Consider the following 144,179-nt stretch of genomic DNA (forward strand, 5'->3'; position numbering starts at 1 on the left):
TGCAAAGGCCAGTTGTTCATCAGCTAAGCCTAACCCTGGGATAGGATCTGAGAGCAGGATTCTGAGGAGCACCGGTTGGTAGATGCAGCCAGCTATTCCAGGGGAGGGCTGCCACTTTTCAAGAGGTCCTCCCACCAGTAATCCACCCACCTGGAGTGCAGCCTGAAATCATCTGGGGCCACTGTCTTCTTCATGCTTTGATGAAAGCCATAGCCTGTCATATTCCAAATGGCACTGTCTCTCTCAGCCATGTATTAGCTGGTTGGGCTCAGACTGCTATGAGCAGGCGCGGTTGTCACAGGAGAGCAACTCTAGGTTGTAATTTAGACAGACCTGGAGGAAGGTATCAGAAGGACCTGCCATGGTTGGGAAAGGGAGAATCAAGCATTTGGTCAGGTGTTGCTGTCGGAGTTGTAAAAGCTCTGAAAGCACAGAGAGGCTGAGTCACTTCTCTATTGTTCATGGCGATGCAGAAGACAGGTTGGATCATGGCCAGCTGTCCTGCTTCTTGCTGTCATCCTGAGAACCAAATCAACCTTCACAAGCAAGTAGGGGACACTTCCTGAGTTGTTGCAGTAGGAATTGCTACTGAGTATTAGCCTGCATGTGTCGCTTCAGTTGTGTCCAGCTCTTTGCGACACTATGGACTATAGCCCTTCAGGCTCCCCTGTCCATGGGATTCTCCAGTCAAGAATACTGGAGTGGGTTGCCATGCCAGTGCAGGAGTGTTAGCCTAGGTAGGCTGAAATAGAGATGTAAGCCAGCTGCATTTTGGCCAATGAGATATAGATATGCATAGCTGGAGAGAGTGGCTTAAGCTGGCAGTGGCTGTGGGTCCCAATGCTGCATGCTGTGTTTTCTTTTAAAAATATTATTTATTTATTTTATTTATTTGGCTGTGTTGCATCTTAGCTGTGGAATGTGAGATCTTTCTTTGTGGTACACGGACTCTCTAATTGCGGTGCTTGGGCTCAGAAGTTTCGGCCTGCAGGGCTTTGTTGCCGTGAGGCGTGTGGGATCTTAGTTCCCAGACCAGGGATCAAACCTGTGTCTCCTGTATTGCAAGGTAGATTTTTAAGCACTGGACCACCAGGGGGGGTCCTCTGCATGCTATGATTTTTATTATGACTTTGCAGCCTGACAACATTTTGCTGAATTTTTGTAGGAGAAATGACAGTGGCTTTGATGAACTCTTTCTCACTGCTCTTCTCCATCACTCTGATATGGAGGTCATTGTGTGAATGCCCAGATTTTGTCTCCCCAGCAAATGATGACTCAGGAGATGATCTGTGTGAGGCTTGCACTATGTCTCTCAGCTCTGGCCTTGACCCCAAAGGAGGCTGAAAGGAAGGGGCTCAAACCAGTGGCTTTCCAGGGGTCATGAGTTTAGAATTCAGACTCGTTCTGTTCCGATCATAACCTTGATCACCCACCAACTCATGAACACTTCTGGTATTCTGTAGGCAAAATGGCCAAATGATATGGCATAACGAGAGGAAAGATAGTGAATGGGAGTGGGCAGGATAAGGAATTTACGTCCCAATGCTGGATTGAAAGGACATTTCACTAGGTGACCTTGATTGTCCTGCCTTTGCCTATCTAAACTTCCCACATACCAACCTAGAAGGGTTTTTGTCACACTGGAGGATGCCAGTGCTATCAAAGTGTTCTTTGTTCAAGCTCTCCTATCCCATTCCCATGAAGGAGAAGTGTCTGGAGATACATCCACTGAATCTAGAGGTTTCTGCAAGGTGGAGAGTGTTTCTCCCAGAGAGGACATAATCCATCTATGAATACAAGGTGGTACTGGTAGCAGGTTAAGTTGCCCAAGCCTTAGTGACAGTTCCACAGCCTCCTTTACTGGGAGAAAATGCTTGTCTTGAGTGCCCATTGGTCCTCCTGGCAGCTTTCACTAAATAGGTGGGACCTAAGACAGAGCCTGGTTGTAAACTGTGTGCAGTAGAAGGTCATTTTAGACTCAAGTTCTAGTGTAACTGTATGTGATTACTGGGACATTTGCTCAAGGAGCTTATTTAGTCATTCATGTATCCATCATTTCCCCTTCTGTCAATCCATCCATCCACTTACCAATCCATCTCTCCATCCATCCGTCTATCCTTTCATCCATTCATGTGGCCACTCATCCATCCATAATCCACCCATCTACCCACCCATCTGTTCTTTCAGAACTTGCTGTGTATTTATTGTCTACAAAATACTATGATGGGTGCTGAAAAAACAGTGTCATCTCTGTCCTCTAGAAGCTTATTGTCTAGGAGAAGAAGACAATGTGTAAAGAAATAGGTAGAGGAAACTGTTTCAGGTGCTTTGTGAGACGTCTGTGCTGTATAACAGAAGGAGTGGTCAGTTCTACTCAGGAATGGGGTCAGCAAGGGATGGGTGTATTTGGAGAGACACAGATGTGAGTAGACACTGAGGCTATGTGCAAGGGAAGTGAAGGGTTTAGTTGCTGAGGTCCAGCCCCGGCTGATCCAGGGTATTCGAAGGAGAGACGGCTAGGCGACCTATTCAAATGTTAATTAGAGATAATAAAGAGTAATAGAATGAGGATAGCTCAGTAGGAAAATTCAGTGGAGAAAAGAAGCTGAGTGGCTTGGTTTACGCGGAAAATCAATATAACCCGTGACACCAGGTTAGCTCTGACCACGGAGGCCGCAGGCGCCCTCTCGAATAGCGGAAGGTGCCCCACCTTAGACACCTTCTCGAGTGGGTCTTAGAAGCCCAGGCAAATAAATGGTCGCAGAGGACATCCGCACTCCAGATGGACACTCAGCTGGAAGTTAAAGGGAAGAATGACATGGGGAGACCAAGCGTTGGTGAGCAAGGCCCATAGCTTTATTTTCAACAGGGGCTTTTATACCCTAAGTTACACATAGAGGATAATAGGGGATGCAAAGTCAGCAGTCTTTGATGCTTATCAAAAACCAGGGTTTCTTTCCTGCAAATTTATCGTATACAAATGGTTTAGGTGATTTACATCATCTTCTGGCCAGAGGCCTATTAACATTTTATGACTCTTGACAAGGACTTATCAACAAAGACTTATTTTCTCTAAGAGTAATTATTTTAAGGTTTGGCGCCATCTTCCGAAGATAAGATTACGTTCCTATAGGGTGGATGTGTAATGGGTTTACAAAGGAAAGAATTTACTACCTTAAGGGTCTAAAGTTACTAACACCAAGGCCACTACTTATTTTTTCTACATACCAACTATAATTAATGTACATTCAAGGATACAATTCAGGGGATGTGAAAACTTGGCAACAAACATTGGCTCATCAATGAAATCTTTTACTAGTTTTATTCTGACAGTTTCTAATTCTCTGAGAGGCTCTAAGCTATTTGAATATCTTAAGCTTCCCGTGCCTCTGGAGGCTGGGAGACTGTAAACAATCGTATGCATAGCTGTAGGTGTCCGGGTAAACTTGTCAGGCGAGTTAGAGAGCCATCTGAGGGGTTTGGATTTAAACACTCCTAATTGCCCAGGAACTTTATTAACTGGAGCTGTAAGTTAACTCTTTGACAGAGAGAGCGAGATGGTGGTGGGGGACAGCCCCCAGTAAAGTCAGAGGTGAGAGCACAAAGCAATAAAGTAGGCAGACTCTGGTTTTTGGGGGGTAGATGCTCGAGAATATCCGGGGGCACTCCTGAGGCTCGATCCCGCCTTTGCGTATGCCGAGCCCCCTTCCTCATGACCTTTGTCACGAGTGGAATGTCTCTCGCCGGCTCCCGGCATCTAGTGTGGAGCATGGGGTGAGCACTAGGACCGCAGAGCGGGCTGAGGAAGGCAAGGGCAGAAGCAGAGGCTGGGCTTGTCACAGGCCATGGATGTGATGCTAAGGGTTATGGGTCTTAACCCACGGGGACTGTGAGCAATTCCAACATGATAAGCAGAAACGTAAATGACACGGCCAGCTTTGCACTTTTGTAAAAGTCCTCTGACTTCAGGACCGAATCAGACTCAGGAGTAGGGTCCCAGTGAATTAGGCCTGTGAGAGATGGTGACAAGTCATATGAGCGCCATGGCCTGAGATGGAGAGGAGACAGGAGGCGAGAGGAAAGACACCACCTTCTCTCAGCCCTCCAGGATTACCTTCTTCCTCTCTCAGCTCACTCACTTTGAAGTGGCCGTTTTACCAATTTCACTCCATTTTTCAGTTCTGGAGGAACAGAGGGGACCCGCTGAGCTGGGTAGACACCAGTGCCAGCTCTCCAGTTCCTCCCCCAGTGGGACTGCAGCGCCCACACGAAGTCAGCCTTGCCCGTGATTATAGCATCTGGTCTAAAGGCCCATGTTCTCCATGGGGCGTCTGCTAGCAGCAAGGCACCTGTTGGCTGTTCCTCCTTTGCTGACTTTCTTCTCCGCTTCTGTCTCGTGAGGGCCTACTGTTTCTGGAGGGAGGCCAGCCGTGCTCACAAGTCTTTGGATGGGTCTCTAGGGACCCATAAGTCTCTGGGGACACAGAGCCCCCAGCCCAGGCCTGGGGCACAGTTTTCTGGAGCTGGTCAAGCGCACATGCCTCACCTGATGGCCTCGCCACACACAGCAGCTGTAGCATAAGGAGGGGCTCTGTGTGTGGAGTTTGTGATCTTCTTGGGCTGGTCCACAGTGGATAATAAACTCTGGCCCATATATGCGTGCTCAGCTGCTCAGTCGTGTCCGATTCTTTGTGACCCCATGGACTGTAACCTGCCAGGCTCCTCTGTCCATGGAATTCTCCAGGCAAGAATACTGGAGTGGGTTGCTCTTTCCTCCTCTATGGGATATTCCCATCCCAGGGATCAAACTCACATCTCCTGCACTGGCAGGTGGATTCTTTATCACTATGCCGCCTGGGAAGCCCAACCTCTGGCCCACTTGAAAACAAACAGTGGGTGGGTCGAGGAGAGGAGGGAGGAAGAGGGGAAGGCAGAGCAATCTGATTAAGGGGAAATTCTGCATTTCTTGAAATCTTTACAATATCCAACTGGACTACGTCCAAGAATTCACAGACTAAAGCTAACAAATCACCCCAAAGAGGTCTCTTGGGAACCCATTTGAGCAAATAGGCAAGAGGCATGTAGTGTTTTTGAATCAGCGAGTAGATCTCAGTCTGTAAACATGGCTGGGTTCTTTTAAGGGACTTAAACTCCTGAAACTGACACTCTCTGGGCACAGAGTTCTCTGTTTTTCTCGGTCCTTTTTGAAACTGACACAGCTTCTGATTCAAGGAGGGCCCAGGTTGATGAGGATCTGCTGTTATTTTCTGGGTGTCGGGGAGCATGAGTGGGCTTGGGAAGGGAAGCCGAATGCAGTGCCCACAACTGGCCTGCAGGTAGACCTGAGCGGCAGAATGCCTTTGGAGGGAAGATCCCCGTGGGAAAGGGCTCTGCCTGCTCTGCAGTGGATAACTGGAGCCCAGACACACGACCAACCCAGTGAGATGAATTCTCACCACCTGGCATTTTATTAGAAAAGATAGTACCTATATCTTAATGAACAGTCATTCTAAAATGCTGCTGGCATAATTGAATTTCTTATAAGTTTTGCAAGGATTTGGAGAAGGGAATGGCAACCCCCTCCAGTATTCTTGCCTGGAGAATTCCACAGACAGAGGAGCCTGGCGGGCTTACAGTCCATGGAATTGCAAAGAGTCTGACACAACTGAGAGACTAACACACACTTTGTAAGGATTATATCATTTTTTTAATTAATAAAATATTTGCCTTTATTTTTTGCCCTCTTTTTTGTTGGCTAATCTTTTTTAAAAATTTATATTTAATTGGAGGATAATTGCTTTACAATATTGTGTTGGTTTCTGCCATACATCAACATGAATCAGCCATAGGTGTACATATGTCCCCTCCCTCTTGAGCCTCCTTCCTATTTCTCACCCCATCCCACCCCTCTAGGTTGTCACAGAGCGCTGGGTTTGAGTTCCCTGCATCATACAGTATATTATTATATTATTATTATTATTTTCTGTGACAAACCCAAAGCATGTGGGTGAGATCTTAGTTCCTAGACCAGGGATCAAACTTGTGACCTCTGCATTGGAAGCACGCAGTCTTAATCACTGGGCTACCAGGGGAGTCCCTCCCCATCTGGCATTTTAAAAACCTGGGGTTCACATCAGGGTAGAGAAGTTGTCACTCAGGCTGCAGGCTGGCTCAGCGGGACAGGGTGGCCCGAGGACACCTGCACAAGGCCGTTGCTGGGAAGGGCGTGCTATTGGTTTGCTCATTCAACGTATGTGTTACTGAGTATTGTGAGGTCTGTGCTGGGTCGGGTGGAGAATAAGGCCCCTTAGACAGTTTGCAGGTGAGAGGGAAGTACACGAATACACAAAATACTTCCAACTTTGTGGTCACTGGTGCTGAGGAGACGATACTAAGACAGGGAAGAGTGGTGACTGTGGGCTGACTTCAGACAGGGTGGGCAGGAAGGAGCTTCCTGCAGAGGGAGTTAAAAAAAATTTTTTTTTAATTGGAGGATAGTTGTTTTACAATGTTGTGTTAGTTTCTGCAGTATAACGAAGTGAACCAGCTATATGTATATACATATATCCTCTCCTTCTTGAGCTTCCCTCCTGCCCCCATCCCCATTCCACCCATCTAGGTCCTCACAGAGCACTGAGCTGAGCTCCCCGGGCTCTACAGCAGCTTCCCACCAGCCATCTATCTTACACATATATGTAATATACATATATATATATGTATACACATATATATGTGTATATATGTCAACGCTACTCTCTCTATTCGTCCCACGCTCTCCTTCTCCCGCTGTGCCCACAAGTCCGTTCTCTGCCTCCTGCAGAGAGTATTGGAGGGTCAGGAGGAGCCAGCCCTGCTGTGAATGGGAGAAGAGGAGGAAACAGGCAGAAACCAGGGGCTGCCCATGGGGGTGGGGCGGCGGAACCCAGGAAGAGTCTGCAGAGGAGAAGTGACAGTTTGCATTTTATTTATGGAAGCAGCCAATCAGGCTCTTCCCCTTTCAGCCCAGGGGCAGTGCAGTGTGGATTCTTTGTTCACTTAAACTCTGGTGTTGATCTATCATGTTTCCAATGAGAGGAAAGCTGGGTCGCTGAGAGAAACTGAATCTCATTGGGGGATGAAGAAAGAAAGAGATGGAGAATTAATTTGGGGACAAGGGCAAGTGTCTAACGCATACAGGTCCTGATTGACGATGGATGTTCTCGGTGCCTTGAGTAGCAGCCAGAGACTGTGAAAGGGGTGAAGAAAGAGACTGCAGACCACCTATGCTCATTTCTTTCATGGTGGGCCCTGGTTGCTGCTAAACAAATACTTTAATCATTCAGATAACTAGCACCTTGGGCTTGGGGTCTCCACACAGGCCTAGATTGTGTGCAACAATCCAGTTACACACAATCCAACAACAATTGCAACAATCCTCCTGTTGCTCTCGTGTGAACCCAGGCCTTGAACAAGAGGTTTCTTTGAGCTTTACACTCCTGTCCAGAAAATAAGGATATGGAGACTTACCAAGTAAGATCTGGGGGAGGATTGAATAAGATGTATTTAAAGCACCCAGTCCTTGTATCTAGACTCTGGTAGGTGCTCAGTGAACGTCGCTTCCCTCCATGCTGACTGCAGTGCTAAGCTGCTCCAGTCGTGTCTGACTCTTGCGACACTATAAACTGTAGCCCACCAGGCTCCTCTGTCCATGGAATTCTCCAGGCAAGAATACTGGAGTGGATTGCCATTCCCTTCTCCAGGGGATCTTCTGAACCTAGGGATCGAACCGGCATGTCTTACGTCTAACCTGCATTGGCAGGTGGGTTCTTTACCACTAGTTCCACCTGGTAAACCCATAACAGTGTTTTACTAGAAAACAAACAAATAGAAAGATCGTGATGATGACATTAATGACTCTTTCATAAGATGTTCCTGCTGGAGAAAAAGCAGGACCATCAATGTACTTTGGGGAGGGGAAAGTCCTGGGGAGGGATTGCATTTCGGTTCATATTCTCCAAGCTTCCTTTCCTGTAAAAGGAGGGTAGGAGTGGTCTAGACCAGCTGTCTCCAACCTTTTTTGGCAACAGGGATTGGTTTTGTGGAAGACAACTTTTCTGTGGACAGTGGAGGTGGGGGTGGACAGTGGAGGTGGGGGTGGTTTTGGGATAATTCAAGTGCATTACATTTACAGTGCATTTTATTTTTATTATTATGACATCAGCTCCACCTCAGATCATCAGGCATTAGATCCCAGAGATTGGGGATCCCTGGATCTAGAGGCCAGAGGTAGACTAATTTAAAAACATTCCTGGGTTTTACCTCTGGAGTTTCTAATCAGATGATCTGAGCTGGAGCCCTGGATGGTTCAAACGCAGAGGCAAAATCACTTTAGGTGATTAAGACCCAGATATGCTGGAATAAGCATCTCCAAGGCCCTTTTCAAGTCCTGAGTCATCATCATCCATCACGCTAGACAAGGATCAAGGGGACCAGATCACTCTCCTCATCCACCACCAGATGGCGAGCTTGAGGCACAATGGTCAGAGAGAGAGGCTGTCTGTTTTGGCTCTGACTGAGGGACCCCAGGGAAAATCTGTAGTCCCACAGAGGGTGCTGTGCCAGGCAGATAAAGGTGCAGGGGTGGGGGGGGAGGGTCCATTTGGGAGGATTGTGAGCCAACTGGAGATAAGAAGAGAAAGCCAACGTAGACAAGCTACCAGATTCTGTGAAGTGCATAATTTCCTCTGTGCCCTGATGTCGGCAGGATTTGGACGATGAAACTTGCTTCTTCTGCATACAGTAAGGACTTCCTCAGGACCCTTCGCAGCCCCAACTTCCAGTTCCAGCAAAGTCAGCATCTGGCTCAGAGGACCAGTCCCTCTGATCCTCGTCAGCCCCCACCCTGTCCCTCGTGGTAAAGCATGCCCCCACTGGGAAAGGCAGTGGGCAGGCTGGGACCCATTGGTCCTTAACTATCCCCCTGCAGACTGCCCCTGTGGGGTTACACCCATCATGGCTCAATTCCAGCTGCAGAGAAGCAGGCAAATCTTCCCTCTCAGTGTCCTAGCCGATGCCCTTAGTTTTTGGCAAGGCAGAATTCCAGTCCTTCCTCTTACCACCGCATTCATTTAACCTTAGCAGCAGGCTGCATCCGAGGCCACTGCCCTTGGCGTCTGTACTGCAGCAAAGTGAGCACTTGAAATCTTCTCTTCTTTGCCAACTATTTATATTTGGACTCTCCCTGCTCGGTGACATCCTGAAGGTTTCACTTCTGCAGAGGCGCAGGGCGGGTCACAGAAGCAGAAATGGTTACCCTTGCTCCCCAAAGGGGGAAGAAGAAACCGAGAGCAGAGGTGGGGCTGGTCCAGGAGGGGACTGCTGCCGAGGAACTGAAAGCAGCCGTAACGCTGGAGTGCTTGAGTGACTGGGACTCACCTCCCACCCCCGGTTCCCGGCAGGTTGTAGGACCGGAACATCTCAAACACACTGGATGTCATCACTCCATGTACCCCATCCTTCTTGTACCCTTTCTCCTTCAGGCTCTTGATTAGGGTAAAAGATGAGTAAGACTTGAAAGAGCTCCTAGACTGTGTGACCTCAAACTTCATTTGGTGCTCACTTGGATATGGTTCAATGGTAAAGAATTTGCCTGTAATGCAAGAGATGAAGGAGATGTGGGTTCGATCCCTGGATCAGGGAGATCCCCTGGAGGAGGAAACAGCAACCCACTCCAGTATTCTTGCCTGGGAAATCCCATGGACAGAGGAGCCTGGCGGGCTACAGTCCATGGGGTCACAAAGAGCTGGACACGACTGAAGTGACTGAGCACACACGTACCACCTGGATATAGGTTATCGCTGGATATAGGATACCGCTCCTGCTGCTCTTGGATCATGAGGCAGGGTCTCCCTTCCTCCAGATCACCAGGATATCTGCAGCACAACCATTTCTTTAACCCATTGTCCATCACTTCTCGGGCTTCCTTGGTGGCAAGGCAGTATAGAATCTGCCTGCTGATGCAGGAGACAGAGTTTTGATCCCTGGGTTGGGGAGATCCCCTGGAGTAGGAAATGGCAACCCACTCCAGTCTTCTTGCCTAGGACATCCCATGGACAGAGGAGCCTGGTGGATTACAGTCCATGGGGTCACAAAGAGTCGGACATAACAACTAAACAACGACATCACTTCTGGCTCTTTCTAGATGCTGGGGGAGGCCTATGGGAAGTGGGAAGGCAAGGACTGTGAAGGGATCGTGAATGTGGAATAGGCCAGCTTATAATGCTTTAAGTTTTAACAAAATTCAGAAAAATCATGCCTGAGAATTGGTTCAACTATTTGGTTCAGGGACAATGATTTGTAACTTTACAGGCAATTTTCACTCGGTGTTCATCCAAAGACAGTGTAAAAATACTGTATATTAACAAGTCAATCAATGCAGAGTGGGTGGAAAATTCTCCCCCACATCGATTCCTTCTCTGCATTGTATTGAGCGGTAAGTATGGTAAGAAATGCAGATTGCTGACAGTTCTTGTCCTTGGTCAATTAAATCTATTTGGCACCTTCTATGTGCCAAATACTCTTAGGCTCCACTCAGAGCAGACAAATGAATTTAAACATCACATCTCTGGGTATTTATGAGCTGTAATGTCAGTTACCGCTGACATTAGGTTTAGGAACCTTGTATCAGTGGATATAGAAATAAGACTGATATAAATAAGATGGATATAAAAGCTCTTGGGAGCAAAATATTTAAGGGCAAACTCATAAATAACAAGGTATAGTTAAAGCCTTTACGATCAAGCAATTCGGGAGCAGGAACATAGAACAAGAATATAAACAAACAATGTCATTAGTGGTTATTCTGCTTTAATTTGACCCACATTTACTTGTTTGTCAAGTAGTATTTTCCTTATGATTTAATAGGATACTCATTCCCCTGCTGCCCCTCACCCACTCCTGGTTGGAAATGACAGTGGGTTTTCTGGGTAGGAAGGTACATTCTATGTGTGACTTTGACCCTTTCAGGCTGACACCAATACTTGCTGACTTCAACTCACTTGGCTCTTAGCACATCACAGAGTTGGAGGGGGAAGTGCTCCTTTTTTCAATTTTTAAGATGCAGAGCTAATTGGAACTGCAATGAATTAACCAGCTGGGAAGCTTGCTGGGTGTCCCCGAGCCTCTTTCTGCGACTTTAGAATTTACAGAAGCCCGAGGAGTGAAAGGGTGCATCTTACACCTTCTGGAGAGACAACTAACCATCCACAGAGGCCAGATGCAGAGAGACTTTGAAACGTGAGCCCATCCTAGCCTCAGGATTATTTTGCGTTTATCTGGCTAATCTTTGCTGAGCAGGTGTGAGCCAACTAAATAGATTTTTTTCCTCCTCTCCATGGTTGCCGGAAGGCATAGATTACGTTGGGATTCTATCTATTGTTTGATATCTAGTAGAGAAGTTCAAGGCCAACCCAGATGTTTTAGTCATTGTACTTGACTGGGCAACCTTTGATAGACTGCTCGCGATCAAGTGGTTCAGCTTCTTCTTTCTACAGGGATTCTGAAGTAAGAGCATCAGAGAAGGACTTGGACAGAGCCAAGGGGTCCCAACCTGTTCAATTTCTAGCCCAAGAAGGGAGGCCTTAAAAGCCCTGTGTGGTAGCACCTCTGGCTGGGGAGTTAGGACTACCCGTGTTTTAAACGGATTCTGGGTGGTTCTCTCCATGACTCAGGATATCTTTCTTTTTGAGATCGCCTTTCCTTCATTCCTCCGGCTTCTCCAGTTCATCTCCTGGCTTTTGACTTCATTATGTGAACTGGGGGGCCAGTCTATAGCAATGCACATCCTTTGAGCTCCTTGGGCACTGTTAATCCTAACAGTTTCTCAACAGAATTGCAGGCAGCATAGAAATGTATTCCCCAGCCCTCCCCACATCCCTTGCCTCCTGCTTCATTCCCCTAAATCGTGTAGGTGAGAGTGACTACTAAAGAGACCCGGGCCCTAGACTGAGGCTTTTTTGGCCCCAACAGGCGCTTGATGCTCCTCCCTTGCCCCCAAGTTCCTGGCGACCCCAAGGCACAAAAGGATGTTTCAGGGCGGGGTTTCCATCCCCAGCAGCGAACTACGTCTTCCCTGGCTGCTTTCCTTCCCTGCTTAGAGCAGTGAGGGCTTCAGACTTTCTTTTCCAGCTGCCAGGCCAAGGATGCCCGAAGCCTGGCCTCCGGCTCCACTTCTCCGCAGCCTCACCACGGGCCCGCGCCTCTCCGCCCCCGGGGGGGTCCAGCCGGGCGCCGGCCGCCCACAGGCCCGCGTCCAGCCGCCCCTCTCGAGGGCCGGGCGTGGCCGGCGCGGCGCCTCGCGGAGCCTTCCCGCCCCGCTCCCCTTCCCTCCGCTCGCTGCCATCTGAATTCCCCCGTCGACTCCTGGGCGGAGGCCGAGCGAGCCTTCGCGAAAGGCGAGGGCGGCGGGAGGAGGGCTCGGGCGCCCCTCCCGGGCGGCGCGGCGCCGGCCGGCCGTGCAGTCGCGCGCTCGCCGCCAGCAAAGCCATTGGCTCGGCGCAGTCACCCCACGCGGGGCTGCAGCGGCGGCCTCCGCGGATTGGCGCGCGGGCGGGCATCCACCGGGGCGCGCGCGAGCGGGTGCGTGCCGCCGGGGCCCCATCTAAGCCCACCGTCTAGGGGCTAGACTCCCCCTGTCCGTAACGATCACCCCTCCGCTATCCCTGCATAGCTGATGCTGCATTTGGGGCCTCTGCCAGCCCCGGTGGCCGATGCCCTGGTCCAAAGAAAGGGCGCGAAAGGCGCGCTCCCCGATCGGGCGCACGCACCGACCGCCGCCCTCGGCTGCACTGCAGCAATTCGCGCACTCGCGCCGCTCCCCTCCCCGCCCGCACTTATTTGCACATCCCACGATTGTGACCAATCAGGACTCGTCTCTCTCGAAGCGGATGGCTTTGGCCCGAGAGGAAAGGGAGTGGCTGGCGGCGCATGCGCCGCGGTGGCAGACTTGAACCGAGGCTTTTATTGCTGTAGTTTATTTCCACCCCCTTCCCTCCTGTTCTCTCTCTCTCTCTCTCTCTTTCTTTTTTTCCGCCCTAGCTGGGGCAGTGCTGGAGGAGAGGAAGAAAAAGAGACAGAGGATTGCATTTATCTCTTACGTTCCTGATATTTGCTATCAGCAAGACCAGCTATTCGACTGCACATTTTTCAGTCCTGCAAAAAAAATAACCAAGTGTCTTTCCTGGCAATTTTTGTTTTAAAGCTGCTCTTTTGAAATTAATTTTTTCCCAGGAGAGAGATGTCTTATCAGGGGAAGAAAAATATTCCACGCATCACGGTGAGTTGGGTACTTGGGCGATATGCGATCGGCCAGCAACATTTTTTTTGTAGCACAAATGGTCTAAAGAATATTTATTTTTTTTTAAAGCAGGGGGAGGAAGAGGAACCCAACTTTTTTTTTTTCTCTTTTCCCTCTTGTTAATGAAGAAGGCGATCGTGATGGGAGACGCAATCCTATGGAATTGTAAGCCGCATAGTTTCTAAGGCATTAAAATAGGACCGTGAGTGCATTAAGGTCGTTTTAGGTAGCGCGCCAGATCCGCTGTATCCTTTTATTGTCAGAGCGAGATGCTGCGGTGCCGGCCTGCGGGGTGTAAGCAAATGGATCCCAGATTGAATATGCATGGTTGAAGCTCGGATATTGTTCTCCCGGCTGCGTGCTGCGGGGCTGGACTCCTGGAGCCTGATGGGGGAGACGGGGAAATGGATTCTTCCCCATTTCCCGCCCCCACCGTAAGGGGCTTTCTGGAGACTTCCTCCGGTTCTTCAGAAAAAGGAGCGATTTCAGCCCGGAGGCGTAATGACAGCGGAGGGATGCTGAAAAGGGCTGGGTGTACCGGGATCCTGGGGAAACGGGAAGGAAAAACAGGGACGTGGTGATGAGCAGAGGAGGAGGTGCGGGGACGGGGGGGTTGGTAAGGACGGACAGGCGTGGGCTTTTTGTTGACCAGGACCGGTTTTTGATGGCCCTATTGGCTTTCTCGCCCCAGGGTTTGGGGCTGGGATCCTGGCGGGGCTCTGGGCTCGCTTTCTTGTGTCTGTAGCCAGGGAGGCGTCCGTGTTGGCTTATACAAAGCGGGCTAGGAGGGTGGGCGTTGGGGACAGCACGGAGCCGGGTTTGGGGAGGTAATGGCGCTGCGCGACGCGCCGAGCAGATGGCCCGGCCCGGCCTCGGCCAGACAATGATTGCAGCAGCCGGAGATGCGGGCGCAGTCCTGGGCCCTGGGGTCCTTAGTCTGTAAATCAGGAGCTCCAAGCGTTGACTCTGCGATGCTTCGGAGATGAACACAGGTTCTTGTTCCCGCTGCTCCCCCGCCCCCATCTCCTCTTCTCGCCAGTCTTAGCTCTCTGCATCCCCGAATGATATCCCGCGGAGGGACGAACGCGAGGGAAATTCATTGTTATATAATGATAACGCGATTGCAACTGGTAGAACCCAGGGCTGAGGCGGTGACGGAAAGAAAGAATCTTTGAAAAGTCACGATGTGTTTAGGGCTGGGTCTGAGGGCGCGCTTTCACTGTGGTTTCCTCCTTAGCCACCGGCACCCCGGCTTCCACTGGATGCACAAGGGCACACCCATCCGCAGGAGTGGGATGTGGGAGCGAACGCACGGGGGAGGGGGCGTGTGCCCCGGAGGGTTTTAGAGGATGAGCTGCTAGAGCAGAGGCGGTGGCTGCTAGCTTTTTCTTGAGGGCGAGAGACCCAAAATCCCAAAGGGCCGAGCGCGGGGGCACACCACATTATGTGTTCATTGCGCCCGAGAAAGGAATCTGGGGCGTGGGGTGGGGGGCGGGTGGAGAGCAGATTTGCTGCAAGCCTGAAGTAATCCGCTGTCTTCGTGAATGAAAAAGGCAGTTTCGGTTTGACAGTGTGGGGAGAAAAAAATTTAAAAAGCAAACAATCAACAAGACTGATTTTTTTTTTCCCCTCAAAAGAGCGCCCCCTTTATCCTTTAACAAAATCTGGTTGCAGGATAGTGGGACCTATAGCATGGTTTCCCTCCCTCCATCAACACGGCCAACCTCTTATGTAAGAAGCCACACGAGTGAGCTGGGCTGTGATGTTTCTCTCTCTCTCTCTTTTTCTTAACATGATGTTGGCTCCGGGATTCGCATGATGGCTGAGACAGGTACCGCAGTGACAAAGCGAGCAGGTGGTGAAGGGCAGGGCTTCTCCTTGCCTCCCCAAGGATATTTATCCTGTCAAAGCTGGGTACTGGGGAAGTGGGGGAGGTCATTGTAGACAGTTCATGCACAGGATCAGGTGACTTTGGGCCAGTGGTTTAACCTCTCTGAGTCTTAGTTTCTATCTGTGTCCTGGGAACAATAATCTGGCTCCATCCACCTCACAGGTTTGATTGGCAGCTGGAGTGACATGGTTTACAGGGCAGGATTTTGTAAAGGCTTTTACATTTATTTTATGTAAATGCAGGAATTGTTGCTGCCTCTTTATTCTGTCTCTCCAAAGTCTGCAACAGAATGAAGGCCCCCACAGTGTACACAATTAAAATAATCTTAATGTTTTTCATTATGTTAGAGAAACAATAAATACTTTTTAAACCCAAGTGTGTGTGCATTTATGTGTAAAAGTCTTTTCCCCTATGTCTCAAGCAGCATGTATTTTTTTTTTTAAAGAGTTGCTTTAATTTTCTCTTTTTGTTAAGTGCTAAACATAAATTGCACTTGATGAGAATATTATTTTTAATTGAATTTTGAGTTATTGTTAAAATGGACTATATTAAAACCATATTAAAAGGGCATTTAACCCTTGTGTGGAATAATACAGGTGTGTATCCGTTGAACACAGAATTTTAGCATAAGATTCCATCAACAGCATTTGCTATAGAGATGAATCATTACATTCTTGTGACTTATGGGCTGCTTGTCATATATTTTTTTTGCACCAATTAAAATATAAGTACATGTATAGTCAATAATGGTGTGAGAGTTTTAGAACTTGTCTTCTCATCTACTTTATCTGAAAACTTTACCTTTTTCTTAACAGCTGAACAGTTAAAATGATGCATCTTTGAAGTATTTTCTCCCCACCTACAGTTGCTGTGATTTACCACAAAGATAAAGAACATACTGAATTGAAACCTTGCTATGGTTGAACCAAATGTGTTTGTGTAGAGTATCCCATGACAACAGACTTTGGTTAATTTTTCCCCCACACAAACCTCGCCAAGAATTGACTTCCCCTACATGTAGGTGTATTTTGTTTTAAAATGAAGTTTAGCCTAAAGCTATTTAAAGTAATTGTCTTCTTTATCTGAAACGTTTTTAAATAGCTCTTTAAAGAGAGATTGTTGGGCTTTTTTTTTTTTTTTTTTTTAATTCTTTTTTGCTTTTGGGTCTAATGGAAAGAGATTTTTTCCCTCTAGGATAAGCTTTGAATTTTGCCAGTATGTTCTGACTCATCAAGTGATGAATAGGTTGCCATATACAGGTTCACCTTTGTCAGTGAGTCTTTCCCAAATTGGCTCATTTTGAGCATCCTTTGAAACAGTGAAAGTGTTCTTAGCTCATTTGTCTTATCTTGGGTCAGGAATGCATTATGACCTTACTGCTTCTTCGTTTCAGAGTGATCGTCTTCTGATCAAAGGAGGTAAAATTGTTAATGATGACCAGTCATTCTATGCAGACATATACATGGAAGATGGGTTGATCAAGTAAGTGTAACTCATCATCTTGACAAATTTGGGTACCTTGCAGTGTTCCTAAGCATTATCTCCAATTCAGATGCCTAGTATCAGCTCTAGTGACTTCAAAGAGAGACTAACTTAATATCTGTTTAAACACAGCTTGATTGCTGGTAATTAGTGAATTTGAAAGCTCAGATTTAGGGAATTCAAAGCTACAAATAGATGCACACCCATTTCCTTACGTGTTATGTAATTGACTATTTTTAACCAATGTGACACAACGTCTTTTTGTTGCCAAATACTTGGGTTATGATCCACTGACTATATTAAAGGTGTTCCTAGAACGTAGTTGTTGTGTGGGGAGGGTAGGACAGTCAAAGGACACAGATACAAAATACAGCCTCATCTGTTACGATGGCACATCTGCTTTCTTAATCAAGAATCCAAGTTGTTGGGGCCAAAGGGTACCAATTAATTACTAGGCCACAGAGACAAATTACTGCCTCATTCAAGGCAATTTTAGGTTTCGTTCTTTAAGTGTCAGTGAACACAAATAGGACTGCCCTTGTGTTTACTGTGTATTGTGTTTCAAAGGAGAAAACAACAGAACAGTGATTGATTTAGGGTATTTTTGGACCCTAGAGGGTTAAGTGCATTGAGAACATCCCAGTATCCTCATGCCCTTCCAACTGGGACAGCTCACAGGGCTCTGGAGAAATAGCACATCTGTTTAAAGACAAACACTGTAGCGAATGACATCTTTTAAATAAGCAGCATTTATCAAGGGCCAGCAGCAAGCCAGTCCAGAGGAGTGGAAAAGTGTAGTGAGCGGGTCTGTTGCCTGGAAACTCACACCCTGATTTATGATCCTAAAAGAGGTTTTAACATTTCAACATTTAATGTTTTCTCCATGTGTGTTTGCTTGTGACAGTCTCAGCTCCAGGCTCTCAAATACCATGACTTTCATGTTCCATTTTCCCCCAACTGGAAAGCAGCATGATCTGGTCTGTAAGACTCTGGCGGAAGAGTGAATAAGCCCATGTGCTATTTTTAGTCATCACTAATTTGTTTTAGAACTTGACCAACTCCTTGGTGATTAGTTTTGCCTTTTCAAAAAACTGACAGAAAGATGTAGCAGAGGTATTTTTTTTAAAAAATGGGAAATGAATTCATGTCACCCACAAATGAATATTACTTAATACATATTAATGAATTTGATTTATATTCATTATTCATCACAAATGAATAATTTTCTACCTCTGTTATCTAGAGGTGCTAATCATATTTTTAAGTAGTTTCTATCATAGTGTTTACTTTTTATAATAATAATGTTATTATTTTTGCTTTGTTTTGTTTTACTCCATATTCTTTTAATCCTCATTTCTCTTTGTTGAAAAGGGTATGGTGAAAATAAATGTAAAGTGAAATCAGGTCTGGAGAAAACTGTTATAGGATAAGTAACTCAACTGGGTGTGTTATAAAGTATGGTGGTATTTTATGTAAATACCTTGGGGCTTTGTTATCATTTGGTCATATGGGTTTTCTGGTAACTAAACCTTGAATTGGCCTCTGATGCCTTATTTAAATTTTGTCTTCTAGTATGCTCTACATTGCTTCTTGTGGGTAGGGAGTAGGGTACAGACATTATGAATAATAACAATACCAATAATCTGAAAAGTCTTTGGAATATAGAGAAGGAATGTTTATGGGCTTGGTGAAAGTGTCTATCAGATGCTGTTTGATTTAGGACATTTCATTTACGATCATTATTGCCCACCCTGTTTATTTAGGCAAATAGGAGAAAACCTGATTGTGCCGGGAGGGGTGAAGACCATTGAAGCCCATTCCAGAATGGTGATCCCTGGAGGGATTGACGTCCATACCCGCTTCCAGATGCCTGATCAGGGGATGACCTCTGCTGATGACTTCTTTCAAGGCACCAAGGCAGCCCTGGCTGGAGGAACCACCATGATCAGTAAGACAGCTTACAAAGAATATTCTTAGTGCCTGAGAATCATTATCATGTGAACATGAGTCTGTGTTGTTGAGTCTTTCCTTCTTAAGGTTGCCAAACTGAACAGTGGATGGGTCTTCCAAGTAAGGGGAGTGATGGGGACAGGCCAGCCTTAGGCTCATTTTCTGTCCAGCTCTAAGGTTCTTCAGTTGAACTTGAGAATTTCAGTAGGATTAAAAAAAAAAAGAGTGGCTTCTTGCTTTCTCTACTCTAGAGCTTTTGTCTTTCTTAGATTGAAAATGTGATTTGATTGTGATCACTTTGAAAACAACAGTCCTTGGAGTAATCTTCAGGGCTATCAATTTTGAGCCTTTGCTCCTAAGTATTTGATTTTGACTTTTAAAGAATTCCCAAAGGGTGTATCTTTTTGGAATGAGGCCAGGGTACAACAGATGAATTGTTGAACCAGGAACTTAATTCTACTGATAAGAACATCAAATGGAAGGATTACTTCCTGCTTGGGGTTTGACATAAATGGAGCTGGGCAGTCCTGCTCAGAGAAGCACCTGAAGATATCAGTTGTTGTTAAGATATGAAGATTGTTCTGCCATGGACACCTTGATGCCCCATGAATATTGCTCCGTAAGATGTATGCTTTTCAGTCAGCCAAATCTAAAGTATATTTCCTAACAAATGTGAAGTGTTTGTTTGTGAATGGTCAGTTTCCAGCATGCCTGTTTATTGTCCTTTTGACAAATATCATTTTGATTTTGAGAAGGTAGGCAAGTTGTACAGTGACCCACTAGACACATAATTTTTAAATTTTTATTTGTTTATTGAAGTGTAGTTGATTTACAAAGTTGTGTTAGTTTCAGGTGTACAGCAAAGTGATTCAGTTATATATCAGTGCATGTCTATTCTTTTTCAGATTCTTTTCTATTATAGTTGTTACATGATAGTAAATATAGTTTCTTATGTTATATAGTCAGTCCTTGTTTATCTGTGTATTAATATATATATAGTAGTGTGTATCTCTGAATGTCAAACTAGTAATTGTTCCCTCCCTCTGCTCCTTTCCTCTTTGGTAACCATAAATTTGTTTTCTATGTCTGTTTGTATTTTACAAATAAGTTCATTTGTATCAGTTGTTAGATTCCACATATAAGCAGTATCACATGATATTTATCTTCTTCCGTCTGACTTTCTTCACTTAGTATGGTCATCTCCAGGTCCATCCATGTTGCTGCAGTTGGCATTATTTTATTTCTTTTTTTTTTTTTAAGATTTTATCCAAGGATGAAAGCCAATATACAGTCTGTCTTAAAACCTTATAGTTCAGTTTAAAAGAGGGTCAACATGGAAAGAACTCAGTGCTTTATGCTCTAGAAAAACCTATCTTACTGGTTACTTTATGAATTGATGCTCTTTTTAATGTGTAATTGCAGGGTCTGTTTCTGAGCTTCCTCTTGTCCTCCCAACCACTTGTCAGAATACTGCCAGCCCCTTCTAGTCTGAGCTCTTTGACTTTTAAATCAAGCATTCACCTTCTTGTGTCCTTTCTGGTTTTCTGGGTGTCATCACTGACCAGAAAAAGCTTTTTTTTTTTTTAAGCCTTACTTCTTTCTTACTGCACATGTTACCTCTTAACCTAGAGGGTACCATTCTTGTGGTTGCAGGTGGTGTCCACACACACTTTGGGACACTGGCCTAGTGTGGATGCCTGCTGCTTTGTCAGTGGTGTCTGTTAGGACTTACCGGCACCAGTGGGAATTTCCACTCCTCCTCCAGGGCGGGCTGCGGAACCACACTGGACCTTAGAGAAACAGACTCCTCGGGTGTCAGCCTGGAAGACCAAGTCAAGGTTATAATCTGCCTCAGTTTGGAGTCCCTGTCGGGGCCCTGTAGGCCCCTGCCTTGGTCACAGATTGTTAGTAAGTCACAAATAATGCTTCCTCAGTGGCTCAGACGGTAAAGAATCTGCCTGCAATGCAGAAGACCCAGGTTTGGTCCCTAGGTTGCAAAGATCCCTTGGAGGAGGACATGGCAACCCACTCCAGTATTCTGGAGAATTCCATGGACAGAGGAGCCTGGTGGGCCACAGTCCATGGGATCACAAAGAGTCAGACACGACTGAGTGACTTTCATTTCACTTCAAGGGAGTGATAGATGATGTCTATCATTGGGCCAAAGGACAGCCCTAGGAGGTATAAATATATCCAACGAGGATTCTGGAGATCTGGTCTACCTGCCACACTGACCTGTTGTGTGACTTTTGGGTGAATCACCTCAGTTCTTGTGGCTGCTCGTCTGCACAGTAAAGGATTTGCACTAGAGGATCCTGGATGTCCTTTCCAGCTCCCACATTTGGCAACTCACTGAGCTCAGAGATGGAGTTTGCCTCTAATCACTTGCACTTTGCTCCACAGATCTGTAAACGCTCTGCTTTTTCTCCACCTTACTTGAAAGACTCCATCCTGCTTTCTTGATTCTGCCTCTTCACTCCTCACACTTGATCCATTCTTTGGTTCCTTTCCTGCTTCTTGTCCTTTTCTTTCTTTGGCCATGCTATGTGGCATGTGGGATCTTAGTTCCCTGACCAGGGCTGAACCCGTGCCCCCTGCAGTAGAAGCGCAGAGTCTTAATCACTGGACCACCAGGGAAGTCCTCTTGTCTCTTTCTGCCTTCCCTCCCCGACCCACCTTCACTCATGAGCACATCTCTTCCTGCTGACACCCTGACCTTCTGTTTGGCCTTCTTTCTCAGCAGCTGTGAGCATCTTTCCCTGACTTTCAGGTGGGTTCCTTCTGTGGAGGGGTGTGGGATGTCTCCAGAGTCTTGCTTCCTGGACCACAGGCCCAGAATAAACAGCAGATGGCCTTATTGTGCATTGGAGCGAAGAAGGGGGAAAAAATCTGACTGCCTGCCCCACTCAGTTGGGCAGAATGCAAGCATCTTTTAAGGCAGAATTGCTGGCGCAGTTAAAAAGTGGGGAGATTTAATGAACAAATCTCAAAAAATGAAAGTAAGCAGAGGTGGTGGGAATGTGGTCCCAAGTTGTCACACTCCAAACTCCACTGCTTGTATATCCTTAGGGAAATATTAACTGCTCCTGCAAGTGCCTACCCATGGTTACTGACCTGTATAGAATTACCACTGCCTGCCTTTCCCTTAGGAGACACGTGGTAATAATACAGATGAGGAAATCAGAATGTTTTTTTTGCTTGCCGATTATGCATTCTGTATTGCTTCAAGTGAGTGAGTGGCTAGAGTGTGCTTCAGAGAGGAGCCTTGCAAAGAGGAATAATGGCTAGCTGAGTGAGACTTCGTTGGCACCCGTGACCTGCTCTTTCAATGAGATTGTAGCTTCTTTAATGAATATTGAGGCCAGCACTAAATACTTCGGACACTTTGAAGAGTTTGAAGTGAAAACATAGAAATAAGCCATTGAAGGAAGTTGGTACCATGCTCCCCGTAACCCCTCTCTCCCATCTTTCTGCGTTGCTCCAAGTCCTGTTACTTGATGTGTCTTCACCTGCTGCCTGCTGTGCATTTCTCAGGTCACGGGACCTGGAGGCTCCATTTCTGTCTGTAAGGCACAGCCTGCAGTGCAAAATGCAGCCAAATAGTGCCAGTTTGGAAATGGAGGTGACACGTCAGTGGCAGACAATAATATTATTGCCATGAAACAGAGGCTGTCTTTGAGAAATGTACAATGAGATCTTTGTAAGGGGCCCTCCATGCGGGGCAGAGGGAATGTCCTTTGCCCTTTTGGTCTGGTGATGGGTGGGCAAAGGCTCTAGACACACACCCTGTAGGCGGCATCCAGACCAGCTGAGGGGTCATGGAGGTGGCAAGGGTGCTGCTTGTTGAAAGTGCTGCTGGCGTCCTGGGGGCTCTGTGACCATCAGAGTTGTTCAGACCCCAGAGTCTTTAGGAAGCAGGCAAGAACAGTTATCTCCATTTTATAGAGGGGAAGACGTAGGCCAGAGGGCAGGGCACTCACCCAGTTCACCAGTGCAGGTTACAGGTATGGGAGTGCATACCTGCCACTGCGGCTCCACCACCCGCCACCTGTGTGACCTGCTTTAAGCCTCACCTGCAAAATGGGGATAGTTGTCACTGAGATCGACAGTGGAGGCATCAGAATAGGACCCGGCCCTCAGTTAGCACTCAGCTGTGGTGGTTATTATTGTTCCATCTCACATCAGGTACCAGAAACCTCCCATCTCCATAGAGACGCCCTCTGGATCTCTACTCTCTACAGAGCCAGAGGAAAGAGGCTCCAGCTGCAGGAGGACCGACCTGACCATTTGGTGGGAGCGGGGGTTCTCTAAGTGTGGTCAGCAGACTGGGTTCCCTGATGTGACTTGGGGTGCCTCTTAAAACATTCAGCTTCCTGAGCCCTACCCAGCCTCTTGACCTGGAGGGTCTGAGGGGACCCTTGAACCTGTATTTGAATCTGGTGATTGTCACGTGAACTTGGGGAGCTGTTGGAAAGTCGGGCTCTTGGAGGTCCATGCCAGATCTGCAGACTCTAGATGGCTAAGGATCTTGCCTTAGTCCTCAGGACGTTTGTCCTGTGTTATGGTTTGATCATGGCTCCTCTGCCTCTTTTGTCTTTATAAAAATTAATAAATTAATTTATTTTTGGCGGCTCTGGGTCTTTGTTGCTGCACACAGGCTTCTCATTGTGGTTGCTTCTCTTGTTGCATCTCTCAGGCTCTAGAGCACAGGCTCAGTAGTTGTGGCACATCGGCTTAGCTGTTCTGCGGCGTGTAGGATCTTCCTGGACCAGAGATGGAATCTGTGTCCCCTGTATTGGCCAGTGGAGTCTTAACCACTGGACCACCAGGGAAACCCTGTCTCTTTCATCTTCATCCCCCTCCCCCCGCCACCCGCCGCCCCCAGCAGTGTCTTACTCCTGAGACACCTGCTCCACTGATGCGTGGCTGAATGAATGATGGGATGAGCTTATTTGCTCATGGGACTTGGTTTCCTGCTTCATCTGAGTGTCATGCCAGTGGACCAAGAATCCTGGGGGTGGGGAGCAGGGTTTACACGTCTGATGTTAACAACGTTCACTAGTTGTGTTCATTTCCACCGAAGCAGCTGTCTCTTTAGCACTGCCCTCATTTCTGTCGCCTGCCCCTGGCCACTGCGGTCCAATCAACTGTTGGAATGGTTGGGGGAGGGAAGTTGGCGGGGAAAACCCAGAGCCTGAGCATCAGTCTGAGGTTGTGAATGGGGACTGCTCCTTCCCTCTTTTGGAAGGAAGTGGGGATGCTGGTCGTCTCATGAGGGAGCTTGCTCTCTGAGTGCACAGGGTGGTCCCTGAGCACCACAGAGGACTCAGCAGTCATCTCTGAAGCCCCTTGGCTTATCTAGCTCTTCCTAGAGAGCCATGCTGGTGGAGGCAGAAGGCCTACATCAAGGTGAAGGGCCTTCCTGGACAGGTGTGGCTCAGAGCGTCCCTGCGGCATATCCACTGCTTGTCATTTCTTCATCCACGTGGTGCTTGGGTTTGCTCCCTGCCTCTGACGGGTCCATGTGTGAACACACACATGCACTGGAATATGAATGCATCTGTAATCCATACTTTGATTATTCCCTTTGCATCATTTCATTTGACTTGGGTTAGAAAGTGCTTACAGGAAAACCCAACCACATCAGACGAAAGTCTTTGAGTCCAGGACCTGAGTTGTTCCCACAACATCTGCCTGTGGGCTGGCAGTTAGAAAGCCACATTATCTGATGGGCTGTGGACGTGGGTTCTTTTTGTCCGCTCCGCCTCTCATCCCCCCTCAAGCGTCACGTGGGTGAAAGTGTACATTTCACCTATGGACATGAGTGCCTTCTGCAAGCCGACGCCACGGAATGGGGCCAGCTCAGGTGTCACTGTGCAAATCTTGGCCACGAATGGCTGGAACTGGAAGAACCCATGCACTCTCTGGGATATTTTGGCTTGACCACCTAATACCTGGTGCCAAGCAGAGCAGAGGAAGAGAGTGAAAAAGATGAAGCCTTCTGGAATGTAGCCCCCACTTCCTGAAGGGCTAGCACACACATCCATAGATGCTGTTCTTGTGAAGGAGGCCATTCATGAGTTGAGCGCATAGCCCAGTGCGATTTAGAGTCTGTTAGCCCCTTCTGGGAGTTTCCCAGGTGGCTCAGTGGTAAAGAATCTGCCTACCAGTGCAGGAGATGCAGGAGACGCAAGTTTGACCCTTGGGTTGGGAAGATCCCCTGGAGGAGGAAATGGCAACCCACTTTAGTATTCTTGCCTGGGAAATCCCATGGACAGAGGAGCCTGGCGGGCTACAGTCTTCAGGGTCGCAAAGAGTTGGACACAACTGTTTGACTGAACAACAACAATAGTGTATCCAAAATAATTGCATTTAACATACAAGCATTCCCTGGTGGCTCAGATGGTAAAGAATCTGCCTGCAATGCAGGAGGCCTGGGTTCGATCCCTGGGTCAGGAAGATCCCCTGGAGAAGGAAATGGCAACCCACTCCAGTGTTCTTGCCTGGAAAATCCCATGGACAGACGAGCCTGGTGGGCTGCAGTCCATGGGGTCACAAAGAGCTGGATACAACTGAGCACACACACAGGGAGGCCCTTCTGGAAGCAGAGACAGTTCTGTTTGGGTCCCTAGACCCTATTTCATGGACACTGGCATTTACCCTAATCTATTCAGGGTGTGTTGCCTGGCCTCTGGCCCTGAGAGCTGGCAGTTACAGCTTTAGGAGTCACCCCAGGCCACAGAAGGGTGACATTCATCTCTTAAGAAGGCATCTCTTATGTGATCAGGTCTAACTCCTGTACACAGAGGGTGGAGAGTCCCATTACTGGTTGCTCCTAGAGCCTATTCTCTGACTTATAATGAAACAGGATATCCTGATGGTTAGGAATGTCCTATTAGTCTTGTTGCCCAGAGTGACAGCTAGAACTAGGGGGTGTGGTCGGGAATATGCCCGTGATCGACTTCAGCAAGGACTTCCTGACTGTTGATGAGAGGGACAGGCTTCTGACAGTCAGCATTACATGGGCTCAGGCTAGGTAAGAGCCTGCCTGACACATATGTGTCCAAGGAGACCCTTGTTCCCTGTGCTGGCTGAGTGAGCTGGGCAGAGATTTCCAGAGTGCATGGATCTGGTGCTATCCATTACTATATGACCCGCAGCATCCATGGGAGCTGCCCATGCTGGCTGCCTGATAAACAGCAGCATGAGTCTGGACCAAAGCCTTGACCCCATGGCTCCTTCTTCTCTTGGGATCTTTAGCATTGTTCTCCTCTTCTCATGTGAAATCTGACATGGGAGCCCCTATGTGGCAAGTGAGACTGATGAAAGAGGGCAGCTGTTGCTCACTGGTGGGCCACGGGAGAGCCCAGATCCTCTTCCACTCCTTTCCCCTCCATCTTGGCAGCTCCTCTGCCTCTGGGAAATCCTAGGGCTTGGGGAAGCACAGTTGGAAACCACCCCCCTGCATTCCATCACTCCCCCCACCCTGCCTGCTTACCTTCTCTCCAAAGCCTGGCAATGTGACTGGTCCCTGGACAGCCTCAGTGCTGAGTTGTAGGGGAGAAGTCAGAAGTGATTAGTAAGATGGGACATACCCACTTAGTCACTTAGGAAAACTACCATGAGGTACGTTTCCAGTGGTTTTCTTGAAGGCACCTTCTGTTCAAGACAGGAACTAGGACGGAGCAGCTGTTTCATCTCCCTGCCCAGATTGGCCCCGGACTGCTGTGCTTTTCATCAGAGTGCCTTTTCATAATAGGTGAACATTCTGTCCTTCTTTAAACGATTAATGGTACACAGTGTCTTAAAGGGATAAATGACTGTCATAGGCAGGAGGGTCTGCCTTTTTCTACCTGCTGTCCATTGCTCTGGTTCCTGATCACTCCACTGGGGGCCCTTTTCCGGGCTTTCTCCTTTCTCCTGTTTGAAAGGATTTCCCTGTTTCTTCTCGGGAAATGATTATTTTCCCGGGGCTTTGAGGGCTCTGCCTCCAACTGGCTGCTGTTGTTGGGTGAAGCCATTTACCCAAATTCCTTGCTTTTAGTCTGTCTGAACTGCCATGGTAATGACCCAGGGGAATGACAGTGAGTAGAAATTAGAGTTCTTTCTGGTTAACCCCTATGGGAGCCAGCGCTCTTTGAATGTGAGTAAATGTTCCCCTAATGATAGGGAGGATGCTGCGGGGGTGGGGTCCCTGTGGCTGAGGCTATTCTCTGAAGGGGAATTCTGCGATGAGCCAGTTGCAAACCTCGGCTGCACACTGGAATCCCCTGGGGAGTTTTCCCCAAGCCCAGAGACCAGAACTTCTGATTTGACTGTGCTAGGTAGGTGGTGGTGGTGGTTTAGTCGCTAAGTCATGTCCAACTCTTTGCGACCCCGTGGACTGCAGCCCACCAGGCTCCTCCTCCCATGGATTTTTCCAGGCAAGAATACTGTTGTGGGTTGCCATTTCCTTCTCCAGGGGATCTTCCTGACCCAGGGATCGAACATGAGTCTCCTGCATTGCAGGTGGATTCTTTACCACTGAGCCACCAGGAAAGCCCTCTAAGTAGGTAGGTTGGTAGTTTTAAAGCTTCCAGTGGTGGCCAGGCTTAAGAGCCAAATCTAGGTGCCTAGTCCAGCAGTTGGATTTCTGTTGAAACTTAATGAAGATCTGCTAAGGTTTCCTAAAAGCTAGAGGTGCCTTCTGCCCTCAGTTCTCTGCTGTATCCTGGCCTCTTTGCCAAAGGAGGGGGATTCCAGTGGTGTGACCTGGAGTGGGTGGATCCTGTAGCTGGATGCCCTTCAGAAACTTAGGAAATGGGATGAGGCTAAGCTCAGGTCACTGAAAAGGGTCTCCTCCTTCGGGAAGATTTTGTTTAGCTGGTGCCTAGTAGGGCACTGGTAGGACTTCGCAGAATCCCATGGACAGAGGATCCTAGTAATCTGCAGTTCCTAGGATCGCACAGAGTCGGACATGACTGAAGTGACTTAACACTCATGCACATGACTTGGAGTCAGGGTGGGTGAGAGATGATAGATGGTACAGCGTGGGATGAGAGGGGATGCTGAAGGCAGAGTGTAGCTGGGATACGGACCACCAGGCCTAGCCCTGTGGACCACCTGCCGTGCTGGTTTTCCCGAGGAAACCCTACTGTCTTTAGGTTGAGTCAATAGTGTTTATGACCTAATCTCCCTCTAATGATAGGTCAGACCTGGAATCCTTCCCTGTGGAGAGCCTGTGAGAGAAAAATCAAAGGGGCCTGGTAATAACATAGAATCAGAGATTTTTAAGGCAAGCATTCATATGGTCTGTCTCAGCTCCTCTCTCTCTTTCTCTCAGCTGGGAGAAACTGGAGCATGTTCCAGAGGGTGAAACTGCAAAGAACAGGGCAGGCAGGGCAGGGAGAGGTCCAGCAATCAGAAGCCCAAAATTTAATTTTCCCTTTCTAGTACTTTCTGGTTGAGTGTGATCGCCTATATTTCTATGGCTTCCATGGTGGCTCAGAAGGTAAAGAATCTGCGTGCAGTGCAGGAGACCCGAGTTCCATCTCTGAGTCAGGAAGATCTCCTGGAGAAAGGAATAGCTATCCATTCTGGTATTCTTGCCTGGAGAATTCCATGGACAGAGGAGCCTGGTGGGCTACAGTCCATGGGGTTGGGAAGAGTCAGATGCAGACGCAACTGAGTGACTTTCACTCACTCAGTATATTTCTAGATGGCAATTTCCACGTCTGTAAGATGGAGATAATAAATACCTATTTCTTAGGGTTATATGCAAGGTAAGTGAGACTGTGCTGTAAATGATTATTGTGACACTTTTGGCACTCGTGTGAATCCGTGGATCAATGGTCAATGGATCTGTCTACCTATCTAATCTATGATTTAGCCAGCATCTCTATTCTCTATCTAAATATCAGTACCAATTGGGGCTTCCCAGGTGGTTCAGTGGTAATAAATCTGCCTGCCAATGCAGGAGACATGGGTTTGGTTCCTGGGTCGGAAAGATCCTCTGGAGAAGGAAATGGCAACCCACACTAGTATTCTTGCCTGGAGAATCCCTTAGACAGAGGAGCCTGGTGGCCTACAGTCCATTGGGTTGCAAAGAGCCAGATGTGACCGAGAGACAGATGGCATGGCATCTAAGCTATCATCATCTGTCGTTTTTCTTCTATATCTAGTTCATATTTCTAGCTGTTTCTTCTCTATATAAACCAATATCATCTGTTTAAACCATCTATCTAATTTGATATCTCAACATTCAAAAAGCAAGATCATGACATCCATCATATGTCAAATAGATGGGGAAAAAGTGGAAACAATGGCAGATTTTGTCTTCTTGGGCTCCAAAATCACTGCAGAGGGTGACTGCAACCATGAAATTCAAAGACATTTGCTCTTTAGAAGAAAAGCTATGACAAAACTAGACAGAGTTTTAAAAAGCAGAGACATTACTTTGCCAACAAAGCTCCATAATGTGAAAGCTGTGGATTTTCTAGTAGTCATGTATGGATGTGAGAGTTGGACCATAAAGAAAGCTGAGCACCAAAGAATTGATGCTTCAAACTGTGGTGCTGGAGAAGACTCTTGAGAGTCCCGTGGACAAGGATATCAAATCAGTCAATCCTAAAGGAAGTCAATTCTGAATATTCATTGGAAGGACTGATGCTGAAGCTGAAGCTCCAATACTTTGGCCACCTGATGGGAAGAGCCGACTCACTGGAAAAGACTCTGATGCTGGGAAAGATTGAGGGCAGGAGGAGAAGGGGACGACATGGGGCAGGAGGAGATGGTTCGACATGGGGCAGGAGGAGATGGTTGGATGGCATCACTGATTCAAAGGACATGAGTTTGAGCAAACTCTGGGAGATAGTGAAGGACAGAGAAGCCTGGTGTGCTGCAGTCCATGGGGTCGCAAAGAGTCAGACACGACTTAACTATTGAACAACGTCTCTCTACTATTGTTCATCTCTCTTGATCCAAGGATTCAGTCATGTACCAGCTGATTCCAGATGGGTTATTTCCGTTTCCTGCCACTCGGGGGGATCAGAAGGAAATTCAAGATTAATCTTCACCCCATGTTAATGGAATTCATATTTCCAACACAGCAGGAGAAACCATCATCTATAAAAAGCCTTTTAAAATGACTTCTTATACAAAATTTTTTTTTTCACTGTCTTCTTTTTTTTTTTTGCCCTCTGAATAATTGCTGAAAGAATTTGGGGCTTAATTTTCTTGACAATTCGTTTGACCCACAGATGCAAAGCAGTGTCATCAACAAGCGGCTCATCCAGTGCATAACTCTTGCTAGATTTGACTTCTTAGCCAAAAAAGGAATCCAAATGGGGCCAGTTTTATAATGGGTTGTTATCGTGCTGTTGAGCGCCTGGACCCCTCGTTTTTTGTGGTGGATTCATGCAAGGAGGTCTGCATTCCCTTGCACAAGCATCACCCTTCCCACAGCCTCGAGGCTTGCCGTGCTTCCCGTGCATGGCCTCGGGTCAGTCCTCTGGCAGTGCTAGTGACAAATTCTTCTCTAGGGGCTGTTTTGGCAAAGGAGCTTTTAGCCTTAGAGGGCCTCACACTCAGAGACGCGTGGCATGAGAGTCCTGAGGGACTCAGAGCTTGCTCCTCTCTGGCACACTGGCCAGGGACCCATTCCTCTCATGTGGGATCAAATGAAGGGACTGTGTCAGACCTCTCAGAGGCGAGAGCGTTGGGCCCTGACGGATGGTGCCTGGTATTTTTTTTTTTTAATGTATTAAAATGTATTTAAGAAACACAAAATGTGTGTTTTTTTTTTAAATGTATTTTATTGAAATATACTTGATTCACAAACCTGTTAGTTTCGGGTGTACAGCACAGTGACTCAGCTATAAACACACACACACACACACATTCTTTTTCAGATTTCTTTCCCTTATAGGCCACTATAAAATATTGAGTATCATTCCTTGGGCTATACAATAGGTCCTTGGTTTATCTATTTGATATTTGTGCTTTCATGCTCAGTCGCTTAAGTTGTGCCTAACTGTTGCCCGCCAGGCTGCTCTATCCATGGGATTTCCCAGGCAGGAATACTGGAGTGGGTTGCCATTTCCTTCTCTAGGGGATCTTCCCAACCCAGGGATCGAACACTTGTCTCCTGCGTCTAATGCATTGGCAGGCAAATTCTTTACCCACTGAGCCACTGGGAAAGCCCCATTTTATATATCTCAGTGTGTATATATTAACCGAACCTCCTAATTTATCTCTACCCACTCTTTCCCCTTTGGTAACCACGAATTGGTTTTCCATGTCTGTGGCTCTATTTCTGTTTTAGGAATTAGTTAATTTGTATCTTTTTTTAAAAAAAGATTCCACATATAAGTGAAATCATATGATATTTGTCTTTCTCTATCTGGCTTACTTCACTTAGTATAATAATCTCTAGGTCCATCCATGTTGTCCGTCCAGGCAGACAATGCTTTTTCTTTGACAGTCACTTCTGCTTCTTTCATTTAGCTGGGAATCTTTATTATTGTCATTTATTAATTTTTTTGCTTTGGCTCATTAGCTCCACAAATCATGGAGTTAGGAAAAAATGGCAGAACAGATCCCTAGTTAAAGCAAAAAAAAAAGAGTTTAGTTAGAAAACTATGTCCTGAGGGATTGACAGATAATTTGGGGGTCTCTCTGAGCCCGGTTCCCTCATGGCTTCCCTGGTGGCTTCCCTGGTGGCTCAGTCAGTAAGAATATGCCTACAGGAGACCCAGATTCGATCCCTTGGTCAGGAAGATCCCCTGGAGAAGGGAATGGCAACCCACTCCATTATTCTTGCCTGGAAAATCCCATGAACTGAGGAGCCTGGTGGGTTATGGTTCATGGGGTTGCAAAGAGTCAGACATAACTGAGCGACTTTCACTTTACTTCACTTCACTGAGCCCTGTGGAGGGGGATGGACTTTGAGTTTTGGAGACAGTGTAATTTTTGCTTCCGAGTTAAATACAAGCTCCACAGAGTATCCCAACAACAGGCTCAGAATTGGTGGTGTGTTTTAGCCCCTTTTAACATAATTAGATGGGGGCTTCAAGCCCTGTGTGTAGAATGGGCATCTAAGTTATTGTCCAAATTGGATGCGCATTTGAGAGTGAAAAGGATGCTACTAATTGTTATGCCTGGTGAGCTACAGTCCATGAGGTCACAAAGAGTCGGACATGACTGAACGATAGAACAGCAGTTGTTATGCCAGGACAACAGCGTAAGGCAGACTGCCCAGGTACACCCCAATATGCGTCACTCTTCGTCCAAGGGGCTTATGTGGAGTTCTCTTGTCCTCTGAATGCCTCTGAAGGGGAATGACCCACTGGCTGCTCTCTGGACCCAGGCACCAACCTGCAAGGAATCGTAGCAGGGAGCTGCATGGTTCCATCCTTAGCACAAGATACAGTAGAAGAAGGTGAGATGATTTGGAAGGAACAGAAAAGGGATACTGTTTATTGGAGTCTGTGCCCCAGTACGAACCCTGTACATAGCATTTCTTTTCTTTTTTTTTTTTTATTAAGCCTACAGCACCTGGTATTCCCAGGTGGTCTCCCATCCAAGTCCTAACCAAGCCCAACCCTGCTTAGCTTCCGAGATCAGACGAGATCGGGCGTGTTCAGGGTGGTATGGCTGTAGACTATACACAGCATTTCTAGTCCTTACATCGACCCTGAAGATAGCTGGGCTTGTCTTCATGCTGTGGGGCTTCCCAGGTGGCTCAGTGGTAAGAATTTCGAATGCCAGTGCAGGACATGCAGGATATGCAGGTTCGATCCCTGGGTTGGGAAGATCCTCTGGAAGACGAAATGGCAACCCACTCCAGTATTCCTTCCTGGGAAATCCCGTGGACGAAGGAGCCTGGTGGGCTACAGCCCATGGGGTCACAAAGAGTTGGACGCGACTGAGCATGCACATACACATCCTCATGCTGTAAATGAGGAATGGGAAGTCCAGAGAAGCCAGGTGACTTGCCTAAAGCCACGGAGCTTGCACGTGTTAGGGCTGGGCTCTTGGCACTCTCGGACCACAGAATAAAGAGCATTGCTTGCTTTTGAACAGTCAAAGAGCGTGCTCACGGGAATTCTCTGGAGGTCCAGTGGTTAGTGCGTGTCACTTCAGTTGTGTCTGACTCTTTTTTGACCCCATGGACTGTAGCCTGCCAATCAGGCTCCTCTATCCATGGGATTCTCAAGGCAAGAATACTAGAGTGGGTTGCCATACCTTCCTCCAGGGGATCTTCCCAACTCAGGGATTGAACTGCATCTGTTATGTCTCCTGCATTGGCAGGTGGGTTCTTTACCACTAGCACCACCTGGGAAGCTCCCAGTGGTTAGTATTCTGCGCTTTCATTGTGGAGGGTGTGGGTTCAATCCCTAGTCAGTAAACTAAGATCCTGCAAACTACACTGCATGGCTAAACAAGCAAATGAAAACAAACCAAAAATCTAGCCCCTCCCCCAAAGAGTGTGCTCACCAATGCTGCTCTGTGCCCAGGATGCTTCACAAACATCCTGGATGCAGTGCCCACCTGCAGTTTGCGATGGGACCTTGGGCTGTCCGGTCCCTAAGAAACAGAAAGATCCTTCGACCCAGCTTTTATGTAGATGTCATTTTTCTGTGATATGAAGGGGGAACTAGTGATCATCTAGGGACCGTCTGTCACTGAGCTGGAGACTGTGTCCAGCAGGGGAAGATGCTCACCGAGATGGTGGTGTGCCGAGCATCTCTGGTCTCCCAACAGAAGCACAGGATTGATGCCTTAGATGTCCCCCTGCATCCCAGGAGGGATTTGGAGAGCAACCAGGAAGAGTGAGTCATGCTGTGCATTCATCAACTGAACTTAATCCCTCTTCTGGAGCCCAGGAACCCTTCTCTGTGCACAGCCAGATGGCGGCACGCAAGCCGCTTCAAAGGTCTCCTCGCCCTTGCCTGGGCCCCATCTCTCCCCATTTCTCTGAATCAGTTTGGCTCGGCCCCCACTTGCAAGGGTCATAAGGCTCAGCCCTTCACAAGTCTGGCTGGGGAACACCTCGGGCACATGGCATTTTTTGAGGAGGAGCAGGAACAGGGAAGATCAAACAGTTTCTCAGACTTGGGGTTGCTGCTCTCTGTATTATTTTTCCCTTATGGAGATCCTCTAAAGAGAAGCATGAGGTCTAATGGAAAGAATTTGAGGCCTCAACTTCTTGATGACACGTCTTCACAGAGCCAGGAATCAAGAGACCTTAATTCAGGTCTTGACCCTCTGCTTATTAGCTCAGGCAAGTTGCCCCACGTTTCTGTCTTGGTTTTGTCAGTTGTCAAAAGGGCCAGGATCAGCCTGTCTTGCCTAATAGGGTTGCTGTAAGGATTTTGTGAGATGGCGGGTGTGACATGGCTTAGGCAGGTTCTGTAGCAGGGGAGTAGGCCCTGCAGTCCAATTTTTAAAAATTTAATTTTATTTTGGCTACGCCAGATCTTACTTGATGCATGTGGGATCTTTAATTGCAGTGTGCGTGATCTCGTTTCCTGACCAGGGATCGAACCTGCGCCCTCTGCGTTGAGAACTCAGAGTCTTAACCATTGGATCACCAAGGAAGTCCCTGCAGCCCAGTTTTGCTCCTGAGAGTCAAAACTTTTTTTAAAAACATTTATTTGGCTGCACTGGGTCTTTGCTGTAACATGCAGCATCTTTGTTGATCCATGTAAGATCTAGTATCCTGACCAGGGATTGAACCTAGGCCCCCTGTAATGGAAGCCCAGAGTCTTAGTCACTGGGCCACCAGGAAAGTCCAGTCAAAACCCTTTATCATGACACCTGGATCCTGAGATGTTTGAAGGGCTAACTTTGCTTCCTGATGGCAATTGGCTTTAGCAGTCATTTCTCATTTCATTATACACCTCTCCTCTTACTCTTCTTTCACTGAGACTCAATTAAAATGGGCAGTGTAGCTCTGACATGACATTTCCTTGGGCATTACAGAGGTACCTCTTTACCGTCACCCATATTTCTTTCCTGCCTGAAAGCATTCAGTTCTGTTCATTGGCGAGTTCTGCCACCCCCTGCCATCTATGTCAGGAGATGAAAGGCTCTCTCTCATCTGTATTTTCTGGGTCCTTCGGCTTGTGTAGACGGGCTTTTGTTCTGATAGAGTCAGGGGATCCAGAAGTCACATGCTATGAGACATTTCTGCCTTTCTGACATAAATCCTCTCTTTCCGCTGTCTCCTTGCCAGTTGAAGATGTCCTCTAGCAACTGATAGCTTTTCCATCCATGATTCTGCCAGAAATTGTTATTTTCCTGATTACCTTCCCTCTTCGTGGATTGGCTTGGCCCTGTCTTTTCCTCATTCTCTTTGTCTTTAAGGCAATTTGCAAAAAGACAGTCTGTTCTTCTTGTTTCTTCTTAGGAATTGCATCAAGAGGAGATGTTCAGTAACTGGAGTCTCATCAGTTTAGGCTTCATTCACTTATTCTGTCCTTATTTATGTATGAATAAATGTATTGGCTTACACACACTATATTGGCTCTTTAAAAATTAAAAATATATAGAATTTATTTATCATAAAATTCACTCTTTTAAAGTATACAAATTTTTTTTTTAGGGTATTCACAGAATTGTGCAAACATCACTCCTATCTAATTTCAAAACATTCTTTATTGGTTGTTCGTTAGTCACTTAGTCATGTCTGACTCTTTGTGACCCGATGGACTGTAACCCACCAGGCTCCTCTGTCAATGGGATTTCCCAGGCAAGAATACTGGAGCGGGTTGCTATTTCCTTCTCCAGAGGATCTCCCTGACCCAGGGATTGAACCTGAGTCTCCTGTGTCGCAAGCAGATTCTTTACTACTGAGCCACCAGGGAAGCCCTTAGAACATTCTTACTATTCCCCAAAGAAGCTCCATATCAATTAGCAGTTACTTGTAATTTCCCAGACCATGGCAGAAACTAAAACAGAAAGTTCTCTGCTGATTTGCCTACTCGGGACATTTCATCGAAATGGAATCACACAATGTGTGGTCTTTTGTGTCTGGCTTCTTTCCCTTAGCATGATGTCTTCAAGACTGATTCGTGTTGCCGAATGCAGTAGTACTTTATTCCTCCTTATGGACAAATAATATGTCGTAGGATATACTACATTTTGCTTATCCATTGATTAGTTGAAAGATTTAAGGCTGTTTCCACTTTTTGGCTTTTCTGAATGAATACTGTCGCTTGTAAGCAAGTTTTTATGTAGACATACATTTTCCTTTCCCTTGGGTATATATTCAGGAGCAGAATTGCTGGGTCACATGGTAATTCTGTCTTTAACTTTTTGAGGAACTGTCAAACTGTTTTCCCAAAGTGACATTTTGCACTTTGACCAACAGCATGCAAGGGCCCCAATTTTTCCATATCTTCACCAACACCTATTGCTCTCTTTTTAGGATTACAGCCATTCCTAGGGGTGTGAGGTGGTATTTCATCGTGGTTTTGACTCTAGGCTTTATTATAAACAGTCCACTTGTTCATGGACCTTTAGTCACACTTTTCTTGACCCATGATGTGAGAACTTGGTTTTGAGTATGTTTTCCTAATTCTGCATGGGGACATCAGATGTGAAAAGTGTAAGGATGTTCCTAGAGATGAGAACGGAGAAGGCAATGGCACCCCACTCCAGTACTCTTGCCTGGAAGATCCCATGGACAGAGGAGCCTGGTAGGCTGCAGTCCATGGGGTCGCTAGTGTCGGACACGACTGAGCGACTTCACTTTCACTTTTCACTTTCATGCATCGGAGAAGAAAATGGCAACCCACTCCAGTGTTCTTGCCTGGAGAATCCCAGGGACGGGGGAGCCTGGTGGTCTGCCGTCTATGGGATCGCACAGAGTCGGACATGACTGAAGTGACTTAGCTGCAGCAGCAGCAGCAGAGATGAGAAAGAATAATTTAAATTAGGGATGTTCCAGATAAACAGGCTTCCCTGATGGCTCAGCAGGAGACGTGGATTGGATCCCTGGGTCGGGAAGATCTCCTGGAGGAGGCCATGGCAACCCACTCCAGTATTCTTGCCTGGTGAATCTCATGTACTGAAGAGCCTGGTGGGCTACAGTTCATGAGGTCGCAAAGAGTCGAACATGACTGAGCAACTAAGCATGCATGCATGCAGAAAAACAGGGCTCTCTGTCCTCACCCCTGACAGTCCCAGAAATCCTCACTCTGGGGTTCACTGTCCCTGGCTGGCTGGAAAGGCCACTTTCTTTCCTTTCAGATCCCTCTCTGCCCCTCCAGATGCACTGCTGTGTCACCATGGGTCCCAGAGTGGGTCCTGTTTTGTTGTCTTTTATGAGTACCCTTTATTCTGCTTGGGCTTCCCTGATAGCTCAGTCAGTGAAGAATCTCACTGCAGTACAGGAGATCCGGATTTGATCACTGGTTCGGGAAGATTCTCTGGAGAAGAAAATGGCAAACCACTCCAGTATCCTTGCCTGGAAAATCCCTTGGACAGAGGATCCTAGTGGGCTGCAGTCCCTGGGTTGCAAAGAGTTGGACACGACTGAATGATTTCACAGTGTTTATTCTGCTTTATGGTGGGGTGGGCAGGTAAGAGGTCTTGTGCCAGGGAGGTAACTTGGCTGAGGCCTTGTGGCCTCTTTGCTCCAGTGTCCTTTTCTCTGACACGTTCTGTAGACTGCCAGGCCAGGGCTGTCTCTGCTGAGGAACGGAGATCTCCCAGGCTAGTCTGTGCCTGCCTCAGATGGACAGCTCCCCTTTCCATAGGCCAGGATAATAAAACTAATCACATCCTGTATCTGTTGCTCACAATCTTTACTCAGGGTTGCTTTCTGCCTCTGTAAGATCAATTGTTGTTGTTCAGTCACTCGATCATGTCTGACTCTTTGCAACCCCACGGACTGCAGCGTGCGAGACTTCCCTGTCCTTCACTATCTCCTGGAGTTTTCTCAAACTTATGTCCATTGAGTCGATGATGACATCCAACTATCTCATCCTCTGTTGTCCCCTTCTCCTGCCTTCTATCTTTCCCAGCATCAGGATCTTTTCTAATGAGTCAGCTCTTCACATCAGGTGGCCAAATTATTGGAGTTTCAGCTTCAGCATCAGTCCTTCCAGTGAATATTCAGGACTGATTTCCCTTAGGATTGACTGGTTTGATCAAGAGGGTGGGAAATAACCCCCACTTCTTCTGAGGAAATTGCAGAATAGAGAGGTTAAGTGACTTGCCCAAATCCACCCAACTAAGATGAGGCTAAATGACAACTCAGACCCTAGTCATCTGGATCTCTGGTCAGTGCCTGTCCTGCTTGGCATGTTGCTGTGGTCATCAGGTGTGATGCATGGTTTCAGTGCATGCACTGGATCTCAGATGACTCCATCATCGCTTTCTGGATGCTCGATAAACATCTCATAAAACTGTGAACTGAGGGCGGTGCTGGGTGGCTGGGGCTGCGTTGATGTGGGTGGAGGGAGAGATAACAGCCCGGAAGGATGTGGTCCTTCCCAGTGCCATTTCAGTATTACTCTGTATAATCTCTGTGGTTTCCTCCACTATGAAACCCTGTTCATTCATCCATCAAGTCATTCACACATTCATGGTCTTTATTAGGCCACTTGGTAGGTTCTGGTCTAGCCATTGACCGCAGATATGGGCTCTATTCTGTTCTATTGCTGCTTACTGGGGAGACCCACAAAGAAAGGATTACAATAAAATATGATCATTTTAATTTTTAAAATAAAAAAAATTTTTTTTTGGCTGTACTGCATGGCTTATGGGATCTTAACTCCCTAACCAGGGATCGAACCTGTGACCTCAGCAATGAAAGTGTGGAGTCTTAACCACCGGACTTCCGGGGAATTCCCAAAATGTTATCATTTGTAGACGAAGGTTCAGGGGCAACAGAGAAGAAGAAATCTTTAAAATGGGCCAGAGATGGTTATGGAAAGGCTTCCCCAGATAGGTCCAAGACTTGGATGAAGGCTCTGAAGGCTGGCCAGGATTCTGTCCTGGAGTCTGATTGTGGGGTGGGCATTAGGAGGAGGTGTCCAATTAAAAGAGAGACATGGATGACTGTATTGAGGCATGTGGAGTTTGGTAAATAATAGTGTGGAATGCTTTAGAATTTACAAGTATATCAGTTTTGCTGGGTATATATATATTACCCTGATGAGTAAGGGGCCAGAATGCCAGTTTTTATCACTGTTATTTAACATTGTCCTGGAAGTCTTAGTCAATATAATGTGACAGGAAAAATAAGAAGTAACACTGTTGGAAAGCAAAAACCAAATGATTGGTATTTGTTAGGTGGTTTGCCTTAAATACTCAAAGGAATTAACTGAAGAAGATAATTGGCTCTAAGAAAAAGGTTTATTAATAAATGACTGAGGATAGAAATACATTATTAAAAATGAATAGCTTTGCCATGTGCCAGAAAGAACCAATTGGAAAATATAATTTAAAAATCCCATTCACAATAGCAACACAAAATATAAAGTAACCAAGAATTACTAGAATACATTTGTATGTTTTGGACCCAAGAAAAGACTTTAATCAATTTAAAAAGTGCTATGTTAATAAATAGAAAGACCTAATAATCTGAAGAAGCAGATTATTTAGAGATTAATTATAAATTCAATGTGATTCCAACCAAAACTTTAAATAGTGTTTTTTTTTTCTTTTTTTGGACACCTGACAGAATCTGAAGTTCTGGTGGAAGAATCAATAGGTAATAAGAACTAAGAGAAATTTGTAAAAAGCATAATGAAGAAAAGGATGAGACCACTAGATATTTTAAAAATATAATAATTTAGGTGGCATGGTACTAGCTCCAGAAGAGGCACATACATCAATAGGAAAAAATAGAAAATCTGTACGTGCCAACTGTATTTAAGTATTTGGTGTATGAAAAAAATAACACTTCTAACTCATAGTGGAATCATAACATAGTTAGAGTATTATGCAGAGATAGTTAACTATTTGAAAAACAAAGAAAAGTAAACTCCTTACCTCAAATCATATGCCAAAATATCTTCCAAATGGGTTAAAGTTAAATTTCAACAACAAAGTCAGAAGAGAACCAGAAAAAAAATATAATCAAAGGGTCATAGAAGGTAATTGTGGAAATCAGAAAAGATGGTGACAGTGGACTACACAGAAATTAAAACCCCCATCACAGTAAAATAATTAAAAGAAAAACAAGAAGTAGGAAATGTTATTTGCAATATACAACATAGAGTTGATAATATTTAAAATATGAAATCATAACACTGTAATGAAAGGTGCTTTAATAGTGAAGGTAAAGGGTATGAACAAGGTATTCACAAAAGAAAAATAAGTCTACTATTAAACTTAAGCAGAAATATTCATCTGGATGAGGAATGAAAGAAATACAAGTTACCCTAGCAACGAGCTAAGTTTTGTCTACTGAATTTTCAGATGTGTCACCCAGTGTTTCTGTGAAATGGGCCTCATAGACGGCTGCTAGGTGTTTCCATTGGGATGACCTTTGTGGGGGGCAGTAAGACACTAGTTAGCAGGAACTTTAAAACTGTAGTAGCATCGACGCATATACTCTACCATGCATAAAGTAAACGGCTAATGAGAAGCTGCTGTATAGCACAGGGAACTCAGCGTGGTGATCTGTGATGACCTAGATGGGAGGCATCAGAGAAGGCAATGGCACCCCACTCCAGTACTCTTGCCTGGAAAATCCCATGGACGGAGGGGCCTGGTGGGCTGCAGTCCATGGGGTAGCTAGGAGTTGGACACGACTGAGCCACTTCACTTTCACTTTTCACTTTCATGCATTGGAGAAGGAAATGGCAACCCACTCCAGTGTTCTTGCCTGGAGAATCCCAGGGACGGGGGAGCCTGGTGGGCTGCCGTCTATGGGGTTGCATAGAGTCGAACACGACTGAAGCGACTTAGCAGCAGCAGCAGATGGGAGGCATGGGGGTGGGTGGGGAAGAGGCTCAAGAGGGAGGGAATATTTGTATATATATAGCTGATTCACATGGTTATAAAACAATTATGCTCAATTAAAAAATAAGTTTAAAAAAGAAAAAGTTTATGAAGAAAAAATATTCATACCTCTTGATCCAGGATAATCTGTGTGCAAATATTTAGTTGTAAGGATGTTCACTGCAATTGTGAGAAAAAGTTAGAAACAACCGAAGTGGCCAAAATAAGTGATTGATTAAGTAAATTATGGCCACTTCTAGAACAAAATGGTATGGAGTCATAAAAAAGCATTGTAGAAAATATTTATTAATATGAATATGTTCACAGTGTATTGATGGAAAAAAGCAGGGCTTGATCACGTGTCCAATTTGATTTTACCTTTTTTTAGAGAAAAGCTTTATTGAAGTGTAATTTAAACTATAACACTATACTATTTTCATAAAGAATATATATGTATGTATAGTGGGTAGGAAAAAAGATTGCACAGGCATACATCAGCATATTAATAGTGATTTTCTTTGAATGATGGAATAATAAAATTTTCCTTCAATTTTTTGGCACATAAGTGCTTTCACACTTAAAGGAATTTTATAAGAAGCAAATTCCTTTGAAGTTATCATTTTCATCTGGGTTGCTGTCTCTTACCCTTGTCATTCCTGGGAAGGAAGAAAATATGATGTGAGGAAGGGCTTAAATTTATGTATAGTCATGCAGGGGTGTTTGTGTAGCGCGTAAACTCTCCACCATCCACACAGTTATAAAGTGTCCTGGAAGCTCCCTGAACAGCTGGGTCCCTTATCCAGCTTAGATCTTGTTGTCCAGATAAACTGGCTGCTAGTCAGAGTCTTCTTAATCAACAAGAGGAAAAAAGACCCATTGAACTGCCAGCCCTCAGCCCGAGATGGGCAGCACATCATGGTACAAGGGCTGTGGTTCAGGCTGCAGAGATGTTATGCTATGTTTTTGAATCCAGTCCAGATTCCTAGGAGGAAAACACCCGTCAATTATACTGGCTCTAGATAGATCCCAGTCAACACATGACATCACCAACTCTTCCTTCTCTGGCCGCCTTTATTTGGAGGGGATGCAAAGAGAATTGTGCAACTTTGGAATAAACAGAATAGAGCACGGATCCCCTGTGCTTTTGTTTCTGGGTTGAACTCCAGCCTGGTTGCCACTGTTTTCTTTATTATACACAGCGAGTCTGTTACAGCAGCTTTGTACAAGTGTGTTAGTTGCTTAGTCGTGTCTGACTCTCTGCGACCCCATGGACTGTAGCTCACCACCCTCCTCTGTCCATGGGATTCTCCGGGGAAGAATACTGGAGTGGGTTGCCATGCCCTTCTTTGTACAAGCTTTGTACAAGGGAGGAATTGTTCGGTCGCTAATTACAGCCCCGTGTTTACAACAGTTCTTGTTTGAACTAGGTGCTCTTGTCCTTATTATGTTATTTGGTGGGTGTCCACATGTGACGTCCTGAATTACAGTAAATGTGACCCTCACTCTACTGTGGCCTGTATTTTCAGAGAAAGATGACTGTCACTAGATCCTAGGGTGTGTTTGATTATCTCCTTTGATAGTGTAAATGTGACCCTGTTTGATGAAGGGGCTTGCTATCCTTTCCTGTTATTGACAGTGACCTTGGGCCAGAGCGTTTCAATATAGCTCTTCACATTACGTATGTCAGTCTGTGTGTTTCATTAGGAAGCTGTAAATCCTTGAGTTTCTGGTCAGGTTCCCTTCCCCACAAGGATCCAGCAGGAAGGAAAACAGACAGATGCAATCTTTGCACGTGAAAGCCTTATGGTGTGACTTTTATTTTTTCGTGATGTTCCGCACAGCCCTGTAATCTCTTATTTTTGGCAGGCCGGTCCCGAATCTGTGGCCGCGTAGTCCCAGGCAACCAAAGGCTGAGACAAACAGAGGAAGTGTCATTACTCACATGTTTCCCCCGCCACCTCATCTTGTCCCGACACGGCCAGTGGCTGCCCCCTCTTTGAGGTGGAGCTCCTCAGAGCTGAGTCTGACCCAGCCCCACACGGGGTCCCTTTCAGTTGTCTCCTCGCAAGCCCCTAGGGTCCCCGTCCCTCATTAGTTTCCTGCATACTTTTCATCATTTGTTTGTAGTCTGGAATTTATTTATGGCAGACTTTGTGGTGAAAACTGGGAAGTCTCTTCGCAGGGCAAGAATAGAGAACGCAGATGTAGAGAACAGACTTTTGGACACAGCAGGGGATGGAGAGGGTGGGACGAATTGAGAGAGAAGCGTTGAAATATATACACTGCTCTATGTAAAATAGCTAGCTAGTGGGAAGCTGCTGTATAACACAGGGAGCTCAGCCCGGTGCTCTGTGATGACCTCGACGGGTGGAGGCTGGTGGTGGGAGGTAGGTTCAAGAGGAAGTGGACATATGTCAGGTGGAGGCTGGTGGTGGGAGGTAGGGTCAAGAGGAAGTGGACATATGTATACTTAATGGCTGATTCACTTTGATGTATGGCAGAAACCAAACAACATTGTAAAGCAATTATCCTCCAATTAAAAGTAAAAAAACCAACAACTGGGAAGTCTCTTCTATTTTCTTAAAGCAGCTTGGAGGCCACAGGAAGTAGAGTAGGGAGCTCGCCTCCTACCCTTCTCCCTCCATCACAGGCCTGTAGGCACACACACACATATGTGCACACACACACAGAGAAGCAGGCACACATGCATAGGTGCACACACGCACATACACAAGCAGGCATACACGCATGTGTGCACACACACGCACATGCATACGCAAATATACACACACTCATGCACACACATACCTTCTGGTCGTCATCCTGGTACCCGGGGCCTTGTGTCTGGTAAAGGATGCTGATGGAAGGGGAGGGTCTGCTCAGGAAATCTGCAGATCCTGGGGCTGCCAGTGCTTCCAGCATTTAGGTACTCACCTCCTTCTCCTCCCTGCCTGGAGAGCGAAAGGGGAAAACCAGGTCATCCATTGCAGCCTGGAGTTACCGTATCCCTGGGTGGACGGGTGAGGCTTGAAAATATAAACAGTCTAAATATTCTGAAAGCCTGCTGGAGATTCACACTGCAGTGATGTTTCCAGGGTAAGATCAGATTTCTTTGCTTGTGATTGGAATTACGTGGACTTTCTTCATGATGATTAGTTTGTGTTCTCTGCTCTGCTTGGCCAATTCTTCATAATCCAAATAGATGCATTTCCTCAGGCTTAAGACATTCCATTGGACAGGAAGATTGTTTCCACCATGGTATCCTGAGGTCAGAAAGAGGGTGGGGAGGGTGGTTCCCTGGTTGGGGGTGGGGTTGGTGAAAAGTCTATATATGCCTGTTGACAGAGGGTCTCTATGAGCCTTCCTGCTTTCGCATTCACTGTCTTTTATTTTATGAGCCATGCCTACTTGCTATGTAAACAGGACAGATTTGTTTTGCTTGTTTTTGTCTTACTCAGTTTTATGCTGGAGACTGTTTGGCTGGATGAATACCTCAAAGTCCTAGGCCTCTCTCCTGGCACTGGGAGCCTCTGGCCTTCTCCTCTCAATAATGTCTTTATCTGCTCCCTTCCTACATTGTTACTCCTCATGGGTCCTCCACCTGAGCCTGTAACCACCCCCTGCACCCCCGCCCTGAGCCCTGTCCCTGCCACCCAGCCCGCAGCAGCGCTGGAGGGTTCTATGCCCCCAGTGCCCAAGCCCCGACCCCTTCACATTCTGTGTCAAAGCCCAATCGAACACGTGGGGAAGACTGACTTCATGCCAGGAATTAGGTCAAGCAGTCTTATAGGCTCAAGACATTCCTATTTTACTTTCAATTTATTTTGCAAATGGTTGTGTAAGACCTACTCTGCCAGACACTGGGATAAGCCCTTTATAAACACCAGTTCCTAACAACCCTGCAAGGGGATGCTGTTACCCCCATTTAACAGATAGGAAAACTGAGGCCTAGAGAAGGTGAAGGATTCAGAGTTGTACAGCTAGTGGATGGCAGAGCTAGGTGCAAGCTCAGGCTGCCAACTGGTGCTCTAACTTAAAAAAAAATATTATTTTAGATTAATTTTTAATCTAAAATTAATTTTTGGCTGTAAAATTAATTTTTGTTGGAATTTCTCTAGTTGCACTGCATGGGCTTCTCATCACGGTGGCTTTTTTTGTTGTGGAGCATGGGCTTTAGAGCACAGGCTCAGTAGTTGTGATGTGAGGGCTTAGTTGCCCTGCAGCATGTGGGATCTTCCCGGACCAGGGATCGAACCCATGTCCCCTGCATTGACAGGCAGACTCCCAACCACTGGAGTACCAGGCGAGTTCCTACTCTAACGTTCACAAACACGAGCATATTTGATGGGTGGAGTTGAAGCCCCGTTGTCTGATCAGGGCATTTGAGAGTCAGCCAGCTCGCAGGCCTGTGCAGTCCCTGTACGTGAGGATCCTTAGGACTTCAGATGGCTTAGAGGAATTCCAGGATCCAAACATGAGCCTGAGGCACACTCTGTGTTTCTCCCACCACCGATGCATGGATGCGAGGGGCCGTAAAGTTGGCTTTTCTCTAGACGGAGACTCAGCATGCCTGTCTAATTACAGGAAACAGGGCCCTCTCCACAGTTAGTCAATGATTTCAACATCTCTTGGAGAAATTCTGCATGAACCTGGAGTTGGAGGCTTTGCTTTCTAACGAGTTTGGCTGGAATGCTCACCTCTGGCTTCCCTTGCCTGCTCCCCCCGGGCCATGGTTTCATCATGCTGCTTTGCAGCGGGCACTTCCTATTCAGTGTCTTATCTGTCTTTAAGCGTTCATGGAGCTGAGAGAAAGCACAGCTGTGCTCTGTGCACTTGGGGCCCAAGTGCCTGGGCTGCTGCCTTGGCTTGTTGGCCTCACAAGGCGGCCTTGAGGGGATCAGCTTATGACTCAGATGGACAAAGCTAAGAGAAGGTATGAGGGGACTGGAGAACTAAGATGGCGGCTGTCACCATTTCATCATATTCTGGTTAAATTGTCAGTAACCTCTTTGTCCAGCTGGTTGATCTGCTCTCTTACGTATTGCTTCATCCCCTACTTGGGTCTTGGAAGGTGGCCATTGATCTAAAACAGAGACGGCTTAGAATAGTGAAAAGAGCTTTGTTTTTAGTCCCTTAAATAGCAGGCAAATAAAGTGAAAATAGCAGCGCTGGTTGGGGTGACATCCTGATGCGTGGCTAGAGGCGGTACGGAGTGATGATGCTCTGGAATGCAGCGTGTTCATCTGCATTAAGAACTGTCACTCACCCAGTACGCTCACTCGATGCTAGAACCCTCTCCAGAGAAAACCATTTAAAGTAAGGGGAAAATGGGAATTCCCTGGCTGTCCAGGGGTTGAACTTAGGGCTTTCACTGCTGGTGTCTGAGTTTGATTCCTTGTAGGGGAACCAAGATCCCACAAGCTATGCGGAGTGGCTGAAAAGAAAAGGAAGGGGGAGTTATTTGCATGAACATGTCCATAGGAACGTTGTGTATGATAGAGGAAAAGTGGAAGCAGTCTTTAGGTTCAACACAGGGGAATGGTGAAGAAAGTCACAATAGATTCTTCAAAGAATAATTCTCATAAAAAATGGAATTGTGAAGACTAAGACAACGTGGTATTAAGAAAAAAGCCACAGTTAAGTGAATGCGCCCTGTGATTATTCCTACGTAAAACAGATACACATGAAAATTGTATAAATATTAAATTACGTTGAATTTGTTCATAGTGCTTTTTAGGTCTACTGTATCCTTCTACTTTTCTGTATATTCATTCTATTAATTTTTGAGAGTTTGATATTGAAACTCCAATTAAAAAATCTTAACTTATCTACTTAAAAAATAATTGTAATATAGAGTGGAACTATATGTAGTTTTGTTCTGTATTTTCCAAGTGTCCTGTAAAAGTGTTGCATAATTTAAAAAATAAAAAAGAAAGAGGAAAAAAAACAAAAAAGAAACCATATATATGTGCCAGATCTGGAAGATGATCTAGAAACTGGAAGATGATCTAGAGAAAAGATGAATAGTTATGATTAGGATGGTGGGATTATAGGTAATATTTTCTCCTGTTAATAAGAAAAGTAAAGGAAACAGTACAGATTTTGGATTCAGACCTGGGTTAGTTCTGGTTTTGCTATATTTCGTTATGTGTCTCTAGTGACTCTTGAAACTTCCTGGGACTCAGATTCCTCATCAGTAAAAAGCTAGAAGCATTTCCAAGGGTCTCTGGATCTGAGCCCGATTGTAGCCACTAGTAGTCTCTTCAAGTGGAGTCTGCTGGACTGCTTATGTCAATAAACAATTTGTGAAAAAAAGCAAACAACAACTTGTGGGCAGTTAGTGCCATCATCGTGCACAAACTGTGAAGTCCCTTTACTCTTGGTGGCTCCGGATCTGCTGTCGCCATTCACGGCTTGATGACGCTTTTCCTGAAGGCGCAACGATGCACATCTACCTCAAGTGAGCAGAGAGCAAACTCTTAAATCCATGGAGGCTGGTTTTGAAGCTCTTTGTGGTGAAGCAGGTGACTTCCTTCCCTCCCCATGCCGACCAGTTGCCTCTGGTGGGCCCCTTCCTGGAAGGTTGACCCCATGTTGCCTGCAGATGGGCTCTCAGACTCTCCATGTCTGCTTTTGATGAGTCAAGGAGAGGATTTCTGTGCATCATTTGGTTTGTAAATCCTCTTCAAGGATTTACACATTATAAATGGCCCTTCATTGCCACACAAAGATTGCTTTAGCTCTGCCTTTGATCATGCATGCAAGGAGGCCGTGTGCAAACTATACCCAAGCCTCAAAGAGAAAGGTTTTATGAGGTGCTGACATATTGACAAGCTCTTACCTGGTGCCCCAAATTGAATCTCAGTGACTCAGGTTGGCAGTATCCCTCTGTCCACTAGGTTAAGCTCATTAGCTGCCTGCTTAAGTGAACCTGCATATGTTTTTGATGATGGAAGGGGGTTTAGGTTTGAAAAGTTGAGGTGTGTGTTATTGATAGATATGCCAAAAAGGTGGTGGTTTGTTGTGGCTGTTGAACAAGGCAGGTTGGGAGTTGAGCTCTGAGACAGTGTCTGCAGAACTGCAGACTGTAGCCTCCAGTTTCCTTGTCTGTGATGTGAGCATTGTGAAACTGCCCTGTCTGCCTGATTTGAGCATCACCTGATAAGGCACACCATAGCACTTTGTGGACTACTTGCTATAGAGCTGTACCAAGGTGAGGTTGATATTGTTGCCATCAAACAAACATTGGCATGACATTATAAAATGATTTAATGGTCTTATTCCTATTTTAAAAAATTAATGTAGGTAGGAGTAGATATGTTTTCATCAAGTGGGGAGCTTTGGTTATGTCTTGTGTTAAATTGTGAAAATGGATTAAAAAGCCAAGAGGCCTTTCCAGGATCATCGTTAGAATCAGAACTAATGCTGGGCTTGGAATCTGGGTCTTCTGTCTGCCCTGTTCCCCACCTCTCCTTTCCCACCCTCTGTCTCTAGTTCTGATTCCTGGTCTCTCCAGGTTGCCTTCCAGCAGCCTGGAAGGAATGGGCAACCTCCTGGCAGGCCCAGGCCACAGGAAGGGAAGTCTGGGGGGCAGAGGGCATGGGCTGCAGGTGTGGGGAGCTCCAGGTGCCCACCTGCAGCTTCTGGATGCACAGATGCCTATGGGCAGCAGGGTCTACCCCTGATAGGTCCTGTAGCCTTGGGGTCCCACCTGCTTCCAGCTGCTTGGCATAGGGATTTGCCTGAGACTGAAGAGGGCACAGGTCGCCAGATCCATCCCCCAGTGACTACTGAGTCTGAGGCCAAGGATGCATCAAGACACAGGAGACTGCTCTGTCTGGGAGATGGGATATTGGTGCTTTGGGGAGTCACACCAAGATGGTATGGGCAGTGCTGGAATGAACCCGGGGTGAGTTCAGGCAGGAGGGAGGCACGGGTGCAGTGGGCCGAGAGTGAAGGGGGGCGGAAACATGGGGTGTTGACAGTGCTCACCCCTTTCCAGAACTTGGCAGGAAAGGCAAGGCAGGAAGTGAGCAGCAGCCTGAGGATGGAGCGGTGTCATTCTTATGCGTACCTTTTAGTATATTGGGTTGGCCCAAAAGTTCATTTGAGTTTTTCCATACATCTGTGGAAAAACTTGAACAAAGCTTTTGGCCAACCCAGTATTTTTTTCCCCAAATAATACTAAAATAGTATTTTAGGAGTGGAGTTTGTTTGCTCCATAGCTGGCTACTCATCAGATCAATGAAGAGGCTGTTTGTTTGTTTTATAAATGCATTTTGCTGACTCCTGCCATGGCCTTTGTTCCCACCAGGTCTCTAGATTAATGGTTCTAGCAGTGATCACTGGACACTGAATGGTTTCTTATGGCTCCACATGGCTGATATGAACATGTGTGCTCAGTTGCTCAGTTGTGTCTGACTCTGTGACCCCATGGACCCTCCCGGCTCCTCTGTCCATGGAATTTCCTAGGCAAGAATGCTGGAGCGAATTGCCATTTCCTCCTCTAGGGGATCCTTCCGACCCAGGGATCAAACCCTCATCTTCTGTGGCTCCTGCATTGCAGGCAGATTCTTTACCCACTGAGCCACTGGGGAACACTCGCTTAGTTTTAAAAACAAGATAATGTTAAAGGAAGCTCGGGAAAGAGAGAAATAAGAGGATGACCCTGGTGCCTCAAGGTTCGAGCAGTTGGTATGCCTGTGATTGTTCTAGATAGTTCTAGCTTTTAGGAAAATGCTTCCTTGCCTGGCAGGAGAAGCAGTATATTTGCACAAGGTGAGTAGTTAGCCCTGGAAACATGTGGTTTAGAGGCATTTTAATATTTCACAAAGGGATTTACGAGGGAGTTTTCCTTAAGAAGTATGGTATTAATAACTCTGTCTTCCCTGCTGGTCTTTTTGCGCATGCTTGTGTAGCAGGTACTCTTCAGAGCAGTTTCTGTATTGACTCATTTTCACCTCACTAGAAACCTGTGGGTTAGGTACTAGTATCAATCCCATTTTACAGATGAGGAATGTCAAGTCCCCAGAGGTTGACCGTCTCACCCATAGTCACGTGATGAAGAGATGGCAGAAGAGGCCAGGAACTCAGTCATCTGATCTCACCTCTCCTCCCCAGCATCTCCTAATTCCCCGGCGCAGGTGCTTTCTCTTCCCTTTCTGCCTCTTTTGAAGACAAAAACCATGTTATCCTAACTGGCAGCCTGGACTCCCCAAAGGCTCTTATCTCTCCAGCAACAAAAGCCACACTCTGCTGAATAGGTCACCCGGCCTTTGGCTGGGGAGACGCCGGCCCGGCAACTCCAGAGATAAGCCAGCGGTGGTTGTGCTGTCATCTCCCTGGTGGCTTGCTTTTAATTCAGGTCCATTAATTTATCTCAGATGGAAACGGGAGAGGCCAACACGCACACAGCTAAGCTCAGGGCCTGGAGAAGGAGGCCCAGTGCTGATTCTGGAATGGGGGCTGGAGAGGGGCAATTCTGATAGGGTAAAGGCCCCAGGGAGCATGGGCGGTGTGTGTACTGACTACAGGAGACTCTAGACCTGCCGCTACAGGGGTCTGTGTTTGAGGCTCCAGAGAGGCAGGGGGAGAGCCTTTGGTGGGACCTGGCAGGACTGAATCCCCACACCCATCTTCCTCCTGTTCCATCTGCTTATCTTCCCAGCAGGCTTGGAATATGATTCCTATTCAGCCCCCTCAATTCCAGGACAAGGACTGCGGGGGTGACTTTTTTGGCATCTCTCTATGTTCTAAATATGAAGAACTGATTAGAAACACAAACCGCTGGCCTTTTAAAAATCTGGGGTCTTAGATTATGTCAGGGCTGACTTCCTAAGTGTGATGTTGTATGCACTTTAGCAAGATATTACCCTTGTGGAGGGGATATCAGACTGGGTGGAGGGTCTGAGGCTCTCTCTGTATCATTTCTTACAACTACATGTGAATCTTTAATTACCACGATGGTGTGCTTAGTCACTCAGTTGTGTCCGACTCTTTGTGACCCCATGGACTGTAGCCTGCCAGCCTCTTCTGTCCATGGGATTCTCCAGGCAAGAATACTGGAGTGGGTTGCCATTTCCTCCAGGGGATCTTCCTGACCCAGGGATTGAACCTGTATCTCCTGTGTCTCCTGCACTGCAGGTGGATTCTTTACCTGCTGGGCCATCTAGTCCACCACAAATATCATTGTTGTTGTTTAGTTGCTAAGTCCTGTCCAACTCTTTGCAGCCCCATGGACTTTAGATAGGGTCTTTTAAATACTGCAAACTCCAAAAAGGCCCTAGATTTGAATTTTCCAGGAGCAGCAATGTATTTACATGGTGTTAACACTTTGCTGATATCCAGAACATATAACAATAGGGTACCAAAACCACTCAAGGCAGTAAAAAGCAATGAAGTGCTGATACACGCTATAATGGATGAACCATGAAAAAAATACCATGCTAATTGCAAGAAACCAGACACAAAAGACCATATGCTGTATGATTCTTTTTTTATATGAAATATCCAGAATAGGCAAATCCATAGAGACAGAAAACAAATTAATGGTCGCTTAGGGCTGGGAGTTGCAGAGATGGGGGCGCTGGGGAAGGGCTGCTGATGAGTATGGGGTTTCTTTTTTTGGATGATGTTCTACAATTAGATTGTGGTGATGGTTGTAGAACTCTGTGACGAGACTAAAAACCATTGAACTGTACAGTTTAAATGTGCAAATTGGCTGGTATGTGGATTATATTGCAGTAAAGCTGTTAAAAAAAATGTAACATCCTTTGACGGTTTTAAGAGAAATAATAAAAGTCCTTGGGAAATTGCTGGTGTCCTCTAGATGCAAGCACTTCCAGACACTGGTTGGAACACTTCAATTCAGGCCACTGTCTTGGGGCATGTTTTGGCTCCCTCATAAACCAGATTCACAGGCCTCCCTCGGAAACAGTGGTGTTTCTGATGCTCCTCCTGAGGGTATGAAAACTCAGTGCATGCCAGACATTTTGCCAGGTGCTTTCACGTGCTTTCTTTTTGTAAAAATTAATTTTATTTATTTATTTTTAGCTGTGCTGGGTCTTCGTTGCTGCATGGGCTTTTCTCTAGTTGCTGCGAGCAGGGGATACTCTCTAGTAACCGTGCGTGGACTTCTGATTGTGGCGGCTTTTCTTGTTGTGGAGCACACACTCTGGGGCACATGGGCTTCAGTGTTGCAGCTCTGGGGTTCTAGAGTCCAGGCTCAATAGTTGTGGTGAACTGGGCGTAGTTGCTCCGCAGTACGGGGATCTTCCGAGACCAGAGATCGAACCTGGGTCTCTTGCATTGGCAGGTGGATTCTTTGCTACTGAGCCACTAGGGAAGCTTTCGCATGCTTTCTTGAACTTGAAGCCCTGCATGCATGGATGCTTGATGCCCATGTTTCATATGTGAAGAGATGGTGGTTCCAAGGAATATACAGATCAGAAGGGTGGTGCTGTGGGAGTCAGCATCAGAACTTGGGGCTCACCGACCCCAAAGGCCGTCTTCTTTTCCCTGCCTGCTGCCAGACTGGGTTGATGAGATGTCCCTCTAGGACAGAAGCCAGGCCCTCCCAGGGACAGATGGCTTAGGACAGTCACCAGGGAAAAGGCCTGTAGGTTCCATGCAAGTCGTTTCCAGGCTCTGTCCTCCTCGGAGGGGCATCTCTGCTCCCTCCGGAAATGACTGTGACAGTCTGCCCTGTTCCCTGGAGCAGCTCTTCCCAGGAGAGCTTCTGTGGAAAGAGAACTGTGGGAAAACATGTGGAGTCATTTCGTGGACACGTTTCTGAGTGTCGTTCATTCTGGCAGGAAATGTGTTTATTCCCCAAAGTCCTCAGCTTTGCCTGTGTCCTGAGTTTTCAAGGGTTCATAACTCCAAGAGCTGTTTTTGGATAGGGAGGGAACCGGATATTTTTGGTATGTGATAAAGCTGTTGTGTAGAAAATAGGACCCTGATGGTAAAAGGCACAAGTGAATGACCTTAGCGAGGGGAGTCAGTGGGAAAAGGTTTGCACTCAGCTTCCCTGGTGGCTCTGTGGTAGAGAATCCTCCTGCCAGTGAATGAGACAGGGTTCGACCCCTGGGTCAGAAAGATCCCCTGGAGAAGGAAATGGCAACCCATTCCAGTATTCTTGCCTGGGAAATCCCATGAACAGAGGAGCCTGGTGGGCTACCTTTCATGGGGTCACAAAGAGTCGGACACGACTGAGCGACTAAACAACAATAACAGCAAGTGATACTCAGGGTGGTCCCAGGAAGACTCCTCAGCTCCCGGGGAACTTATTAAAAGTGCAGATTCTTAGGTCCCCACCCTGGCCTACAGACTCTGAAAGTCTGGGAGTGATGTCCAGGAAACTGGGTTTTAATGATCTCTCAAGATAATTTTCTCTGAAGTTTGAGGAGCCTAGCAGCTGATGATCTGACATATGCTTGGGGTTGAACAGGAAAATCTGGTTGTGTTCCCAGGAGGGCATGCCCTTCTGAGCTTGACCTATCTTGCAGGGTGATGTATGAGCTGGAAGGGAGCATTCATTCATTTGTTGAAAATACATACTTCCTGTATCAGTGCATCCACACCCTGCTCTGGGAGACTTTACATCTCATGGAGGAGGGTGGGGTGGGGTGGGGTGGAATGGGGTCTAGAGTCAGAGAGTAAAGTGTGCTCAGTCGTGTCTGACTCTTTGTGACCCCATGGACTATAGCCCTCCAGTCCTCTATGCATGCCATGAAGTAGGGAAACCAGATGCAGAAACTGCTGCAAATGGGAATGTGACCCTGGGGTGCTGACATTTAACCCAATCAGAAGGGAAAAAAAAGCCGAGAAGCCCAAGGAAAGAGCAAGGTGAATGGATTTCCAAAGAGAGGGCACTGCCCCTGCAAAGATCTGGGGGTGGGGGAGTTTGCAGGTCAAAGAATGAAACATGGCCGGCAAGGGTGGCCTGAAGGTGGTGAGCAGTGGGTAGGTAGCAGAGATTACGTTGGAGAGATAAGTTGGGGCTGATTTCAGAACCAAAAAGAGGAGTTAGAGTTTTGCTCTACAGATGATGAGCAGCTACTGGAGGCTTTGGAGGAGGGCAAGTGATGAAGCAAAGGGTGTGACTAGGGAAGATTCTGCCAAAACTATGCTACTAAGTCAAATTTTAGTCCTTTTTTTTTTTTTTTTTTTTTTTGCTGAGGGCACGGGGAACCAATTTAGAAAGAAAACTTGGAATCACTTTGTCAGAGTTTCTATGTTAGCAGATGGAACAGACTTGTATTAGAAGTGTACCTCCTGCAGAAAAAACTAACACAGCATTGTAAGGCAGTTATATGCCAAAAAAAAGTATATATCCTCATTGCTTTCATTAGGTAACATTATATGTTATATGTATTACAATACCAGCTATGTATTTACCTATTAATTACATATGCTGCTACTTATAAAAAGTAAATTTTGTCAGAAGAAAATTCAGCTTTGATGTTCATATTTTCCAGGCATATAAAGCCAAGCTCAATTGATTGCACTTGAGCAGTGTCTGTGAGATTTGATCCATTTCAGAAACTCAACCTCATTAGTGTTGCCTGCTCTGGCATTTTCTTAGCTGAGAACTGCTTACCTGGCTGTAGAAAATCTAATACATAGAAGAATGATTCATTGCTTTAGACATCAAGAGTCCTGGGTTTTGTCCTCTTGGTTGCATAAGTTTGAATTAACCTTGGGCATGTCACTTTGATTTGTATTTGAGTGTCTCTGGGCAGAAGATGAGTAATAATAATCATGGCAATTGGGTGAGAACTCTTCAAGACCTAAGAGAGACCACAGCCCATGCAAAGGCCCTGTGGCAGAGGGGAGCAGGCTGATAATATTATAGCAACTCAATGGCAGCCTCTGAGCAGCTGGTGAGCAGAATGCAAGGGGTAAATGGTCCAGGGTGATTTCTAGAGGTAGGCAAGGATCTTGTTGGGAACTTTAACTTTTATCTGGGACTTCCCTGGAGTGTGCTCAGTTGTGTCAGAATCTCTGCAACCCCATGGACTGTAGCCCACCAGGCCGCTCTGTCCATGGGATTTTCGAGGGAAGAATACTTGGAGGGGGTTGCCATTTCTTCCTCTAGTGGATCTTCCCCACCCAGGGATCAAACCCACACTCCTCATTGCAGGTGGATTCTTTACTACTGAGCCATCGGGGAGGTCCAGTGGATAAGACTCTGCACTCTCAGGGCAGGGGACCTGGGTTTGATTTCTGATTAGGGAACTAGATCCCCCACGCTGCTACTAAGAGTTCGCATGCCGCAACTAAAGATCCTGCCTGCTTCAGTGAAGATCCTGCTGCTGTACTAAAGCCTGGTACAGCCAAATAAATAGACAAATAAATATTAAAAAAATTTTTTTATCTGAAGAGTAAGGGGAAACCATTGGAGGATTTAAATTGGGGAGGAACTTAAGGTTGGACTTCCCTGGTGGCTCAGTTGGTAAAGAATCTGCCTGTGATGCAGGAGACCCAGGTTCAATCCCTGAGTGGAGAAGATCTTCTGGAGAAGGAAATGGCAACACAATCCAATATTCTTGCCTAGGAAATCCCATGGACAGAGAGCCTGGCGGGTTACAGTTCATGGGGTTGCAAAGAATTGGACATGATTTAGTGACTAAATCACATAATGTTGATAGATATGCTGTCTCACTGAATCCTCATAACCAATGTGTGTGGTACGTAATATCCCTGTTTTTTTTTTTAAATATTTTTCTTGATGTGGACCACTTTTTAAAGACTTTTTAAAGTCTTTATTGAATTTGTTACGATATTGTTTCTGTTTTATATTTCGTGTTTTTGGCCCCGAGGCATGTGGGATCTTAGCTCCCCAACCAGGGATCAAACCCGTGCCCCCTTCATTGGAAGGCAAAGTCTTAACTACTGGACCACCAGGGAAGTGCCCATATCTCTATTTTAAACCAATCCAGAAACTTAGGGTATTGGAGATGAAGTATCTCACCTTGCTGGTGGGGAGTGGAGCCAGGAAACAAAGCCACGTAAGCCTGACTAGTCCTCTGTACTCCCTATCAGCCTACTTCAATAATAATATAACAATAACTGTAGTTTTAAAATGCTTTGAACTCTTAGGATGAACGATCGCCCTTGAATTACAAAGTGGTATTATGCTGCAGAAATCCGAGTGGTGATGAGATAGTGGATATGCCGGGGAACCTTTACATTTGATCTTAGCCGAAAGACGGAGAAGCAGTTGCTGGGGACCTTTTAAAAGGCCCCGTCTGCATGGCTCTGGTCCAGCATCTTCAAGTTCCCTGTCGTCTGGTGGAGGGTGTCCCCGAAATAGCTATCAACACAGAAAGGGCTCGGTGGCTCCGGCTCGCCATTTGACACTGCCATTGTCCAAAAGGACTCAGTGTCCGTGAAATGTGCCCGAGGTCTGTGCTTTCAGGGGTTTTGCACCGGGAAATCAGATCTGGGCAGGTCATGCATGGTTTCACTGGAGCAGTCATGCCATGCCAAGTTTCTGCTTTCTCCTTTTTGGGTAGTCTGCTGGATAAGTGGATTCTTAGAACCTGGTGGTAGAGTTCCATCTTAATTTTGAGCCCTTGTTCAGGGTTGAAATGGGGAAAGAGCTTCTGGCTTGCACACCTGGAAGCTCCTATTGGTGACGACGACACTTCTGTTCCTTTCTAGTTGACCACGTGGTTCCTGAGCCTGGGACAAGCCTGCTGGCCGCCTTTGACCAGTGGCGGGAATGGGCCGACAGCAAGTCCTGCTGTGACTACTCTCTGCACGTGGACATCACTGAATGGCACAAGGGCGTCCAGGAGGAGATGGAGGCCCTGGTGAAGGACCATGGTAGGTTGTGCCCACCCAACACTTCCTGGGGGTGTTTCCTTCTCAGACCACGAGCTGCCCCAGCCCCAAAGAAAAGCTGTGTGAATAGTGCTCCCAGGGGCCTTCTGCACCTGCCTTGTGTGCCAGGAGGGAGGGCGTGGCCTGCAACTTGTGCTGGGCATGGCCATGGTCAGACAACTGGTCACAGCTTATTGGTGTAAGCACACTGTGTGCGTGCCAGCCAGGATGGGGAGTTGAGGATGAGAGAGGGATTTGCTCTTAAAGGAGAAGAGTGCACCCCCCAGGGAGGATTCTGGGTAATCTTAGAGGAGAGCCCGGGACCCTGAGTACAGGACTTCGGCAGCCTCTGTTTGCAAACCCAGGAGAACCAGGGTAGATTTGAGGGTGATGAGGCTCTGGAACCACATGAGGTGTCGTTTTTTTGTTCCATAGTGGGAGCCAGATTCTAAGGACTGGGTTCTGAAAGAATCCCAGGGATATTGGGATATTCCAGGGATATTGGGGGAATCTTAACCACCTCCGGGTGCCTCTGGGTCCCTCTTATCCACAGGAACCTTAGGGATTTGGGTGATGTTATCAGACAACATCATCTTTGGGGGTCTTCTTGACGTTGGCTATAGACTGGAGATCACATGGGGTCACATGTTGACCTCTTTGGATCCAAATCATCAAGGAAACGTCTACGCTCTATGGTTCTGAACTTCTAGGCTCAGAAATACCATGAGCTGAGAGTAAAATCTAGGCATAGATATGGTAGATATCTACAGATACAGTGGAAAAAGCTTAGAATGATAATCTGTAGTCTGGGGCTTATTTCTCTGCTCTTCCACAAACTGGCTCTGTGACCTTGGCCAAATCACTTAAATTTTATGAGTCTCAATTTAACAAAAAGTCTCACATGAGGATATTGGATTAGATACCCTAAGATTCGTTCCCACATGAAAGAAACTAGGTAATCCTTGACCTTTCTCACTTTGGCAAATACTGAGACTCAAATGGATTAAATGCTAATAATGAATTTACTCCACATCAGCCTGGAGGGTTCCCATAGCAACTGTTGCCTAGCAGGAGAGAAGGGCCGATGTGTCCCAAGGCATTGAACACAGGCAGCTTCCAGCACCTCCCGTGGCTTGAATTAAGCTCCAGGGCTAGCAGGTTGTCAGTACAGTTGTTTACCCTTGTGATGGATGTTGATCAGGGATGTTTGGTCTGGTGCTTTTGGAAGCAAGAAATCTAAAATGCCAGGGTGAGAGTGTAACATCTGCTGTTGCACCCACCGACCTTGTCTGTCTTAAAACATTTCTGAAAAATCAGCATAGAAGGTAGTCAGTTTACCAGAGAAAAGACATTTATTATAGATCTTTGAATTCACTTTCTTGTTAAGGCACAACAGTTAGGAGCAAATTTCTTTCTAATGTTTAACTTTTAATTATGGTAGAATACAACATAATGTGAAATTTGTGGTCTTAGTCATTTTAAATGGACAGCTCAGTGACACTAAGGACATTCCCACTGTTGTGCAGGGATCACCACCATCCATCTCCAGACCTTTCTTTCATCTTTCCAAACTAGAACTCTGTCTCCGTTAAACCATACCTTTCCCTTCCCCCAACCCCCATTCTACTTGTTGGCCCTGTGAACTTGGCTTATAGGTGGAATCCCACAGCGTTTGTCCTTTTGTGACTGGCTTATTTCACTTAGCAGAATGTCCTCAAGGCTCATCCACGTTGTAGCCTGTGTTAGAATTCCCTTCATTTTAAGGCTGAATAATATTCATTGTATGGATGGACATTTTGTTTAGCCCTTCATCCATGGACACTTATTTTGCTTTTACCTTTTGGCTCTTTTGAACAATGCTGCTTTGAAAATGGGTGTACAAATACTGGCAATTTAAAATTTTGATATAGTTTTAAATTAAGAGAAAACCGTAAAAATATTAAAAAGAACCCTTATGCAGCCTAGTACCAGATTTGCCAGTTGCTGGTATTTTATCACCTTTATTTGCTTTATCTTTTGGTCTCTGCCTTTATCTCTGCCTCTCTTTATCTCTTCCTTTCTTCCTCTTTCTGAGTTTCTCTCTCCACACACATATACATATTATAACTTCCTTATTCCCATCCAGATTATTTGGTTTATCTGTGAGTCATATCTCCACCTCTCTATTTTGTCTGTCCTCTAGGGGTGAATTCCTTCCTCGTGTACATGGCTTTCAAAGATCGCTTCCAGCTCACGGATTCCCAGGTAAGAAAAGCCGGCTTTTCTTACTGGCATTTGGTACATTTGGGCCGATGCTGTTGTCTTTTTTTTTTTTGACATATAGTTGCTTTATAATGTTGCATTAGTTTCTGCTATATAACCAATGAATCAGGTATATGTATACATATATCCCCTCTCTCTTGGACTTCCACCCCACCCCTCTAGGTCATCACAGAGCACTGAACCCAACTTCCTGTGCTATAATGCAGCTTCCCACTAGCTGTGTTTTACACCTGGCAGTATGGTACTGGCACAAAAACAGAAATATAGATCAATGGAGCAAGATAGAAAGCCCAGAGATAAACCCATGCACTTATGATCAGCTAATCTATGGCAAAGGAGGCAAGAACATACAGTGGAGAAAAGACAGTCTCTTCAATAAGTGGTGCTGGGAAAACTGGACAGCTACATGTAAAAGAATGCAGTGGGAGCACTGCCTGACACCACACACAAAAATAAACTCAGTGTGGACTGCTGCTGTCTTCATAGCCGCCTCCAGTGTATGCTCACGGGAAATGGTTGGTGAATGAAGTCCCTGATGTCACTCCCTTCAGGGGATGGTATGAAGCCCGCGCCCTGGCCCCCCAGGACTGGTGTTCCCAGGCTCTGGAATCAGCCAGCTGCCTGGGGCAGTATAACTGAGAGGGGTTCTCAGACCCCTCTCAGCAAACCCGGTGCAGAGCCGGTGTCACCCACCAGCTTCTCCTCATCTAAGCCCTGTAGGTTACCCTGCCTCTGTTGATTATCTGTCAGTTACTGAGAGGTCCTTCTCTGCTACATGTGACCGGAAACACTGCCCTCAGGCATGTCAGAAAAGCTGGCCTTCGTAGAAGCATCGAGGCGTCCTGGTGCTAGTCCTGGTGGTTGTCAGGGAGGTGGTGGTACTTGTGACCAGGAACACTGAGTTCCCTGTCTCTGATCCCACGTCCTCCCTCTCTCAGATCTATGAAGTCCTGAGCGTGATCCGGGATATTGGAGCGATTGCCCAGGTCCACGCGGAAAACGGCGACATCATCGCAGAGGTGCGTGCGTCCGCGTTGTCACTGCCACGTGACCCACTGGGCGAGAGGCAGGCTCGAGGGAGTGGAGTGGCTGCCGTAGCTCACCTCCAGGGGGGACAAGCAGAGTGACCCCGGGGGACCGTGGGAACAGTCTTACGACAGCATGAAGGTCGGAGATGCACGTGCCCCTTGATGTGTTCTTAGGACGAACAGCCTTTCCATAGAGAAGTCCTTTCTCTCAGCACTGTGATGTGGCTGCCTGCGGGGAGGCGGATGTGGACACCCACATATAGATATGTCACACTGTAGCCCAGGACTGGGGATACGTTGGCTTTTAGTATCCTAGGGGATAGCTGTACTGTTGGCGAGGCTGTAACTGATCTGTCATAACTCAGGTAGGACTGGGGACGGGGTACCAAGCCCTCTCTTGGTGGGGTCTTGGGATGAGGGTCAAAAGTGCCACTTTAGTTTAATTTTTGGTCATGCTGCATGGCATGGGGGTTCTTAGTTCCCTGATTAGGGATCAAACCCGTACCCCCTGAATTGGAAGTGTGGAGTCGTAACCACTGAACCGGCAGCAAAGTCCCAGCAGTTCCATTTTGATGTCTCATCGGAGTGATTTTTACCCAGATCTTGGCAATCAGGCTCATGTGGGATCCAGTTACCCCTGACAGCCTTGTTGTTGTCCAGTTTGTGTCCAACTGTTTGTGACCCCATGGGCTGCAGCATGCCAGGCTTCCCTGTCCTTCACCATCTCTCAGAGTTTGCTGTCCATTGAGTTGGTGATGACATCCAACCATCTCATCGTCTGTCATCCTCTTCTCCTCCTGCCTTCAATCTTTCCCAGCATCAGCGTCTTTTTTAATGAAGTTGACTCTTCATATCAGGTCTTTCCAATGAATATTCAGAGTTGATTTCCTTTCAGATTGACTGGGTTGACAGCCTGGTTTTCTTTTAAACATTGCAGGAGCAGCAGAGGATCCTGGATCTGGGCATCACGGGCCCTGAGGGACATGTGCTGAGCCGGCCTGAGGAGGTGAGTGCCTGCTGAATGGAGGGGATGAATCTGTGTTCTGGGGTGGGCACCGCTGGAGCCACAAAGCGCCCACTTCCTGCCTGTTGAGAATGTCGGTTTTTTCCCTCGGATGCTGATTTTGGTCCCTGGAGAAGTTCCAGTCCGCCGCTGAGAAGTGTCTACACAGGCAAAGTGAAGTGTTAGAATGTGCTGTGGGGTAAAGCAGTGTGGCTTGTTTAACCTAACGACTCCTCTTTCTGTCTAATTCTCCAAGCCCTTCCTTAGGTAGACAAACACAAACAGCTTTTATTAGCATCCAGCAATAGGGGTTTTGTGGTTCATAACTCAGGGCCTCCAACATCCTGCCATAAAAGCTCTTGTAAGTATCTAGAAGGCAGAAGGGAGATTGTAAGTGTTTCCATGATAAGTCCATATGGGGTATAGCACAATCAGCAGAGTGTGGTCGACCGAATCTTTCACAGTCGAGGGAGAAGAATTCAGAGCAGGGTTCTTGCTGGCCCAGTGGTAGAGAGTCACTGCTTTGGATGGCGAAGCTTGTGAGTGAGAAGGAGGGCTTACATCTTACGTGACAGAAGAGTCTGTTTTTCTAAATGAGAATCTGTGGCCTCAGTACTTTTCAGGAGCTAGCTCTTTAAGGAAAGGCTCAAGGTCAGGTTTTGGAGTTCCTGGTGGCTCTGAGCAAAGATGATGCTGGGAGTCTGATGGAAGTGAAGAGACTCTGTCCTGGGAAAAGGGACGGGCAGAGGAGGCAGATAAAATTGCCATGTGGATGATGACTTAAAATTAGGATTTTTCCTCCCAGAAACAGGTGGTGGAAGATGCTGGGTCTGAGGGGTACGGATGGGACCAGGGCCCCCAAATCACAGCATTTCAGGCCTAGGACATCTGCACTGAGTCTGGAGAGGGGTCACTTGGGTTAGGACCCATGGGTGCAGGGGCTCTGCTCCCCCTAGAAGAAAATGGGTTCTGAGCGTGTGGCATTGAAGGTGCCATCAACAGGCTGCCTGGGGTGAGGAGAAGTGCCTCGTCTCATCAGGCTTTTCCCCAGGCTTTGTGGGGAGACATGAGGCTGAAAAAGGAGAAAGATTGTAGGAAAGAGGCAGAAAAAAGCAAAAGCAGAAATCACTTGGAATGTTTTGCACACACTGAGGGCTTAATTTCCTTGTTCTGCCTTTCTTACTACATATGTGCACACATACACAGACACATACAGAGATACACACACACACACACACACGCACGCATACACAGAGCATCACAGACACACAGACATATACACAGAGACTCATAGAGTCACACTCACAGTTACATCCATATACATACACAGACATATACACATACAGAGTCACAGAAACAAGAGTCGCAGACACAGAGACACACATATTACAGATACACACACATATACACAGATACACACAGAGTCACAGACGCACATAATTACACAGATTTACATACATAGACACATGCACACCAGGGCACCTTCGTTGCCATCTGAGACTCAGGACATTTCCCTCAGATGAAAGGACAGCTGTGTCCAGGGGACCCGTTCCATTCTGCTGCCTGTGTGTGGTGCTGCCTGGAGGCACTGCTTTGTCACCTGGGTCTCTTGTGAAAAAGATCACAGGGGTGTGAAGTTCAGCATCAGAGAGCTAGCAAGTGCAGTTCCTGCCTGCCCCCCCGCGCACTACTCTCAGTGCACACACACACACACACACACACACAGCCGGGAGCTCAAGCTCCGTGGGAAGCCAGTGGCCTGTGTAACCAGGTGGTGACGCCTGGGGCTGGGCCTTCATTAGAATGTTTACTCTTAACCTTCATCCTGGAGCCTGGCTGGGAGCCCCTCCCCTCCAGTTCCAACCGTCCAGGAGAGAAGGGGAAAAGGATGTTGTCTTCTGAGAGTAAACGTCTCTCCTCCTGTGGCCCAGGGCTCCTAGTGAGAGCTGCCTGCTGATTTCCATCTCAGAGCCTTCCTGGGGGCTTGCTTCCCGTCTTACCTTTCCCACCATCTGCACTGCCTCCCCAGGTCCCGGCACACCCCCATCAGAAAGCGAGTCCCCCCTGGGCTTACTGAACAGGCCAAAGCTATCAGAGAAGAGGGGGCCTGGTTGCCATTATGACCACAAACGTCACCTGTTTTTCCACCTTGAGGCATGGGACATTTCTTTTGCAGCCGCTGCTGTGTTGGGACCCCTAGAATCCTCCTTTGGGAGCTGGCAGCCCCAGCAGCACTCCAATATGGGGAGGTCCTGGCTCCTTGACGTGGGGTCCTGTGGTCCCACGAGAGGCTGCTTTGGGACCGTCTGCTTTCCAGGGGCACGTGCTGCTGAGCTGGTTCAGAGGCACTGACTCGAGGCCAGGCACGGTGTGCGGTGCTTCTCCTGAGCAGATGCATCCTTAGGACAGCCGTGTGAGCCGCCAGGTGCCAGCTGGCACCTTTTCCTTCGGCTCCCGGGGATGGTTTTTCAATTCATTGGTAGGGATCTGTTAACAACGGTGTGTTATATTCTATGTAAGGCCTCCCAGGTGACTCAGATGGTAAAGGAGACCCAGGTTCGATTGTTGGGGCTGCAGTTCAGGAGACACAGTTTTGATCCCTGGGTCGGGAAGATCCCCTGGAGAAGGGAATGGCTACTCTCTCCAGTATTCTTGCCTGGAGAATTCTATGGACAGAAGAGCCTGGCGGGCTATATAGTCCATGGGGTCATAAAGAGTTGGACACAACTGAGCGACTAACACTAAGTATTTTTCACATACTGTACATAAGCAGTAAAGAGACTAAAACACGGCTGTATATTGAGGGAACTGAGCTTTAGTATGAAGTTAGGGAGATGCTGCCAGTGCAAAAAAACACAGTTAATAACATAATTCCTTCCTGGTTTCATGATCCATTGACAGCGTCCTGATGGTTAACTTGACTTGAACCACACAAAACATACTCTTCTTTCTGCTGCTCTTTCCAACTCACCGAGTGAGATGGCTGGTAGGATTTCCCCCAGTTTTCAGCAGAGAAGATTGAAAGGGAGACAAATAGGGATGCAGAAATCTATTAATAGAAACCTCCTGTCCCTCAGTGGTACCCAAGAGCATATTATGATGGAGGCAGTGCTCAGCCTGTAGGGGATGTCAAGGTGGATGAGAAAGTGGTCCTTTGTGAAGGGAATTTTGGATGAGCTGGGGGGTGGGGGATGGAGAAAGTGGGAGATGCAGAGTAAGTAGATGGGGCGACATGTGATGGGGTTCTGAGCCAGTAAGAGCAGTAAGACTGGTGTTGGGGGAGTTCCCTGTTGGCCTAGTGGGTAGAATTCTGGGCTTTCACTGCTGTGGCCCAGGTTCAGTCACTGGTTGGGGAACTGAGATCCTGCAAGCCACGCTGTGTGGCCAAAAGTAAAAACAAAACAAAGCCTGCGCATGCACACACACACACACACACACACACAGCCTGTTGTCTGGGTGGAGAGGGGGGCCCGGAGGTGAAGGTGACAGAATTTTTGATGGAGAAGGAAAACTCCTAACTGGCATGGGATGACCGGGGTACAGTCATTACTTGGGGTGGCTCATCTTTAAAAGCAGAAAGCGTGGCTCAGGTGACCACTTAAATCCCTGACAGCTCTATAAAGAGACAAAGACAAAGTTTTATTTTTAAACATAACACTTTGTCATAATACTGAAGCCAGATTTCAGTGTGCATGAGACAATTTATGTTTTCTAGCGGAGGCATACACATGTACTGGGCTTCCCTCGTAGCTCAGTTGGTAAAAAAATCTGCCTGCAATGCAGGAGAGCCAGGTTTTATCCCTGGGTCGGGAAGATCCCCTGGAGAAGGAAATGGCAACCCACTCCAGTATTCTTGCCTGAAGAATCCCATGGACAGAGGAGCCTGGTGGGTACAGTCCATGGGGTCACAATATGTACATGCAGAAGGGTATGCATGAATCCTTCCATGGTTCTGGGTAAAACTTGGAGAGGTGGGGTTTACATGACTTTTTCTCTCCACGACATGACCTTACTGCCCAGCTGGAGAAGGGGAGGGGTCAGAACTCACTTGACAGTAGATAAGCCAATCCAGACAGGGCTTTGGGACCCAGATTCTCCCACCAAACCAGTCTTAACAGAAACCACTCCTCTTGGGTAGGGGCCCCCTGGAACTGACACTTCTGCTCCATTTATTCCCTAATGAGCCTGACTGTGAGTTCTGGTTCACCCCAGGCAGTCCTGGTCCACACCCATTGCCCCGGGCAGTTATGAATAGCGCCTCTGTTCACTTTCAGAAGAGTCTTGGGTAGAGACCGTGAATTCAGGCAGTCACCTGCACCCCTGGAAAGCATGCAGATTCTAGTGGAGTCCTGTTTGCACATCCCCTGTGTATTTTCTAAGGTGACCGCAGAGACGCAAGATGTCCCTCCTTTATGCTGCCGGGGCCAGAGGCCCTTCTGTTGTAACTGGAGCCACGGAGAGGGGAGGGTGATCATTCAGCTATGCCAGGAATTAAAAACACTTGGATGTTTAATGAGCTTTTTCAAGGGCTGTTTGGTTTGCCTGTGGGTCTCTAGACATCTCTCTTCACATAGTTGAGGCCCAAGAGACCAAGTATGAAGGATGCTGTCCTTATATTAAATTAGATCACCCGTTAGCACAGTTTACAGAACTTTAGTTCTTGGCTGAACTCCCATAGAGACTGGTTAGCTAAGATGATTCAGTCTGGAGCTGGTCATGTCTTATGAAAAGTGGCAGCTCTTTATGGAACCAGCCTAGCTTTAACCATTAACCTGAAATGAAGTCACTTACTTGCTCAGTGAACATTTTTGAGCACCTGCTGGGTACCAGGAGCTACCCTGGGAACTGCCTGGAGGAAGCAAAAAATTCAAGAAAGACCTAGCCCCTCGCCTAGAAGAGTTAGTGGAAGTCAGCCTTTTGCCAGAATTTGGGAGGGAGCAAGAAGCTTCCTGAGGTCCTCTGTCTCATCATTGCATTTGGTCTTTCAGCTGCCCATGCTCAGCACACACTGCTGATTCCTCTGTATGATACAATGACCTAAGAACTCATCTTTCCTGATCAGGTGTTTAGCAGTAATCTCTTGGGGTCTTTGGAATATCATTCACTGAAAGTGAACAAGTGAAAGTGAAAGTCATGTCTGACTCTTTGTGATCCCATGGACTGTAGCCTGCAAGGCTCTTCTGTCCATGGAATTCTCCAGGCCAGAATATTGGAGTGGGTAGCCTATCCCTTGTCCAGGGGATCGAACCCAGGTCTCCCGCATTGCAGGTGGATTCTTTATCATTGGAGCCACCAGGGAAGCCCCATTCCTTGGAGTCTTTGGAATATCGTTCACTGAAGCATCAGGTTTAAAGAATCACATTATTGGTTAGAGCAGCCCTCCCATCTCATGTGGAAGGGCGTACCAGTCTATGGCTGGTGATGATGGGTTTGCCCATACAGAGGGGCCTTTGGTTTACACAGATCTGCTTGCCCCTGTTCCCAGAGCACTGTGAGATCGCATTGTTCCTTGGGTGAGGTTGGCTTCATTTGTGAGCATGGGACTGAAGCCCAGCACAAAAATTCCATCATTGGATGTCTTGACTGGAGAGACCACACGCTTGGGGTGAATGCACCAAACTAGGAGCCATCAGTTTCCAGGCATGGTGGCTCTCAAACATTAGCAAGCATAAAAATCACCTAGAGTTGGTAAGACCCACCCTTCTGGGTCCCACCCCCAGAGCTACTGACCCTTTGGATATGGGGGAAGGGCCTGAGACTCATGAGAAACTGCATTCCTTTACAGACTCCAGGTGGCTGCTTATCACAGCTAGATCCATCCACAAGGGTCAGCTGGGCAAGTCACTACCCTTGCCCTCCGTGCCACTGGGGTAGAGCCCTGGGCACACATTAGTTGCTGATTCACTGTAGCCCCTCCCCGTGGGTGGAGGGTAGAGATGAGCTCAGGGAACTGACAGAACAGTGGACACAGTTCTCACACTGGGATGTTCTTCTGCAGGTCGAGGCTGAGGCCGTGAACCGTTCCATCACCATCGCCAACCAGACCAACTGCCCTCTGTACATCACCAAGGTGATGAGCAAGAGCGCAGCGGAAGTTATTGCCCAGGCCCGGAAAAAGGGTAAGTGTTGCTCGCGGTCTCACTGTGCAAGCGCAGGTTCTGGAGGGGTTGTAGGTCGGGGAAAGGACTGCTTTTCCAGCTCCTCCTGCCAAGTGGGTTGCTGTGCTCTCATCACTTTGCAGTGTTAACCTAATTACATCTGGGTGCGGTGGGCAGCTCCTGTTTCTTGCTCTGTTCCGGGGCTGCAGCCGTGTTGGTATCTATTTAAAGCTGCGCACAGTGCAGGGTGGGTGGGCCACACGCTTTGCCTCCTGCCCTCACTTCTGTAGAAGAGTTGGATTTAATTTGATGCAGTCTAAATAAACCAGGCACATACACAGATGACGTCAGTTTCTATCTGCCGCAGCATCCTGGGGAACCTTCCATTGCAAAATGTGGTTCCCCTCTGTGGCAGGGAGTGATTTCCGCTGGCGTGTGTAAGAGAGGCTTGTGGGGGCGTGGTTCTGCCCCGCCCCCCGGCTTCCCTCCCCCCACCCCACCATCATATCCAGTTCTGGTGCCCCAGTGGCGCCCTGTAGATGGTGGCGATATATTTTGGGCTGAGGCTGGTTCTTATTTCCAGCGGCAAGGTTCTTGGAAACTAATCTACTGAGTACCGTTCCAGGGGATGTGCCCCGATCACCTTATCCATTATGAATGCAACACGGCCCCACGGTAGCTACCTTGACTATGAGTTCGGGTAATCACACCACCGTGGTCTCTGCTTGGGAGTGTAGCTCAGTACACAGAAAGGGAGGCTGATTCTGTTTAGTGGACTTGAGGTGGATCTTGGCTGGATCTGGACAAGAATATCATAGAAGGATCTTCCCTTTCTCCCTTCTTTCTTCCTTCTCTCCCTCCATTATATTTCCCAACCCTATTGTCTGCATTTCTCCATCTCTGTCTCCATTTATCTCTCTCTCTTGACTTTCTTCTGGCTTTCTCCTGGTCTCTGTATTACTTTCTTGGTCTTTCTCTCTCATTCTTTTTTGATTTCTTTCTCTCTCTCCATGTATCATTTTTTTCTCCATTAACAAGGGAGCCATCTGACCTCTCTGGTTCATTCTCTGGTTCTCAGTGGGATGTGATCCATATGGATCAGGAGGATTTTTTTTTCACTGGTGGGTGAGTTGGTGCAAGACTTAGAACAGATTGCTCAGTGACCACTGAGTCAGCTTGTCCCAAGAGCTGATGGCTTCTAGATGGCCCCAGCAATGAATTCCTGGTCCCTGTCCTCTGGAGCTCCCTTGGGGTCTCGGTCCTCAGGCGCTGCATGAAATGGTTGCTGCATTTACTAGTGTTTCAGAAACCTGCCCTCTCCTGGCAGCTAGAAGGAACTGCCTTTTTGCAATGGAACATTCTCTGGTGGCTGAGTTGGTAAAGTATCTGCCTGCAATGCAGGAGACCCAGTTTTGATCCCTGGGTGGGGAAGATTCCCTGGAGAAGGAAATGGCAACCCACTCTAGTATTCTTGCCTGGGAAATCCCATGGACAGAGGAACCTGGTGGGCTACAGTCCCTGGGGTTAGAAAGAATCAGACACAACTTAGTGATTAAACCATCATCACCACTATTCACTTACTTAGAATCGGCTTTGAATTGTGTTTCTAGGAGACGTGGATGATTACTGCTGGTAACCCTCCCTCATCCAGGCCCTTTATCACCCAGGCACACATCTGCAATGTGGGATTCAGCCTCAGCACCCAGCGCTAATCACAGTATTGCTGCTTCCATGTAGAGGGGAGACAGCTGGCACTTTGTCTGAAAAGGGGAAGCTGGGCACAGCTTGTTAGTAACCATACCATACCCAAATGAAAAGAAGAAACAGAAAGTTAAGCAAAAATTTTAATGTAGTTTTAATATAATTAAGCATTCAATTTAGCAGAATTAAACACTACAGCTGTGTTTTCCAATTCCAACTCTCACTTGTCAGAATTGCAAGATGGAAGAGTCTCAGTCTGGGGCAGGTGGCCCTGGTCCTGCTGTGGGGCTGCAGAGCTCTGGGCTCGGGGCCCGCCCTGCCAGCAGTGCTGCGGCTCCTCCTTTCTGTGTCTCAGCTCTTCTATTTGAAGCTGGAGTGTGTTATTAGAGTCCAGGCCCCCTCTGATACTCTGTGACTCAGCGCCCCAGGATATCCCCGTGTTTTCCTTATGATCTGGAACCTGCTTGTGTGTTGGGGTCTGAGCACCAAGAAGGGACTTCAGTCTCTTCATTCAGAACCTTCAGGGTGAGTTCAGCTGTGCTTGCTTGTAGTTCCCAGGGTGGCTCTTGCATTCAACAGCTCTTGCCCCGTAGACCTTGAAAGCCTTTGCTTTAGATGAACTTGAGCTGCCAGAAAGGAATTTCTGGTGCATCCTGGTGTTAATTAGCAAGAAGGAGAAATCCTAGCCTGCTTGTAGGCTCTTTCCATCTTGTGGGAACTTCATAATTACTTTGGGAGGCGCTGAGGCAGGAATTTTTATACTTGCTTTACTCCGCAGCTGAGTAAACTGGAGCTCAGAGCTGCTGAAATGCGGAATTGGGCTTTGATCATCTGCATCTGACCTCAGGCCATGAAGGTCCCCACTAATGTCTGACTCACCTTCATGTTTTGAGATTATTTTAATATGGGAGATGCTGTGGCTGTCTCCTCGGTACCTGTTGGTGTTTAGTTCCTTAACAGACTGGGTAGAAACTGGAGTCTGACACTCGGCAAAGTCATGGAGAATGTTGAAGCCAGGATTCCCCAGTGACCAAGAAGAAAATCAATATAAAGCTGTATTGAATGTTAGTGCTCTGGGATCAGCATCCTGTCCTGAGACAACTCCCAGCTCCACTAGGCATTAGCTTGTGATACTGGGCAGATAACTTACCATCTTTTGGTCCCATTTTCCGATCTAAATGGGGAGGATGATGCTTAAATGAGATGATGCACACAAGGATTATATAATAACTGTACCTGATACTATGATGATTGAAGAGTGAGCGTGTGTTAGTTGCTCAGTCGTGTCTGACTCTTTGCAACCCCATGGAGTGTAGCTCGCCAGGCTCCTCTGTCCTTGGGATTCTCCAGGCAAGAATATTGGAGTGGGTTGCCATGCCCTCCTTCAGGGGGTCTTCCCAACCCAGGGATTTATCCTGGGTCTCCTGCATTGCAAGTGGGTTCTTTACCGTCTGAGCCACCAGGGAAGCCCAAGATGGAGCCTAAGTGAGGACTGTTTTCAGGGGCTGCTTGACTGGCCACAAAGCCAGTGTCGCCCATGTTGCCTCCTTCATCTTGTGTCATTCAGCAGGACAGCATCTCACTGACCTCAGTCTGCAAACAAGGAAATGAAGGAAGACACAGCCAGCACCAGAATACCTGGGGCAGTTTTCACCCTTCCAAAGAACTTAGACCCTGGTCAGTTTCAAAGGCCGACGTCACAGAAGGGACACTGAAATGTGAAAATGGACTGTCTTGCCCCAGATCATCCAGCCTGTAGGAAATAGAACCCTTAGATCTAGACTCTGGGCCTGCTCTCTTTTCGTGAAGAATCCATTGTAGGGATTTCTCTTGAATAGGCTCCCTCCGACTGCATTTTATCCACGTGTGGACTTGGGCATGGTGCCGATGCCTTCTGTGTGTGAGTGGTGGCACACGGGTAGTGCCCACTGACCTCATCTGAGCCACATCCCTCCCCTGCCCCCAAACCCAGATGTAGAAATGTTCACAACCCAAACTTGAGACAAGACTTCCTGTGCTCTGAGGTTCAGTAGGAATGGCGGGGGTGTAATGAGAAGCACATGGCCAAGGGCTCTGCGAGTTCCACCTCAACTTGGGGATGAATCCTTTGTGTTAAGTTAACGCACAGCCTAGTAATCTTGAGCCCAGAGAGTGCCCCATTGGTTGGGCTGTGAATGAATCTCACCAAAATTTGTGTTAGGCAGGGCTCTGGAGAAACAGAACCAATCTCTCCCTCTCTCTGTCTCTCCCTCTCACTCTCTCTCTCTCTCACAAACACACATACACAGATTTTAAAGAATTGGTTCATGCATTGTGGGCACTGGCAAGCAAGTGTGCAGGTAGGCTGTTTGGTTGGAGATTCCGGAAAGCATTGATGTTGCAATGGGAAGTCATCTGGAGGCAGAATTCCTCCCCCATCAATCCCCTCATCTCAGTAGCAGATGCTTGCAAATTGGGAATTCAGTTCAGCCACTTGCAGGGTGAGACCCTGGGTTCAGTTTTCAGTCGGTTTGGCTTTGAGGCTGCTGAACATGAGGATCTCTTTTGGGGTAGATGTAGAAACTTTTGGTTCATTTATGGGATCCTTGAGCTGGGAATTTGAATCCCTTAGTTATCCTTGTCTTTCCTCACTTTGTCCAGTGTAATTAGGAACAACCAGCTAATACTGTTATACTCAAGTTGACAAAAACGTTCTAGGGTATCAAATACACAGTCACCCAGAACTTTGCCTCTTTTAAGCACTTGATGTGGTATTTGGTGCATTTCTTTTGCCTCATCATCCCGTGCACTGCCAGCGCTCTCTTATAACTGCTGAAGTGGAGTCATCGGTACCTTAAATCAGATTAGAGAACCAATTCCAGAAACCCCAGGACCCACCCAGAAAACTTCTAAGATTCTGTTCCTTTAGAATTATTCTCCGTACCAAAATCTGACAGGGTTATCCATGGACAGGGGCTGGGGTGTTGAGTTCTGGCCTGGGGTCTCTGAGAAGAGAGAGAGAGTGGTGTGTGTATATGTTTCAGTTCAGTTCAGTTCAGCCGCACAGTCGTGTCCAATTCTTTGCGACCCCATGGACTGGAGCATGCCAGGCTTCCCTGTCCATCACCAATTCCCGGAGCTTGTATATGTTTGGGTAGGGTTGGTGTTTGCTTTTTTTTTTTTTTTTTTTTTGTATTTTGGTTTTTTTTGTTTGTTTTTGGCTGTGCTGCGTGGCTTGAGGGGTCTTAGTTATATGACCAGTGATGGAACCTGTGTCTCCTGCAGTGGAAGAGTGGAGCCCTAGTCACTGGACCACCAGGGAATTCCCAGTGTTTATATAGTTTTTCACTGTGCTTTTAAGGCTGTGTTTTGAAATACACACACACATACGTTTTCCCATTGTTTCTTTCTGGATTTGTCCTCCTGCTTCTTGTTCATGGGAAATGACTAACTCTCCGGGCGGGAGCTGTCAAACATCTCTGACCCCCAGCCTGCCTTTATTCTCCATGAATGCGCTCAGGCGGTTGTGAATAAACAGCACCCCAGCCCTCCTGTTCCCGGCTATCCTAGGGAGCCTGCCAAAGGCTGGCCCGGGGTCATCTCCTTCAGTTTAGATTTTCCCCGGAGAAGAAAAGCATGAAGGTCTAACTTGCCGCCAAGAAAACATCAGCAGTGTGTTTGGAGGCATGTAGAAAGGCCAGTGAAGCCTAGTTTGTGGTTTATTATTATTAGTGGTAATTATTTCCAGCATGCAGTGCAGTGGTGTCTGTGGCCTGGCTGGGGTCCGGAAGTCCATCCGTGGTTGTCTCAAGTACAGTGTTCATAAAATGGGCAGAGGTAGAGGCCTCCTCTGGGGTGATGTAACTCCTGCCCTGTCTTTGGGGGCTAAAGAGGAGAAAACCCAAAAGCAACAAGGACTTCTGAATCCCTGAACAGGGCAAAGCAGGAATGAGCTGCAAAGATGCCTTCCTCTTTCTCTAAGTCCCCCATCTTCACTTGGCCCTGGCCCAAGAGTCCTGGCTCAGCCTCGGGCTAAGGAGGCAGATCTGGTCAGCCACGGCCTTGAAACTCTGACCCAGTTCTGGGTTTTGTAGAAGCTGAAGGCCGAGTTCCTTCCCTTGTGTCGAGCTGTGTGGCCTGTGCATAGACAGGATGGGCCTCAGCTCCTTCACCAGCTCCCCCATCCACACCTGAGTTGTGTTTTGTGGAGTGAGATGAAAGCTGAGGTCAGGGGCACTCACACTTGCAAGGATGCATTCCGGGAACCGGCCCCTCCTGGTCCTCAGGTTTCCAAAGGCAGGACTGAAGTGCAGATCAAGGAGAGGATGAACAATAGTGAGTTACGGGAAGATCAGGAAACCGCTGATGCTCGTCCAAGGATTTCCAAAGACCGGCAGCTCTCTTTTTCTCCAGGCAGTTCTGTCTCTTGATTAGTTGCAGATTGACGAAGCCAGGAAACCTTTTTTTCTTTTTAAAATTAATTAAAAATTTTAATTTTAATTTAATTTTAAATTAGTTTAACATTTTAAAATTAATTAAAAAATTTTAATCTTAACTGAATTTTTAAAATTAATTAAAATTGTGGCATGTGGGATTTTTTTAGTTGGGGCAGGCAAGCTCTTAGTTGCAGCATGTGGGATCTAATTCCCGGACCAGGGATTGAACCCAGGCCCCCTGCATGGGAAGCACAGAGTCTTAGCCACTGGACTGCCAGGGAAGTCCTCAGAAACCTGTAAGGTTACAGATCTTCTGTTTTCCTAGGGTCTCACCCAAACCTCACCTTTATGCTCAGATAAGAGAAGTGGGTAACAGAGGAAGAGATGGTTAGATAGCATCACCAACTCAATGGACATGAATTTGAGCAAACTCTGGGAGATAGTGAAGGACAGAGGAGCCTGGTGTGCTTCAGTTCATGGGATCACAAGGGATCAGACAGGACTGACCAACTGAACAGCAACAAGAGCCAGTGGAACCTCTAGACCTGTGTGGGTCGGAAGGGCCACCCTCAGCTCAGCCACTTCTGCTAATCCTTGAGCCACAAACCGTGGCCTGTGGGGCCGTGGGGGCCTGCCTGGCACTTGCATTTCACACACGTGCCTCAGGGCAGCCAGGGCCTTCTCGAGATGCAGGTTTTTCTGCTCTGGGATGAGCTGAAACAGGCTGTGCACCTGCCCAGCGGCTCCTTGGACTTCATCCTGCCTGCCTGCGAAGCTCTGAGTAGGTCAGGAATGCCAGGAACCTTCCAGGTGATTCTGAGCATTGGCCCCCCTCTTCCTGGGGGCTTCCTTTAGGGTGAGGCTGTCCCCATATTCTGGGGCCCTCCTTCCTGCTTGGGGATTGTCACTGACTTCCTCAAGTGAGCTGCCTGCCAGGCCTCTAACACTCCCCAGAGGAACAGAGTGTTCTTTGTGAGATTCCTGAATCTGGGGTGGGGGGTGGGAGGGATGGGGGCAGCTCCCAGAGCCAGCTCGCAAGGCAGCCACTGTCCCAGAGTGGGTGTTGTGCTGCGTTATCAAGAGATAAGGCCTTGGAAAAGGCTGAGCAGAGGAAAGGAGACACATTCCAGACTGAGAAGTGTTTGGCCTTGAGGGCCCTGGGTTTGGAGAAAAGGGCCGAGTTGGCAGGACCACTGTGGGGGTGCAGGAGCCCCATGGTGGGAGGAGATGGAAGAGGTGAATTCCTGGTGGTGGTGGGGCTGGTCTGAGATCAAATTCCAGCTTGGATCCCTTGACTTAATAAAATATCACACCCTTCAATCAGTTCAGCATACAGTTATTGAGTGCAGAGTCATTTTCCTCAGGGTATCTCTGTCAAGTAGAAAAGTAAAAAAATCTATTATTTAAAAAAATATTGATGTACTGTGTTGGGTTAGTTTCAGGTGTACAGCAGAGTGATTCAGATAAACATACACATTCATTCATTTTCAGATTCTTTTTCCATTTAAGTTATTATAGAATATTGAGTAGAGTTCCCTATGATATATAGTAGGTTCTTGTTGGTTATCTATTTTATATGTAGCAGAGTATACATGTTAGTCCCAATCTCCCAATTTATCCCTCTCTCCTCTACATGTTTCCCCTTTGGTAACCATAGGCTTGTTTTTGAGATCTGTGAGTCTGTTTTGTAAACAGCTTCATTTGTGTCATTTTTAAAACATTAGATTCCACATATGAGTGATATCATATGATATTTGTGTGAAAAATAAAAAAAAATTTAAAACTAAGTGCTTATTGGATTATTGAAGTGGAGGATGGGATTGGGTTTTCAGAGTGTTAAAATAGTGTTAAAAGAGAGACCAGCTTTGTTGTAAGGCTGGGTAAAGAAGGCATGAGATGCTTCAGTGAGAAGTTCATTTCTATCCTTGAAGGCAGAAGGATCCCTTCAGAGGTCTTTATGTAAGAGAATGGCCCATGAAGATTGGAAGTGCCATGAAGAATGGATGCAGAGGCAGGGAAAGAGGTGGGGAAAGCAGAAATCAATCTGAACTCTGGGAGGTTCTATTGGAAGGTCCGTGCTGCATGCTAAATCGCTTCAGTCATGTCTGACTCAGTGACCCCATGGACTGTAGCTCACCAGGCTCTTCTGTCCATGGGATTCTCCAGACAGATACTGGAGTGGGTTGCCATGTCCTCCTCCAGGGGATCTTCCCGACCCAAGGATCGAACCTGCATCTTTTTTGTCTCCTGCATTGGCAGGTAGTTTCCTTACTGCTAGCACCACCTGGGAAGCCCTCTATTGGAGTGAGCCAGGGAGAAATGATGAAGGCCTGATTTAAGGGAAGGTATGCAGAGTAGCTTCCCTTGTAGCTTAGTCGGTAAATAATCTGCCTGCAATGCAGGAGACACGGGTTTGATCACTGGGTCAAGAAGATCCCCTGGAGAAGGAAATGGCAACCCACTCCAGTATTCTTGCCTGGAGAAGCCCATGGACAGAGGAGCCTGGCGGGCTACAGTCCATGGGGTCGTAAGAGTTGACACGACCACCGTGCAGAGTGGAAAGGAAAGGATGCATGTAAGGCATTACGGTATTGGCTTTCGATGGCCATAAATGAGTCCAGCTTCCTGGCTTGGCCATGAGTGGATAGGGAAGAGGACATGAGTTGAGTGCCAGGAAATCAGCATTCTTTCCTGACAGTATATTGAGTTGGGCTAGACTTCTGCAAACCTTGAAATCTCAGTAATATAACTGTGCAAAGTCCTTTACTTCTCCTTCTGACAAAGTCTGCTATGAATCTCGGGGCCCTCAGAGTGGTGACTCAGGGATCCGGGTAGATGTGGAGGGCTGTATACTTGCTCTCAAATATTTCATTCCACTGATGTCATGTCTATTTCCTGTCTCAGCCTATTAATCATAGCTGGACACTGACAAAAGGACTGGGAGATGTTGGGAGAGCAGGCCAGAGGGTATGTTTGGTGAGCAGTGAGGTCAAATGTGAGGTACCCTGGATCAGCCCAAAATAAGAGTGTAGGTGGTGCTTGGGATTGGGAGCTTGAATGCAGTCTGAGCTGGAGATTGTTAACAGATTTGGGAATCAACAGAATAGGAGGTAGAATGTTTGGGTCCTCCGAGGGAGAGTGGGTTGAGTTAGTAGAGTAGTGGTCTGGGGAGGCAATCACTTAGGAGGCTGGGATTAACATATGAAAGTGAAATGAAAGTGTTATTCACTCAGTCATGTCCTACTACTCTGCGACCTCATGGACTGTGGCCCGCCAGTTTCCTCTGTCCATGGAATTCTCTAGGCAAGAATACTGGAGTGGGTTGCCATTTCCTTCTCCAGCAGATCTTCTCAAGCTAGGGATCGAACCTGAGTCTCTTGCATTGCAAGCAGATTCTTTACTATCTGAGCCCCAAGGGAAGCCAGGGATTAACACATACACATTACTGTATATAAAACAGATAATCAGCAAGGACCTACCGTGCAGCACAGGGAGCTGTATCTGTAGTGACCTATATGGGAAAAAGACTTGAAAAAGAATGTGTGTGTTTGTGCGCGCTCAGTCTCTTTAGTCGTGTCCGACCCTTTGCGACCTTTTGGAGTGTAGCCCGCAGGGATCCTCTGTCCATGGGGTTTTCCATCCAAGTATACTGGAGTGGGTTGCTGTGTCCACCTCCAGGAGATCTTCCCAACCCAGGGATCGAACCTGTGTCTCTTATGTCTCCTTCATTGGCAGGCGGGTTTTTTACCGCTAGTGCCATCAAAAGAATAGATACGTGTATACGTATAACTGAATCAGTTTGCTGTACACCTGAAACTAACACATTGTAAATCAATTACATTCCAATATAAAATAAAAATTTTTTAAAAAGAAAAGAAGAGCAGGGGTCAAAGGTGAAATCTTAAGGAGCACTTATTGGTGACTGGATGGCTGGGGTATTTGACTTGCACAGACACCAGTTTCCTCAGCTCGGAGACAGGCTGGCTCCTCCTTTGAAGGGGTGCTGAACCTGTGGTGTGCTGCCAGGGATGCGGTGACTCCCGGCAGTGGTGGCTCCCTCCCTCCCTCTCTGTGTCGGGCTCAGCTCTGCCTTTTCTTTGTCAGGAACCGTGGTGTACGGCGAGCCCATCACCGCCAGCCTGGGGACCGATGGCTCTCACTACTGGAGCAAGAACTGGGCCAAGGCTGCTGCTTTCGTCACCTCCCCGCCCCTGAGCCCCGACCCAACCACTCCAGACTTTCTGAACTCCTTGCTGTCGTGGTGAGTGTCAGCGACTTGTTCCCATCTCCTGTTCTTGGTCTTTCCTCGGACCAGGCTGACCCGGTGGGTTCCAGTATGGCTGGCAGAAGCCAGCTTGCCAACAGAAACCTTGTCCTCCAAACTCGGATTGCTGGGTGGGAGCAGGAGGTTAGCATCTTGATACTTTCAGGGGGATTCTCAGTTAAAAACCAGGGCCATTTTTAAAGTCAACCAAAGGGGATGAATGAGGTAGCAAAGGGTTTCACTGTGTGTAATGTCATTCATAAGACTCCTCATGAAAGAGACTTAGAGACGCGGCATTTAATGAAGCTTTAGTGTCAGGCCATATCTTCCTGAATTTCCTGTCTCCTGGGGGGGGAGGATGACTGTTTTAAAAACCTTCAGTGGCCGGACACATAAAAAAAATATATTCAAGGATGATCTGAGGTAAAGATGAGTAAAAGCCGGTGCTGTGTGTTGCTTGTAGTGGAGATCTCCAGGTGACCGGCAGTGCTCACTGTACCTTCAACACGGCCCAGAAGGCCGTTGGAAAGGACAACTTCACCCTGATCCCTGAGGGCACCAACGGCACGGAGGAGCGGATGTCTGTCATCTGGGATAAGGCTGTGGTAAGGGGCGGTGGTCTCATGGTGGTGGTCTCTGAGCGGTAGGATAACGCTGTGGTAAGGAGTGGTGGTCTCACTGCGGTGGTCTCTGAGCAGTGGGCAGGGCTTGGCTTTCTCCTGCCTCCCCATCCGAGGGCCCTGGGTCTCATGTGAGCCTTGAAATGGCAGTTGAGAAAATTCTAGAAACCAGTATTTCTGTGATAATATTAGGTTTAGAAGTCTAAGACCACTCCTCATAGGTTATTTCTTTTTAAATACCCATATGTATTTGTCACTATTATTATCTGTGGACCAGGAGAGACTGTGGGGGGGGGGAAACACGACAGTTTTTAAAATATGACTCTTGTGATCAATCAAGAGAAAGCTTTCTTCACACCCTGGTGACTTAATCTCCTGCTCTTGAAAATAGACTCAGTTTCCTTAAAATGGTCTTTTGGACTCTTTGGATTTAACATTTGTCCTCACTACAGGATTTGACAGGTCTGCTTTGAACATACACTGACTTTGAGGAATCTTTGGGGCTTTTTATTTTTAATGTCTTAAAATGTAACAACTTTAGGTTTTCTGTTTCTTATGGAATTTTTTCAGTTATGTAAACTATATATACCTTTATTGCAAAAAGAATAAAGAAGTAAGTAAAACTCACTCATGACATCATGTTTCAGATCCAACTACACTGAACATTTTGATGAATGCCTTTGATTTTTTGCTAGTGAGAGAGTGCACATGTGCGTAAATGATGTGTGTATGACTGAATGTGTAACACAGGCATCATATAAACTGTTTTGTAGCCTATCTTTTACAATTAACATAGTATAAAAATTTTGAAAACTCGGTTTTCAATAGCTAACTCTTCAATCTTGATGCTGAACTATAATTCATTTGTAATTCTTTGGTTGACCATTTAGGTTATTTCTGATTTTACTTCTGGGTTGAACACCCTTGTAGATACATCCCTGGACACATCTTTAGTGATGCTTATAGAAGAAGCTTCTACAAGTGGTATTTTTGAGTCAAAGGGTGTGCGTGTTGTTACGGCTTTTGATAGCTCTTGTCAGAGTTCCTTCCAGAAAGATCACACCAGATTTGTGTGCTGCCGGCAGTAGATGCGCACCTAGTTCCTCCTTCCAGGTCCAGATCAGGGCTATCATCAAAAAACCCAAAGCATCACCGATTTTATTGTGAATTTCATCTCACTGTTTTACATTGAATCTCTTCAGTTACTGATTAAAATGTATATTTCTTTCATATGCTTTCAGCCATTTTTATTTTTTTCTCCCTTACACCCTGCTCATTTCCTTTGCCCATTTTTCTATTGATTTAGAGTGGATTTTCTAACAGAGAGTGCATTCATCTCTTCAAATCCCGAATTTAAAGGGACACGAAGTACACATGGTAGAGATGAGAAAGTGGTGGGAAGGACGTGTGGGGAGTGTGATCGACATCCAGAGTTTGCACGGATGGGGCGCTGAGACTTCTAGGTTGGCTGGACTAGGAGCTGAGGTCTGTGCCTCTATCTTTGGAAAGCACAACCATTCACATCAAATCATGTTTCCTAAAGAGGCATTGAGGCCCCTTCAGCTTTTTAAAAAAAAATACTTCTTACTTTGAAATAATTATACTTTCAGAGGGTTATGCAAAGACAGGATGGACAGAAAGGTTCTGTGTAGCCTTCACCTGCTAATAGTTACGTGTCATGTATATTTGGAGTGTGATTTCCAGACCTGGGGAACGACAGTGGTGTGGTGCATGTGTCTAGTTCTGTGTCGTGTTCTCATATGTAGATTCATGTAACCATCAGCGCACTCAAATAGCGGTGTCCTCCGTCATCACAGAGACCCCCATGCTACTGCCCCTTTATAGCTGCACCCACCCCTAACCTGCGAGGAATCTCCGTCTCACCCCTGGTGTGTCCATCTCTTAACCTGGTTATTTTGAGAATATTCTGTAAATGAAGTCATACAGTATGTGACCTTTGGAGACTGTTGTGTTTTTTTTTGGCCATGTCAGGGCATGTAGGATCTTAGTTCTCTGACCAGGGATTGAACCCCTGCCCTCTGCAGTGAAAGTGCAATGTTCCAACCACTAGACGACCATGGAAGTCCCTGGAGATAGTTTTTTTTCCACTCAGCATAATGCCCTTAATATCCAAAGTGTCCCTTTTTATTGCTAAGTAGCATTCCACCCTTAAACTTTTTAACTTGTTTTTCTTACACGCGTGTGTGTGTTGTCCGCCTCAGGTCACTGGGAAGATGGACGAGAACCAGTTTGTGGCCGTGACCAGCACCAACGCTGCCAAAGTCTTCAACCTGTACCCCCGGAAGGGCCGCATTGCTGTGGGGTCCGATGCTGACTTGGTCATCTGGGACCCCGACAGCGTGAAGACCATCTCTGCCAAGACCCACAACAGTGTAAGCCCGGTTAACGGCGTGGACCCCATCCAGACCAGTAACAGTCTCAGAGAAGGACAGAGGCAGGGACAGTCCCTGGGATTTATGAAAAGAACTCGCTGTGATCGGAAGGAACTTTTCCCCAGGATATGTTATAACTTGCAATTTGCTGAGAAAAAAATAGCTCTTTCCTTCTCTTTAGTGAGGTCAACATGACCGTTAATCTTATCATCACTTTGGAGTACAATGGCCTGTCTATGGCTAGAAAGTCTCTATCTCTGGACCTTCAGAGCCTCTAGCATGATGCCTGGACCTCAGAAACTGCTAGAAGTCAGGGAGCATTCCATTTTAATAGTTCAGTGCAGCATCTCTCCTGACATCCCCTGGTGCAAGGGATTCAAATAAAACACTCAAATGTCCACTTCCGAGATGCCCACTGGGCACTTTCATTCTTTGAGGCCACTGCTTTCTCATTGTCAGTGTGGCCATACAGAAGCTTAAAAGGCAGATGCTCTTATGTCCTAAAGGCATGAATTGATTTGGAAGAAATAGAAGAAATACCCTGGAAAGCGTTCTGATCAGGATTTTAGGATCTGTAGTTTTGGGATATCTCTTGTCTCTTGGTCTAGATGGCAGAGCTTGGGGGTGCCCTGCCTTGGTAATAGGATCCTGGAGAGGTGACTTCATGTCGTGTCTTGGGCTTGTTGGCTTAGAAGAGGGGTTTTGACGAGGCCCCTGAGTGTCCTGGATTCTGTGAAGTCAGCGGGCATTAGATGGAGATGTAGATACCACTGGTTCTTCATAAAAAAAATTGTGTGTGTGTCTGTATAATATAGAAAAGGCAAAAGCGAAAACTTCGGAAAAGAAACAGGTATAGGACAGAGTTTTTCATGTCAGAAACCTCTATGACTTTCTTTGGCCGAGCATCACAGCTTATAGGATCTTCATTCCCTGATTATATGCCAGATCCTCAGCAGTGAGTCCTAACCAGCAGTGAGTCCTAGACCACCAGGGAATTCCCCTGTATGACTCTTGAAGTGAATTCTTGGTGAATGAAGAGGCTTTTTGAGATAAACTTCTAAACTGAAAGCTGGCTCAGTGAGGAATCTGACTCTAGGTTGCTCACTCCAGGTGTCCTGGTCCAGCAAGTATGGGCGCCTCCTCCAAGGGCCAGCTCGGTGGGCTTCTGTCATTTCTCCAGGACACCGCTGGACTCTTAGCTAAATCCTAATCCTCTTTCCTATGTGTGCAGAGGGGCTTGGGCTGCACAGGCACCCGTGGGTGCTGGGTGGATGGGTGCCTTTAAGGAAGTCTACTCAGCTCTCAGTATTAATGGTGGATTTTCCCTTCTGCACTGGCTGGCTTAGCTCCACAGCAGAGCCTGACAGCGGCCCCTACTGGTGACTTAGGTCACAACCTCCCCGGGGCCCATCATTGGCTTTTTTATGGGCAGGGTTCCTAGGGTCCAAAAGGAGAAGGGGGCAGCAGAGGATGAGACAGTTAGATAGCATCACTGACTCACTGGACATGATTTTGAGCAAACTCTGGGAGATAGTGAAGGACAGGAAAGCCTGGCGTGCTGCAGTCCATGAGGTCGCAAAGAGTCGGACATGACTGAGCCACTGAACAACAGCGACAGCCACCACCTAGGGTCCTGCCTTGTGAACCTACCTCCTCTTATGCCTTCAGCATCACAGCTCCGTTTACCCTTTCATTTGGCCTTCTCAATAAAGGGATGGTATTATTATCTCAATCGGGAAGATAAATAAAACGGAGGCTTAGAGAGCTTAAGTGACCAGTCTAACGTTACATAGCTATTTTGCGGTGGAGCTAGAATTAGAACCCAAAATTGTCCAGGGCTTTTCCCTGCCAGACTGTGTGCGCAGCCTCTTGGTCAGGGTCAGAGGGAGAAAAATGTTTCTCCCTTACAGAGTCCCCTTCCCAGAGGTAATGGGAAGAGCAGACTGGACTCACCGTGTAAGCTGCAGATGACCTAACTAGAGCACCTGCATGGGAAGCTCTTAACCCGGCAGAAGAGAGGATGTAGAAGAGTGATGATTCAAGAAGACAGATTCTGCCCTCCAGACATTCAACAGCAGTGCCCTCCCTGCCTTTACCTCCAGGCAGTCCTGGAGATCATGACTTCTAACAGTGCCTCTCGCCCATCCAAACCTCTTTGAAAGAGCATGTTTGTGCAACACTAATTATCTAGGAGAACACTAGCTTTCCCTGTGTAATACAGTATTTCCTACCACGGGGCTAATTAGCTTTAATTGAAGTATTCAGCTAACTCTTGTTGACAGCCCTGTTGGTACTAAGCCTCTGCTTGGATTTGCCCGGCATCCCGCCAGATGAGTCATTTTAGGAAGCACGTGTGGGTGGAAGTTATAAGGGTCTATACCTGGTAAGTGATGAGGTCTCGCTGCCTCACTGTTTGACAGAGTATGTGTGTGTGTTAGTCGCTCAAGTCGTGGCCTACTCTTTGCAATCCATGGACTGTAGCCCACCAGGTTCCTCTGTCCATGGGATTCTCCAGTCAAGAATACTGGAGTGGGCAGCCATTCCCTTCTCCAGGGGACCTTTCTGACCCATGGATTGAACCTGGGTCTCCAGCATTGCAGGCAAATTTTTACCAACTGAGCCACCAGGGAACCTTGACAGAGTATAGGCTCTGAACACCCCAAGTTGTGACTGACCATTGAACTTGTTAATTTTAAGTCACGTAGAGCCATAGGACTTGTTCTTCCACATTTTTTAAAAATGGGAGGTGACTCATAGATCTTCTTGGTGGTGAGATCCATCTCTCTCTTTTTTTTTTTTTTTTTGATGTGAACCATTTTTAAAGTCTTTATTGAATGTTACAATATCATTTCTGTTTCATGTTTTGTTTTTTGGCCACGAGGCATATGGGATCTTAGCTTTCCAATCCAGGGATTGAACTCTCACCCCCGCTGCATTGGAAGGCGAAGTCCCAACCACTGGACCACCAGTGAAGTCCCATGAGATCAGTCATTGTTAGGCAACTAAATTCGACATATGCATCTCAGGATGTCTTTGCTGCTTGCAGCCTTGTTGGGAAAGTGCAATAAAGAACCAGACGGTGAATGAGGGGTTTTCTCAATGCCCACATAATGCTGAATAGTGGGCTAGATGCTTTTGTTCCTTTTATTTCTTGTGATCCTAGCATCATTCCTGTAAAGTGGGCTGTATCCCCTTAGAGATGGGGCAGCTGAGTCTCAGAGAAGTGTGAGGGATTTGTCCAAAGTCCTACAAGCTGGCAAATGGCAGACCTGAGATGTGGACCCCGGGGCTGATGGCACCATGGCCAGGGTTGTCTCTGTGACTACAGGAGGGCACGAGAGGAGCTTGTCAGAGTGTAGATAGTTAACGGGGTCGGGGGGGGACATGAAAGAGCTGGGACTTGATTCAGCCCTTCAAGGATAACCCTCTGGAAGGTCCTTTCAGAGCAGACAGAATTCTTTCCCATATGATGGTTCTTGTGTTATCATCTCTACATGAGCCTTGTGAAGGAGGCAGGTGAAGAAACTGAAGGTCTGAGGCGAGATTAAAGCTTGGAGTCATACAACTCCTAGATTTCAAACAGATTTAAGGTGCCACCATTTTAAGATACTCTGTTTAGGTACTGCTATGAAAGAAAACACGTCCAGAAGGAGGAGTCTAATAGGATACTGCTCTAAAATTAAATGCTGTGTTGCCAAGGGCCAGCTTGTGCTGAGCACGGGATACATGAGAGCTGGATCTGCCAGGTACAGAAGGGATAGCAAAGAATCTTGGCTTTCTTGATACTGGCTTTTGGTGCAGAGAGGGCAAAACTGACTTCTTGGAGAATCTGAACTGAAAGCTGGGGCTTATGCAAGCTGTGTCCAGCAGCGGTCCAGAAAAAAGCTGAGGATGAGATTTTCCTGTTACATTTTACAGGTTTGGGAACCCCCCAGGCCAGTGGGAAAAGCTGACTCCAATCCCCTGGAAGGGCTCAGCTTAGCCTAGGCTGACATTGACTGGGCAGCTCCATGTGCTGTGAGATACAGGCTTATTTCAGGGAACAGTGTCTTAGAACCGATGAAGGGCTTGGGGGCACACACTGTGGTCCTGGGAATCCAGTGCAGAGTCGCCTTCCTTCCCCCAGGTGCCTCTTCCTCTTATTCCTCCAGGAGCTTTCACGTTACTCCTTTGAGTCTCAGAGCAGGGCTGTTTTGTTGCTGTTTTCAGTCAACCCCACGGGTCCAGTGTGAGCTGATGAGCCAGCCTGGGGCTTCTCCATGCTCACCAGCCCCTGCACTAAGCAGGCGATGTTGCCCTGAATGGCAGTGCATCAGCTCTATTCACAGACTGACTCTTCAGTGCTGATAACCTGGTCTGAATCTCCCCAGAAGCCCAGCTGCTTTTTATGGATGGAAACTGTTGTTAGTTGCTCAGTCGTGTCCCACTCTTTGCAACCCCATAGATTGTAGCCTGCCAGGCTCCTCTGTCCATGGGATTTCCCAGGCAAGAGTACTCGAGTGGGTTGCCCTGGAGCTGCCTGTTAATTCTCCAGGTCCAGGCAGCTGTACCTGTGAGCAGGACAGGCGTCTGGAATCTGGAGAAGGAGCAGTGGGTGAGCTGAGGCTGTGGGGTGGGGCTGTGACATGTGAAGCTTTTACTCTTATCGCAGCAACAAACTCACTCAGACAGAGACCCCAGATATTTTCCAAGAGGGCACACAGATACATCTCCCTTTCACCATGAAAGGCTTGGAACCAAAAGGATGGCTGCTTTGTTGGGAAATTAAACCTCAAGCATTTTATCGATGGCATGTCTCTGGAGTTACCACAGTCCTTTCATTTAGCAACTTCAGTTTAACCACATCGCTAACTGATTGGAAAACCAAGCGAACCAGTGGGAAAACCGACTCGTGGATGGCTCATTTCAAGATTAAATTTAGAACTTGGTCAGAGAAGGCTTCTTGGGGTTTTAACCTGATTGGAGCCTGAGTTAGTGAGAGCAAAGTCACCGCTTATATGAGGAATCATTTTCTTATATTCGTGTGGCATTTACAAACCCCTCTGCTTTTCTATATAAATTTTCTCTTCCGTGATTTTTGCCCCTCAGTTTTGTGTGTGTGTGCGCTGAAACTCAGACAGAATTTAGACCTAGTGATGAAGTCCTGGTGAGTGGTCAGTCAGGAGAGGAACCCCATCTCTGGGCTTTTCTTTCTTCTGAGTGATGGCTGGGCAGTGGGTACTGCCAGATTGATGAGATTTTGCCAGGATGGAGGGCGAATTCTGAAGTTTACTATGTTCCCTCCCTTTTAGTCTCTTGAGTACAACATCTTCGAAGGCATGGAGTGCCGTGGCTCCCCACTGGTGGTCATCAGCCAGGGGAAGATTGTCCTGGAGGACGGCACCCTTCATGTCACCGAAGGCTCTGGGCGCTACATCCCCCGGAAGCCCTTCCCTGACTTCGTTTACAAGCGTATCAAGGCAAGGAGCAGGGTGAGTACCTCTGATCTTAAGAGTGGTTTCTCTCGTGGATAAAGTTCAATTCCATTAACACGGAGCACTCTGAGTCAAACTAATGAGGTGAGTATGGAAGATTTAGGGAGAAGGGAAACATGGTCTTTTTATTCCTGGAATTCAGAATGCCAGTGGGGGAGTCAGGCATGTCTGCAGCCAGCCAGAGTGATGTGAGACTGCAGCGTGTGCCGTGATGAGGCTCAGAGGAGGGAACTGCTGCTGCAGTTATAAGAGAAAGTGACATGGGCAGAGGGCATTTTGTGTTGGGTCTTGAAGGTTAAGTAGAAGTTGAACAAGTCAAAGAAGGGAAACAAGGGAATTAGGTAGAGACAAAGTTATGAGCATAGAAAATGTAGAGTGTATTTAGGACATGGTGAATACTCTCCAGCACTGGTGCTTGAGGACCGTGAGGCAGGGAATGGGTGGAACTGTTGGAATTAAAGGTAAAGTAAGATTGGAAGCTCTGGGGCCAGATCTTGAACATGTGACCAGACCCTCTTCACAACATGTTTGGGAATTCCTACGAAGTTTAGGCTCAAGTGCCTTGGGAGAAAATGGGAAGACCTGTTCATCAGTTTTTTTTAAAAAAATATTTATGTATTTATTTGGCTTCATTTGGTCTTAGTTGTGAGATCTAGTTCCCTGTGTGTATGTGTGCTAAATTGCTCAGTCTGTCCGACTCTTTGCCACCACATGGACTGTAGCCTGCCAGGGTACATGGAATTCTCCAGGCAAGAATACTGGAGTGGGCAGCCCTTCCTTTCTCCAGGGGATCTTCCCAACCCAGAGACTGAACCCAGGTCTCCTGCATTGCAGGCAGATTCTTTACCAACCGAGCCACCAGGGAAGCTGCTCATCAGTTTTTATGGGACCCATGTTAAGGAAGCTTTGCACTGGAGCTGGGGTGCTGGCTGCATGCTGATATCTGTCCCCGCCACACTCCTCCGTAGAGAGCCCTCCACCCCCAAATCCCACAGGGCCATCCTGGCACCTGTTACTTCCCCATCAGGCAGGTAGTTGCCGGGTAGGTATCCTCTGTGAATGTGGCCTGCATTGAGGGGTTCTTTTGTTTTGCAGCTGGCGGAGCTGAGAGGGGTTCCCCGCGGTCTGTACGACGGACCCGTGTGCGAGGTGTCCGTGACACCCAAGACGGTCACTCCGGCCTCCTCGGCTAAGACGTCTCCAGCCAAGCAGCAGGCCCCACCTGTCCGGAACCTGCACCAGTCTGGATTCAGCTTGTCCGGTATGGCTATGGCTGGGTCAGAGCCTGCTTCTGCAGGGCCTTGCTCCATGTTGCTGGTGGGGCGGGCACCACTCTTGTAGAAGAAGAAGAAGTGGAAATGAACGATAGACCCATTCTCCCAAAGATGTAATTCACTAGAGATGTAATTCACAGCAGATGGTGGGCTGGCTTTCAGCATCTTGACATGAGTCTATATCACATATAATGTTCTGATGGCCACACTATGCCCAGGACAGTGTTTTTGTTGTTTTGTCACTAAGTCATGTCCCACTCTTTGTGACACCGTGGACTGTAGCCCACCAGGCTCCTCTGTCCGTGGGGTTTTTTAAGCAAGAATACTGAAATGGGTTATCATTTCCTTCTCCGGGGGATCTTCCCAACCCAGGGATCAAACCCACGTCTCTTGCATTGTCAAGCGGGTTCTTTACCACTGAGCAGGATATCAGAGGATATTTTTTTCAATGTATTATGTCCATCGTGAAAAAGGATATTGTGGTGTTTTTAGACTCTCCTCTGCCTCACAAATGCAGTAAATTGGAGTGGTTCAGCTTGTGGAGTCTAGAGTTTAAACAGCTTAACTTCACAGCCCAGATGCAAGCTGTGCTTTGGTCTTCTCATGTGTAGAATGGGTATAACGGTAGTAATTATCTCTTGGGGTTGTTGTGAAGATTAGGTGATTTAATATACATATAAAATGTTTAGACTTGAGTCCTTTGATAATTGTTAGCTATTAATCTGGATAAAATATGTGATGTCAGGAGAGGTGAGAGGAAAAGAGTCCAGATTTAGAGCTTCCCTACTTGAACTTCTTTCCAATCCTTCATTTGGCCAGTGATGAAAAATCTTCTATTTTTCTAGCTCCCTGAGTCACAGATATGTACCCGGATTGCTATGATGGGTTAAGGAAACAGTGAATCAGAAACATATTTTTTTTTTGTCAGATATACTGGGTTTTAGAAAGGTGCCATATAGAGATTACCCATTTGCAAAGAATTTAAAAATAATGAGCATTAGTTTTTCCATAAAGTAATCCATGTTCCTCATGTTACATGATCCTATCTGTGCTGTCTTTCACCAGGCCATTCAAACATAAAGACCAGGTGGGGTGGGGAAAGAGGTGGGAGGGAGGCTCAAGAGGAAGGGGACATGGGTGTACCTCTGGCTGATTCGTGTTGATGTTTGGCAGAAACCAGCACAATATTGTAGAGCAGTTATCCTTCAATGGAAAATAAATAAATTTAATTATTACAAAAACAAACAAAAAAATTCCCAAAATATAAAGACCATCACGACTCTTATCTTTTTCTAAAAATATATATTGAAGTATAGTCAATTTACAACTTTCTGTTTAATTTCTGCGGTACAGTAAGATGACTCAGTTATACATATACACATTCTTTTACGTATTCTTTTCCATTATGATTTATCATAGGCTATTTAATGTATTCCCTGTGCTCTATGTATGAACTTAAACAAACTCACAGATGTGGAGGACAGACTTGCAGTTGCCAAGCAGGAGGGAAGGACTGGGAGCTTGGGATTAGCAGATGCAAAGCATTACGCATAGGATGGATAAGCAACAAGGTCCTACTGCGTAGCACAGCACACTATATTAACTATATATTAACTGTATGTTAACTATATTCTATATTAAGTATGATGAGTCCTATCTTTGATTACACAGAAGATGAATAGTGTTAGGGGGACAGAGTGTATCTTTGGAAAAGCCACACTTAATTGACCTACTGAGCATAGGGACAGGATGCAGTCTGAGTCGCTCAAAAGCCTGAAATGTGGTGTTCATTTATATATAGTTTTACTTTTCAGGTAATGGATCCAACTAGCTTCTATAATGGAGAAGGCAATAGCACCCCACTCCAGTACTCTTGCCTGGAAAATCCCATGGACGAAAGAGCCTGGAAGGCTGCAGTCCATGGGGTCGCTGAGGGTCGGACACGACTGAGCGACTTCACTTTCACTTTTCACTTTCATGCACTGGAGAAGGAAATGGCAACCCACTCCAGTGTTCTTGCCTGGAGAATCCCAGGGACAGGGGAGCCTGGTGGGCTGCCGTCTACGGGGTCGCACAGAGTCGGACACGACTGAAGCAACTTGGCAGCAGCAGCAGCAACTTCTATAAGGACAACTTTATACCATCTGTGATTCTTAGGCCACTTGAGGCCCATTCTTTTCTTGTGGCTTATCCTTTTGGTGAGGTTTTAGAAGGACAGTGAATGGGCCTGACAGGTTTTCTCCTAAGCTATGTTGTTTTGTTACAAAACAGACTCTATTTTTGTTACAAAAATAGAGTCACAGATGTGGAAAACAAGCTTATGGTTACCAAGGGGGAAAGGTGGGAGGGATAAGTTGGAAAATTGGGATTAACATATACACACTACTGTATATAAATTAGATAACTAATAAGGACCTACTGTATAGCACAGGGAATGCTACTCAATACTCTGTAGTGACTTAATAGGAAAAGAATCTTAAAAAGAATGGATATATGTATATATGTTAACTGAATCACTGTGCTGTACACTTGAAACTAACACAGCATTGTAAATCAACTCTATTTCAACAAAAATTAATTTTTTTAAAAAAGCTATGTTATTTCGGTTTAAAGCAGGGATCTGGGTAACTGTCTCTGACCCTCTGTCTCCTCTCCAGGTGCCCAGATTGATGACAACATCCCTCGCCGCACCACCCAGCGCATCGTGGCACCCCCTGGTGGCCGTGCTAACATCACCAGCCTGGGCTAGAGTTCAGGGCTGCCGTCAGCGGGGGATGGGACACCTGAGGACTTTCTGAGACTTTCTTCCTTCCTTCTTTTCTTCCTTTTTTTTTTTTTAGGAGCCTGTGATAGTTACTGTGGGGCAGCCAGTTCCTGGGGTTCCCTCTCGAGCCCCCACACTCCATCCCTCACCCGGAGTCACCTATTTTGCTCACCCACCTCCCTACACATCTAGGAATATCACACCCTTGAGTCCACCAAGCCCGTACACAGAACCGCATCCAACACTCAGACATGCGAAACAAAGCAAATCACAGTGAGGGTGTTTCTCATCTCCAACCCGTGTTGTATTTGTCATCATCTTCCTGGTCATCAGGGGAGGGGAAGATAAAGTGAATTGCCCAGAGCTGCCGTTTTTCTTTTTAAAATTTTAGCAGAGTTTTCTTTCTGGGGCTTAGGGTCGGGGTGGGTAGGGGAGGGGGGAAGATTTTTTTTTTTTAATACAAAATTGGAAAGCCTAATTCGTTATTACTACAAGGGGTTTGAACTGGACATCCTAATGATGCAATTGTGTAACCATCAAGCTGATTCAGGGTGGTGGGCAGACTCACCATGTCCCTCCTAAGAGGCTGCACAGCATCCACACCGCCATTCCATCGTCTTCTGGGTCAACTGTTAATAAAGGAAAGGTTTTCTTTCTGGCCTGGATTTTTGCTGCAGATGAAATCTTTTGAGGATTCCCTTTTCCTCTCCTTACCTCTTTTTTGCTCGCACTCTCTCCCTCTCGCTTTGTCATTCATGGATACGTTCACATGTCTGCTCTTTCTTTGTGTTTCCTCCAGCGCTTGTCTCTGACATGCTCTTTTTGTTTTTGTTTTCCCCCCATGATCTTTGCCAATGACCAGGTCTGCCATTGTACTGTGGTCCTAAGAACCTGCCTGGAAAGATGTGAGCTTTGTCACTGCAACCGTTATAAGATGCTGTCCTAGTCTGTATAAGACCAGTGCTACCCACTCACATCCCCAGGATGTGCCTTTGAGTTTGAGACGCTCCCCATATGCAGGGGAGGGCCGAGTTACCTACGCTGTCACATGTGGGCCCAGAATAGACCTCAAACGGTGCCGAGATGTTGAAGAAGTCTGAGACTCTAGGACCTGAGAGATTTTCCTCTGTGCAGTGCTAACTGGGCTAAAGACACAATCAGATCTGTCAGTCGAGCCCCCGTAACTCGTGAACCAACCAGTCTCCAGCCAGCCACCAGCTAAGAGGTGCTGAGCTGATGGAGGCTGGCCCTAAGGGCTGCTGTTTCCCATCTAAGTATCTTTGGGGGCACCAGAGTACACTGGGTTTCTCACTTTGGAGAAAAAAAATTTTTTTTCATGTCCAGTTATTTAGAAAGACACCATGCAATATACAGAGGTCTCCTAAACTCAGAAAGTCCATGGGAAGTTTGGCTTAAAGACCATTTTAGGAAACTTACTTGGTGGTCCAGTTTTTGGGACTTTGCCTTTCAACGTGGGTGGTGTGGGTTCGATCCCTGGTCAAGGAGCTGGAATCCCACATGCCTCGGGGCCATAGAAGCAAAACATAAACAGAGGCAATATTGTGGCAAATTCAATGAGGAGTTTAAAAAAAAAAAAAAAGACCATTTTAATTTGCAAGAGGGAAAATCTGTTTTGTGAGTCAGAGTTGTGGTGGGGAAAAAAGCTTGTAAATTTGATGTGTGGCCTCTTAAAGACCACAGGCGACCTTGTGTCCACACCCTACCCTCTCCTGGTCTCAGACACCCTTTCCACTAGCTGCCTTGTGCCTGTTCCTGTCTTTGTTGAGCTGTGTTGCATCTTCTTCCAAACGTGTTTACAGGTCCTCCTAAGCCATGTTACGTTTGCAGGCTTTTATAAAACCAAATCTGCTTTCATAAAGCGTAACATCAAAAAATAGCTCATCCCATCACGACACTTGTCTCTCCACACACGTTTTGCCTTTGGGGTTATGGTTGGGGTTTATTTCTTTTTGTTTGTGTTGTTGTTTATTTGTTATTTTAAAAGGAAATTGCACTTTTAAAGAATCATTGGTTAACTTAATATATTTGCTTTTTTATTTTTTTCTCACCTGCACTGCGAGGGAAATTGAACCAGTCAGGAAAAAAAAAAAGAAAGATTTTTGTTTCAATTCTAAGAAACACTTGCAGCTCTCTTCTCTTCACTTGAGTCTTCCTGTTTTTCCATGATGCTCATCTTGGTTCTTTCGATTGTTTCCTTGAGACAACTTAAAACCTGAAGATTTCTGCAGGCTGTGTAAGCATGTTTTCCTGTTGGCTTGCTTTGTGTGTCTGTTAAATGAATGTCATGTGTAAATGCTAAAATAAATCGACAGTGTCTCAGAACTGAGTAACTGCAGTGACTTGATGCTCTCAACCATGTAGGATTTAATCATAGATGGTTTTTAATCCTTGGAATTGTGATTGTGACCCACGAGTGGAGGAACTTTCAGTGCTAAAGCTCATTACATGTGTAGCCAGAAGAGTACCTTTTTTTTTTGTTAACCACTGTCTCAATGGCAAAATAATTATGGTAAAAAAAACCAACAAAACAAGTCTCGTGTTTATTATTCCTTAAGAACTCTGTGTTATATTACCATGGAACGCCTAATAAAGCAAAATGTGGTTGTTTCAGGGTGTGTCTTGTGTTGAGATGTTCAAGGAGGCAGGCTGCTTGACCCGGGCCTCCTTTAAAACTTCCCTCCCTGGAACTTTCTGGATGTCTTCAGCCTTGTTTTGATGACTGTGCTAATTCAGGAGTTTTCACTGCGTGTTTCTGGTAATCTTGTCCAGGCCACTGAGGTTTAATTCTGAACAGAGTCCTGAGTCTCAGAAATTCATGGACTCCACCCTAAGACAGGCCAAGGGAGCCTCCCGGATCTAGCTGCAAACATAAGTTGGGAAGTGGAAATTGGTGGGACCACATGGGTTAGTGTGGTGACCCCCTTGGGCTCTCTGCATCCTTAGAGCTTGTTCACCCTTGAAAATCCTTAAGCTACAAAGGGTATAGAAGATAAGAGACTGAGATAATGTGGGCCTGCATTAAAAGCTCAGTCAAGGAGCTCATAGGAGGGACTTCTTGGCAGTCCAGTGGTTAAGACACACTGCTCTCACTGGGGAGGGCCTGGATTCAGTCCCTGGTCGGGGAACTAAGATTCCACAAGGCAGGGATGTGAAGCAGGCATTCCTTTATCCCTGGCAGGCAGTGCTAAGAATCCACATCTGGAGGGGATGGTGAGCCATGCCCACTCCCACTTACCGGATGCTTAGTCCTCACAGTTACCTTATTAACTAGCACCGGTATTACTGATTCATTGATTTGCAAAACACTGAAGCGGGTATGTGAGTGGGGCTCCCCTGTGCCCATTGTATGGTTGATGAACTCCTTTTCTCTTCTATCCAGCCCTGTCCAAACAGGATAGGAGGTGATGTACAAAAATACGCACACTCTGCCAAGCTTGTATAAACAGGGTGTTTGAGTAAAGGGAAATTAAGAGCAGGAAACATTAGATAAGGTCTGAGTTTGGTTGGTACAGCACAATGCCATGAGCTTGTAAATTTGTGAGGGAATGCTGAATGTTCTAGCAACAAATAGAAAAAAGAAACATGGCCAGAAGACCGTATAACATAGTGACCCAAAGAGAAATAAGTCTTTCCAAAGGAATACAGATTCCTGGTGCTCAGCCCCAAGGGCAAGTCCTGGGTCCAAGGACAATGATGTTGCGTGTCTGGGCTGGCTGTCATCCTGCCATCAATGCTGGCTGATGGCAGAGCACTAAGATCTAGGGAAACTGAACCAGTCCTGGAGAGAAGGGCAATGTTCACCTGACATGTATGAGACCCCAGGCCCGCAGCCCACCCTCCCTCTAACCCCATCTTGGCTCCACCCCACGTAAAGTGCTTAGGCCTGCTTGCCCATGTGTCCAAGTTCCACCCAGGGAATTGAAAGGGGTTGGCTAGAGAGTGGGTCCTCAAAAGAGGGGCATCCCATGGGTGCCACGTGGCTGAACAACAGGACCAGGTGCATATCTCTGGTGGTGTCATTTAATCCAAAGACAGATGTTAGAGCATCTAGAAAAAGCACATGGAATGCATGTCCTTTGGGAAATATCTTTGTGTTGAGTTGATATGAGTTGAAGGTTATATTGTCTGATAAGTTTCTGTAGTACCCATGTCCTATAAGAAAAGGCAGATCCCCCAAACTGTTGTAAATCCAGTACTGAACAAACAGATGAGAGGGAAATGGCCTGACCTCCTTCAGTGATGACGTTAAGCTTCATCTCAGGATCTGGGGACACCAGGGACTCTGGATAGCACCCAAGGATGGATGCCCCAGGGAAGAAGGGGGCAGGATGGGAGAATTGCCTGTCTGGCTGTTCACAGGTCTCTAGGGTCCATCCCTCCTCAGGGGAGATCGGATGAGCGGTGGACTTCAACCTGACCTTACCTTGTTTTCCAGTCCCTCAGTTGTGTCCGACTCTTTGTGGCCCCATGGACTGCAGCACGCCAGGCTTCCCTGTCCTTCATTATTTCCCAGAGTTTGCTCAGAGTCCTGTCCATCAATTCAGTGATGCCATCCAACCATCTCATCCTCTGTCACCTCTTTCTCCTCCTGCCTTCAATCTTTCCCAGCATCAGTGTCTCCTCCAATGAGTTGGGTCTTCACATCAGGAGGCCAAAGTATTGGAGCTTCAGCTTCAGCATCAGTCTTTTCAATGAACATTCAGGATTGATTTCCTTTAGGATTGACTGGTTGAGCTTACACGTCTAATGCTTGTTCCTGTCACTCCAGAGGTTTGCTGTTTCCATCCCTCAGTGATTCAGGAGGCCTCTGGGGACCCAGTAAGCCTGGTAAATGAGCTCAGTTCACTGTGACGCAGCGCTCCATCAGCTGGAGACACACACCCTTTATCTTTTCCTGTACATTTAGGTGTGAGGTGAGAAAGCATGGAATGTAGTCAAAGACCACTTGGTCTCCCAAGAGAACAGGGAGGAGACGGGCTGGCCACCTGCTGGGATGCTCTGGGGAGGGGGCGGTCCTGCTTAGATGTAGGGAGATGGGCTCCCAGCTTTATAGTCCATGCTTTCTTTTTAAAGTTTATTTATTTATTTGTTGTGCTGAGTCTTTGTTGCTGCATGTGGGCTTTCTCCTATTGCAGCACACAGGCTCAGTTGCCCTGTGGCATGTGGAATCTTCCCAGACCAGGAAGATTCATGTCCCCTGCATTGGCAGGTGGATTGTTAACCACTGAACCACCAAGGACGTCCCCACTCTCTTTTTGAACACACTTTTTTTTCAGGCTTGTGGCTTGGTTGTCCTTCAGCTGTTAGCCTCCCCCTAGCACCCGACTCTGGAGAAGGCAATGGCACCCCACTCCAGTACTCTTGCCTGGAAAATCCCATGGACGGAGGAGCCTGGTGGGCTGCAGTCCATGGGGTTGATAAGAGTTGGACATGACTGAGCGACTTGACTTTCACTTTTCACTTTCATGCATTGGAGAAGGAAATGGCAACCCACTCCAGTGTTCTTGCCTAGAGAATCCCAGGGATGGGGGAGCCTGGTGGGCTGCCATCTATGGGGCCGCACAGAGTTGGACACGACTGAAGTGACTTAGCAGCAGCAGCAGCAGCACCCTACTCATGCTCCATGGTGGGTGTTTTAACTCTCCCACTAGTTCCCTCAATGTTTTACTAAAAAAATATTTATTTGTGTCTTAGTTGCAGCCTGTGGGATCTAGTTCCCTGACCAGGGATCGAACTCAAGCTCCCTGCATTCGGAGTGCAGAGTCTTAGCTACTGGACCACCAGGGAAGTCCCTCCCTCGCCATCCTTGAGTGCATGTCCTCCAATTGTTCTGGTTGAACCAATCCCAGCTCTGGATCCCCAGCAAGAGCGGCCTTGCCTGCCAGCAACCCTCTGCACTACTATCTTGATCCAGAGCAACAACTCTGAAGAACAGACACAACCCCATCAAGATGAAGGATTTCCTGCCTATTGCTTAGTTCTTTCCTGGCAATCCACACCATGTGACAGATCAAGAGAAATGCAAATTCATGACCCATTCCTAACTGCTTGGCCTCCCTCCCGGCTTGAGTTCTGGGAAACCTATGTGCTACTGTGCAACACAGGGCTGTTGACCTGAAACAGACTGCCTGATATTTCTCTAGCAAACAGATTTATTCGGGATCAATTGAGAATTGTCATTCAGGGTTTGCAACTAACTTCATTCTTTTTTTGGTGGAAATCCACTGTCCCAGCACAATGTCAATTATGCTCATCTGGTATCATGGGAGGTGTCAGAGGCCAGAGGGCTATAACTTCCTAATGACCTGAGTGTCCGACTCTTTGTGACCCCATTAACTGTAGCTCACCAGGCTCCTCTGTCCATGGGATTCTCTAGGCAAGAATACCGGAGTGGGTTGTCATTTCCTCTCCAGGGGATCTTCCTGGAGAGGACCTTCCCAGGTCTCCTGCGTTGCAGGCAGATCAAACATTAGCAGTACTCTTATTGGAGTATAGTTGCTTTACAATGGTGCGTTAGTGTCTGCCATACAACAAAGTGAATCAGCCACGTGTATACATATATCCCCTCCCTCCTGAGCCTCTCTTCACCCTCCGCCTCCCCATCTCAGCCCTCTAGGTCATCACAGGGTCTGCAACCAGGGCAAGCCATGTGTAAGTTCCGGCAGGGCAAGGAAGGAGAACAATTCTTTTTTTTTAAGGAAAAGGAAATTGGGAGGCTCTGGTAAACAAAGAGTCCATGGCTTTCATTGGCTGAGCCTTTGCCAGGAAAGAAGTCTTTTTTCTTCCTGTTGGCTCTGATTATCTCAGGGCATGAGAGCTCCCCCTTCTGGTGGCTTAACTGTGTATAACTGAGGTTTCTGTTAATTTCACTTTCCTGCGTTGGAGAAGGAAATGGCAACCCACTCCAGTGTTCTTGCCTGGAGAATCCCAGGGACGGGGGAGCCTGGTGGGCTGCCGTCTATGGGATCGCACAGACTCGGACACGACTGAAGTGACTTAGCAGTAGCAGTATGGAAAGCTAGTTCACTGCACCTCATCTTCCTACATGTTGTCCTTCTGAACTTCTATCCTTGACCAAGCCTCCCACTCCCAAACTCTCTGTCTCTATATATGCTTCCTGATCAACAAACTTACATGATTCCATAAACTCCCATCTTCACTAAACATTGTCCCCTACATCTTTGCCTTAAAAGAAAACCTGATCCCCCTTTCTGCTCCTTTGCTTGTATCTCAGCTACCATTATTACTCTCCTAGATAACTGTTTTGTTGCATCCGTTTTTCTTAGTTTTAACTTTTCTTGATGGCGGAATAGAGACAAACAACGGTGCAGGTTTTAGGTGTACATTTAAGTGAGCTGTATGGGTGTCTAGACGGCTGTAATGTTCATAAAGGGTTACAGTAAACCCCTACACATGAACCTTCATGTTGCTGACTTTCAAAGATGCAAACGTGTGTTCCATCAACATCAGGCTCGCAGCTTGCCCTCTGTTTCCTATTGCTGACGACCCTTCCCCTCTCCCATCTCCCACCTCCTCTCCCTCCTCCAGTCAGTAACTCTTCTTGCCTGTTCACTCCATGCCAGCCCCTGTATGCCAGCTGTTGTACTGGACTACCATACTTTTCAAGGAACTATACTGTAAGATTAAAAATGTTCTCTTTATTTTTATGTATTTTTGTGTGTGTGTAAAAAGTGTTGTAAACCTATACCAGTACAGTACTATATAGCCAATTGTGTTAGGTGGGTACCTAGGCTAACCTTGTTGGACTGGCAAACGAGTTGCACTAATGAACGAGCTCTCAGAGTGGAACTCATAGGTATGTAAAAGTCTTACTGTGCTTCTTTGGAATTATTACTGCTCTTCTTCTTCATTCCCACTTCTCAATCTTCTCCACACCCTGCTTCCGCCCATTCGAGTGGGCATACTCTTTCACGTTTTTACTTAAAATGGTCCTTCACTCGATTGCCTTTAACTGCTTACCTCCACTTTAATAAGTGCCCTGTCTGCTCTTGCTGTTCTCTTTCCCTCCTGGATGGCAGGCCTATGACAAGATGATAATCTCGGCTGACAAAATATTGGTTGAGGAATTTGGAAGGAAGCCTATTTAAAACTTAGTTCTGGCCGGTTGCACAGATTTTTCAATAGATGGCAGCAGCGCATGAGCTGTGCAAATACGAGTTCCCCCACCCTTGAAACAGCTCGCACAGAGAATGGAAGACAGCACTGAATCAGTGAATAATCCTTTCCTAAACAAGCACTCCGCCAGCTCCCCAGTGCATGGGTTGCATTCTGTCCACGAAAAGATCAATGGATGACTCCAAGTTAGCAGAGTTTTACGTATTAAAGCAGAGTGGGTGTGTAGATTTTTTTGTCACTAAAGCAGTTCACTGCCGGCTTCCCAGGTAGTTCAGTGGTAAAGAATTTGTCTGCCGATGCAGGAGACTCAGGAGACAAAGATTCCATCCCTGGGTTGCCCCCATGTTAGCTGAGAACATTTTGACCTAAAATTTTAGGACAATGTTAGAGTGGAGTCAGTAACACTATTATTTTGTTTTCTGTATTATGGGGGAAGACCATTACTACAACATTTTCCAAAGTGACTTCCTATAAAATGCTAGTCTGGAGAGATGCTCTGTCAACACAGTGTCCAACAGGGTCAAAGGGCTAGGGAACATGTGGACAGTTAGAACACACATAAACACATAAAAGCCTGTTTTATTTGGTTAGTCATTGCGCAGGCTTATTTGACACTGTACCATTTCTACACTTATTTACTCATACAATCCCTCAGGGCTAAAATTATTTAGAGCACATTTTAAGCATACCAAATATGACTGTTGTTCACACAGATATTCTGTTCACACAGATATTCTTTATCACATTAGGAACGTATTTTTAAAATCCTATTTTAGAAAGCATTCGCTTTTTTTGTAAAGAACGGTTGCCAGACTGTAAGAAATTCTATTGGCATGCTTATGTGATTTTTCCTTTTTGATATATGATCCAATTAATTCAGGCATATTATTATTACTATTATTATTATTTGTACCAGAGAGCTGATATCAATTTGTAAGAATTTTGTTGAAACTTTTGGGATAAATTTTTGTAATTGAAATTGGTTTATTTTTTATGCACATGCAGAGTTAGGAAAACTAGGAATGTTCAGGCCTGCTCACTATTCTCTTTATTGTCTTTGTTCTCAGGAAAGGGAAAGAAAAAAAAAAAACTCATTCCTTTTTTTCTCCCTTTTCACTGCAACAATATCTAGTTCCCTGATCAGGGATTGAACCCAGGCCCCCTGCATTGGAACATGGAGTCTTAGCCACTGGACTGCCAGGGTCGTTCCAAGAAATCCTGACTTCTCAGCATGTTTAAAGATTAAAAACAAGCATTTGTTTAGTGTTAGGCACTGTTCTAAGCACTTTGAATGTATTGATCTATTTAATTATTACAACATGGTATGAGATATTTTGGAGAGTAGCATACTGGAGCATAAAGACTTAAAATAATTTGCCTAAGCTATACAGGTAGAAAGTAGCTTTGCTGAGAGTCAAACCCAAGCTGTCTGCCTTTCAATCCTGCACTCCTATCACTGATTTGGTGGTTTAGTCATTAAGTCATGTCCGACTCTTGAGATCCCATGGACTGTAGCCTGTCAGGCTCCTCTGTCCATGGGATTCTCCAGGCAAGAATACTGGAGTGGGTTGCCATTTCCTTCTCCAGGGGATCTTCCCGACCCAGGAATCGAATCCAGGTCTCCTGCATTGCAGGCAGATGATTTACCAACTGAGCTATGAGGGAAGCCCTCATTATACAGATAATGAGTTTTATAAATGGATATACCTATACGTGTGTGCTAAGTCTTTTCACTCGTGTCCGACTCTGTACAACACTATTGATTATAGACCAGCCAGGCTCCTCTGTCCATGTGATTCTCCAGACAAAAATTATCAATAACATTAAATAACCATTCCAGTTAATTTTGGAAAGCAAGAAAATATGCTTGACTCTATTAACGTTATCAAATGGGCTTAACATGGTTTAACACAATATTTTTGGGTTTCCCAGGTGTCTCACTGCTAAAGAAATCAGGAGAAATGGGTTGCCTCAGTTGGGACAACCCTATGGAAAAGGAAATAGCAACCCACTCCAGTATTCTTGCCTAGGAAGTCCCATGGACAGAGGAACCTGGTGGGTTACAGTCGATGGGGTGGTAAAGGAGTCAGACACTGCTTAGCGGCTAAACACCACCACCACTACAATTTTTAGTGGTTTTACAGAGATCAAAGAGTCGGACACGACTGAGCGACTGAATTGAACTGAACTGAACTGAGACCAAGAGGCAGCATTCTCTTTGTCCACCAGAGGGCGCTGCCAGCACAATGCCCGAGTTTAGGATTCTCCGTCTCTTGTGGTTTTAACACATTGGGTCCATGCCATCATCAGTAGCCAGCCTCACATAGTTGTCTATCTTTGACAAAGCACACACAAAGGAATTGTTACTTCCAAATGCTAAAACAGAAGGAGCTCTGCTCACTGTCGTGTCCTGTGGCTTTTCTCAAGGAGAGGAAACCACTGAGAAGGGCGTAGGTCTCTGAGTCATGGTGATTCTTAGGTCCTGTGAGGGACATCCCAGGACCAGAGACCAGTCTTTATGTTCCACAGGCACACACCAGGCTGGGGTGATGGGGCATGTGCATGCCAGGCAGGGGTCTCCCGGCAGGGGAAAATGTTGGGATATATGGAGCCAAATGTGGGTCCCTTGACTGAGACCCTGGAGTTGCTAATTAATAATATCAGCTCTTTATGCCCATGCAGGCTTCCCTTGTGGCTCAGCAGTAAAGAACCCAACTGCCAATTCAGGAGACCGGGATTCGATCCCTGGGTTGGGAAGATCCCCTGGAAAAGGGCACGGCTACCTACTCCAGTATTCTTGCCTGGAGAATCCCACGAACAGAGGAGCCTGGCGGGCTGCAGTCCATAGGGTCGCAAACAGCTGGACACGACTGAGCAACAACAACAACACCCATGCACTGATTCCTGCGGTGAAAACATTTCCTTGATAAGCCAGACAGGGAGGGATTTGCTAGGGCTGGCCTGCTGTGTCTCACACAGTTGAGGAAGCCACAGACAACTTTTGTTTTGTTGGCTTTTTCCCTCCTGATGTGTGCGTATATGATTTTACTGTCATCGGGCAGTTGGTTTGTGAAAAATCTGCTACACTGATGTTAGAGAAGCATAAGAGCAGGAATTTTCAGTGCACATATATATACACATGCACACACCATGTACACGTACAAAAGCGGGTAGCACAACAGGAACGCTTTTTCTGATAATGTTTTACAGCATTGACTGTCACTTAATAGGTTTGTTAATGTATCATCCAGAGAAAATGAATACTAAGGCATTTTGGAAGGACTTTAAAATCCCAGGGCAAAATTTCCAAAGCTCTTGTGACCAAAAAGGAGTTGAAAAGGCATGTTCTCCAACTACTTAAAAAATAATGTCTTCTTATTTTTTAAATTTTTATTGGAGTGTAATTGACTTAAAATGTTGCGTTAGTTTCAGATGTACAGCAAAGTGAATCAGTTATTTATATATTTATATGTATATCCATTTTTTCAGATCCTCTTCCCATATAAGTTAGTATAGAATATTGAGTAGAATTCCCTGTGCTCTACAGTAGTCCTTATTAGTCGTATATTCTATACATCTTCTTCTTTAAGTCGCTTCAGTCGTGTCTGACTCTGTGCGACCCCATAGACGGCAGCCCACCAGGCTCCACCGTCCCTGGGATTCTATACATAGTAGTGTGTGTATTTAATCCCAATCTCCCAATTTGTCACTTTCCCCTACTTTTCCCCTTTGGTAACTAGAAATTTGATTTTGAAATTATGAGTCAGTTTCTGTTTTTAAATAAGTTCATTTGTATCATTTTTATTAGATATCACATATAAGTGAAATATATTTGTCTTTCTCTGTATGACTTACTTCACCTAAGTATGATAATCTCTAGGTCCCTCCATGCTCCTGCAAATGGATTTATTTCATTCTTTTTTATGGCTGAGTAGGATTCCATTGTATATATGTACCACATTGTCTTTATCCACTCCCTGTCTAACCATTTTTTGATGCTTGAATTATCTCTGTGACAATACTCCCCAAAGGTTCTCTGACTCATGCTTGAATTTCCTCATGGTGGCCATCATACCTGCCAAAGCATCCCCCTCCATTTTGGGTGCTCACCGTTAATTTCTATCCACTGGTTTCAGATTTTTAGCAATCACTACCAGTATTTATTGAAACCTCGGAGCTGGTTAGATGTTCTTTTATTGTATCCCCTAAAGCAGATGTCCTCAACCTTCGGGTCCTAATGGCTCATGATCTGAGGTGGAGCTGATGTAATAATAATAGAAATGAAGTGCACAATAGATGTAGTGTGCTCGAATCACTTGAAAACATCCCTCTACCCACCAAGTCCATGGGAAAATTGTTTTCCATGAAACCAGTCTCTGGTGCCAAGAAGGTTGGGGACCACTGCCCTGAAGCTTCTCTATGGGTGTATTAGGTTACTTGGCTGCCATTATAAAGGGTCTTAGACTGGATGGTTTAAAAACAAATTAATTTTCTCACAGTTTGAGAGGCTAGAAGTCCAAGGTAAAGGTCTTGCTTTGTTCAGTTTCTGCTCAGAGTTCTCGCCCAGCTTTTAGATGGCCGCCATCCTGCTATGCAGTCACATGGCTCTTTTTCAGCGTGTGTGAATGGGGAGGGAGAGTGTTCTCTGGTGTCTCTTCAAAGAAGAACAGTAATCTGGTGGATCAGGGCCCCGCCTTTATGTCCTCATTTAACCTTAATTAACAGCAGCAGATTTTATTTTGGGGGGCTCCAAAATAATTTCAGACGGTGACTGCAGCCATGAAATTAAAAGACACTTGCCTCTAGGAAGGAAATCTGTGACAAACCTAGACAGCATATTAAAAAGCAGAGACATCATTTTGCTGACAAAGGTCCATCTAGACAAAGCTATGGTTTTTCCAGTAGTCATGTACAGATGTGAGAGATGGTTCATAAAGAAGACTGAGCACTAAAGACTTGATGCCTTCGAATTGTGGTGCTGGAGAAGACTCTTGAGTGTCCCTTACACAGCAAGGAGATCAAACCAGTCAATCCGAAAGGAAATCAGTCCTGACTATTCATTGGAAGGACTGATACTGAAGCTGAAGCTCCAATACTTTGACCACCTGATGCGATCAGCCGATTCATTGGAAAAGACCCTGATGCTGGGAAAGATTGAGGACAGGAGGAGAAGGGGGTGACAGAGGGTGAGATGGTTGGATGGCATCACCGACTCAATGGATATGAGTTTGAGCAAACTCAGGAGACAGTGAAGGACAGGGAAGCCTGGTGTGCTGCAGTCCTTGGGGTCCCAAAGAGTTGGACACCACTTAGTGACTGACCAACAACAAACCTTAATTACTTCCTTAGTGGTACCATCTCCAAATACAGACACCCTGGAGGTTATGGCTCCAACACATGAATTTGAGCTACAGAAACGTTCAGTCCAGAACAATGGGATGATTATCCTAATTTTACAGAGAAAGAAACTGTAAGGACTTTGATTTGCTTTCTCATGCAATGAGTGCTGCCATTGGGAACCAGACCTGCCTGACTCTAGAGCTGGTGTTCTTCCCACAATGCCACATGGCCTTCTGTGCCTTATTCTTCAGAAGGCCGGTGCGCATCGGCCGTGAGACAGCCCAGGAATGGACGAGCTCTTGCAGGTCATCGCCCAGCCCAGTTCGCCAGTGAAGGAGACACGATGGAGGTGTGGGACCGCAGGCCTATGTAGTAACAAGACACGCACTTTCCTGGAGTGGAGCCAAAGCTGGGGTGGGGGTGTGTGTGCCGTGACCAAGGTCGTCGAGGACCCGGTGTATTCGTTTGTCGGCGCTGCCATAACAATGCACACAGGTTGGGGGTCTTACACAGCAGACGTTCATTTCCTCACGGTTCTGGAGACCAGAAATCCAAGGTCGAGGTGTCGAGGTTTCTCCTGAGGATGCTCTCCTTGGCTTGCAGACAGCTGTCTTCTCCCTGTATCCTCACATGGTCTTCCTGCAGTGTGTGTCTGTGTTCTAATCTCCTTTTCTTTAAAAAAATTTTTTTCTTCACATTATTTTTATTTATTTAGCTGAGCCAGGTCTTTGTGGTGGCATGAGGGATATATATACATATGTGTGTGTGTGTATATATATATATATATATATATATATTTTTTTTTTTTTAGTTGTGGCATGTGGGATCTATTTCCCTGACCAGGGATCCATCCCGGGGCACCCTGCCTTGGGAGCACACTCTTAGTCACTGGACCACCAGGGAAACCCCTAATCTCCTCTTCTTTTAAGAACAGAAGCCTTGCTGGATTAGGGTCTACCCTAATGACCTCATTTAACCTTAATTACTTCTTTAAAGGCCCTATCAACAAATAAAATCATGTTCCGATGTACTGGGGTGGGAACTTCAGCACATGAATTTCGGGAGGGGGCACAATTCAGTCGCTAACACGCAGGGTGCTGGCCACCGATCTGCAGAGTCCTGTCCAGCAGAGGGCGATAACGCTTGCAGTCCAGCTCCCAGAACAGTGATGACCAGATCTTCAGCCTCCCTAGGAGAATGCTTCCAGAAACAGTTTGTTTCTCCTGAAAGTACCCCGGTTCACTTGTTACCCCAACTACTTCCAAATAGCAAGGAAAGAAAAAAAGCAACAACTTTTAATGTAATAAAACAATGTTCTCTTTCTGAACTGTGGGATTGTTTTCCTGTAATCAGAAAACATTTTTCTCCCCTCTGTTAGATAGCATCTCTTTCAGTGTTCTGTTTGCTTCTTCTCCCAGCCCTTGCCTTCTGTCCCCTCCCATCTGGCAAATACTAGTGAGTTACATAAATTGGTTTCCTTACCTATCATTATGCATAGGAGTGGCTGGCCCTCGTACGTAGGGTACATGCTGTCCTCCGGGAAGGGCACAGTTACGAAACCAAATCATACCAGGACTTTAGAAATATTTGGAGAAAGATACAGAAGCACCCATGAGCCTGGCACATCGAAACAACTCTCTTCACCTTGCCTTGTGCTTTTGTAGCCACATGCTTATGTATTTTGTTCATTATCTGTGAGGATCCAGGCAGGAAAGGAGGAACTAAATCAAATTGTTTTAACAGAGAAAATTTAACATAGAGAATTGTCTAAACAGGAGTTGGAGGATTCAAAAAAGCCAAAAGGCAACACAGAGAAAGATGTTGTAGGGAGCAGCTACCTACCGCTCCTTAGGGGGTTTCCCTGGTGGCTCAGCGGTAAACAATCCGCCTGCCAATGCAGGAGATGTGGGTTCGATCTCTGGGTCGGGAAGATCCCCTGGAGGAGGAAAGGACAACCCACTGAAGTATTTATGCCCAGAGAATCCCATGTACAGAGGAGCCTGGTGGGCTGCAGTCCATGGAGTTGGACACAACTGAGTGACTAAGCAACAACAACAGCAACAAGAGGTCAGAGAGACAGCTCTTTCTCTCTACCATGTGAGAACATGGCAAGAAGGTGGCCATCTGCAGCTTGCAAAATGTCCCTCACTAGACAGCAAATCAGCCAGCATCTTGATCTTGGAACTTCCAGCCTCCAGAACTGTGTAAAATAAATGTCTGTTGTTTAAGCCACCCCATGTATGGTGCTTTGTTGTAGCAGCCTGAACTGGGAGAGCTCCTTTTCCTAGTACCAGAGACTCTTGCTCAAGTACACGCCTGTGTGCTCAGTCACTAAGTCGTGTCCAACTCTTTGCAACCCCATGGGCCATAGCCCACCATTCTCCTCTGTCCATGGGATTCTCCAGGCAAGGATACTGGAGTGGGTTGCCAATTCCTCCTCCAGGGGATCTTCCCGACCCAGGGATCAAACCCAGGTGGATTCTGTACCAACTGGGAAGCCCACGCATAGGTACATACACAGAGAGAAATGGGTCCATGGGAAAGAGGCTGGGTCACTTACACCTAGTTATTAAGAGCTTCCACTGTAGTGAGTCTTATGGCTAACATTCATACCAGGCACATGTATCTCCATACCCCATGCTTATTCTCAGAGATCTATCCACATACCTCATTATCACCTGACCACTCTAATCACCAGTTTTCCAATCCTGTTCTCTCTAAGTCCCTGCGTGCGCATGTGCTGAGTCACTTCAGTTGTGTCTGACTCTATGCTACCCTATGGACTGTAGCCCCACCAGGCTCCTCTGTCCATGGGATTTCCCAGGGAAGAATACTGGAGTGGGTTGCCATGCTCTCCTCCAGGGGATCTTTCCAACCCAGGATGGAACTCACGTCTCTTATGTCTCCTGCATTGGCAGACAGTTTCTTTACTAGTGCCATCTGGGAAGGCCCTAAGTCTCTGACCACTTGCCAAACCATCAGCCCCTCCCCAGGAATCAGTGTAGACCTGTGCCTCTGATTCCTTCTCTGAAGAGAACAGCAGATGTTCTGATTAGAGTTCTTCCTGCTGTCCTTCGGGGGCACTCCTGATTGGGTTAGTAAGTAGCATGCCATTTCTGCTTTGTGTGTAATGCAGAATACATCATCATCTGTGACAAGGGGGAGGCCTTTTCTCTCCATCATCAGCGAGTCCCAGACAACCCTATGAGGCCATGTACATGGACTGAACAGGAAGAGATGTCAGAGAGTCTGAGAAACCTGCTCATGCAAATTACCTGTGCCTTCTGAGCCTGCTTGAGCCCTATTGTATAATACCATTTCCACCTGGAAATGTGCGTCTCTGAGCTCAAGCATCCCTGCCATTACGACACAGGGCATCAGGTAACGTCAGTTCATGATAGAACACTGGGGTCCCATGGCCCTGGGATATCCCATGGCTAAGTATTCAGTGTCTGTCAGGCCCAGTAAAAGGCTAGGACTTATTCTCAAAAGGAGAATAATCTGTGGATGAGGGCAAGGCTTTGCTCTTAAACCTTAAGGTTCTGCTCTGTGATTCCCCTATTGAAGCTTGTCAGAGGCTTCATACCACATCGTCAGTTTCCATAGAAACCTCACGCATCATGGATCTTCTGGGTCACAAGGCCTAAATGACACAGCATCTAACTCTGGAGCCTGCTGCAGGTACCCTACTGGCCTCTGAGCCTCCCTCAAAACTGGAAACCTGATGTGTCAGAATAGAATATTCAGTATAATATGTTCCGTTTAAAATAAAAAAGACCCACCAAGCATTATCATGTCTTTGTCAGTGGTAAGAGATGGGAGGAGCAGCATCTTGTTCTCATTTTGGAGAGGACATCCCAGCCTGTTCTGTTGAGACCATAGGGCTTGTCTCTCAACTCTGGCTTGCATCTGTTTTCTTACTAAGGCATCAAATTTTATATTAGATACATTAGTACGTGTGCTCTTTGCAACCCTACGGACTGTAGCCCACCAGGCTCCTCTGTCCATGGGATTTCCCAGGCAAGAATACTGGAGTGGGGTGCCATTTCCTCCTCCATGGGAAATGAATCTCCTCCTAACCCAGGGATTGAACCCTTGTCTCCTGCGTCTCCTGCATTGGCAGTGGAATGCTTTACCACTGAGACACCTGGGAAGCCCCAGGTACTTTTGTTTTGATATTTAAATGGGCAAATAGCTAACACTGAATTGTTTGCTCCTGTAGATTCCTAGAGCTTACAAGTAGAACTTAAATTCTAGTTCTAGACATCCAGACCAATGTTGGGAACTTCCATGAGTACTAACACAAGTCAGCGGTGAGTTCAGGTTAGAATGTATGAACAAATTCTTCCTTCTCATCAGCTATGAGTCTCTGCTTAGCTCTTAGGGAGTACATACACATGGGATATCTGAGACGGAATCCTTATAACTTAAGAAAGATTTGAGAAATCAGTGTCTGGAAGTTTTTATCCTTGATGAATATGGTTGTAGCTGAAATGCAATGAAATTTATACTAAAATATTAAAGTACATTATAATATTATATTTATAGTATTACAGTATGGTACATTATATATTATAGTATAATTATAATATATATAATATAGCTAGACTATAATATATAAGCTGTGTATTATAGTATGGCATACTACAATATGGGCTTCCCAGGCAGTGCTAGTGGTAAAGAACCCACCTGTCAATGCAGTAGACTTAAGAGACATGGGTTCGATCCCTTGATCGGAAAGATCCCCTGGAGGAGGGCATAGCTACCCACTCCAGTATTCTTGCCAGGAGAATCCCATGGACAGAGGAGCCTGGTGGGCTACAGTCCATAGGGTTGAAAACTGCAGCAACTTAGCATACATGCATGCATATTATGATATATAATATTAGACTGCTGCATAGACATATGCCTCCGGTAGCACTTGTCTTGTAGGACCTAGACTTGGTGGTCATTTCCAAATGTTAATATTTGGGGAATAGATTCTGTCTGTGTCCTTTCCACCTTGATAAGGGTTGGTCAGAGTCAAGGATATAGACAGCCACACTTTCTCTTAGGCGGATTCCCTGTGTGTTAAAGGAGTGTCTGGTGTGAATTCCATGACCTACCTGTGAGAACTCTGTTAAAAACACAAGGATTCTGATTATTGACACTGAGAGCAGTGTCAGCCAAGTTCTCAGTCAATGCTGTATGGCCCAGGGTTGAAATGCAGCCAAGTTTTATGCTTATGCCTTCATGCCCCTAAGTATGGATATTTCTTAAAGAATATGACGGCTACTACTATATTCTCCTCAGCAGTTATTACAGGGCGGGGTGACTCACGAACTGTGTTCCTTCTGGCCTCAGGTAGCCTCAAGCCTCTGAAAAGTGCCTTTTGCTTTCCAAGATTAGAATCAAGACCCCGGAGACTGTGCCTTTCAATTCTTCTTTCTGAGAACTCATTCTAATTGCTACAAGTCCACTTCCTATAAACAGATTAGTATCCTGATTGCGATGTTTACACCAACTTAATGAAGTTTTCATCGTTGTATTGAAAGTGGTTTAACAACAGCTATACTGAGCACTGGCAGAAACCTCCAGAATGTCCAGTCCTGAACTGCAAATCCAAGACTTTGTTTGCGACAGTTCTCTATAAAATGTCAAAGAAGCACACCAGCTACTGCTTCAAGTTCTATTTTTGAAAGCAAAATAGAGCAGCTTTATAAATTCCTAAAAAGGGGGAAAAGGAATCGAAAGAGCCAATAGAATGACATTTTCTGGCTTCCCTCAAAAATAATGGGCTTTGATAGAAATGTCCAGCCATCATTTTCGATGGCTAGGACACAGACAGAAAACAATTTAAAATGGGAACAAGGTTGGTTTACAATATAGTGTTAGTTTTAGATGTGCAACATACTGCCTGACTTATATTTTGTAACTGGAGCTTGTGCCTCTTAATCACCTATTTTGTCTCTGGCTCCATGGCAACCGCTAGGTTGTTTTCTGTACCTATTACTCTGCTCTGTTTTGTTGTGTTTGTATATTTATTTTGGGTCTTTTTTTTTTTTAACTTAATTCCACATATAAGTGAAATCATATGGTATTTGTTTTCCTCTGATTTATTTCATTTAGCATAATACCTTCTAGGTTCATCCATGTTGTGGGAAATGGCAAGATTTTTTTTAGCTAAGTATAGTTCACTAAAAATATATATATTTATATCATATCTTTATCCATTCATCTATTGATGGACGCAGGTTGCTTCCTTATCTTGGCTATTGTAAATAATGCAGCAATAAACTTTGGGGTGCATATATACCTTTTTTGAATGGGTGGTTTTGTTTTCTTTGGATAAATATCCAGTGGTGGAATTGCTAAATCATACAGTAGTTCAATTTTTATTTTTTATTGTTTTCCACCAATTTATGTACTCGTCAGCAATGTACTAGAGTTCCCCTTTCTCCACAACCTTGTTAATTTTGTTACTTATGGACATTTTGCTGATAGCCATTTTAACAGGTATGATGCTATCTCATTTTGGTTTTGATTTGCATGTCTCTGATGATTAGTACTGAGGAGCATTTTTTTTTTCATGTGCCTGTTGCCCATCTATATATCTTCTTTGGAAAAATGTCTACTGAGGTCTTCTATGCATATTTAATTGGGTTGTTTGCTTTTATGATATACTGAGTTGTGAGAAGTGTTTATAGAGTTTGGATATTAACTCCTTATCAGTCATACTACTTGCAAATATTTTCTCCCATTCAGTAGGTTGTCTAGGTTGTCTTTTCGTTTTGTCAATGATTTCCTTTGCTGTGCAAAAGCTTTTAAGTTTAATTAGATTCCACTTGTTTATTTTTGCTTTTTTTAAAAAATTATTTTTAATTGGATTATAATTGCTTTTCAATGTTGTGTTGGTTTCTGCCATACAACAACATGAACCAACCACAAGTATACATATGTTCCCTCCCTCGTGAACCTCGCTCCCACCCCCCACTATTTTTGAATTTATTTATTTTGCCTTAGAAGACCAATTCAAAAAAGATTATTTCAACAAGTAATGCCAGAGAGTGGTCTGCCTGTGTTCTCTTCTAGGAGTTCTGATGTGCATTGAGGTGCCTGCCTGGGACATGAATTTAATTATGGGAGTGTGGTGGCTTAATTCTCCCTGAATCTTGAAGGATTACACGCCAGCATCTCATGTTTATTTCCTGTAATTAAAATGGTGGCAGTGTGTGAGCCTTAAGGCAAGGGAAATGAAGCTTTGTTAGACATCTCTTCCTCCAATGAGAGTTAAGTATCAGCACAGGTATATCCAAACCACTTTTGTTTTCTATTAACAAGTTTTGAATAATAGTATTTAGTTTTCTCCCAAACTTCAGAGTATGAACAGCAGCTAGCAACTGAACGTGAGTCCAGTGCTTGCAAACATTTCACAAGCACCACGCTGACTCCACAGTGGATGAAATGAATGTTAGGGTATGTAGTGAACTACCATGCTCTCCGGTTGTAGTAGTCACAGATATTAGTGCTGCTTAGTCGCCAAGTCACACCTGGCTCTTACAACCCCATGGACTGTATCCCACCAGGCTGCTCTATCCATGGGGATTCTCCACGAAAGAATACTAGAGTGGGTTGCCATGCCCTCCTCCGGGGGATCTTCCAGACCCAGGGATCAAAGCTGCATCTCCGGCATTGCAAGTGGATTTTTACTGACTGTGCCAGCAGGGAAACCCCATAGATATTAGTAGAAAACTCTAGTCGTTTGACATGGCTTATTATCAGGCTTCATATACAGTAACTGTCAATCTTTTTTTTCTTTTTGGCTGAACTATCCAGTATTTGGGATCTTAGATTCCTGACCAGAGATCAAACTGGCACCCCCTGCATTGGAAGCGAGGAGTCTTAACCACTGAATCACCAGGAAAGTCCCCCGGAAACTGTCAATCTTGGCTTTCTGTGTATATTTAAAGATGCAACACCAGCAGTTTATCTGAAATTTGCAAGCAAACTTGTAGTTTTGCTCATGGTTCATAGCAGGTGTAATAAAAGGAAGCTAGCCCCATGACATCTTGCCATTTATCTTTGTCTGTCTCTCTTTTTTGTGTTGTAAGTTTTCCTTGAATGCCTGGTAAACCCTGACTGCTTGTTTACATCTAAACGAGGCAATAAAATGACTGATTTGGAGGTGACCTGCTAACTAGAGAGAGGGTAAGTTGTAAGTCGTACATAAGTGCCCTTCAAATGGGGTCTTTATTCTTAGTTGACTGAGAAGCACGCAGCTTGTGTTTTTTTTGTTTTGTTTTGTTTGATGTTTTTGGTCACACCCTGCGGCATACCAACTTTTAGTTGTGGCATGCAGGATCTTGGTTCTTTGATCAGGGATCGAACCTGTACACCTACAGTGGAAGTGCAGAGTCCTAACCTCTGGGCGTCAGAAGTCCCTCATTTTTAAAAAGAGCGTCTCTAGTTTATGTTTTGTTCTTTCTTCTGGCTTTTCTGGTGGTGTGTTAGGGAGGAGACTGTGGACACCTACTTATACTTTCTCTGGTTGCTTTGTGTCGGTTGTCAGGGCGGATGGGTGGAGAACTTTTATGTCCACGAACCTTCCATAAAGCCTCTGTTTCTGGTCACATCCTGCTTGTCTGCAGAGCAAGCCTGGGGCTTTCAGGGCTGGGTTCCAAGTCATCCACGCTCAGCTGGGCTTCCCTGGCAACCCACTTCTGTTTATTCCCCATCTTTCAGAGATGTATTGGCAATCTCTTATCTATGGCTGAACTTCCATTCCCTTCAAAACTTTACAGATTTGGCAGTCAGCCTATTAGTAGCAGGATGGTGGGCTTCGAAGTAAGTAAATGAAAGATTTATCATTCTGCTGCATTCCGAGTGATGGTTTTCAGACTTTAAGGAATCCAGGCCAGCTTTTCACAGCAAACATACTTGATTCAAATCAATTAGCACAACCTCACCATGGTACAGGGGAATGAAAATGGTGGGATTTTAGAAGTAGGCTTCATGCTTTTGGGCATTCACTTTGTTCTATTGTCTTCCTGCATATTGATTCTTTTTGACCAGATGTGGGCTTCCTAGGTGACTCAGTGGTAAAGAATCTGCTTGCCAAGGCAGGAGACACAGGAGATATAGGTTTGATTCCTGGGTCAGGAAGATCCCTTGGAGGAGGAAATGGAAACGCACTCCAGTATTCTTGCCTGGGAAATCCCATGGACAGAGGAGCCTGGCGGGCTACAGTCCATAGTGTTGCAAAGAGTCAGACCTAGGGACTGAGCACTCATGCATGTGCTGTATAACAAAATCTTATTTTAAAAATTTCCATCTGATATCAAAAAATTTTTTAAAATTCCAGTAGTAATTTTAATTGTTGATAGATACAATTGCCTATACTTTTATTAGTCAACTTGTATTACTTTCGAGTTTATAACCCAAACCAGCACTATAGAAGAGAAATGTGATGTGAGCCACAAATATAATTAAAATTTTTCTAGCAACCATGTTAGAATAGTAAAGAAATGGGAAATTAACCACTTCTAGTTAGTGGCCATATATATGTGTGTGTGTACATATATATATATATATGTATTAGAGAGAACAGGTTTAAATCCATAATTGGCATTCTGAAGAAAAAATTCATTAAAATTATATAAAACATATTGCATTGCATTGTATTAAAATGTTCATAAGCATCATATGGGCTTTCCTGGTGAGTCAGTGGTAAAGAATCTGCCCACAGTGCTAGAGACCCGGGTTCAATCTGTGGGTCAGGAAGATTCCCTGGAGGAGGGCATGGCAACCCACTCCAGTTTCTTGCCTAGAGAACTGCATGGACAGAGGAGCCTGGCAGGTGGCAGTCCATGGGGTCACACAGAGTTGGACAGGACTGACATGACTAAGCAGCAGCAGGCATCATATTGATTATTGTTTCTAGTCATTCCTAAATTAGACAGACAAGTTTTGCAAGTGCTATGCTTTGTTTTTCAGTCAGTAGATAGATACTCGGAGAAGCCAATGGCACCCCACTCCAGTACTCTTGCCTGGAAAATCCCATGGACGGAGGAGCCTGGTAGGCTGCAGTCCATGGGGTCGCTAAGAATTGGACATGACTGAGCGACTTGACTTTCACTTTTCACTTTCATGCACTGGAGAAGGAAATGGCAACCCACTCCAATGTTCTTGCCTGGAGAATCCCAGGGACGGGGGAGCCTGGTGGGCTGCCATCTATGGGGTCACACAGAGTCGGACACGACTGAAGCGATTAAGCAGCAGCAGCAGCAGATAGATACTAACAAAATTTTGGAAATTATAAAAGCTTTTTTAAAGAAAATTAATATCACCTGTTTTCTTCCACTTAAAAACATCTTTAATTGCCAATATTAAATATGTGGCCTCTAGATTTAGAGATTTAGTTTTTTTTCTTTTTTAATAAAACTGGGTCCCTAGCCCTCATTTCCTTTAATACATTGACTAATTAAACAATTTTGTTGTTGTTTAGTCGCTAGGACATGTCTGATTCTTTGCACCCCATTGACTGTAGCCTGCCAGGCTACTCTGTCCACGGAATTTCCCAGTCAAGAATACTGGAGTGGGCTGCCATTTCCTCCTCCAGGGGATCTTCCTGACCTAGGGATTGGACCTGCATCCCCTACTTGGCAGGTGGATTCTTTGCCATTGACCTTTCTATAAAATCATAAGGACTTCTAAATGGCCAAAGACATATTAAAATATATTTATACTCATTAGTAGTAAAATATAGATTAAAATGAATAATAATTAGGTGTGTTTACCTCATTTACATTAATTGATTTTACATAATGATAGTATTCAATCTGGCAAGACAACAATCTGATGGAAGTGAAAACTGTGACCTTTTGGAGGGAAATTTGGCAATAAATATAAAAAACCTTAACTCTGTGTATGAGTTTTTCAAATAATTTTGCTTTTAGGAGCTTATCCCAACTAAAGAATCACTCATGTTTGAAAGAATGTAATTGAAAGAATATAATCCCAGTGTTACTCTTTTTTTTTTTTTTACCAGCTGTTGGCACCAATGTAAATATCTAAAATAGGAAATTTGTTTAATCACTTATCGCAGTTATAAATGGAAATCAATATAGCTTAAATAATGTTGTAGAATATTTAGTAGCTTGGAAAAATCCTCATAATAAACAGTTACAAAAAAGAGAAACTTTACAAAAGAATGTTGATGACATGAATCTTTTTTGTTCACTTAATTTTTCATTTATGTAAAAAAAAATCTGGAAGGGTGTGCAGGCACAGTTCATTGTGAGAAAGAAAACAAACTTAAAAATAAATTAATAGACTACTTTTTGTTTTATTTAAAAAATTTTTAGCTTATATTTTGTCATGCCATGCAGCTTGTGGGATCTTAGTTCCCCAACCAGGGATTGAACCCAGGTCACAGCAGTGAAAGTACTGAATTTTAACCACTGGATCACCAGAGAATATCCTAGACTATTTTTTAGAGTACTTTTAATTCATAGAAAAGTGAACAGAAATCACAGAGAGTTCTCATATGCCCATTCACCTGAATGCCCCAATTTACCTTATTATTAACAATTTCCATTAGTGTGGTACATTTGTTACAACTGATTAGCCAATATTAATATTTTATTATGAAATAAAATCCATAGCTTACAACAGGGTTCACTTTTTGTGTTTAGAGTCTACGAGTTTCGACAAACTTATAACATCGTGTGTCTGTAATTATGGTATCATACAGAATAGCTTCACAGCCCTCAGATCTCCTGTCCTCCACTTATTCCTCCTTTGCTCCTTCTCCCTGAGCTCCTGGCAATTACTCATCTTTTTGCTATCTCGATAGTTTTGCCTTTTGCAGAATGCCATATAGTTGTAATCATACAACAATGTAGCTCTTCTGGCTGCTTTCACTTGGCAATATGCATCTAAGTTTCCTCTTCTTTTTGTGGCTTGATAGCTCATTTCTTTTAATTGCTGAATAATAATCCATTGTCTGAATATACCACAGTTTGTTTATTCATTCCTTTATTGGAGGGCATTTTGGTTGACTCCAAGTTTCAGCAGGTTTTTGGGTAGACATATTTTCAGCTCATTTGGATAAGTACCAAGGAGTGTGATTACTACATTGTGTGGTAAGTTTATGTTTAGTTTTGTAAGAAACCAGTGAACTGTCTTCCAAAGTGTATGTACCATTTTTATTCTCACCAACAATGAATGAAATTTCCTGTTGCTCCACATCTTTGCCAGCATTTGGTGTTTTAGTGTTTTGGATTTTGGCCAGTTTGATAGGTATGTTAGTGGGTATCTTATTGATCCAACTGATTTACAGTTCAGCAGCAGCAGTAGCAGTAGTGACATATGATTTTGAGCATCTCTTTATGCTTATTTATCATCTGTATATTTTCGATGAGATGTCTGTTGCCCATTTCTTAATTTGGTGCTTGTTTTTTTTACTGTTGAGTTTTAAGATTTCTTTATATATTTTGGATCACATCCCTTATCAAATATTTTTTTGCAAATATTTTCTCCCAGTCTGTGACTTATTTCAGTCTCTGAACAATACCTTTCACAGAGCAGAATTTTTTAATTTTAATGACATTAAATCATCAGTGTTTTTCTTCCATGGATTGTGTTTTTTGTGTTGTATCTCAGAAGTCATTACCAAACCCAAGGTCACCTAGACTTTCTCCTATGTTATTTCCTGGGAGTTTTATAGCTTTGTGTTTCACATTTAGGTAAAATTGAGCTAATTTTTATGAAAGATGTCTGTCTAGATGTTGTTTTTGTGGTTTTTTTTTGTTTGTTTTTGCATCTGCAAGTCCATTAGTTACATCTCCATTTGTTGAAAAGACCATCTTACCTCACTGAATTACCTTTGCTCTTTGTCAAAGATCAATTGACCATAATTACGTGAGTCTATTTCTGGGCTCTCTATTCTGTTCCATTAATCTGTTTGTTCTTTCACCAACACCCCACAGTTTGGATTACTGTAGCTTTTAGTAAATCATAAAGTCAAGTAGTGTCAGCCCTCCAACTTTGTTCTTCTCTTCAACACTGTGTTGGTTATGTTACGTTTGTTGCCTCACCATATAAAATTGAGAATCAATTCATCAATATTCACAAAGTAGCTTTCTGATATTTTGCTTGGTATCGCATTAAATCTATAGATAAAGTTAGGAAGAACTGACCTCGTGACAATAGTGAATCTCTTCACCAACATGAAATATCTCTCCAATTGTTAATATTTAGTTCCTTTGAGATTTCTTTCATCAGAGTTTTACAGTTTTTTTCTATAGGTCTTGTATTAATATATATATATTTTAGAATTATACCTAAGTATTTCACTTTTTTAGTGCTAATGTAAATACTATTGCATTTTTAATTCCAAATTCCAGTTGTTCATTGCTGTTAACAAGCATATTTCCAACATATCACAAGCATACAGAACAATGAGACCAGATACCATTTATCTTACCTACCAAGTTGCTTTAAGTAAATATACTTTTCTGACAACTTAGTTAAGATCTTGAATCAGAGTTTTATTTTAATCTTGCTGAAAGGAAAAGGTTAATTAAGATATTCTAAGATTTCATTTTTGGGAGGCACATTTAAAGGAAAAAAGAATGGTTAGCTAATCATTGTTAAACTATACACAACATGTTATACTAGATAAAAAGAAAGGAATACTTGTCCAAAGGGCTTATTGTCCCAGCTGGCATAGTTTGAGGGAGCATGGGCACACTATTAATGATTACACTGAGATAACCGGGACTTTACCCTGCACCCAGGGATGCGTGACCTCTAGACTCTTGACTGACAATGCAAAGCATGGTTTCCCAGAACAAGTCTTAATCCCATTAAGGTCTACCAGAAAATCGCTCAAGCTTTTGATCAGACATTTCTTTTCAGAATGAGTTTGAATTACATCATATCAAAAAGTCCTGCTCCAGGCTGGACTTAGGACAATTTTTCTTTTACACTGCTTTTTAGTCTTTGTGGAGTCAGGTGGCTGCCTTGCAGTACACCCACCCCCACCCCCGACCCCAGTATCTCTTCCTCTTTTCTCTTCTGCTCATATTCTTCTTTGTCTCTCTGACCTCCTCCTCAACTTTTAGCCTCATGCTGGTGGTGCTCCATCCAATAACTCCATTGTAGTTAATAAGAATAGTGGCCATGAATTGTTGTAGAGTGATTGCCATATAACGGATGTTCTCAATAATATATGCATATTTACTAATATGTGGCAGAGGAAGAGATGGTTGTGTGGCATTGCCAATTCAATGGACATGAACTTGGGCAAACTCAGGGAGATGATGAGGGACAGGGAGGCCTGGTGTGCTGCAGTCCGTGGGGTTGCAAAGAGTTGGACATGACTGAGCAACTGAACAACAACAAATTTACTAATTTAATCCCTACAAGAACCCTTTGAAGTGGGCACAGTTGTTCAGTGGCTAAATCATATCAGACTCTTTGCAAGTCCATGGACTGCAGCACACCAGGCTCCCCTGTACTTTACTATCTCCCAGAGTTTGCTCAAATTCATATCCATTGAGTCGGTAATGCTATCTAATCATCTAATCCTCTGCCACCCCCTTCTCCTTTTGCCTTCAATCTTTCCCAGCATCAGGGTCTTTTCCAATGAGTTGGCTCTTCTCATCAGGTGGCCAAAGTATGAACAGTATAAAAAGGCACAGTTCGCATTGTATTTTAGTTGAGGAAATTGAGGCACAGAGAGGTTAAGTAGCTTGCATAATGTCATAGAGCTAGTGAATGTTAGATTTGAATGCAGACAGACTAGAGCCTTTCTTTTAACCACTCTGCTATAGAGAGGGGCATCTATCAGACATATCTTTCTCTCTTTACAGGTCACTTCACATCTGGGCAAAGCCAACAAAGAAAGAAAGCTGGGACTAACACGGATGGAAAAATTTTAGTCCACATTAAAAAAATATGTACCTGTTTTAGTCTGCTCAGACTGCTATAACAACATACCATAGACTGGGTGGTTTAAACAACAGAAATGTATTTTTTACAGTTCTGGTGTCTGAAAGTCCAAGATCAAGGTTCTGGCTGATTTGGCCCCTGGTGAAACCTGGGTCCTGGCCTATAGACAGCTGCCTTCTTGCTGTGCCTTCACCTGCTTTTGTGTGCAACACGAGGAGAGAGGAAAAGAGAGCTATGATCTGCTCCTCTTCTTGTGAGGATGCTAATCTCATTGTGGGTGCCCCACACCCTAATTCCCCTCCCAGAGGGCCCACCTCCTAACACTCTCACATTGGGAATGACGACTTTAACACATGAATTTTGGAAGAATACACATTCAGTGCATAACAACACCCTCATTTACAATGCATTGGAATAACACTTGTGCACCGGTTAACAATGGCTATCTCTGTGTCACAGGAGAAGAGGGGATGCATTTTTACTTGGTTGCGATTTTTTTCATGAGAAATTTAACTTTTACGTAAGGAGACACATGCTACTACAACACCTCAGTTGAATTTGTGTGTGTGAGCGGCTTCCCTGGTGGTTCAGATGGTGAAGAGTCTGCCTGCAATGCGGGAGACCTGGGTTTGATCCCTGGGTTGGAAAGATCCCCTGGAGAAGGAAATGGCAACCCACTCCAGTATTCTTGCCTGGAGAATTCCATGGACAAAGGAACCTGGTGGGCTACAGTCCATGGGGTCACTCAGTGTGTGTTTAGTTGTGTCCGACTCTTCACGACCCTGTGGACTGTAGCCTGCCAAGCTCCTCTGTCCATGGGATTTCCCTGGCAAGAATATTGGAATGGTTTGTCATTTCCTCCTCTAGGGAATCTTCCTGACCCAGAAATCGAACCACTGTCTCCTACATTGGCAGGTGGATTCTTTACCACTGAGCCACCTGGGAAGCCCCCAGAGTTGAATGATGACCTCCAAATGTGTTTCTCCCTTGGTTTTGCATTGAAATGGGAAACATTTTCAATGAATTTTAGGACAAAGAATTTACAACAAACGTCGTCCTTGAAAATAGGTAAAGTGACACGTGACATTTAAATACACATGGAGCACGGGCTCCGGCTTTTATGGAAATTACACACTGACTGAGCTAAGTTTTCAGCCCAGGCAGGAGTCAGTTCCTTCATGTACACACAGAACATCGTTGTTGAATGCCTGCACCATCCATTATTTCAAGTTCACCCTGGGTCTAAGCATAGATCATCCTCTCTCCTATTTAAGAACAAGCAGAAGAGGCTCCTGGGAACTGGCAATTAAGAGCAACATAAATCAAGCTGGAAAATTGCCCATGATTTCAACCATTTGTTCAGACACTTTTCTTATTTCTCATCTTCTCTGCTTTTTCCTAATTCCATGTCTTTTTTTGTTGTTGTTGTTAATGCAGGATTCAATTATGGAGGGCTGCCTTATCTTTCTTTTATGAATGTAATAAATGAAAAGAAAAAAGCTATAAAGTTAAGAAAGCTTCATCAAGAGTCCACGGGTATCTAAGGAGACAGGAAAGTAATGAGAAAGTTTTCAGAGAGAACAATGGCGCAGAGATGACCAAAATTATGGGTCAGCATATCCCTCAGAGGCTGGCGTCTCTCTGTGGTGTTACTGGCATTAGCATAATAGCTTAAAGTTATTAGTTTTTCTAGACACTGAATGCATTAACTCAAGAGTGCAGAAGGTCTAAACCATTAATGCTTAAGTCTACTTGATGTCCAAATAACCACTTAAATAACTGAAAAATATTACCTGGTTCTGTGAACAAAGCTCAATCTCACCAATTCTGAAGTTTTAACTTTTTTCGGGGGCGGGGGGTGCTGCACGATGCGGTGTGTGGGATCTTAGTTTTCTGACCAGGGATTGAACCCTTGCATTGGTAGCATGGAGTCTTAATCACTGGACCACCAGGGGAGTCTCTGGAGGTTTTAACCTTTTGAGTCTTGGGTCCAATAATTTAATGTAAGAACTTGGGTCCTGTGCTTACATGACAGAACCAAAGTTTGTACTTCTAAGACGATCATTTCTGTATTTTAAAGTACTCTGTTGATGCCTTAGTAACAGTTACATTTCTCCTTGGCTGAACCTCTCCCTGCGCCCCCCGCCATTCCCCCCACCCCCACTCCAGGCAAAAGAGCAAATCTAAGTGTCTGAGTAGCTTTTATCAGTAGTTTGAAACTGCGCTAACTTACAATTTAGATCTTTTAGTAAGGAAGAATTCCCACTGCACGGAGAACTAGAGTTTGAAGGTTCTCCTTTTTAAAACTGGGATCTTCACGTGAATTAAAAACAATAAGAAAATAACAACTGGTTCTTATGTCCTCAAGAATCAAGTCTTCCTGCCTGGCTTTATGTGTTTGACCAGCTTTGTCCTTCCTTTCAGTTCATAAGCTCTGCCCCACTCCTACAGATATCCAGCAAGTATCCTGTGCTCAACAGAGGATGCAAAAATGAAAGAGATATAAATCTTTTTCTTAAAGAGCTTACTGTCTAATGAGGAGACATGAAAACATAGGAAGAGGTATGGCGGGGGTTCAACAAAAGGAGGCTTGAGATTTTAGAGAATGAGAGGCATCAAAGATAAGTCCCTGGGAGAAAACATGACATGGAGACATCTAGATATTTTATCATGACTCCCCAGCCATCCATCTACGTCCTTCGATGCCAGACACAATGTTTTCCATTTACTTGTGAATTTCTCAAGGCTAGCTAGAAAGCAATAAATACTTTTTTAAAAATGGTAAAATATGATACATATATAGAATATTGTGCATATTTTAGAGTGTTTACTTAGGAGTGGAATTTGGTGTCATAGGGTGTGTGCAGCTTAAACTTATTAGGTAATGGCAAACCATCTTCCAAAGAGATTAAATCAGCCTCCTCTTTTACTAGTAGGATGTGAAGATTCCTTCCTCTCCTCCTCCCCTCTCCTTCTATCTGTTGTGTCTATGGTGAATCAGGCTCTGTACTCCCTTCCTTATATGTCTTACTTTAGCTCATTGAATAGTGATATTTTTATAATAAATAACTAGTAAACACATCACAAAACTGACTGGGAGACTGAATTAGTGGCTGAAATAGTTTCCATATCTACTGGAGACTATCTTGAAGAAATAAAATATCATAGTGCACTTTTCTAGTTTTCAGAAACGTGAACTTCTTCTGGCAGACTTTATTCTGCTTGGGGGCCATCTAGAAAGTTGGATTATGTGTATGAGAGAGAGAGAGACACAGAGAGAGAGAGAGAGAGAGAGAGAGAGAGAGAGAGAGAGAGTGTGTGTGTGTATGTGTGTGAGAGAGAGAAAGAGGGAGAGAAGGAGAGAGAGAGAGAATGTGTATGAGAGAGAGAGAGTGTGTGTGTGTGTGAGAGAGAGAGAGAGAGGGAGGGAGAGAAGGGGAGAGAGAGAGAGAGAGTGGCAGTGGTCCAGGTGCTGGGCCAGGGCCACCCCCATCCCATTTACAGAAGGATAACTCGGCATCTCTGGCCTCAGTGTCCTTTGGTCCACTTCCTTCCCTTTCCTGGGGGTGGAGGGGCGGTGGGTGCGTCACTTCTTCCTAATTTCACAGTCATCTCCTGCAGTAAAACCAAGCTCCCCTCTGTCCTCACAGGTGCCGAATGTTTCTCATCTCTGAATCACTATTGATTCCACATGTATCCATTTATCTTTAGTTCATCCTATAGTCGACTCTTTATGGGTCTTGATCTGTACTAATTGACCTGATAGCCCATTTGAGTTGCCGTAGTTTAGTGTACTTTGTTTGAATCTTAAAACTCTCCAGCTACAATGACAAAAATGAACATTTAATTCTTATTCACAGATATGAATATTTAATTCTTGTTTTTTTAAGTTGAAGTATAGTTGATTTACAATATTGTGTTAGTTTCAGGTGTACAGCAAAGTGATTCAGTCTTTTTATATGTGTATGGGCTTCCCTGGGGGCTCAAATGGTAAAGAATCTGTCTGCAATGCTGGAGACCCAGGTTCGATCCCTGGATTGGGAAGATCCCTGGAGAAGGGAATGACAACCCAGTATTCTTGCTTGGAGAATTCCACGGATAGAGGAGCCTGGTGGGCTATAGTCCATGGGGGTCACAAAGAGTCAGATACGATTGAGTGAACAAAACTTTCACTTCCTTTTCATATGTTTATATGTATATATGTGTGCATATTATTTTTCAAATTCTTTTCCATTTTAGTTTACTGCAAGGTATTGAACACAGTTCCCTGTGCTATACAGTAAGTCCTTGTTGTTTAGCTATTTCATTATGATTATTATTGGCCACATTGTGTGACATATGTGACATATCTTAGTTCCCTCACCAGGAATTGTAGCCAGGCCCCTTCCATTGAGAGTGCTTAGTCTTAACCACTGGACCACCAGGGAAATCCAAGCTTTATATATAGTAGTGTGTATCTTTTAATTCCATACTCCTGATTGGTCACAGATAAAAATTTTTGTGTAATGGGAATTTTTAATTTCTTATTTCCTTAGTATTTATTATGCTATTTACTATTGATTAAACTATTGCAACTTCCATAGAAAGTGGCTTGTCTTTTTCAAAACAATTGAAATTGGTTTTTTATAGCCAATATCATTATGCTAAGATTCATCCATATTGCGGGTCAACTATAATTCTTTCATTTTATCTGCTGTATTCTATTCTGTTGTGTGAACACATCACTGTTTATCCATTCTCCAGCTGGTGGGCATTCGGATGATCTCTAGGATTTTACGTTTGTGAATGATGTGGCCTTGAACATTTGTGTGTGTGTCTCCTGTTGTACGTGGGGCAATCTTTCTCTCATATGTGTTATTAGGAGTGGGATTTCTGAGTCACAGAGTATACAAATGTCCAGCTATAGAATATCAAGGCTAACTGTGTTTCAATATAGTTGCACCAATTTTTGTGTCTGTGGGTAATCTATAAAAAATACAATAGTGGGGACTTCCCTGGTGGTCCAGTGGCTACAACTCTGGGCTCCCAAAGCAGGGGGCCCAGGTTTGATCTCTGGTCAGGAAGTAGATCCCATATCCCACAACTAAGAGTTTGCAGGCTGCAACTAAAGCTCCCACATCCTGCAATGAAGATGAAAGATCCTGCATGCTACAACTAAGACCCAAGGCAGCCAAACAAATACTAAAAAAAAAGAAATGCAATGGTTTCCCATGCTCTCTCATGTTTGGTATTGTCAGACTTTTATATTTATTTCTTGCCAAATTGGTGCAAAACAGCCTCTCACTGTAATCTTGATTTGCATTACCCTGAGCAAGATGATGGTGACAATTTTCACATGTTTTTTGATTATGCACGTGTACGTGCTGAGTTGCTTCAGGAATGTCTGACTCTTTGTGACCCCATGGACTGTAGCCCACCAGGCTCCTTGACTATTTATTTCCTCTTGCATGAAATGTCTCTTGATTCCCATTTTACAGATGAGAAAGCTTACGACCAAAGACATTAGGTATCTCTCCTATGGTGACATAAGTATCATGGGCAGACCTAGGCTTCAAACTCAGGTGTGTCTGAAACACACAGCATGTGTTTTTCCCACTTAACATTATTTCCTTAAGCAATGGGACTAGTTTTTAATGGGCTTTCCCAGTGGCTCAGCGTTAAAGAATCTGCCTGCAATACAGGAGACTTGGGTTTGGTCCCTGGGTTGGGAAGATCCCCTGGAGGAGGAAATGGCAACCCACTCCAGTCTTCATGCCTAGAATATCCCATGGACAGAGGAGCCTGGTGTGCTACAGTCCATGGGGTTGCAAAAGAATCAGACATGACTGAATGACTAAACAACAACAACAAATCAGAGGTTATTCACTTAAATAAGTGCTTTCTCTCAAAGGATTCACTTTAGAAGTCTATCCTTTTATTCCAACAATGAAGTCATGATTTGCACAATTTGAAGTTTTCTTTTCACAATTGCTATCATTTGAAAGTCAGTTTATAAGTCTTGTAAGAAAAAAGTTCTTATCAAATTAAAATTTTCTCACTTTTGGGGAACAAAATGATAGTCCCCAGATTTTTCATTCACTTTAGGAATTAAGTCCATTCTGAATGGCTATTGATTATTTCAAAAATCAAAAATAATACCAAAATATTAAAAGTGTGGGCATACCATGGAAATCCAGGGCTGGCCAAGAGGAAGCTGAGTAGTCCATATCAACTAGATGTTTTGTATTGCATATAATATTGTTGCTGGGATTCTATATAATATTTATTTTGGAGGAAAAAACTGACAAAAATAAATTTATAAAATGTCTTCCATAAATCCTTGAGCCCTTCATCCCTTTCTACCCTCTCACCCTGCTGATGCTCTTCCTAGCACAGACCCATCTGATAAATTTCTTTGGCACTCATCCACTCTACACCCACTAGAATGTACACTCCATGAAAGGGGAACTCTTCTTTTTTTCTATTGCAGCCTTATCATCCACATGAGTGCCAAACTCAGAGTGGATGTTTATGATCTAGTACAGTGATCCACAACCTTTTTGGCACTGGGGATTGGTTCTGTGAAGACATTTTTTCCACAGACTGGGGCTGGGGGATGGTTTTCAGATGATTCAAGTACAGTAGGATTCTTGCTCCTATGAGAATCTAATGCTGCCGCTGATCTGACAGGAAGTGGAGCTCAGTCAGTAATGTGAGCAATGGGGGATAGCCGTAAATACAGGTGAAGCTTTGCCTGCTCACCCACCTCGCACCTCCTGCTGTGTATCCTAGTTCCTAACAGGGACTGGTACCAGTCTATGGCCTGAGAGTTGGGGATCCCTGATCTAGTTGATAGAAGAAAAAATGAAAAAACATACTGAGTGGCTACTGTTTTTAGAGGCACCCTCTTCCTCCCTTTACCTGTTGTTTTACCTCCAAGCACAGCCTGTACAAAGATGAGGGAAGGACATGGCAAGGTCACACTGCATCATGAGATATTAACGCTTGCCTCTCCTGCTCCCCACAATTCAGCACGCTACATGGGAGCCAGAGACTAAAAGAACCCCATAGTAGTACATTCTGGGAGAAGGCAATGGCACCCCACTCCAGTACTCTTGCCTGGGAAATCCCATGGACGGAGGAGCCTGGGGGGCTGCAGTCCATGGGGTTGATAAGAGTTGGACACGACTGAGCGACTTCACTTTCACTTTTCACTTTCATGCATTGGAGAAGGAAATGGCGACCCACTCCAGTATTCTTGCCTGGAGAATCCCAGGGACAGAGGAGCCTGGTGGGCTTCCGTCTATGGGGTCGCACAGAGTCGGAAACAACTGACGTGACTTAGCAGCAGCAGCAGCAGCAGCAGCAGCAGCAGTACATTCTGGGGATTGTAGTTTTATATGGGCTTCATCTATTCACAGCATCAGAGAGTTAGGTACTGGAAGTAAAATTTGATTACATTTTAGCTTAACAAAATTGTATCAGGATAAAAGCTTCTGGACATGAAAACTGATCCAGAAGCGGAATATATCAACTTGCCTCTCCAGCTGTATATTTGAAAATAAAATTCAGTCATCCCTCTAGTGGAGAGATTTCAGGGCCAAGGACAGTTCACACACCTTGAATTTTTGTAAATATTGAGTCCAGATGGCTATCTTCTCTTTATTGGTTAAGTCAACAGAAAACATTTCCTCACAGGGCTTATGAAATCCCGCAAAAGAAAGGAGAGGGCATTCTGATACTAATTTCTCATTTAAATGCTTTCTTCTCTGCAGTCACCCTCTGTGGTGTTTTTTTTTTTTTTTTCAGTCTAACTCTATTGACACTTTCAATTGCTAAGTCTAAGATCTCTCTTGGTAAACGTCACTTAGCATTTGAAAATATGTGGGTTATTTTCAAATATCTTTTGATATTGATTTCTAACATAATTCCACAGTGATAAGAGAACAGACTCTGTATGATTTCAGTACCTTTAGACCATCAGATTTTTGCACCTTGTTTTATGTCCCTAGATATGTTCCAGTGTCTCCTAGTTTATAGTTTATGGAACATGAACAAAATTTGTATCCTACTATTAGATGAGGAAACAATGGAAACAGTGACAGTCTTTATTTCCTTGGGCTCCAAAATCACTTCAGATGGTGACTGCAGCCATGAAATTAAGAAATACTTGTTCCTTGGAAGAAAAGCTATGATCAACATAGACAGCATATTAAAAAGCAGAGATATTACTTTGCTGACAAAAGTCCATCTAGGCAAAGCTATGGTTTATCCAGTAGTCATGTATGGATGTGAGAGTTGGACCATAAAGAAAACTGAGCACCAAAGAATTGATGCTTTTGAACTGTGGTGCTGGAGAAGACTTTTGAGAGTCCCTTGGACTGCAAGGAGATCAAACCAGTCAATCCTAAAGAAATCAGTCCTGAATATTCATTGGAAGGACTGATGCTGAAGCTGAAATTCCAATACGTTGGCCACCTGATGGGAAGAACTGACTCATTGGAAAAGACCCTGATACTGGAAAAGATTGAAGGCAGGAGGAGAAGGGGACAACAGAGGATGAGATGGTTGGATGGTATCACTGACTCGATGAACATGAGTTTGAGCAAGCACTGGGAGTTGGTGATGGACAGGTAAGCCTGGCATGCTGCAGTCCCTGGGGTTGCAAAGAGTTGGATGTCACTGAGCGACTGAACTGAACTGATTGTGTGAAAATTGTACAAATCTTAATTATGTTGAATTGGTTCACAGTGTTTTTCAGGTCTACTATATCCTTCTACTTGTCTGTATGTTCATTCTATTAATTTTTGAGGGTCTGGTATTGAAACTCCAACTAAAAATATCAATTTTTCTACTTAAAAATAATTGTAATATATCATAATATAGTGAAATTATATGTAACCTTGTTTTGTATTTGCCAAATCTCTCCTATAAGTGTGTTATCATGCTTTCATAATTTAAAAAATAAAAGTTAAAATAATCCAAAAAAAAAGAAAGGAAAGGGTACATCTCCTGAATATGTAGAGGGAAAATATAGTCTGAAATAACCTAGTGCAGGAAGTAAAAGAAATTTTAGGGCAGCGGTACCCAACCCTTTTGGCACCAGGGACCAGTTTCATTAAAGACAATTTTTCCATGGACTGGGGGTTGAGGGAGATGGTTTCGGAATGATTCAAGCACATTACAATTTATTGTGCACTTTATTTATGTTATTATTACTTTGGCTTCACCTCAGGCATTAGATCCTAGAGGTTGAGAATACCCCTGTTTTAGGATATCATTTGCATAACAAGATGCAGGAAGACATAGCTTCGGTGATGAAAGGATAGAAATTTATAAAAGGAGAACATGTTGCATGAAAATATAAGAGGAAAAGACAAGAAGGGTGTTGGATGAATTAAGGAACCATTGCAAGGCAATTAAAAATGCAACAGCTGAATTGCTATCCACACTGAAGGCAGTAAACTGTGGGATGGATAGGAAACAATGGAAGTGCTGAAGTGGAGAACAAATGTCATAGTCTCTTTCCAGGATGCAGAGGAAAAGTACAGGGACTTTTAACCCAGATAATCTGGGAGTGGATAATAGCTACTGGAGATACAAAAAGGAGTGCCAACCTCAGAATTTCAGATATTCCCAAGGAAGAAACAGTGGAAATGGAAGCAATAATCAAAGATATGCTTGAGCCAACCTTCTTGACTTTGTTCCAAAAAATCTGTTCACCATGTTCTAGGAAGAGGCTGTGAAAAGCCTTCCTTCCTCTTCTTGGTGCTCTCCCTTCTGGGGCAGTGGTCTGTAAGGCAGTACAAGGAAGTGGGATCCATATTCTAGGGGCCAGAGGTGGTGCCTTGGAAGAGAAGTGCATAACAGACAGGGAATACAAATTTTCTGTAGCTTTTCTGGAAAAGTCCAGGTTAGTGGTTTCTTGTTACTTTTAAACTGGTGCAGCTTAGGCTTATCTGGCCAGTGGTTGTGAATTTTAAGAAATCTGTATGAGTCATGAGACTTCCCTCATAGCTCAGATGGTAAAGAATCCTCCTGCAATGCAGGAAACCTGGATTCGATCCCTGGGTCAGAAAGATCCCCTGGAAAAGGTGATGGCAACCCAACTCCAGTATTCTTGCCATGGACAGAGGAGCTTGACGGGTTACAGTCCGTGGGGTCACAAAGAGTTAGACACTACTGAGCGGCTAACACTAACTGAAGAGTCAGGGTTCTCCAGGGAAGCAGAACCAATAGAATGGGATATGAACATATGTACACACAGATACGAGAGAGGATGAGATGGCTGGATGGCATCACTGACTCGATGGACATGAGTCTGAGTGAACTCTGGGAGTTGGTGATGGACAGGGAGGCCTGGCGTGCTGCGATTCATGGCGTCACAAAGAGTCGGACATGGCTGAGCAACTGAACTGAACTGAACTGACACACAGATATACATACACATAAACACATACACACATACATGTACATAGACACATGTATGCTTACATACATTTACATATACACATATACATTGTTATTGTTTTAGTTACTAGGTTGTGTTGCTACGACTCTTTTGCAACTCCATGGACTGTAGTCTGCCAGGCTCCTTTGTTCGTGGGATTTTTCAGACAAGAATACTAGAGTTGGTTGACATGTCCTCCTCTAGGGTATCTTTCCAACCCAGGGATCAAACCTATATCTCATACATTGGCAGGCAGGTTCTTTACTGCTGACCCACCAGGGAAGCCCACATATGTATGTATATAGACATACTTGGTTCATGCAGTTATGAAAGCTGACAAGTCCCAATATCTGCAGGCTAAGTGAGCAGATGGAGACCCAGGAGGGGTAATGGTATAATCCCAATCCAAGTCTGAAGACTTGAGAACCAGGGTTTCTATTGGTGTGGTTCTAGAATGACAGGCCGACATGTCATCAGACTTGAGATCCAGGAAGAGTTGATGCTTCGCTTTGAGTGTGAAGGCAGGAGAAAGCCAGTGTCGCAATTTGAAGACAGACAGGCAAAAGGAATTCTTACTTGGGGGAGGGTTGGCCTATGTGTTCTACTCAGGCCTTCAAACTGATTGGACCCACATTAGGGAGTTGTTCAGTCGCTCAGTCGTGTCTGACTCTTTGTGACCCCATGGACTGCACCATGCCAGGCTTCCCTGTCCTTCACTAACTCCTGGAATTTGCTCAAACTCACATTAGGGAGGGAAATTTGCTGAATGCAGGCTACCAATTTAAATGTTTATCTCAGCCAAAGACACACAGAAAAACCCAAAGTAATGTCTGGGTGCTCTGTGGCCCAGTCAAGTTGACACAAAATGAATCATCACAGAATCCTTTCAGATCACATATGCCAATTTTTAATGTTGTTTATGTCCTGTGGTTGGGGAATGGGCCACAGTGAATTTGGAATAGCCCAGAAACTCAGGACCCCGCTCCCACCTTTGTCCTGTAGGATGACTTTTGAGCATTGAGAAGGGACCCCAGAGACAGAAATTTACACTATCCAGGAGAGAAAGCATCTCTTTGAGAATACAAACCTGCCTCCTACCCAAACCTGAGGCAGGCAGGTCCTGTGAAAGAGTCAATTCCTAGGCAGGTTGATAAGAAGTCTGGGGTCCCTGAGGAGGAGAAAGGGGTCTGGGGCTCTCAAGGAGGAGATGGGGTCTGGAATTCTCAAGAAGGAGGAAAGGACAAGCGTCTTTCTTTTTTCCTCTACATTCCTTAGTCTTGGTCACATAATATGTTTTTTTATTTAAGCCCAGAACTGATAATTACACAACAAACAACTCAGTTTAAACTCTGTACTAAGAGGTATATAACAAAAATGTATCCTGCTTGAGGATAGTTTTTCCTTCTTGAAAACCTTCTGACTAATCCTGTTATCTTAGAATGTATATTATGGGATTGGGTCTGGTAAGATCTTTCTATTGTTAAGTTCTAATCCTGTTACCTTAAAATGGAAATTGTGAGAGTGAGTCTGGTAAAATTTTTACAACTTTGAGACATTCTTTTGACTTATTGTAATAACTAATTAAAAAAGCATATAACTCCCTTGCTTAGACTACTGAGGGGGGCACTCTCTGTCCCCCTTTTCATGTCTATGTCAGAAACTTTCTCTGTCCCTTTCATACTTTAATAAAACTCTGCTACACAAAAGCTCTTGAGTGATATAGCCTCGTCCCTGGTCCCAAAGCTAAAGCTTCTTCTTCAGAGATCACCAATCCAACAACATTCACCATAAGCTATCACCTGACTGATGGAATTTGCCTTTTCAAGGTGGGGAATCAGCTACTGATAAAGCAGAAACTGTCCATGTCAATCAAATGTTACTCACATAGACTAGTGTCTCTTAATTTAGACTATGCATAGGAACTCAACATTCAAAAAACGAAGATCATGGCATCCAGTCCCTTCACTTTGTGGCAAACAGATGGGGAAACAATGGCAACAGTGACAGACTTCATTTTCTTGAGCTCCAAAATCACTGCAGAAAGTGACTGCAGCCATGAAATTAGAAGACACTTGCTCCTGGGAAGTAAAGCTATGAAAAACCTAGATAGTGTATTAAAAAGCAGAGACATTGCTTTGTTGACAAAGGTCTGTCTATTCAAAGCTATGTTTTTCCAGTAGTCATGTATGGATGTGAGAGTTGGACCATAAAGAAAGCTGAGCACCAAAGAATTGATGCTTTTGAACTGTGGTGTTGGAGAAGACTCTTGAGAGTCCCTTGGACTGCAAAGAGATCAAACCAGCAATTCCAAGGGAAATCAGGCCTGACTATTCATTGGAAGGACTGATGCTAAAGCTGAAATTCCAATGCTTTTGCCACCTAATGGGAAGAACTGACTCACTGGGAAAGACCTTAATGCTTGGAAAGACTGAAGGCAGGAGGAGGAGGGGACAACAGAAGATGAGATAGTTGGATGGTATCACTGACTCAATGGATATGAGTTTGGGCACCTCCTGGAGTTGATGATGGACATGGAAGCCTGGCGTGCTGCAGTCCCTGGGGTTGCAAAGAGTTGGACACAAATGAGTGTCTGAACTGCCTGACTGATGCACAGGAAAACCCTGAAGAGCTTTTAAAGGATATGAATGCCTGGATCCTGTCCAGACATCCTGAGTTAATTAGTCTTGATACGACCTGGGCACTGGGATTTAAAATAAAACATGTGTAGTGGTATTCACTTTTTTTGGCCATCCCTTTCTCCTGTTGTATTTAAACACATGCTTACACTCTTCTTTTTGGAGTATTACTTTGACTTTATTTTTTGAATTAATTTTTTTCTACTTTTAATTTTTTTAAACTTAAATTTATTTAGCTTTAATAAATGAAAGGGTAATTGCTTTACAGAATTGTGTTGGTTAATTTTTGCTGGAGTGTAGTTGTGTTAGCTTCTACTGTACAGTGGAGTATACTTATAGCCCCTCTTTTTTAGATTTCCTTCCCACATTGAGTCGCTTCCTGTGCTATACAGTAGGTTCTCATTAATTATCTATTTTATACACAGTATCAATGGTGTATACATGTCAATTCCAATCTCCCAATTCATCCCCCCTCTTCCTCCTTGGTATCCGTACATGTGTTGTCTACATCCGTGTCTCTATTTCTGCTTTGTAAATAAGTGCATCTAACATCCACTACAGTCAGGATAAAGAGCAGTTCTATCACCCTCCCAATTTTTCTGGCTTGACTTTTGAGATCAGACCCTCACCTCCATCCCCAGCCCCAGACTCTGGCCACCATCGATCTCTGTCCCTACAGTTGCCTCAGCCCCCTTTCTAGAATGTCATTTAAGTGAAATTATATGCACCTCATCATTGCAGTTTTGGGAGTTAAATGCTTCTTAGGTGATTTTAACGTGCTGCCAAGTTTGAGAATCACTGACATTCTTTGTAACTTGTTCCTTCCATAAGGGTGAAAGCTGCTTCCTTCTTAACTGAACGAGGAGTAACATTGGAGGGAGACCCAAGAACATTCCACCAGGAGATGCAGAAAGGCAACCCATGGGGAAAGAAGATAAATCATTTTTTTTAAAGGAAAACAGGTGATGCAAATTATTGAAAAGCAAGCCCAGATAAAAATATCCTAAAATGGGCTTGTTCTTACAGCTTAAAAATAGGGAACAAGACCTTCTTGGCAAAGAGCAGCCTCAGATGACATGCGAGAACTCAGCCTCCTCTAATGGCCATACTTGAGGATTTGCACACAGGGCAGGAAATAAGACACCGTTCATTCAGTCCAAAACGAGTAAATGATGATTGCTGCCAGATGTCCTTAGGCAAAAAAAGCACAATTTCAAGCAAATGAAGTCTGTCTCTTCTTGTGACACTTCTTTGTCAGATCATCATTGAACCAGGACTATTACAACAGCTCAATTCTAATTCAGGCACCAACCACCATGGTGCCAACTCACCATGGAGAGAAGCTCAGAGAGCTTTGAGGATAAAATGTACAGGTCTTTGCTGCATTCCTGTGTGTTAGGCATGAGTTCCCCTGGAGGAATGACGGCCTCCAGCATCTTTTTTTCCTTTTGAACTTGTGATTTTGTAGTGGGGTATAGCTGATGAGCAATGTTGTGATGTTTCAGGTGCACAGCGAAGGGACTCAGCCATAAACATACATGTATCCCTTCTTCCCAGTCCCCCTCCCAGCCAGGCTGCCACATAACATGGAGCAGGGTTCCCTGTGCTGTCCAGTGGGTCTTTGTTGGTTATCCATTTTCAACATAGCTCTGTCTCCTTCTTTTCTGGGCTGGCTGTGAGGACAGGATGGCCTTCCTTCCCTGGACCATGTTCCCTTCCTCCCACCCCTTCTGTGGATAGTCCTTTCAAGCCGCATCCTTAGACAGCAGAGGGAAGAGCACTGGGATAGAGACAAGACTGGAGGGTAATTTTGAGGAAGCCCTTGGGGCCCATCAGTGTCTACAGAGCCCCATGTAAATGCATTTTGGGGCGAGATTTATGGTTGAGTATTCTCTAATGGAAGTAGAAGCTTCTCTGGGTAATGCTAGGAAGCCAGGAAGAAGAAAATGAAGCTTCATAATTTCATTTAACTGCTTCTTTCGGGTCTGTGGAATGCCTCCGGGGAGTCAGAGATGTTGCAGTGGTGCACCTAAAAATAGCCAGACTGCAGACCTGAGATGGTGGAGGGCATCTTTTGCCAAAAGAGATACTGTGTGTGTATTCAGTTGCTCAGTCATGTCCTGGCAAGAACACTGGAGTGGGTTGCCATTTCCTTCTCCATGGGATCTTCCTGACCCAGGGATCAAACCTGTGTTTCTTCAGTCTCCTGGATTGGCAGGCAGACTCTTTACCACTGCACCACCAGGGAAGCCCCCAAGTAGACACTAGTTTATCGATTACAGAATAAGTTGTGCCTGCAAATTGTATTAAATCAAGTTGTGGTTTTCCCCAAGAGGTTTCAGGGTTTGGAGCCTATTCATTCTGTTCAAGGTCCCGATTTCCCTTCCTGAAACTCTATTTAAGGTCAAAGGACTATTATTGTCTTATTGCTGCTTCATTAGGAAACAAAATTCCTTCTTTTTAGTGCATGAGTCTCCCACTGGACTGAAGTTCAGGCTGAATGATTTTTAATTCATTTACTTTGAAATTATCATCATGAGCAAGTGCTGGGCAATGAATTAATAAGTGAAATGGTTGCATCAATTGGATTGCTTCAATAAAACCAATCACATGCACAGACATGCCAGCAATCTTCTTGGCTGTGTGGTCATCCACTCTGTCAATGGTAGGCCTGGGCAGACACAGGTTTGGTTCAGTAACCTGGATCTTTAGTGTCTTTCCTGTCCTCTGAGGTCGATACCCTTGTGTGTCAAGGAGCGAGTATTGCTGCAGCCCTGTATGTCCATGCTGACTATGGTGAAGGACTTGATACCAAAATCTGCAGCAGGAAGAAATGGGTCTGCTGTTCTAAAACAGGGTTTGGAATTTAACAAACCCAGGTCCTCCTGGAGTTTTGGGCAGAAATCTCTCATCAGATTGTAAGATGTTAGCATATCTACCCATGAAACACCAGTAGAAGCCCCTTTCTCAAACCTCACAAGCCAAACAATGATCGAACCAATCAACAAGCCAGCCAGACAAACCCTGCTGTCACTCATGTCCAAATGCCTTGATTGACAGGTTTAAATAGTAGAGAATATTTCTGGGAGGAAAGATTTACAGGGAATGACTCTAGTGATCAAAGGATTTTATACCGTATCTTCTTTTAAAGAGGTTTTAATTTTTTAAAAAAGATTTTTTTATTTATTTACTTTTGACTACACTGGGTCTTTGTTGCTGTCTGCTGGTTTTCTCCAGTTATGGTAAGCAGGGGTTACGCTCCAAATGCGGTGCACAGGCTTCTCATTGAGGTGGTTTCTCTTGTGGAGCACAGGTTCTAGGTGCACGGGCTTAGTTGTCAACACAGCATGTAGCATCTTCCCAGATCAGGAATGGAACCCAGGTCCCCTTCATTGACAGGTGGATTCTTAACCACTGGACTGCCAGGAAAGTCCTAAAGATGTCTTATCTATTATAAAAATTGTATGCTCTTTACAAAGATATAAGCAATACAGGTGTACATAATATCCCTATAAGCATTGTCTATTTTTAAAAACCTATTTAACACATTTTTAGCAGTAAACAGTTAAAGACTGATCTACATTTGGACTCAGCAGTATCACTTCAAGAATCCATTTTTTAGAAATAATACCACTATTATGTAAAGACATATGTATATAAGATGATTTGTTATCTAGTATGTAATAGCAAAACAGTGGAAAAAACCTGGATGCCCATTTATGGGAGAATGTTGAAAAAGGTGTGGTGTGTTCCATTGAAAGTGACCAAAGTAGATCTACATGTTTTGATTCATCCCAGATATATTATTAAACAATATAAAAGTGAGATGCAATCATTTCGAATAATAGGATTCCTTTTTCTTTTAAAGTGTGTGTAGATATGTATATATATATGTGTGTGTGTGTGTTTGTGTGTATCCATGTAGACTGTGGAGTCTGGAAAGAGATGCAGTGAATGGAACTTTTGAGGATTGAGATTATTGGATGGGAGGGGGAAACATGGGAGAAAAAGACTTCTGCCTGGGCATTCAATATATATATATTATATATAAGTAGGTCTTATATATATATATTTGATATATATATTAAATGGAGAGAGGGAAAGAGAGAGAGACAGGCGAGACAGAGAGAGACAAACAGAAAAAAAGAGAGGGAAAGCAAGATTTTAAAAAAAAATCAGAATATAATAGCTTTGCAATGTTGTGTTGGTTTCTGCCTTACAACATCATGAATCAGCCATATGTATACATATATTCTCTCCCTCTTGAGCCTCCCTCCCACCCCGTCTCACCCCTCTAGGTCATCACAGAGCAGTGAGCTGAGCTCCCTGTGCTATACACAGCTTCCCACTAGCTATCTGTTCCACATATGATAGTGTATATATGTCAATGCTATTCTCTCACTTGTCCTTCCCTCCCATTCCCACACTGTGTCTACAAGTCTGTTCTCTACATCTGCACCTCTACTTCTGCCCTACAAATAGGTTCATCAGTATCATTTTTCTAGATTCCATATATATGCATTAATATATGATATTTGTTTTTCTCTTCTGACTTACCTAACTCTGTATGACCAATTCTAGGTTCATCCATATCACTTCTACTGACTCCATTTCATTCCTTTTTATGGCCGAGTAATATATATATATCATATACACATCTTATATATATGTACCGCATCCTCTTTATCCATTCATCTATCAGTGGACATCTAGGCTGCTTCCATGTCCTGGCTATTATAAACAGTGCTGCAATGGACATTGGGGTGCATGTGTCTTTCTGAGATATGGTTTCTCACGGTAGATTTGCTGTGAAGAATTGGCTCATGTGACTATGAGGTGAGAGACCCATAGTCTGCTGTCTGTAAGCTGGAGGCCCAAGAGAGGTGCTGGTGCACTGCAGTGTGGTTCCGAGGGCCCAAGAACCAAGGGAGCCTTTGGTGTGAGTCCCAGCCAGAGAACAGGAAGAGATGGCTGTCCAGCTTAAGCAGTCTGACAGTGAAAGTGACTTCTCCTTTCTTCTGCCTTTCTGTGTTATTCAGGTTGTCAGTGGATGAGGTCCACCCACATAGGGGAGGGCAATCTGCTTTACTCAGCCTATGGATTCATGTGCCAATCTTTTCTGGTGACACCCTACCCCTCGCCCCCCACCCTCCTTCCTCCCACTGGCTCTCTAAGCCCTACCTCTGTGGGCTGGCAGTGTCTAAGGTATTTCTCTTCAGTTTATATGGATTGTCCTAATTTTCCTCTCCAACTTACTGGACTGGGGTCTTTGGCCAGATTTCTGTTCTGCAGTTCATCTGACTTTGCTCTGACTTTGCAATCCATGTAGAGTCTTTGAGGAGGGACATGCTGGTTAGGGGTGTGGATTTTGCTGTTAGCCTCTTCCGAGTTTGCTGCTGCTCCGACTCTGTGCGACCCCGTAGACGGCAGCCCACCAGGCTCCGCCGTCCCTGGGGTTCTCCAGGCAAGAACACTGGAGTGGGTTGCCATTTCCTTCTCCAATGTATGAAAGTGAAAAGTGAAAGTAAGTCGCTCAGTTGTGTCCGACTCTTTGTGACCGCATGGGCTGCAGCCTGCCAGGCTCCTCCGTCCATGGGATTTTCCAGGCAAGAGTATTGGAGGAGGGAGGAAGGTTCAGGAGGGAGGAGGGTTCAGGATGGGGAACACATGTATACCTTTTGTGGATTCATTTCGATATTTGGCAAAACTAAGAGAATATTGTAAAGTTTTTTTAAAAAAAGAGTACTGGAGTGGGGTGCCATTGCCTTCTCATCCGAGTTTAGGTCCCAACTATTCCCTCTAGCAGTTCTGTGACCTGGTGCAAGCTATTTAGCATCTTTTTTTTTTTGAAAGATATTTTTGGATGTGGACTATTTTAAAAGTCATTATTGAATTTGTTGCAATATCATTTCTGTTTTGATTTTTTGGCCATGAGACATATGGGATCTTAGTTCTCTGACCAGTGATAAAACTGCCTCCCTTGCATTGGAGGATGAAGTCTTAACCCCTGGACTGCCAAGGGAAGGCCCTATTTAGCATCTTTAAGCTTCCACGTCCTCAGTTGTAAAATGAGAAGAGCGATGCTGGATCACAGTGCTGTCGTAGGGATCAGATGGGACAGGGCGTATTAAATGCTTGGGACAAAGGCTGGCTCTAACATCTTCCTGGGCTCAGCTTGCTGAGCCCATAAAATGGGATTATATAAACTGTTCATACACTGACTGACTTTCTGGAAACATGATCCCCTGAAAGTGTCAAACCTCATCTTCCCTCAGCAATTTCTGAGGATTTCCCAGGGCACTGATTTGGGCATGTCTGGGATCAGTGCCTTGGCCCCTCTGGGTTCTCATATCCCACTTCCACACTGCTGCCTTTTAGGCCCATCTTTTGCTGGGAAGCCCTGTTTCTGTTTGTGACTATTTCGTTCACCACACACTCCAGTCTTTTACAAAAGAAATGCATTTCCTGTTTCCTTGCAGTGTAACCATGGCCAAGCTGTGCCTTCACTCACAGCCTGATGCAAAATTCAGGGCTAATGGAAGTGCTGAGAATAACCTGTAATAGTGGCCAGAGGCAGCTGCTGTTGGACAAGCCCACACTGCTCTGCTTGATTCTGGAATGCCTGCTCCTGGTGGGTCTACATCTGAGTCACCTCTCTGGCCCAGAGCTCCCATAACTGCCCCAGGATGACTGACTAGTGGAGACCCAGTCCCTCAGGAGGAACCTCGATGTCACCCTACTCTCAAGGTCATTGTAATAGAGATTTCTCAAAATGTGGAGTATTTTCTTCTAAGTAATCACTTGTGCGGGGCTTGCCAGGTGGTTCAGTGGTAAAGAATACACCTGCAGGAGATGTGGGTTCGATCCCTGAGCTGGGAAGATCCCCTGAAGAAGGAACTGGCAACCCTCTCCAGTATTCTTGCCTGGAAAATTCCATGGATAGAGGAGCCTGGCAGGCTACAGTCCATGGGCTCATAAAGAGTGAAACATGACTTAGTGACTAAACAACAAAGTCTTTCTGAAGCACCATTTTCTTTAGTGTAAAATTTCTTTAAATACCAAATTATTTGTCTCTCCATTGCCTCCTGCATCAAGCCCCAAGTCTCTCCTAGACCTTTCCCTGCCTGATTTCTAAGAGAAATCCTCTCTTCCAGCCAGGCCAGGCATCCCACTATCCCCACACAGACTCTGTTCATCCTCACTTTTATATATTTGCTCATTTATTTACCCCACACGAAGTGCCTTCCTCTCACCTTCTCTATCTGGAAGAATCTTCCAGTTTTTCTAATACTGAATGACTGAATTTCTCCATGAGACTTTCCTGGCTGCTCCATCTGACAGTAATTTCTCCTTTTTTTCATAGGTCTTTCTATATAGTTCTCTAGGGGTAAGGTCGTAATTATTTTATTATTTAAAATTTAAAATATTAAAAAATATTTTTAATTGGAGGATAATTGCTTTAGAATGTTGTTTTAGTTTCTGCTGTACAACAACATAAATCAGCCATGAGTATACATACGTCCCTTCCCTCCTAAACCTCTCTCCCATCCCCCACATCTCACCCTTCTAGGTCATCGCAGAGCACTGGGGTGAGCTCTGTGTTATCCTAGCTGGCTATTTTACATATAGTAGTGTATATATTTCAATGCCTCTCTTTCAATTTGTCTCACCTTCTTCTTCCCACACTGTGTCCACAAATCTGTTGTCTATGTTTGAATCTCTATTCCTGCCCTTCAAACAGGTTGTAATTATTCTATTTTTTGTTTCCTTCTGTTATGGGCAGAAGAACTAAATTACTTTAGGGCAAGATCCATGTCTTACTTTTTTGATATCCCTCCAAAGTGATCATTTGTTCTATTTGCCTATCTGGGAATTGATTCAGTTCCTTTTTTTTTTTTTTTTACTATGAGAAAACACAAGTTATGTGAGTCTTGCTGGAGGATAGGGTCCCTCCAATGGAGTCTGAAGAGATCAGAAACTCTGTTACTCTTTCTTTTCATGTCTTGTGGATGGATGGGGACAGACAGTCCAAGCTTAGGCAGCCTGGAATTTTGAATTTGCAGAGTACTTCAAAGATGCATGTTAAAAAAAAAGCAGAGGTGGGGGGCAGACAAATCATTTGGGGTAATGATTGGCAGCATTGCCAGTCTAGCCTCCGGAAAGTTATCCACTGAAAACTGTTGGTGGCAACTGAGGAATTGAAGTCAGGAATGGTGTCCTTACCTCATTGATTCTGTCTGTTATTTCATCTATGTTCCTCCCTGAGCTCTCCCTGGATCCTGCTCGTTTTCTTAGGTGGTTCTCCTGCCTTCTTGTCAATTTTCTGAGCTTGTTTTTTGCTATATGATCTCTTTCATATGTAGAATCTTAAACAAATAAACAGCCCTGCCCCCCTACAGACAAACATACTCATAGATACAGGGAGCTGATTGGTGGCTGCCAGAGATGGGAGGTGGGGAAGGGTGGGAGAAATAGGTGAATTGTTTTTGCTTGTTTTAGTTTAAACAAATTGAATAAAAAATAAATTAAATAAGGTTAAACAATGTTCCCACTTTACACCTTTTATGAGTGAGTGAAGTCGCTCAGTCGTGTCCGACTCTTTGCGACCCCATGGATTGTAGCCTACAAGGCTCCTCTGTCCATGGAATTTTCCAGGCAACAGTACTGGAGTGGGTTGCCATTTCCTTCTCCAGGTGATCTTCCCAGACCAGGGATCGAACCCGGGTCACACTTTTTATAGTGAATGGCAACTCAGTTCAGGAATCTTTGAAAGTTTGTCCAATACAGCTTACCTGGTGGCTCAGACAGTAAAGATTCTTCCTGCAATGCAGGAGGCCTTAGTTTGATCCCTGGGTAGGGAAGATCTCCTGCAGAAGGGAATGGCAACCCACTCCAGTATTCTTGCCTGGAGAATTCCATGGACAGAGGAGCATGACAGGCCATATAGTCCATGGGGTGGCAAAGAGTCAGACACGACTGAGAGACTAACACTTTCACTTTCTTGGATTCAAGAAGCATCTAGCTCTATTATGAATTTTACTAATATAGCAGTTCCCAAAATGTGTTCAATAGCATGCTAATTTTACTGGCTGCCATTCTGTTGCATTACAGAATGATTGGGAAATATGGATTCTACAAAGTTAAACAGGTGTGTTTACTATAGAATCTTTGTTCATATAGAGTTTAAAGCTTCAATAGAATAAAATATACACTAGCACTTCTCAAGTTTATTTGTGAAACTCTAATTTTATTCAGTAAATCTCCTTAAACTGTTATTTTGGAAAAAACAAATTGGTATACTCCCGGTTATCCTCTGCAGCTTGCTGATAGCCTTTTAATAAATTTGAAGTTCATGACAGTTGGCTTCTGTTGCTTGCAGTCAAGAATTCTGGCTGCTACATTTGATATTGTCTAGCACACGCAGAACTCAATTAAGATGTACTGACTGTACTTGGACTTGAGTCAAATGATCTAGCCCTCTATTGGAAGCTTGAGGTCAGGTTATGGAGAGCACTGAAATCAGGCTAAAGAGTAAGCCAACTAAAGCAGAAATAGAGACAAAGACATAGAGAATGCATAGGTTGATACCAGGGTGGAGGAGAGCAGGGGGGTAGGGTGAACTGGGAGGCTGAAACTGACATATATACACAATGTACAAAATAGATACATAATGAGAACCTAATGAACAGTATGAAAAGGCAAAAGATATGACACTGAAAGATGAACTCCCCAGGTTGGTAGGCGCCAAATATGCTACTGGAGAAGAGTGGAGAAATAGCTCCAAAAAGAATGAAGAGATGGAACCAAAGCAAAAACAACGCCCAATTGCGGATGTGACATGACTGGTAATGGAAGTAAAGTCCGATGCTGTAAAGAACAATATTGCATAGGAACTTGGAATGTTAGGTCCACGAATCAAGGCAAATTGTAAGCGGTCAAACAAGAGATGGCAAGAGTGAGTATCGACATTTTAGGAATCAGTGAACCAAAATGGACTAGAATGGGTGAATTTAATCCAGATGACCATTACATCTACTACTGTGGGCAAGAATCCTTTAGAAAAAATGGAGTAGCCATCATAGTCAACAAAAGAATCTGAAATGTAGTATTTGGGTTCAGCCTCAAAAATGACAGAATGATCTCTGTTTTTTCCAAGGCAAACCATTCAATATCACAGTAATCCAATTTTATGCCCCAATCACTAATGCCGAAGAAGCTGAAGCTGAACGGTTCTATGATGACCTACAAGACCTTCTAGAACTAACCCCAAAAAAGATGTTCTTTTCATTATATGGGACTAGAATGCAAAAGTAGGAAGTCAAGAGACACCTGGAGTAATAGGCAAATTTGGCCTTGGAGTACAAAATGAAGCAGGACAAAGGCTGACAGAGTTTTGTCAAGAGCACCCACTGGTCATAGCAAACACCCTCTTTCAACAACACAAGAGACAACTCTACACATGGACATCACCAGATGGTTAATACCAAAATCAGATGGATTATATTCTTTGCAGCCGAAGATGGAGAACTGCTGTACAGTCAGCAAAAACAAGACCGGGAGCTGACTGTGGATCAGATCATGAGCTCCTTGTTGCTAAATTCAGACGTAAATTGAAGAAAGTAGGGGAAACCACTAGACCATTCAGGTATGACCTAAATCAAATCCCTTATGATTATACAGTGGAAGTGACAAATAGATTCAAGGGATTACATCTGTAAGATAGAGTGCCTGAAGAAGTATGGATGGAGGTTCATAACATTGTAAAGGAGGTGATCCTCAAAACCATCCCCAAGAAGAAAAAATGCAAAAAGGCAAAATGGTTGCCTGAGGAGGCCTTAGAAATAGCTGTGAAGGGAAGAGATGTGAAAGGCAAAGGAGAAAAGGACAGATATATCCATCTGAATGCAGAGTTCCAAATAATAGCAAAGAGAAATAAGAAAGTCTTCCTCAGTGATTAATGCAAAGAAATAGAGGAAAACAACAGAATGGGAAAGACTATAGAGTGCTTCCAGAAAATTAGAGATACCAAGGAAGTATTTCATGCAAAGATGGGCACAATAAAGGACAGAAATGGCATAAACTTAACAAAAGCAGAAGATATTAAGAAGATGTGGCAAGAATACACAGAAGAACTACACAATAAAGCTCTTAATGACCCAGATTACTACGATGGTGTGATCATTCACCTAGAGACAGACATCCTGGAGTGCAAAGTCAAGTGGGCCTTAGGAAGCATCACTCCTAGTAGCGTCACTACTAGTGGAGGGGATGGAATTCCAGCTGAGCTATTTCACATCCTAAAAGATGATGCTGTGAAAGTGCTGCACTCAATACGCCGGCAAATTTGGGAAACTCAGCAGTGGCCACAGGACTGGAAAAGGTCAGTTTTCAGTCCAATCTCAAAGAAAGGCAATGCCAAAGAATGCTCAAACTACCACACAATTGCACTCATTTCACATGCTAGAAAAGTAATGCTCACAATTCTCCAAGACAGGCTTCAACAGTATGTGAACCGTGAACTTCCAGATGTTCAAGCTGGATTTATAAAAAGTAGAGGAACCAGAGATCAAATTGCCAACATCCGTTGGATTATTGGATGAAATGATCCAAAAATGGAAAAGCAAGAGAGTTCCAGAAAAGCATCTACTTTTGCTTCATTGACTACACTAAAGCCTTTGACTGTGTGGATTACAACAAACTGTAAAAAATTCTTAAAGAGAAGGGTACACCAGACCACCTGACCTGCCTCCTGAGAAATCTGTATTCAGGTTAAGAAGCAATAGTTAGAACCGGACATGGAACAGTGGACTGGTTCTAAATTGGGAAAGGAGTATATCAAGGCTGTATATTGTCACGTTGCTTATTTAACTTATATGCAGAGTACATCATGCGAAATGCTGAGCTGGATGAAGCACAAGCTGGAATCAAGATTGCCAGGAGAAATATCAGTAACCTCAGATATGCAGATGATACCACCCTTATGGCAGAAAGTGAAGAGGAACTAAAGAGCCTCTTGACAAAAGTTAAAGAGGAGAGTTAAAAAGCTGGCTTAAAACTCAACATTCAAAAAACGAAGATCATGGAATCCAGTCCCATCACTTCATGGCAAATAGATGGGGAAACAATGGAAACAGTGACAGATTTTATTTTCTTGGGTTCTAAAGAACCCAAGAAAATAAACCACTGCCGATGGTAACTGCAGCCTTGAAATGAAAAGACACTTACTCCTGGGAAGAAAAGCTATGAGAAACCTAGACAGCATATTAAAAAGCAGAGACATTGCTTTACTGACAAAGGTCTGTCTATTCAAAGCTATGGTTTTTCCACTAGTCATGTATGAACATGAGATTTGGACTATAAGGAAAGCTGAGCACCAAAAAATTGATGCTTTTGAACTGTGGTGCTGGAGAAGACTCTTGAGAGTCCTGTGGACTGCAAGGAGATCAAACCAGTCAATCCTACAGGAAATCAGTCCTGAATATTCATTGGAAGGACTGATGCTGAAGCTGAAGCTCCAATACTTTGGCCACCTGTTGTGAAGAACTGATTCATTGGAAAAGACCCTGATGCTGGGAAAGATTGAGGGCAGGAGGAGAAGGGGACGACAGAGGATGAGATGGTTGGATGGCATCACCAACTCAATGGACATGAGTTTGAGCAAGCTCTAGGAATTGGTGATGGACAGGGAAGCCTGGCATGCTGCAGTCCATGGGGGTCACAAAGATTTGGATACGACTGAGCGACTGATCTGAAGTGAATGAGAACCAGGGTTCCCCTCGTAGCTCAGTTGGTAAAGAATTTGCCTGCAATGCAGTAGTACGCCTATAATGCAGCAGACCTGGGTTCAATTCATGGGTTTGGAAGATTGCCTGGATAAGAAAATGGCAACCCATTCCAGTATTCCTGCCTGGGAAATCCCATGGACAGAGGAGCCTGGTGGACTACAGTCCATGAGGTCGAAAGC

At 45.1% G+C, this 144,179-nt stretch overlaps 1 protein-coding gene and 1 non-coding gene across 3 annotated transcripts; one reads left to right on the forward strand and one right to left on the reverse strand.

Moving 5' to 3' along the window:
* Nucleotides 1-12,952: 12,952 nt before the first annotated feature.
* On the forward strand, nt 12,953-92,350 carry LOC129650388 (dihydropyrimidinase-related protein 2). 2 transcript variants are annotated; one of them, XM_055578781.1, is made up of 15 exons: nt 12,953-13,312; nt 13,403-13,498; nt 16,618-16,706; nt 18,470-18,654; nt 56,262-56,426; nt 58,606-58,667; nt 59,624-59,704; nt 60,651-60,719; nt 66,715-66,835; nt 77,035-77,191; nt 77,658-77,799; nt 80,037-80,207; nt 85,499-85,678; nt 86,777-86,942; nt 89,613-92,350. In XM_055578781.1, the coding sequence occupies exons 3-15, from the start codon at nt 16,687-16,689 to the stop codon at nt 89,702-89,704; spliced, it is 1,611 nt and encodes a 536-aa protein (XP_055434756.1). In that variant the 5' UTR covers nt 12,953-13,312; nt 13,403-13,498; nt 16,618-16,686; the 3' UTR covers nt 89,705-92,350. The 2 variants fall into 2 exon arrangements, with proteins under 2 accessions (XP_055434756.1, XP_055434755.1); XM_055578780.1 differs by lacking the exon at nt 13,403-13,498.
* On the reverse strand, nt 32,178-32,296 carry LOC129651813 (5S ribosomal RNA). The gene has a single exon (XR_008714329.1). It is a non-coding gene; the product is annotated as a 5S ribosomal RNA (ribosomal RNA).
* Nucleotides 92,351-144,179: the final 51,829 nt, after the last annotated feature.

The sequence above is a fragment of the Bubalus kerabau genome, chromosome 4, assembly GCF_029407905.1.
Source record: "Bubalus kerabau isolate K-KA32 ecotype Philippines breed swamp buffalo chromosome 4, PCC_UOA_SB_1v2, whole genome shotgun sequence".
In the NCBI taxonomy this organism is placed as follows: Eukaryota; Metazoa; Chordata; class Mammalia; order Artiodactyla; family Bovidae; genus Bubalus; species Bubalus kerabau.

Bases quoted from the DNA above. Each gene is read 5' to 3' on its own strand.
- LOC129650388 (XM_055578780.1), top strand. From the start codon at position 13,274: ATGTCTTATCAGGGGAAGAAAAATATTCCACGCATCACG. The intron at 13,313-16,617 runs GTGAGTTGGGTA...TCTTCGTTTCAG, and splicing joins AAAATATTCCACGCATCACG to AGTGATCGTCTTCTGATCAA. The intron at 56,427-58,605 runs GTAGGTTGTGCC...TCTGTCCTCTAG, and splicing joins GGCCCTGGTGAAGGACCATG to GGGTGAATTCCTTCCTCGTG.